Below are 140530 nucleotides of genomic sequence, written 5' to 3' on the forward strand. Positions count from 1 at the left end.
GAACTCAGCTGAAAAGGGAGATCTAGAATTAAGCAGAGAATTCTCAAAAAATGAAGCACAATGGACTATTAATCACCTACTAAGAAAAATGAAGTTTGTAGGTAAATGGATGAAGCTAAAAATTATCTCATGTGAAGCACCCCAGACCTCAAAAAATCACATATTTTCTCTTATATAGGCATTAGCTTTTATATGCTTTAAGAAGTTTTTTTGATGTTTGCTACAATCCAGATGACCACCCATAATTAGCCAGTAAGAAACCAGGGCAGAACATGGGATCATGCAAGAAAAGGGGAATAGGATAGATTGTGATGGAGAGATAAAAGGGAAAATGGAATAGGGGGATTAAATTGGGAGGGAGCTAGGAGAGCAGGGTAGAGCAGGAGGTAATGTGGAGAGTACAGTGTTGTTTCTTTGTGCGGGTTGGTCTAAAAACCACCATGGCTGACTTATAGGAGGCTAACAGAAGGAACCTCAAAACTGGCCAGTTTAAACTGGGAGAAGAGCTTTACAAGTAAAAACACCCTGAGAGGCCTTTGAATTCTTTAAGAGGGGAGATATTTATCAGGTTTTCTATTTAAAGTGTATGTGAAAGCAATAAAAGAACCAGGAGTGATCATTCCCCAGGAGGCAGAGGCAAGTAGGTCTCTGTAAGGCCAGCCTGGTCTACAGAGAGAATTCCTGACCTCCCAGAGAAAATCTGTCTTAAAAGACCAAAGGCAGAGACAGAAAAAGACAAAAGTCCATGCAATCCAAACATGCCATTCCTATTCCTGGTAAAGGCTTTGTAATCTTTCGGGAGGGGTATTGTGAGAGAGGGGGAACAGAGACAAACACACACATTCACACACAGAAAGAGACAGAGACAGAGACAGAGACACAGAGAAAGAGAGACATGCACACAGGAGTGCCCACACACATGCACACACAGACACAGACACAGACACACAGACACACAGACACGCACACACACACACACACACACACACACACACACACACACACACACGGGGGGGGTGAGGGAGGGAGAGGGAGGAGAGGGAGGAGAGGGAAGAGAGCAGGAGATGAGGAGAGGGGGAGACGGGGAAAGTGCTTAAGGGAATTAAAGCCAGGACATCCTTCTATTATGCTAGGTAAGAACTCTCTCCTGTGTAGCATCCTCTGTAGTTCTCTCTTTCCATTTATGTATAAACAGTGTCGCTAAATCATCAGGGCACCCTTGAACTTTTTGTTTTCTTTGCCTCACAGCCTCTCCTCCCAAGCAGCTGGGTTAGGAGATTGTACCTCTAAGCCCCACTTCCAGTAGGGTTCTCTTTGAAAAGTCCTTTTCTGTGAGGATCCCTTACCATCTCTCCAGACTGTCTTTTGCTCCCTTTTTCCGAGCATTTAAAAATACCATGCCTAAGAATCTTTTGCAGGGAAGGGGATAGTGAGCTGGGAAGGCCTATTTCTTCATTTCGAGATTCTGGTAATAAACATGTCATAAATATAAATGCCAAACTCCGGAAATGCAGGTGTAGAGCGTCAGATTCTATTTGGACTTAAATGATGTGGTCTTTTGCTCTAATTTCTACCATGCTCTCCGTTCCTCAAGTCCATGCATTTCCTTAGGGTGCTGCCTTTCCAGAGTACTGGTATGCTGCAGGGTGCTCAGTTCCACATCTGTCTGCACTATTTCAAAGTTTCCCTCCAGCCCACACATCTATGCCTAGAGCTAGAGGTTAGAACCATCTGTCCATGCTCATGAACCAACCATTCCAGATAGGTATGGTGTTTTTTTTTTTCCTCTGTACTAAAATTAGGACAGTCCAGGCCTGTTGTTAGACCATTCACACCACAATATAGTCACCAATCAAAGGCCAGCGGAGAATCGGATCTTCACCACTGCAGTTTCCAATTTATTTTCATTTTCCGGACCTTGGAATTCCCCCCCCCCTTTTAAATGGGTGCATCATCCCTAATATTTTTTATTTTTTATGTTATTATCATTTTATCCAGCATTACTGTATCATTAATGGCAATTTTAAGTCTCTCGTTTTGCCAGTTCAAAAAAAAAAAGAAAAAAGAAAAAAGAAAAAAGAAAGAAAAGAAAAAGAAAATGAAAAACACGTAATACTTTTCTTCAGTACAAAAGGTAGTCATGACGGAATAAGGCGCTTAAGGGGTTCTGTGATACGAAATTTTCACGGCCTAGCTGGTTTCTGTAAAGTTTACAAGGAAAAGCTCGCATTGCAACTTAAGTGCCACGACGGGAGAAATATTCCCTTGCGTGTTCACTGCTGTATGTCCCTTGTACCTGATAATTCAGGCACTTATCATCGGAAAGGGAGAAAAAAACAGAAGGAAAAACATAAGTCCTGACGGCTGAAGGGCCAGTCTGTGAGTATGTCCTCCAATATGCAACCGGACTCATCTCCTAAATGTGGCTGGCGAAAGGGGTAAAGGGGTCTGGCCAGGCAAGGCCTTCTTTCTAGACGGGCCTGTTATTTTCTCTTTCTACGGGCATTTTGTTACTTTTCAGTTTGGTCGCTGAGCTTTTCAGACAGGATAACCCTATGTATTGCAGGCGCCATTTTGAGGGAATGACCTGAATAAATGGTTTCCTGACAGAACTCTGACCACGGTTCTGCACAGGACTTGTTTCAAAGGGTCTTCAGACACGGTTCTGGGGGGCAGGGGAGTGGCTCAAGTCTGTACATCTGTGAGGCTCCGGCCTAGCTCTGCACTGAGCACTGTTCCTAGCGCATGCCCCATGCGTACCCCTCAGATACTCAGATGGGCGACGTGGGTCCCCAGGCCCCCCCGGCGAGGGCCGAGCGCTGCTGCCCATTGGCTGAAGCCCAGGACAAGGCCAGCCACCCACAGTCTTTCCCAGGGCGAGCCACCCACACCTCAGTGTTTCACAGACTCCCGCCAAGTCTGCTCAGCTGCCTTGGAGGCCCTCGGCTCTCCTTCCACAGCCACCTTGGCTTTTTGCCCGTTGGCGGCCAGGCTGCCACTCCGCAGCTGCCCTGAGAAGCTGCTAACCACATGGCTTCGGCGGTGCCACCTTCGAGTTATTTTTCAACCGGACTTCCAGCCGCCATCATGGTGAGTCGAGGGGAGGTCCCGGGTGACAGTGAAGACCAGCCCTAAGCTGCAGATTCCTTACACGGGGTTGAAATTCGGTTTTTAGGTGTAGCACAAAGAAATGGGGAGAGGGCAAAAGGGGTTCCTTCGAATTGTCCAGTTCCCCCACTGGACAGCCCCAAGGGTTAGGCCTGGAGGGCAGGAGTCGTGGCCTTGCTGACTTTGCGGCCTACAAAAGCACTGAGGGGCCCCGGGAAGATGGCGGTCGGCCGGTGGCCAATGGCAGCCCTGGGGACCTCGGGCTGGTCCAGGGTGGGCCATGTGCAGGACCTGGGCATCCTGTGACAGCCCTTTCCCGCCTTTGGGCGGAGGTGCCCGGAGGAGTAGGCCTTGGGTCAGGCCCGCGGCCGCCCAGGCCCCACCCTCCCGCACAGGCCCTTGTCTGGAGCAGCTTCCGGGTAGGAGTCAGTGCGGGCTCCTTTGCCAGGTGGCGCCTAAGCTGGCTGCCTCAGAGCCTGTGGACTTTTGGATTAGCTGCTGTGTCTAGGGTGACTCAGCAAGTATGGTTATTGGGAGGCTGAAGACGGGCCTTCACAGGCTGCCATTGGTCAGGCTCTGTGGACAGTGGTGCCTGAGTGGTGGAGGCAGCTTTGCCTCAGCTGTGTGTTTAACTTCTGGTGTGCATGGGCTGGGGGAGAGCCCTAGAAGCCTGAGCTGGGTTGAGGAAAGGGTGAAGGAGGGGATAGCTAGACAGGACACGCGCTGTACCCCACCACAGGACGCTAGCTTTAGAGCTTCCAGGTTAGTTTAGGCTACAGTAAGACTCTGCCTCAGAATCAGTACTGTAAACGTTGATGGCCATTTAGTCACAAATCCCTTGTATGTTGCATCTTGTTTATAATTTTTTGCACTTTAAAGGTAAAGGAAGAAATTCATACAGTTTATGACAGATGTGAAAATTAAGTTGGACTTTTGTAAACATTTGCAATAATTGTGAATCACAATTGCGAATCATCTATTACAGTAATTAAGATCGCACAATACCGGACAGTTACTCACTACATTAGTGTTTGAAATGTGAGGACTTCAGACTTTATATTAGCTAGTATTTGTGACATACATGGAAATTTGCCTAGTACAGTGATTTAATTGCATTTCAAAAACGTTATCCTAAAATCTTTAATAACAGTATTCTCAGCTTCTAGCACTATTTGTCATGTGGATGTTCAAATATAATGGAATATGTTACTGTACATAATAGCAAAGTTTGTGTGTGCTAGCCTCCAAGTTCATTGCTGGTATTCTAATATTTCCCGTTAAGTCATAGCACATTTGGAGATATAATTAATCTGCCTTAAATTTATTACAATTTGTTTCAGATGCTATTTGCAATTAATGCCCACTTGTAAGGGGAAATTCAGGTTTCTCCAGTGAGGTGACACTGGGCATATCAACCACACTTAAGAGCAGGTTCAGGAGTAGTTGTCCAACACAAAACAAACTCAGTGTTGGTATAGTTTCTGTTTTATTTTGGCCATTTTGTCTTGGTTTTGTTTGTTTTGATTTTCATCTTTTTGGGTGTTTCTTTTTGTTTTTCAGAGAGGGGGAGGGATGGAGGGAGGGAGAGAGGGAGGGAGGGAAGGGAGTGAGGGGGGGAAGAAGAGAGAGGAAGAGAGGAATAGCAGTATTAAAAAGAGAATTAGTACCTATAGAAAGTTAAGGGCAGAGGAGGAGCTGGGAAGGGCTAGTATGCTCGCATGGACTGGGAAATATGGGATGGGTACTTGTTATACTGAAGGATCCTGAAGGCCAGCGTGAGCATTGGTGTGCTGACAGATACCACAGGTAGCCATTTGTCTCTCTGCCTTTCATAGATAGCAATGAGTTTCACAATTCCTGAGGGATGCTGGCTATTATCTAACCACCAGAAACCCTCCTGTAGTCCAGGCTGAGCTCATACCTGGATATTTGGACTGCCTCTTGGAGTCAGGGGAATTGGAGTTTCCTTTGGCTCTGACAGTGAACTTTATTTTAAACATGAATACAGTCAAGTCTTGTTTATCTATTTTGTTTTTGATACTGCAGTTTTGGAGACACAGACAGGAAAACTGCCACATACAATGTCATGAAAATTTACACCTATGTTTTAATGTGTGAGTTTTATAATGTTAGCTCTTTTTATAACTTAAAAAAAGCTTTATTTATTTTATGAGTACACTGTAGCTGTCTTCAGACACACCAGAAGAGGGCATCAGAGCCCCATTACAGATGATTCTGAGCCACCATGTGTTTCCTGGGAATTGAACTCAGGACCGCTGGAAGAGCAGTCAGTGCTCTCAACCAGTGAGGCATCTCTCCAGCCCATAACTTTAGCTCTTAACTTTGACTCAGTTACTTATTCTAAGTTAGTTATGTGTTTAAAGTGTGAGGTGTAGGTTACACGGTAAGCAATTTGACTTCATCCAAAAAGATAGCTAGTTTCTTTTCTCACCTTGGTAGTCTATGCCACACATGATGGGAGTCTTGTATTTCAGTAGAAACTGACCAGATTTAAAAGGCTACTCATGTGATTCCAAGTGGAGTCTGACCATTCCAGAAAGCCAACTATGTAAACCAGGCTGGGGACGATGAGCCACATGGTTCAGTGGATCTAGAGACCAGCTTCCATCATGTTACCAATTAGTCAGTCTTGTGCATGTAATAAAAACCCAGTTCAGACTCTGAAAATAGAAGCTTAGATGTACTCTCTTGCCTGTGTGTGCTCTGTGATTTTTACTCGTTAGTGCCCGGAGTTGTTCACGTGCACTTACAGGAAGAAGAAAAACTTGTTTGGAACCTCCTCAGGAAGACTGTCCTGTATTTTCCTACTTTGGCTGGTTTGGATCTGCACACTTTCTCCATGATAAATAGTGTGATTCAGTGATTATAGTGAAGTGTAAGTATAGCAAATTATGAAAGCGGGATGTGGATTGAGGGAAGACTGTGAACTTGTAGGAGGTATCAGTAGTTAGGCTTCTCATGGGTCTTGTTCTTTCTAATCTTGTAATTGGCTTTGAAAGACGACAGGTAGTGGCAGAAGCAGGGTTTGTGAGCCCAAACCTGACTTGTTAGAGCACGCTAGTGGGAAAAAGAAACACGACCAGGCTGGTTTGGGAACCTTTGATTTCTGGGTGGATGCAGAGTTACTTGTGATGTGGAGGTACAGTTTTCTGTGTCAGTTACTAGGAGACCTTTCCAGGGCAATTGTAAAGTGATACACCATAGTCCTAAGGAGCTGTCTCACTGCTTGCGTAGGAAATGAAGAGGAACAAGAAGGAAATGGGATGTATAGTCTCTTAGTCATTTTTATCTGTCATAGCTGGTGGATGGAAAGGAAAATGCTGGGGTCAATTCTGATGCTGACTAAGACTTAGCCTCTAGCTACTTTTATGTAAACTTTAATTTAAAATGTAATTTTATCACCCCCTCCCTCCCCTCTCCTTCTTCTAACTCCTCACATGCCCACTTGGTCCATCTCAAATTCACATCCTCTTTTTCTTTAATCAAGATTGTCATATGTATGTACGTATGTATGTATAGATAGATAGATAGACATATCTATATATATATATCATATGTTATATCATTGATGATTCATATATATGCATATATGATACATAAAACACATAAATATATAAATACAAGTAGCAGAATTGTTTTCTGTTATTTGTATGAATGTTTTCAGGGATATCCACCTGGTATTGGATAACCAATTAGGGTTCTTGTCATGAGGAGGACTATTTTCTCTCACTCTCAGCTTTCCTTAGCTAGCTGTAGTTCCTTGTCTAAGGTTGGTACCTTGTAAGGTTTCCCATGTCTATTGGTCTATTAGCTTGTGGAGCACCCTACAAAGGATGCAGTTGAAATTAAACTAAGAGAAAGGATCTACGTAAGTCTTCATATTGGGCCAATCTTAGGCCCATTCTGGACTAAGAACTTCACGGCCTGTTCTAAAGGAAAATGCACTGTTGAACCCATTGTGAAGAAGCTCAGGATGTTTTACAAGACAGTGGATAAGCAAAGAGGAAAATAAATTTTAAAAATCATCCAGACAGAGTCAAAGGACATTATTAATAAATGGGATGCATAAAGAAACATGACTGGAGCCAAAATCAAAGCCACAGTGCTACAGCTCAGAAGGCAGCTAGACAGAGGCCACCTTCCAGGTCTCCATACAGAAAGGCTCTAAGCAAATTAAGTTAGTTGTTGGTGTTAGGGAGAGAGTCAAAGGACCATCAGATGCAGGTGTACATGAGCCTTCTAACTGGGGCAAACCTCACTCTGTGATGAGCAGGGTAAGTAGTAAGGCTGGAGAATCACGTTACTAGACCAAGTAGCATAATAGGAGTCTAAGTATTTAAAAAACTAAATCCATTTAAACTACCTAAATGAAACAATTAGGTTTCATTCAGATATAAGCAAGAATAACAGGAGATCACGGTAAACCCTAAGCTAACCCTAGCTCTTTCTATTGATTGCATAATGGATATACTAGTTGTTTCCTGTGGCTTCGTCTGTAGTGTAACCATGGATACAAAGGTGGAGCAGCCTGAGTGGAGCTAAGTCACAGTTTGGGAGGGAGTGATAATTGTTGACTTCATGCTTTTCTGTTGTTGTTGTTTTGTTTTTTTTTCTTGAGTAACTTGGGATATGTTTCCTAGTAGGATACAATCACCACTGTAGAGAACACCCACTGTCCATCTTGCAGTTTATAGGATTGTGAAAGAGCAGTGTCTCTCTACTGGGGTAATCATTTTCCTCCAGATAGATCGATCAAGATCTAGAGCTATTTTGTCACAGCTAACGTGAGAGTTGGGCAGTAATAGCTCAGTAAGTAAACACCAGGACACCTTTAAAGACCCTACAGTCCATGGGCTGCTCCTTCCCCTCCGACAAGTACATTTCCAGCTTACATTTTCAAGAGTGAAAAGTTTAACACCCTCCCCAACCTCTGTTACATTGCAGATCTATATACCCAGGGTAAAAACCAAACTGTACAACCAAACCAATGTCTCTCTAGCTGGGTTTCATGCACCAATAAAAAGTGTCAGTTACAGTATCCTCATGCCTACTCTTTCTTCATAACTGACAGTGTATTTACAGAACACCTTCATTGCAAAACCAACTGTTTACATTACTTGCAATATAATGTCAACATGCTAACTATAGCCCTTCTTCAACTGTAGAAACTCAGTCCCTTGGGCCAGGATGGGCTCCTCCACCAACTAAGCAAGGATATTTTTGGGTCTCCCTTGTGGGTGCTGTTGCTGGTAGGCAGTAGGATAAAAAAAAATGATACAGAAGCCCAGGAAAGGCATAGAGGGAATCATTAAAATAGTAAAGATCTAGCCATATAAGCAAATTCAGGGATCCAACCCAGTGTTTCTCTTCTTTCCAAGATAGGAGGATGAGAAAAGGAAAATCTACAGTTGCCAAGGCAGGGAGAGCCAGATGATCTCCAGGCTGTCATCCACAAGTCACCTGACTCTTTATCCTGCTCATCACAGAATGAGGTCTGCCCAGTTAGGTTCATGTTAGTCCTGGGACCTGTGGTCAAGCATGGTACACTGTTCTTATAGTTCTATTTTATGGGGAAATTTGGCCCAGAGGAAAATAGAGATATTGTCTGAGTCTACAGGGCAAGATCTGATTCTGAATCCCTTAAGTCTGATTCTTAGATGAAGATCGTTAACCTTGGAGATAGGGAAAATAATACCATGAATATTTCAAAATATTTCTAATACCTCTATCCCTAATTTTGGATTTAGATGTTCTTACATTCAGTTTGTTAATTAATGACTGCAGTGGGCAGAGCCTGCCTCGGGACCACAGTAGTGGGTAGGAAAGAAACAGGTGTGTCTGTCTCTCACAAAGTACATGGAAGAGAGGGAAGTCAGAGAGGTGGACTGTTAAAGCTGATCTGTGGTGAAATTCAGGAAACACAGATGTCACGACGTTAACTATTTTAAGGATACAGTGACATTAAGTGACTAAACGCTACTGTGAAACCACCATCACCATCATTCCTAAAATGTGCACCACCAGAAATAAGGATTCTGTATTAGTTAAAGAGTAACTCAGTGCTTCTCCTCTAGAGCTCCTGATCCACTTGCTTACATTTTATGGATTTGCCTGTTCCTCATACATGTGAAATCATGAAACATTTGTTCTGTACTAATATATCACTTATTTACCCATGTTGTGGTTTCATATAAAAATCCATTCTTTTTAAAGAGCTGATTAATAATAGTCCATTGAATGGATCCAGTACATTTCTGTTTGTCCATTTGTTGGATGACACCTATTTGACATCTTTCCATCTATTTTTATATGAGCATTAGTTTACAAATATCTTAATTATGTTTTTACTTATTTACTCTGTGTGCGTCTTTGTCTGGGTCTGTGTGGTGTGTGTGCATGTGTGTATCAGAAGACAACTAAAGGGAATTAGCTTCCTCTCTCTACCATATGGGTCTCAGGGATCAAACTATGTCCGTCATGCTTAGCTCGGCTGTCAACCCTTAAGGTCCTCTTTGGCATATATGTAGAAGTAGAATTGCTGGTAATTTCTGTGTTTAATATTTCTGTGGGGGTGGTGAGTGGAAATGATTATGGTGTGCTTTTCCATGAGGTGTTGTGATGCTTAATCTCAGTTGTCAACCTGATGAATGTGGAATCATCTGGGAGATCGAGTCTGGGTGGTGCCTGTGGGGGATTCTGTGATCTTGCATCATGTCTAGCACCAATGGTAGAGCACATGACAAGGTGTAAAAGAGCCGTTGTCCCGTTTCCTCGCTCTCTGTTTCCTGACTGCGGCTGTGATGTGACCAGCTGCCCTAAGCCCCTGATGCTGAGCCTTCTCTAATTATGGACATAACCTTGAACTCTGCACCCTTAAGTTGCTTTTGTTGGGTATTTTTATCATAGCCAAAGGAAAAGCCACCAAGATAGATGATTGGCAACCAGAAATTTTTTTTTTTGCTTTTATTTTTCATCTTGAAAAACAGTCTGTAATATTTATGCTCCTATAGAACAAACAGAACACTTCATAACTTCTACAGCTCAGACCACATGACTGGGGCCAATTATTGCTTCCCCAAATAATACTTTATCCCCCACACTGGGTTATTCTATTTTTTTGCCTGGTAGAACTTGGGCAATAAAGAGGTAACCTGTCTCCTGTGAACCTTTTATTTTAACACAAAAATCACATCCCAGCTACCTGGACCTCTCATTCCTTCTAGGGAGGAAAACTTGAATAGAATTGTTCATTGACTCAGCCCACTCAGCCACCTAGCGCGGGTGAGTCAAAACCCTTTCCTTTCCGATATTTGTTTTTACTTTATTATCATGTGCAAATGCTATAGATGTTTTCTAGGCATCTCCAAACTTCTTTAAATGACTCATGTGTTTATAAATACTTTGGCTATGGTATTTTATTTCTAGCAAGTATTTCCTCATGATTTTTCAAAAACCATTCAAGTCATATACTTTAAAAAGAAGATCATTCTTTTTCTTGGATGAGGGAGATAGTTCAGTTGGTAGACTGCTTGCCTTCCAAGAATGAAGACAACCTGATTTTGATTCCTTAAATTCACATAATAAAGTCAGATGTGGTGATGCATGCTTTTAACACCAAGATAGGGAAGAGGAGGCAAGAGAATAACTGCATGCCACTGTTGGTCTGCGTTCTGCTCACCTCAGGGCAGGGATGGCAGCTCAGGAGGCAAAACATCTTTGGTTGGGGAGGGGTTTGACTGTGCTTATCCAGCCATAGCCAGTTGGGTGCTGGGTTTCAGGGAAGACTCAGCTCCAGGTGAGGGAAAGCACAGTCTGAGATGTGTGAAAGCCAGAGCTGGTTCAGGGGTCTTTGGCCTGCAATGAGGGTGGTGCTGCGGGGTTCCTCTGACTCTCCGACATCCAGATGCTGCTGGGAGTCTTGGAACAGCCTAGAACTGAGTCAGAGGACCTGCAGGCTGAGGACAGCATCTAGCCTGGGGCAGGAGTGGTGGAGTAGGGATGGAGGAAGAGGGTTTCCAGCTTAGCTGCTGTGACTGTCCTTAGCTTGGTGGTGGTTGTCTGGGAGTACAGATGAGCCTTCTACAGGAGACTTAGCTGTGGTTCTGTAGGCCTTTTCCACGCTGCCCTGGTGGATCTTGATGAAAGACAGCCCATGTTTCTAAAGTGTTCATTCATTATTCATGGCAGAAAATGGATCCATACCCTACTTCTCAGGGTGGACCCAAGATTAAATACCTTTTGGATGGAGGAATGTCTGGAAGGGAAGCTTATTGGCTAAGTCCTCAGGGCCTCTAGGTACCTCATTAGCATGGAGAACTCTGCTCTGGGCCCACAAGACTACAGGCCAGGTTTCCTTATGTGGGGAATGTGGCACATGTTCCAGGCCAGGAATCTGTCACCTAAGTCTCAGGTGTGTGCCCACCAACTCTCTGGGTCTCAACCTGCTCCACCTTAGCAAACTTTCTGGTGTTGTTTTACCATCCCACATTCCACTAGCCACCGCACTAGCAAATTCTGGATTTCCAAACAAATGAGAAAACATTTGGTAAATGGCTCCTGAGAAACAACAACCAATGCTGTTCTATAACCAATTGTCACACACACACACAGAGACACACACACACATACACACATACCATACTTTTCTCTTTTTTTATGAGCAACGGTTTTACCAAGGTTATCTCTCAGGAGACTTTATAACCATTCCTTTGATTAATTAATATTCATTTAACAACAGAGAAATCAATATTTGGATTCCATAGTTCCCATTTTATAACTGGATCTTGTATTTTAATTAGGAATATTGATGATGCCCAATATAAACGTAACATATTTCCATATTTCCTTTCTTACTGTGTATTTAAGATATGTGATAATGCATGTGTGTATGAGAGACCCCATATCTTGATGTGCACTTGTCCATTCTTTCACAAAGATAGTTTAAAGTAGTAAAAGTGTGGCCAAGTACTTTTATGGTTAAGAAATAAGGGGAGCATTAGGACAAGTTTTAGTGACAGAGCACTAGGCCACACCCAATGCTGTCACCCACCTTGCACTGTCCTCATGTGCGTTTTGCTGAACGAGCAATCCCTTTCTCCCAGGATGGTAGCATTTTCGTCTTTTTACACCATCTTCTTACAACAGAGGATGTAGTTCACTTCTGCCTTGTTTGCCTACTCTCTCAAAATATGACAATGTGACAGCTGAGTGGGAAAGGAGCTGAAGGGTTGGTCAAAAGCTACCAAGGGTCTCAGCCAGAGTGTCTTCCTTCAACCCACCATTGTGAGTCACGGTTCCTCCTGACTTTAAGTCAGTGACCTTCAGGAGGATTTTAGGTAACTTTCAAGGCTAGGTGATATGACAAGGGATAGCATCTTCCTGACTCTTCCAAAACTCCTTTGACCTAGTACGATGCTGTAAGGAATCTAAGTGAGCACATGGAGAGGTCATCCATGACTGTTTAGCAGATAGCTCCAGCTGAGGTCCACGTTAATGGCAGTCAGCCAGCATCAGCTGCTGACCTGAGAGTAACACAGGCTGCTCTTGCCCTCTAGGTTTAGACCTTCTCCAGTGACCTGATGGAGCTGACAGACAAATTGCAGACTAATGAGCTAATACTAATACCTCTTGTGATTTTAAGATAATTGACCTACTGGTCACTGCACAAAGCTTCCTGCAAGTGCTACATGGTCCCACTGCACAGAAGTCCCACTCAGTCCTTTCCACCATATAATAATTAGGTACTGTGTTATGACCAATCAGCCTTTCCTGCCTGTAAATCCCCCACCCCACCCCACAAAAAAACCTCTGAGGAAAGTCACACAGCCTATGGCCAGATTACAGCTTCAGCTTCCTCTTGCCTGATAAGAACTTGCCAGTTGGTTCTTGGAATTCCTCTTCATGTAAGTGAATTGTCCCAGCCCTAGCCAATAATGGAGACCTACCCTGGAAATCCCTACCCACTCCCCAAGATCTACCTTGTTCACTCCAATACAGTTGATTTGTCTCACTGAAGCTGTTTCTGGAGGTACTCATGGCTAAACTCTGCCCCCCTAAAGGCTGGATAATATTCCAGTATGCAGACACATTACATCACAAACTTTTCCATTTGGGTGTAAGTCCAACTCATTCATTCATTCATTTAAGCAGGGCCCCAATAAGTAGACTAGGCTTGTCTCGAACTGGTAGTGGGCCTCCTGCCTTTGCCTCTTATGTGTTTGAAGAGAACTGTCATGTGCCACAACGGCTGTCTCTTACTTTTTCACTCCACTGCCTCATCCTTTTGTTGCCATATTTAAGAAATTACAGACAAATGTTAAGTCAAGGAGACTTGTGCCTGCATATTCTAAGTTTTATCTCCATCTTGAGTTTTATTGCATACGTTGGTATATGATAAGAGGAAAGGGTCCAGCTTCACTCTTTTGCCTATGAGAAATTTAGCCTTCTGAGCCCCATTGTTCATGGTGTTGGACATCCATGGAAAGGATGACTTCCTGACTGTAGATTATTCCATAGCATGCTATTAATTATTCCTCATCCTCCCGTAGTGCTGGAGAAATGCGTATCATTTACTCCTTGCCCAGACCTTCCTTTAGAGAACCCGTCCACCTCACAGCTCCAGATAGGCAATCTCATGACTCTTGGATGTGGTTGACTGACTACTTCATGGAGACATACTCAGCCAAAGCTGACTTATCAGGCTTTACTCTGGATATGTGTTACCCACAAAGATCCATTATGAATTCAGTTAGCTCTCAAGGATTGCACTGTAGGAGATAGTTTGGTGTAGGGTCTGGTGGAAGATCTTTAGGTCACTGGGGAAGTAAACCAAGTGTAGGATCTTTTCCTCAAGAGACCCATTGATGTATAGACAGAGTAGATATAAAAGCCTGAGTTTGGCTTCACCCAAGTTCCCTCTCCGTTCCCTCTCCATCCTCCTCTCCCTTCCTCTTCTTTTCTCCTTCCCTGTCTCATTGCTGCTGCTTCCTTAAACAAGATAGATCATTCCTCTCCCCACAGGTCACACTTTGACATTCACCATGAAGCCCTCAGTCAGAATTCATTATTGGTGACTTTTGTCTTCTATAATATCAAATGTCCTTTGCAAACAACACCATACCAAATGACTATGCTAATGAGAAAACAAACAAAATGTAAACAAATATTCTTAGGGTTTGGTTCTTATGGGTGGATTGATGTCTATGTGCAGATGAGGGCAGGCACAAGATAAGGCAAGGCCTGTGATTGGGCAGTGAAAAAGTAAGGAGGGCACAAAGATTTGAAGAGAGGAGAGCGAGAAAGGAGAAGAACCAAGATGGAGGAGGAGAAGGACAACCCAGGTCTGTGTGGCCTTAAAGGGCCACAGGTAGCAAGTTGGGTTGAGATGCTTTGTTGATTAAGATGCCGTGTGACCTGCTGGAGCCGGCACTGGTGTGGGTTGAGAGATTTTTTTTTTAATATTTACCGCTACACTTATGCTAAGTATCTAGTCAGGAATCTTATAAAAACTGCAGAAATTATATTTGAATTTAACAGTCATAACACAGTTCTTTAACTGTTGTTTAAATAGTCTTTAAGTGTTACCATTGATTTAGAATTGGCTTAGTAATGAGGCATATAAGCCTCAAATAAGTTTAATTTAAATCTAAGTGTAATTTTCTCTCAAGAAGGCCAGGTCTCTACCCAGAACCTCTGTGTCCCGTGCCATGGTGACAGGCATCTGGTGCTGCTCTCCTACAACACAGCTCAGGGGCAAAATCCTAAGATCTCCTCAGCCTTCCTATCAACTGGAGAGTCTAAGAATGCACTCTCTGCTTTAAAGACACTTATCCCAACTTGCTTCTAGTACTTCTGTTTATATCTTATTGGGCAGAACCAAATCAGATAGGATTCTGGGAAATGTAGTTTCTACTGGAGGCAGCCATGTCCCTGTCTAGAATCTGAGAGTTTTGTTGCTAAGGTTGGTTGAGATAACAGGTAGTAGAGACAAATCGGATTTGGTCATACTTTGAGATAAAATGTGAACTCACTGTCAATGAAGTCTTGACCAACCAGATATAGCTTGCTCTCCTGCTTCCTAAAGGGGTTTGATGTTGCTTCTAACCTTTGTTTTGTTTACCTTTTCTCTCAGGTGGAGGACTCCATACCACCTTTGCACATGCACTTACTGCTGGGATTAAGGAACCCTGCAGTAGATGCTCTGTCACCATGAATATCTTCATATCTAATATCTAATATCGCTAATACTTCTGCTTTGTAGCAACTATGACCATTGAAAGTGCAAGTTATTTACCTTCTGGTTCACTTTGTTCTGCTTCATCTTTATCTTTAAGCCTCTAAGTCCTATGAATCAGGGGCTTGGTTTGGTTCATGCCTGTATTCCCAGCATTATACTAATTAGTTTCTTATTAAGTTGTCCCTACTCCATGGGAAAACTCACGGTTTATTTGATTAAACAAAACTAAAATGATCTGCCTAGAAACAATTTTAAAGTCTCCCATAGCTGATCCAGCAACTCCTCTATTCTTCTCCAGCCTCTGTGGACCACAGCAATGTATTCAGAAGCTCGTGACCTCACATAGGAGGTTTCAGACAATTCCTTACAGCTCCTTCATCTGTTCACCGTCTGCCATGCAACCCCCAATGTTATTATTTAAGTTTTAAAGGAAAAAGAAAAACCAAAGGAAAACAATGACAGGATGTGGGGATTTGTAATTGAAAAAAAGTTCAAAAAAGTCTTATGGAATCAACTAATGAGCTTTCAGATAGAACGACTTCATGGAATGACACAGTCTAGTTTTCTCAATGTCACTGAATGAAAGTTTCACTTCACATTCAAAGTCTTCCTCAAATGCCCTGGTTTCGTCCCCTGCCTTGGTAGGGACAGCATGCCCCCTGATCATTTGCCCTGTCCTGGACAGCCAGAGGCTTGCCGTGGCCGAGGACCAGTGTACTATCTGCCAGTCTATGCTGACCCAGCCAACAAAAACTGAGGAAGAGGGCACCTCATGGAAGCTGTTGTACTCTGGGTGGTGCTGTGTTCCAAAAGCTGCTTTAGACACATGTGTGCAGCAGAAACCTTGTTTTTACCCCTAAAGTGGCATGTCAAAAAAAAAAAAATCAGGTACTTCTGCTTCTGAATTGGCAGAGGATTTATTTTATGCATAATTTTCCATGTTTCTTGGGAAGAAAAGAATGCACCTCTTTTATAAGTGCTTCATTCCTTTCCACCAATGTGAGCCATCTTGAGATCTCTGCAGGATAGAAACCAAACCAAATGGGCATCGTGGGTTGCCCAGGGGCAGGGCATGGGAGTGGGGTCAGAAGAATAGAAATCTGTCTGTCAATCCTCTCCCCCCTCCCCTTTTCACCCACAAAGGCAAAAGACTCTTTCATTAGGGGCTCCACAGATCCAATCCATCCCTGCTAGGTGAGCCTTTCCTAGAAACAAGCACAAAAGGGATCTAGCAGCAAAGCAAGCACTGAGGGAGTGAGATGGGCTACCAAGAGAGGAGAGGAAAAAAAATCAATAATGAAAAGGAGCATTTCAGTATAATTTAATCTTCTGTTTCAATAAAGGCATTTATTACCACATAAATGTAGCAAAGAGCCTGGGCTAATATGAAAAATGAGTTTTATTAGGTAATTATGATACAAAAATTATATTCAATGAGAAAGTGACCCAAAAAAACTTTAGAAAGTTTACTATGTAGGTAGGGAGAGAAGAAAATACATTTCTATTCAGATTCAAATTTTAATTTTTTAATATATGTTTGGGTTTAAGCTCTTTTTGCCCCCCACATTTTCGGGGGAGAAATATCATTTGATTTTCTTATGGGAGTATTCTGGATGGAGAGTAGAGAGGGGATGGGAGGTGGTCCCTCCTAGGGCCCCGACAATAGATTTGCTTTCACTCTGTGGGATCCCCTTCCCCCTTTCTGAACCCAACCCCCAGGAGAGTAAGCAGAGCCAAACAAAGGAAGGGATTAAACAGAAAAGAAGTGTGGGACTAAAAACTGAGGGTCTTAGAGTTTCCTTCTTTCCCCTTCTCTGAGCAATTGGCAGTTAGTAGGGAAAAGTCAGGTCTAACAGGCCTGGAGAAACCCTCAGAGGTGTGAGATGTAAAGAAATATTTTTTTAACCATTTTTTTCTGTAGATGAGAGGATAAACTGAGGGATTTAAAAGAAGGGAATACTACAAAATAATTGAAATTTATTTCATATAATCCTAGAGAAAGAAAAAGAATTACTAGTTACTTAGTAGAGGATAGTCAGAGAGCTTAAAGTTTAGTAGCATTATGGGCCCCTGAGCGAAGTAGAATGGAGAAAAGTATGGGGGAATAAAAGAATAGAGGCCAGTGGCTAAGCTGCCCTAACCCTGAGGACAGGGCTAGGGCAGGCTGTTAACTAGGGTTGGGAGCTTCCAGTCTGCTGGGGTTGATTCTGAGAATCCTTAGGTTTAAGTACAGGACAAGTACATGAGAGCTCTGTCCCAGGGCATTTGCAAGGGTCATCTGAATCTCGGTGATTCAGGACCGAGAGCTTGACCATCTAAAAGGAAACCTCTATTCATACTGTCCAAGACACCGAAGACAGCCTCTCCCAGGTTACCCTGAAAAAGTCCTTGAAGTCACCTTGGTTCACCTTGCTACAAGGTTCAAGAGCCAGGTACTCAGATACTCTGCCTTTATCTCCACAAGAGGTTTCTCACTTTGGAACATGGAGTTCCCAAGTCAGGTTTTCTCTGTGTAGCCCTGACTATCCTGGAATTCCCTCAGTACACCAGGCTGGCAAGTAACTCATGGATCCACCTGCCTATGTTGCTGGAAGTAAAGGTGTGCACCTCCACCACAAGGCTTCTTCAAGGCATTTGCAATCATTCAACTACCAAATGTGGAGAGTCTAGTGACCATCCCCAGGCACCAGGCACAGGGATAGCAGCTAATGGGAAGCAGGCCCAGTAGCCCAAGCGAACAAAGTTCAGAGGGGCAGGAGGAATACATGTAGACACTCTACACAGCAGGGTGATGTGATGGGCCCCTGAGCCCTGTAGAATGGAGAAAAGTATGGGGGAATTAAAGAGTAGAGGCCAGTGGCTAAGCTGCTCTAACCCTGAGGATACCATAGCAATCTCTCCTAAGGTATTCAGAGCAAAGGATTCCTTGGCCCCTAGCACCTAAAATAGACAGCATGGACAGCCATAACCCCGTGGGTGTGAGGGACGTGGGAAGGGAATCAGCCATGTTTGGATTCTTTTCAGAGTTAAATCCTAATGGCTCCATATTCTGTGTGCAGGCCCTAGCCTATTGACCTCCACAGTTGAACAGTGAAGAGGCAGGAAGGACTGAGGCTGCAGTTGACCTGGCCCATGGTGAAGTCCTGCACTGGATAACAGTCACTGAGAATACCTTGGGAAGGAATATGAAGGTATCCTGAGGAGGCAGATCTAGGAGTGCACTTTTCCTTTCTAGAAGGCTGTCAACAAAACTGAAACAGGACTCTGGAGACATTCCTGTCTCCTATGATTTAGATGATGGAAACTAAGTGTACCAAATAATGAAGCTTCACTAAGAGCCTGGACAGAAGGTAGCTTCTGCACCAGGTGTCACTAAACCAGTCACAGAATGCAGGGGAAACAACATCAGGCCTTTGGCATCAGGCTCTAGAGAGTACTGCTGTAAGGTCTAGTGAAAGAATGCTGACATAGGTGAACTGTCCTACCGTCCAGAAATTACAGCTTTGACTGAGACATTTATAGTAACCAAAGTTTTGATTAATGCACAGCTCCATGCCCCTGAGAATGTGATACCTCAGTCCAAAGGAGGGCAGACCTGGCTGAATTGGACAGTGCCCAGAATCTCCTGTGTGGAAGGCAATATGCAAGCACAGACCTAGGACAGTCACAGTGACCTCAGAGGATTAGGAAAAGAAAGCACAATCCTCAGTACAGCTGGATCAAGATACATCCAGGTGCAAGGAAGACATTTAGGATGTCTGTTCCGTGAATATAAATTTGATCCTGGCAACTTGGTAGTCCTTAATAAAACTAAAATTCTGTCTTCTTTGGCCCTCTCCAAGTTTGCAGAACTGCCTTTGATCCTGGTCCATGCATGGGTCATAAAAATCCACCCTTCCTTGAGGCAGAGACTTGCAACCAGACCCTGAAGATGTGTGAAACCTCCTGGCGGCTGTGATGCTGGTGGTATCCTAAGTCCGCTGGGCCTATAGAGGGAGGGAGAAGTATCTCAAGGAATGAGAGGAAGGTGGCTTTTGCCTCCAAACAATGTGGTGAGAATCTGTCACCTCTAAAAAGAAATAGGTGCCCCATCATGAGTTCCAATATAGGAATCTCCCTCAGGACAACAATTAACCATCAAGGCAGGATGCTCCCCTTTTGGAAGAAGACAGACAGAAAGACTTTCAACATCCTCTGAGGCTTCTCCTGCAACTTTCCAAAAGTCCTTCCCAGAAAGGGATAGGGCAATGCCCCTGAAGAAATGAGGGAGCACTGACTTAGGGTCAGACCTCCAGTTCATCATATGTTCCACAGCAAAAATTCATTCATTCATTCATTGAGTCAGTCATTCCCTCCCTCTTCACTGAAAAAAATGTGGCTAGAACGTCCCTAGTTTCTCCTACCCTGAACCAGTTTTCCAAATAACACAGTTTGTGGTTCCTGCCTACAATAGCAGAATACTTTGAATTTAGGTCTTCGACCTCCATTCCCAATGTCATGGCAGTCACAGAAACATTGGCAGACTGCTGCCTCCCAGAGCACCCAACTGCCATGCAGTATGTTTACCTATTCTGCACTTGTGTGGTCATGGGTTCGTTTCTTTTGTTGGGATCCCTATTCTGCAGTTGTGCATTGTTTCTCCTAATCAACTCCAAAATCCAGATGATCCTGTTTAAGTGAGCCATAGACTTCATTAAATCCACTGGTGCCACGGACCACTCAGACGGAGGATACCACTGTGGGAGAAGGAGGGCTCTGGTACTCAGGAAGGCACAGGTTTGGTGCAATGACAGACAGACACAACACACTCAGGGTGATTTGAATCTGCTGAGATTTTACTAAATTTCTGCTTTGTGGTTATATACAATGCTTGAACAGGAGCTAATTTTTGGCCCCTTGCCAGGGTACAGTCAAACCATAACAAAGAAAAAGTTTAACAGTTTAAATGAAGTTCAGAACAGAAAGCAAGACAGGAAATAAACTTTCCTGAGAATCGGACTGGTGCCAGACGGTGGTCATAAACCTCATTTACCTCCATCTCTAAATATCATCTCTCGGATAACAACAGGACAGCCAGCTGTAAGGAATATTTAGTCTTTTACTCTCTCTTAGCCAAAATTTATGTAATCGTCTTTTTAAAGGTAGGATAATTCCTTTTGATAATAGGCAAGCAGGGGGATGTGATCTGGCCAAGTGTTCTATAAAATTTAAAGAAAAATATAATACTCTCTTTCCATCAATATTAACCCATCTATCACCTTCTTCATTATATGTCCCTGTGTAGGGCAATGGCTGTGCAGCGGTCCTGTATCTACTCAGGCTGTTTTTACCTGGAGGAGGGGCCCACCACCTTCCTCTAATTAAATAATGTTTTCTTCCATGTAACTACTTGATAGGAATTCCTAAATGTATGGATTTTTTTATAATTGACGGGACTTTCCCCTCTAATTGCTAGTGCCTTGATTCTTTCACTATCTAGGAGGTCTGGATTATCCACAGTTCATTCTTCCTGTTGTAAGTTATTGATCACATCTCTTAGAGTTCCATTCTGATTCTACTTAATTTTTGCTAGTGCTTTCAAAAGAGGCATGGTCCGTAAAGCCCAAATCAGGTCTCGATGTTCCCATTAGTAGAAAAAGGAACAAAGGGGTCTGTTCAAATCAGTAGGCAGAAAGTTGAGAGGAAGTGGCCAAGTGTCTCCAGGAGACCAGGTTCCAAGGAACACATATCTCTGGCCTGCTGACCACGATTGTTTCATGTCAGACAGGCTCCACTGGAGCTGGCCCAGCACTATTTCATGTGGGCTTTGCTTCCCAGGTGAGCAATCGTTTCTCATGGGTGAATTGAGACCCATTCCCTGCACGTGTGGCTGTATATATCCAGGCAACTACACCAGATCCCCTCACATAAGCTTTCTGTTCCTTGCCTTCCCAACTAAGCTGCTTGATTCATGAGTGCAGCTTCCAAAATTGAACAGAATTAGTTTCTGGTACTGTATAACAAGGAGGCAAGTCTCATTACCTTGTATGACACCTGAGATTTAGAGCCAGACCTAAGCACATGAAGTCAACTTTAAAGAGTGCAGACACGTGACTCTTTGTCCAGCCCACGTGGTGTTTTTAAGAAAGCACCATCCAGATCTACAAAAGGTTATCGTAGGAAAGAAACAGTCATTATTCTACAGGACTAGAGGGCACAGTTCACAGGAGTGGGTAGAAGTAGGGAGGAGACCCAGAATATAGAGGGATAGACAGAGCTGTCCTGCAGAGTAGAGTTCACCTTCCATGCTCTTACTCAAAGTGGGCAGAAATCCTGGCAATAAACAGAACCCTATAGCCTTCAACCTTCCCATTAGATCTCAGATTCCTTGTTTATTCTTACTGAAGAATAAACAAGGGTATAGCAGGAACACTCATATTCTATAGGTCACAAGGCCATAGTAGGAAATGAAGAGCTGTATAGGCAAAATACATTGAAAAGAATTTAGTCACCAAGAGCATGCACTATGTATGGCTTCTGTGTATGTAACCTTCAACAGCAGTGCCCGTGCTGATCAGTGCACAAGATGCTGGCCCAGCCTAAAGGAAATAGAAAATCAAAATCTGCATGGGTTTGCACAGGGCTGATACTGCTTTTGTCTTCAAGGGAACTAACAAGTTATGAGCCAGACTGGCTGGGAGTGCGGAGTTCCAATGCATCCTTGCTTGCAGGGTTTATGTCCTTCTCTGTGTATAAACGGGCCAACAAGTGCATGGGTGCTGAAAGTTATTTAGACAATCTTGACAATCAAATGACAGTACCTGGGGGAAACCCCAGTCCAAGACCTGTTACAGAACAGATGTTCAATAAATATGTGCAGTCATCGGACTCTTGCTCTGTCAGCCTTGACTATGCCAATCTTTCAGAAACTTCAGAGGAGAACTAGGCCATCTTTGAGTTTGTGCATCCTGCTTGACACCTCTGACATTTATTATCATGAATAAACATTACTTCCAAAATTCCAAGTGGAAAAAGAATGGGGCTGAAGGCTGTAAACACCTGAGTGGAAGTACGCCAGGTGTTACCCACCTTTGTGTGACATTGAGTTTGTTATTGACACTCTGTGTCCTTCAGTCGTAGGGCTCACTCTGCTGACTCTGAGATGACCCAATGAACCTGTAGGAGACCCAGAACTAGGTGCTAATCCTCCTTTGAAAGATACTACAGGGACATCTCATTTTCTCAGGGTGGTAGTGCTTCTAAGTAGTTTTCTCTTGGTTAAGATTTCATGTAGACTCACTCTTAAGAAAACATGAGTTTTCAGCCTTTGTGTCTCCTAGATCTTGTTCCTGCTCAAGCAAGCTACAGTAAGATGTCAGCCTGAATACAGTTTTAAAGTACCAAGGGCTGAATTAATTATTTCTAGATTGGGGAAAATACAAAACTAAAACGTAAGGCCAGGTTCAGAGCACCGGAAATTTCAGGACTGAAAGTTGATCTCTTGGGTTTATTCATTTATCCGGTTCAACAATATTTGAGGCATTCTTAACCATTTAGTGGCATTCTGTAGAACCGATAGTCAGTTTCATTTGAAGCTCAGTCGTAGCTGGAAAGATCTGGGAAAAAATTGGAAACAGTAAATGAGCCTCAGAGTAGGTAGAGTGGCCAAGAGGGGAAGTTAGAGAAGATGTCATTAACGGGTCCCTGAAGCTGGATTTGTTAGGAATTTGTGCTCTGAGCAAGGGAGATTAGATTCCATCCCATGTTAGAAGTTTTAATCAAGGAGGCAACATGGGTGGACTGATTGACTAACTAGCTTTCTATTAATTTTAGTCAGGATCTCAGGCTACCATCCAACTCAAAATTCCCCTATCTCAGCCTCTGAAGTGCTGGGATTGCAGGGATATGCTTTTATGCCTGGCTGACTCTCTGTCTCAATATCTCTCTGTGTCTTTGTTTGCCTCCACTTCTCTTTGTGTGTGTGTGTGTGTGTGTGTGTGTGTGTGTGTGTGTGTAACTGTCAGATCCATGATCCATGATCAATATACTGAACAGTTCCATTTATGCTCACAATATGCCTGCTATCATCCTGCCATAGTCACAAACATCTCACCTTTAACAACTGCAACCATAGATTTCATCTCTATCACAATGTTGTGTCACCACAAAATGTCATATGCACAGATATGTTTCAGTCAGTAAAGTGTGTGCTGTGCAAGCAGGAGAAACTGCATTTGGATTCCTAGCAGAACCTTACTTCTACCATCACCATGACTGCCAACATTAAAGAAAAGTTTGGAAAAGCAGTATATGTCTATAATCCCAGCATGAGACAGGGGTTGGGAGAGTGAGAGAGGTCCCTGAAGTTTACTCTCCTGTCAGTTTAGCTGAATTGGTGAATTCAAGGTGCTGTAAGAGATCACGTCTCTAACAAACACACAACTAAAACCATGAAGAGTGATGTGGTAAGTAATGTAAAAGTCAACCTGTGGGTGGCATGCACACTTGCTCACACTCACAAGTGCACACTGATACCAACACCTGTACATACCTATAGCACAGGCATCTATGTGTGGACACAGATAGTTTTGGATTGATAGTTCCATGCTCTAAGGCATTGTAAAAGTCTGTGAGAAACTGTCAAACTATTTCCAGAGCAGCTGTGCTGGTTTCCAGTCAGTTAGCAATGCCTGAGTGTTCCAAGTGATCTCTCCACATCAGCACCTGGTAAGGCCTGCTAAGTAGTTTGGTCATTCTAATAGCTCAGGGCTCTCTCATTGTAGGGATTTGAATCCCTACAATGTGCTAGGTATGTGGAATATCTTTTTTTTCTCCTTTTTTGTTTTTATCTTTATTAACTTGAGTATTTCTTATTTACATTTCGATTGTTATTCCCTTTCTTGGTTTCTGGGCCAACATCTCCTTAACCCCTCCCACTCCGCTTCTATATTGTTGTTCCCCTCCCCATCCTCCCCCCACTACCGCCCTCTCCCCAACAATCACATTCACTGGGGTTCAGTCTTGGCAGGACCAAGGGCTTCCCCTTCCACTGGTGTCCTTACTAGGCTATTTATTGCTACCTATGGGGTTGGAGCCCAGGGTCAGTCCATGTATAGTCTTTGGGTAGTGGCTTAGTCCCTGGAAGCTCTGGTTGGTTGGCATTGTTGTTCATATGGGGTCACGAGCACCTTCAAGCTCTTCCAGTCCTTTCTCTGATTCCTTCAACGGGGGTCCTGTTCTCAGTTCAGTGGTTTAATGATGGCATTCGCCTATGTATATTCTGTATTCTGGCTGTGTCTCTCAGGAGAGATCTACATCCTGTCGGCCTGCACTTCTTTGCTTCATCCATCTTGTCTAATTGGGTGGCTGTATATGTATGGGCCTCATGTGGGGCAGGCTCTGAATGGATGTTCCTTCTGCCTCTGTTCTAAACTTTGCCTCCCTATTCCCTGCCAAGGGTATTCTTGTTCCCCCTTTTGAAGAAGGAGTGAAGCATTCACATTTTGGTCATCTTTCTTGAGTTTCATGTGTTCTGTGCATTTAGGGTAATTCAAGCATTTGGGCTAATAGGCACTTATCAATGAGTGCATACCATGTATTTCTTTCTGTGATTGGGTTACCTCACTCAGGATGATATTTTCCAGTTCCATCCATTTACCTATGAATTTCATAAAGTCATCGTTTTTGATAGCTGAGTAGTATTCCATTGTATAGATGTACCACATTTTCTGTATCCATTCCTCTGTTGAAGGGCATCTGGGTTCTTTCCAGCTTCTGGCTATTATAAATAAGGCTGCTATGAACATAGTGGAGCACATGTCTTTGTTACATGTTGGGGCATCTTGTGGGTATATGCCCAAGAGAGATATAGCTGGATCTTCAGGTAGTTCAATATCCAATAATCTGAGGAACCTCCAGATTGAGTCCCAGAATTGTTGAACCAGTCTGCAATCTCACTAACAATGGAAGAGTGTTCCTCTTTCTCCACATCCTCGCCAGCATTTGCTGTCACCTGTGTGTTTGATCTTAGCCATTCTCACTGGTGTGAGGTGAAATCTCAGGGTTGCTTTGACTTGCATTTCCCTTAGGACTAAAGATGTTGACCATTTCTTTAGGTGTTTCTCAGCCATTCGGCATTCCTCAGCTGTGCATTCTTTGTTTAGCTCTGAACCCCATTTTTACTAGGGTTATTTGTCTTCCTGCAGTCTATCTTCTTGAGTTCTTTGTATATTTTGGATATAAGATCTCTATCAGTTGTAGGAGTGGTAAAGATCTTTTCCCAATCTACATTTCAATGATGACTACAGATGAACATTTTAAGAACTCTATCTTAATTATTTGTATTTCACTGGAACCAGGTGACATTTTAATTTGTAATTCATTCTCTATATTCTAGAATGGTTGTCAGACCTCTACAGATAAGGGTTTCTGTTTGTTTTGTTTTGTTTTGTTTGTTTTTGGATAGTCAATAGTGGTTAACACAGAATCTCACAATTGCTCAAAGTGGAGGGAATAAGTGCCTATTTGGCACTTTACAATTGAGTTAAGTGTGTGGTAATTTACACTGGTTGTGTAGATGCCCATAAGATAAGTTACTAAGGACCATTCCTAAGTACAGACACAATGCAGCCCTCAATCCTCTCCTCATTTTTCTCCATAGTGGTTCTTTAATGCTCCTCATTTAATGTTATTTATTTGGTTTTTAAAATAAATAGCACAATAGGAAATGTCAAAAAGGTATACAGAGCTACAAAAGAAAACATCCCTTTCTCTTTCTATACCTCCTCATTTTGTCCCGACCCACCCCATTAACAGAAAATCATGATTAATGATTTCGTATGTATACTTTCAGACTTAATCTCAGTCATGCATGGATATAAATGTACATGTTCTCCTACTTTCACTTTTCTCCTCAAACATTCTAAACAAGGACTCTACTGCAAAGACTCCCGTTTTAACTAAAAGTAGGTATTGTACTTGGGTTTGCATGTGTGTATGTGAGTGTGTGGAGGTCAGAGGTCAACCTGTCAGACTTGATACTCTCTTTCTACCATGTGAACCCTTAGGGTGGACTTTAGGTTGTCAGGCTTGACAAGAAGTGTCTCATACTCCCAAGGCAGTCTCCCTGCCCACCCTCCCATCCCTATGTTTCATTTTTTAATTCAGCGGTAGCGTCTTACACACAAGTTGTGTGCTGCCATGCTTCCTTTAACAATACATCTTGGAAACCTTTCTATAAAGGAACCTTCTAATATTTTGAAGTAAGGTCTGGATACATAGATCAGGCTGGCCTTGAACTCTGATCTTCCAGTCTCAGCCTCTGAACATTACTAGGAACACGGAAGTATACCAGCCTGTCCCTACTTCTCAGCCTTTTTCTTTAACTATTTTTGAGGTGAGTTCATTATACAGATGTGTATTCATGGATGGCTTCCAATTCTTTGCTTTTGTTATAGTGTGTGAGCTTTGCTCATTAGTACCAGTTTACATGATTATGTCTTAGGATAAAGCCCACATGGCTTCTTTTCTGGCCTCTGAATATTTTTAGTTGATGTGTTTGAGTCTGTTCCAAAGTTATGCACATCTTTCTTCTATTAAAAACCAAAACTGTACACAATACACATAATCATTACACACCTGAGCACAGGAAGATTACGTTTCGGTCTTTTTGTTCTTGCAACCACATGGTGGCTCACAACCATCTGTAATGAGATCTGTGCCCTCTTCTGATGTGTCTGAAGACAGTGACAGTGTACTCATACATGAAGTAAATAATAAATCCTTAAAAAAAGTTTTTATTGTATATGAGTACACTAGCTTTCTTCAGACACACCAGAAGAGGGCACCAGATCCCCCTGTAGATGGTTGTGAGCCACTATGTGGTTGCTGGGATTTGAACTGAGGACCTCTGGCAGAGCAGTCAGTGCTCTCAAACTCTGAGCCATCTCTCCAGCCCGACATCATCTTAAGAAAGCATTTTCTGTGTGTGTGTGTGTGTGTGTGTGTGTGAGAGAGAGAGAGAGAGAGAGAGAGAGAGAGAGAGAGAGAGAGAGAGAGAAGAATTCAGTAGAACACCCAAGTGGAATCTGCTAAGACCCATTCATTATACCTGATGATGGTAAAAATGAATATGGAACAGAAAAAGGCAAATTAACAAAATGGTGAGCCCAGGAAATGTAGTAAATGTTCAAGCTTATGATTATTTATTGTATTATTCACTAGCAGATACTTTAAGAGTTGGACTGAGTTTCAATTCTAGAAACTTATAGTTTAGGGAGGTGGCAGCCCGCTGGCTCACACTGGTCTTGGAAACCCTTCCAATGTAAGAGTTCTCACATCTGGACTGTAACTAAGGCTGTCAGGTGAGAGAAGAGATGGAATGGTGGCTGATAGCTGCTGGTGCTTGGCTCTCTTTTCTTTTAAAGCTAAAACTAGAGTTTCAAACTCATCTGAAACCTAAACAAGTGTTTGGAATTTCTGTTCTTTCCACATCACAACTGCCCTCTTGTGGATATTTTGTTCATTCAAAATAAAAGTTCATTGGCATTCATTTCAACAAGAACGACACTTTGCAGCAATGATGATGATGATGATGATGATGATGATGATGATATAAAAAAGAAACTGGGAAACAAAGAGAACCAAAGGAGCCCCTCCTGAAAGAGTTCCAGTATAAGTGCTCAGCTTGGCCTGCAAGTAGGCCTGCTGCAGTGTCACCCACCAAACAATATGCACTGTAGCACCTCTCTCAAGCCCTCCCAGGCGCCCCCTTCCTTTGGTCCTCAGAGATGGAGAGGTAGCAGAAGATGGGCAGGCATTGGACAGGGTCCAGGCTGTGAGACTCGGAGCCACTGAGGATGCCCAACCTCAGTGAGCTGCTCAGGTAGCTGTTACAGTCCAACAGCAAGCCTGGGGGTCTAGGAGTTGTGCAGAACAAGGGTGACTCTGACCCACAGCTCAGCAGCTGGATGTCTTAGAATAGGGTTGGGCAGCACTGTGGCCTGTAGGGGGCTGTGCAGGAGGCCAGTGTAGGAGCCTCAGAGAGCTGTGCAGCAAGAGCAGCACTGGGGACACAGGGGACAGTGCAGGAGACCAGTGCAGTTTCATGGCAAAGAGATAAGAGCATTCAGAGATTCCTGGCGAAATTTTACTCCATCGTCTGCTGGGATAGAGCACTAAGCAGGGAGCACAGACAATACAAGGAAGGGCCAGCTTTATAACTGGATGCTTGGCTCATTAGATCCCATCCTGGTTGGATTCCCAAAGCCAAGCCTTTACCTTTAGGGAGCATTACACAGAAAGCTACACCAAGGACAAGTCTGTTCCCAGTTCCTCCTGAGCACAGTGCCTGCCAGCACCTGACAGAACCATGTGCACTTTAGCACACAGACTCAGAAAGGGATACCTGCCTGAATAGTACTCCATTGGGCAGATGTACCACAATGACAACCCCAACAGTATCCACTGGGTCCTGAGAGAAAGAAGGATAGGCCCAGGTAAGGCAGAAGTTCCCACAGGGACCTGGCATAGAAAGTGAGCAGAGGTGCTCTAGGCAACTCCCTAAAGGCTCTCCCCAGTGACAAGATAGAGGTCACAGCTTCCAGTACAGTGAGAGGAAAGATGAGAAGCAAGCATCACATGGCAGCATCTTCCTGCCTGAATTCATGCCTAGAAGCCAGGGTTACAGGGCCCTGGCCAGATAGTCAGCCTTAACTGGCCAGAGTCCTGCTAGTCAAGTTGCCCAAATGTAGCTGTTTACATATTCCTAGCTTGTAGATACCAGCCTCCATCACTGTCCACAGGACCAGCAGAGTGGCTGTTGGACCAACTGGAATTATTTCCCAGCCTCCTTCATCGTAGGATAAGAGATTCTAAGTTTGGCATCTTCCTTTCTTTTGCTCCAATAAGACTTCATGACCAAGGCAACAAATTTATAAAACATAACGTATAATTCAGACTCATGCTTACAGAACAAGTCCACTGTGGTACAGCAAAGGGAGAGTGAGAGGAACAGCTGAGAGTCTCTAGGGCCACAAGTGGAGACAGATTGGGAATCACTTGGGCTTTTGAAAACTATAAAACCAACCTTAGGAACACACTCTTCCCCAAGAAGCAGTGCCTTATCCTTCTGAAACAGGTTTACCAACTAGGAACAAATACTGAATCACATAACATAAACATTCTAGACTTCATGGAGCTCTAGACCAATGCACATTTTGGCTAGCCCCTCCACCTTATACTTTATGTCCTTACTGCAAGTCCTGGTTCTACTTGGTAATTTGCTGCTTCGTTGCTTCTTAGATTCTGGCTTCTTCAATTCTTTCATCTGCATATAAAAGTCTACCTGGAATTCTTCTGTCCCTGATGCCTCTGCCTCCACAGTTTTCAGGCTGGAAACTCTGCAGTCTCTACATCTCTGCAGTGGACATTGTCTGTTCATTCCAGTGTGTTCATTCACAGACACACACACACACACACACACACACACACACAGTGATTAACTACTGTGAAGCCCCTGTGACCCAGGGAACACAGGTGATACGCCCCTTTATTTAAACATTGTTTACCCATCAAACTGAACCCACCCACTCATTCTAAAGCTCATTCCCCTCTAAGGCACAATCACCTGGAACTGGAAAGTCTCTGAAAATCCATTCCTCCATTTCAACCTCTATGATGGGAAAACCAAAGGACTGAGGCTCAGAAAAAAAACTGGTGACTTAGCTCACAGATATGCAAGGTCTTCATCAACAAAGCCTGGTCTAGAAGCAGGGTGACAGACACCAAGGGCTACACAAGACACAGACAGGACCCTTTGTAGGTCCCACTCACCTTACAGACATGTGGAACCTCTATTTTACCAAAATCTAAGCAGTAGCTGAACTTTTCCCCCTGCTTAGGATTTGGGGGGGGGTTGTACCAGGGAGATTGTGTCATAGTGTGTGTCTGACATGAAAGTATGAGATAGGAGAAAGTCTTGAAGTTCTGATGAGGTGAAAGTCAAAGTTTTGAGCAAGCAGCAGTTCCCAGATGCTCCCCTCATGTATGCCCACCTCTGCTCTTTTTAGTTTACCCACTGAAGAAGACACATGAGCACTAGAGCCCCTTTGGGATCGGTAGGGAGGGGTCTCTGGCTTTGCCAACAATTGAACAGCCTACAGCCCACCACACACAGACAAAAAAAGCATCACAGTGGTGCCATCTACAGTACAAAAGGAACTGAGGCATTCCCCATCCCCTGACAACCCACCAAAGACAGCTGGAGACTGCTACAGATTCATTCAGGCACATCAGTAACTCAGGGGCCAGCGACCTGAGGGTTCATGGCAAACAAGAGAATCTCTCTGAGAGCATTCAGTGATTTCTGGAGAAATTTTACTCCACAGTCTGCTGGGGCGGAACACTAAGGAGGGAGCACAGACAATACAAGGAAGGGGCTGCTTTATAACTGGATCCTTAGCACATCAGCTCCCAGCCTGGCTTGATTCCCAAAGCCAAGCCTTCATTTTTAGGGAGCATTTCACAGAAAGCTACACCAAGGACAAGTCTGTTCCCAGTTCCTCCTGAGCACAGTGCCTGCCAGCACCTGACAGAACCATGTGCACTTTAGCACACAGACTCAGAAAGGGAGACCTGCCTTCCTGAGATCACACTACAGGCCAGCGGCAGCCACTGGCCAGAGCTTGTCCCAGTCTAGGGCTGTTGCTTCCCTCCACCCAGAGACTTTCCCTTCACCTCCCAGACCCACTCCCTCTTCCAGATCCTTGGGCTCACCTCCTAGTTCTGAGGATCCCTCCAGGTTGAACAATGCTCAGAAGCAGGTGGCTGTTAAATAATTCATGGGGTGTGTGTAGAGCAGTTCCCATCCCAGGTGGCATGGAGAGGCCACAGCCCAGCAAAGGGGCTCTTTCATCTAAAGAACAACTCCTCCTCTTGCTCCTCCTCCCACTCTTCCCAGCCCCCTCCTAGGTCCTCCTCTGTAGTACTACTGGAACGTGTGCTGTGCTTGGGAGGGAGGCAGGAGGCAAGTATGGCTTTTATAGGAAAGCAAGTGACAACAGTGTGATGAGCTCTGCTATTTCCTCATAGAGGAGAAAGGGAGAGAGAGAGAGAGAGAGAGAGAGAGAGAGAGAGAGAGAGAGAGAGAGAGAGAATATGATAATGATTAGCCCCTCTGTTCCAGCTCTCCTTCTCACTGAAGCCAGAGAAACAATACACTTAACCAATGCAGTGCTCACCTCAGGCATTACATCACCACTGAGCTCCCTGATTGGCTAATAGTTCCTAAAAGGCAAAATCCTATTTCTAGATGTTTAACTCTTTCCTATGTTTCAACCAAAAAACTGGTTTATACCAATGTTTTCTTAATCTGTTCTTTTTTTAAAAAATGTTTTTTCTGAAGAGCATCCTAAACATGTAGTTTATAGTCATACACTTCAAATTACCCACACTACAACCTTTAGTGTGTATGTAGGTAACGATTTTAACAGTATAAAAAACAGGGAACCCAGTGCACTCAGAATCCTTCCTTGCCAAGGGCAGTGACATTTCTTTTTCTGAGCTTATATAATACACTCAACACTTAGTGCCTCTTTCTCATTCATGTCCTACTCTGAACAGAGGACATTATGGCTCCTCTTTCACAAAAACAGTTAGCTAGGCCTCCTGGCACGGGTCTGCCATTCCAGCTACTCAGGAGTCCGAGGAAGGAGGATGGCTTGTTCAAGGTTAGCTTGATCTGCAGAGTAAGCTCAAGACCAGCCTTAAGAACAGAGTGAGATCTTGTCTCAAATTAAGAAGTAAAGAGAGTGCTACAGATGGGCTCCGTGGTAGAGTACCAGCCTAACCTGAAGGAGGTTCTGGGGTCAGTCATTTTCATCGGACAAAAAGAGAACCAAAGTAATTTGCTCAAGGGCTGGGGCTCACTTTGAAGGCCAGGCTGATGTACCTTCGATTAATAGCATGTGAAGGTCTGAACTTCTTAAAAGTCAGGATTCACCAGAACTTGTTATGTAGATCAGGATGGCCTAGAACCCACAGAGATCCACCTGCCTCTGACTGTAGTGACTATGGACCTTAAACTCTGTATCCAGAATGAAGTTCAAGTTGATGAACTTCAGGCCATTTCATTTGCATTTTGCATGGTCTGCAAGAATTTAGAAAATATTGGTATAGGTAATGAGCTAGGAATGCGAGAGTCTGAGAAGAACAGAGGACAGGAAAGTGAATTCTCACACAGGTATACTCAGAGGCAGCCAGCTGATCTAGAAATCCTTGTCTCTCTCATGTTCATTCCATCGGCTTCTACTGCAAACCTCAGGCTCACTATCGTGTTCTCTGGGAATCTCCCTCCTACCTATAAACCTGGAGAGGTGTCTTTGCTCTGTGATTCTCATGGGTGTATCTGGGGGATATGCTTACTTGTTTACTGGATCACCTTGGTGAGACTAAAGTTGTGTCTACACTTTCCAACCACATATGCCCAGAACAGTGCCTGCCATGTGTGAATACTCAGTTGTGGCTGACAGGAAGAATGGGGCCAGAGGGAGAGGCTGTGATGAAGTTTTATATGGCATCATCATGCTGGCATGAGAAAGGCAGAAGGCTGGAAGCCTGGGCACACATGAGTTAACTGTCTGATCTTGGTCATATTGATTGAGGTAGGAGGTTTATTCTTGGTTTCACTGTCTGAAAAGGACCACAGTTTCTCCTTTATAGCGTAGCTATGAGTACCACTTTAAAGAATGGTCCAGCATCCTATGTTTTCCTCCATATCTTTTGTCACAAGAGTTCACCTGTTTCATGATTGACATCTCAGAGCTGGCAACTGTTTCCTATATCCCAGCGTAGGCTTATATGCTCGACGACAGACCCACATCAAATGCACACTCCTCATGGATCTATGCTGCATTGGAGTAGTCCAGCCCCACACAACCTGCTTTCCCCAGTCTCCCCACTGCCAAAACACTCACACTATCCTTCTAATCTTTAAAGAATGACCTTACATTGTACAAATGTAAGCACTTTAAAGATCAAGGTCGAGTGGCACTTAGCACCTTCATACTGGAGACAACCCCCACCTCTATCTAGTTCTAAGGCCTCATCATTGCTACAAAGGAAACCATTCACCCCCTCCTGTGTATCCCTAACCTGTGACAAACTCTGTTTTCTTCTTTTGTCTGTGGATTCACACATATGATCAGGTGGAACTGTGCAGCATCTGGCTTCTTATGCCCACGGTCTGTGTGTGTGTGTGTGCAAGCATGTATCTGCACACTCAGGACTGAATATTCAGAGTCCACAGACTGAAGGTGGGATGGCTTTCTCCCTTCTTTTGAGACAGACTCTTTCCCTGAGCCTGGTGTTCCCTGCTTCTGATTGGCTGCCTCACCACCAATCACATGGTCTCCACCTGCTAATGTGTGATGACAGGTGCAGGCCACCACCCTCACCATTTACATGGGAGAAGAAGATCAGACCTCAGCTCTTCATGCTGGAGCAACAGCACTGTAATCACTCAGCTCTCTCCCCAGTCCTGTGTCTGCCTTCTCTTATGCTTATGCAGAGTTTGTAATGCTTACAGGGACCATTTACACTGTAGCATGTATTATAATTTCTTTAATTACTTTCTCACAGGTCACTGTGTTCATGTGGCCCATGTCATTCATCCATTCCCCCTGTGACAGAAATCTTCCATCCATCCAACCGTAAGCCATGAGCCTGACAGTCATTCTGACCTTTCTCTTTTCTATATACCTCCAATCATGTATGGAATCAAATCCTATGTATTCTCTCCCCAAATATAGTTCAAATGCTTCCGTTCTTCTCTCTGGTTGCACAGACACCCCTATCTCACTAACTGCCTAACTTCTAGCTGATGTGTACACTTCATTATTTTCTCTCGATGTAGCTACTGTGATACTTAGAAAACTAAAGCTCATCAATCCATTCATCTTTCTCTAGTAACTTGGCCTTTCTTTACAGAGCTTGTCTCCTAGAAACAATGCAAAACAATCAAGAAACGCATAACATGATATTATATCAGACCATTACTTGGGTGGAAACATTTCTCTAGCTTCACTGCACTTTGAGTAAAATCTGCACTCAATATGCGTCCAAAGCCAAGGAACTTCAAGTGCATCTCCACTGGCTTGAAGTAAGCCTTGAGTGATGCTCCTGCTACAGTGAGATGTGTTCCTCTGCCTCATGGTCCACAGAAAAGCTATTCCTTCTGTTTCCTGATCTTGGCTTTGCTCAGTATCATGTATCAATTTAAACATCACACACACACACACACACACACACACACACACACACACACAGAGTGTGAGAGAGTTAAGGGGGGAGAGGAATGGAGGGACGGAGGGTCGTGTGAAGGGGGATGGGGAGGGGAGATGGAGACAGAGAGGTCGCTCCTCTCATAATCCTGTGAAAAATGTCCACCGTTCATTTCATTCTTCAAGATGTATGTGCCAGGATAGGGGTACAGCTTGGGGTAGGTGCTGTGGCTAGCATGGATGAATCTCTGGTTCACTCTTCATACCATAGCCATCCACACATACATGTAATGAAGATGCTTAACTCTATAGGCCCCAGGGAGAAACAGCTTTCGAATGTCTGGAGCCTGTGCTGTAATGAGGAAAATCAACAAACAGAAGAGAATGAAAATTAAAAGTTCTGTAAAGGAGAGGGAAAGGAAAGGAAAGGAAGGTTTCCATATGCCTCAGGATTGTCTTTTCACGGAGTCTGCACTGAACTGCAAGACACAAGAATCACACAGGGGCAAAACCCCTTTTCCTCTCCTATACGCCATATAAGTCAAAGGTCCATACTTTGATATTTTCTTTTTAAAGTATTTTCTTTTATATTTTCTTAGCAGGTAGACCTGTATCTCCCTGCCTGGGACAGCCTTCCAAACAGACTGAGTGGATTAGTCAGTGGTTGTGTTAACAAGTGACTCATCAGTAAGAGCATCTCTTGAAGTATAAGACGCTGTGACTGATGTTGTCGCTCCTGTCATAGAACAGACTCGATTAGGCTTGAGAATCACTGAGATGACAAAAAATTGATAATGAAAGTGCTTTCTTCGATAAAACTTGAGAATAACTCTGCATGTTGTGGGCCAACTAGGCGAGGGTAGAGGCACCTAGAAAGCACTGGATAGGGCTCTCCAGTCATTCGAGTTATTAATAATGGTGTCTCACATTAGAAAGCACTCAAGCCCAACATTTATTTTCAGAGGCATAAAGAGCTTGAAAGCCCAAAGAGTCTTTCTCAATCCTAATTTTCTTCCCAAAGCCGTCTAGTGACACAGAGAATCCATACTGTGGAAAAGCATCCGTGTCCTTCCGACAAGAACCAGATGCATGTTACATCCTAAAGCCCAGCAGGCAGGAGTACTGAGTGGGCATAGCCCATAGTTGCGTCCTGACTTAGAAACTGTTTGGTTGAGGGAAAGCTTAAGTCGCACCACTCTTTGGGAGCATTCTCTACTTCCTGGCTGGTCACTGTGGCTTTCAAAACCCTCAGTAGATGGCGTGAATCCTCTTTTCCTCTGCATCATGGACTGGCATCAACCTGTGCCTGGTCCTACTGCCAGCACTCTGTACTCACTTGAACAGTAAAGCATGTTCTCAAGGACCCTTCTACACAGAAACCTTAGCACCACTTCTGTGTTCATTTCAGCTGCTGTGATAAAATAACGCAAAGCAACTTAGGTAAGAAAGGGTTCATTTAAGTTCACAAGTTCAGGCTATAGTTCATAGTTTACGGGTATGTCAAGGTGGCAGGAACTTGAGGGAACAAGGCAGAGAAAGAATAATCCCACGCCTACTGTCCAGCTCACTTCTTCCATACTTACACCACCCAGGACTCCAGAGAAGAGCACTGGTAACCATGAGCTAGGTCTTCCCCTGAATCAACTTATAAAGAAATGCAATGTCTGACAGATTTACTGACACGATAATCTGATCTAGACAACCAATCCCTCATTGTGATGTTATTCCTTGGTAATTCTAGGTTGAGGAAAATTAACAATTTAAAATTAATTAGGTCAGTGTCTCTGACATTTTAGCTGAGGAATCTTGCTTGTGACAATTAGGTACAGTAATCTCTTAATAAAAAAAAAACAACATACACAGAGAGAGAACGTTGGAGAGAGAGAGAGAGAGAGAGAGAGAGAGAGAGAGAGAGAGAGAGAGAGAGATCTCACAAGGCCAATAATGTCTTTAAGGCAAACAGATGAAGTGATTTCTGCTCTAACGTCCCATGAGCCTCTATATTGCTGCTATACCAGTCTCTTTATGGCAACCCCAACAGTACCCACAGGGCCCTGGGAGACAGAACGATAAGCCCAGGTAAGGCAGAAGTTCTCACAGGGACCGGGCCTCAGAAAGTGAGCACAGCTGCTCTATGAAACTCCACAAGGGCTTTCCCTGATGACAAGATAGAGGTCACAGTTTCCAATACAATGACAGGAAAGTCTAGAAGCAAGCATCACCCGGCAGCATCTCCCTGCCTGAATCCATGCCCAGAAGCCAGGGTTACTGGGCTCTGGCCAGACAGTCAGCCTTAAGGGGCCAGAGTCTTTGCAGCAAAGTTGCCCTAAAACCAACTTTTTACAACTTCCTAGCTTGTAGATACCAGCCTCCATCACTATCAAGAGAACCAGCAGAATGGCCATGAGACCAACTGGAATTCTTTCCCAGCTTCCTTCTTTTTAGGATTAAACTTGTAAGGTTGCATTGAGCTCTAGACCTGTGCATATTTTGGCTAGCCCCTCCCCCTTGCACTATATGTCCTTACTGCAAGTCCTGGTTCTACTTGGTAATTTGCTCTTGGATTAGCTGGGATTCTGGCTTCTTCAATTCTTTCATCTGCATATAAAAAGTCTACCTGGAATTCTTCTGTCCCTGATGCCTCTGCCTCCACAGTTTTCAGGCTGGAAACTCTCCAGTCACTGCATCTCTGTATTGAATAGAGACTTCCCAGTCTTTCAGGCTACATCAGGACCCACCCACCTTTTGCAGTTTGCACAACACCTCAGTGCAATCCCTCTTATTCTGTCATTCCTCTTAGGCCTCAGGATCTCCTGGGATTCCTTTTAGGCCCCTACAGATGAGCATATTGTCTGGCCTATACCCAAATAAATCTAAAATAAATAACCAGGTCTCTCTATCGGTGTTAGTCTGTGTTCCTAGTCTGGCCAGGAAAACGCTCCAAGGTTTCTTCCTTTGCTTCTGGATAGCTGGACATAGAAGACTGCGTAACAGATCTGAGCCCCAGACCCAAGGCAACAGGTCCCGAGGGACCAGCACACAGCAGGTGCAGGGATCCAGTGCAGATCACCAACATCTGCTGTGGTCTCAGTTTTCCAGAGGAAGGTTTTCCTGGGGACAGTTCTGCATGCTGGGTTAAAAACCTCAGAAGTCATAGCTTTGTGAGCCCTGGGGCTCCGGAGCTCTGCAGGGAATAGAACTAGAGCCAGGCAGCATCAGCCTGGGACCTGAGAATGGCATTCCGGGCCCAGGGAGAACCTGCATCCTGCCAACATGCACTATCAACATTCTTCTAACAAAAGAATGAGCTTATAGGGATTTGGCACCAAGTGAGGGCCCGCCTGCAGCTCGAATTCGAGGTCGGTGCTCTGTATGGCCAGAAAACCCACCTAGTCGACTTTGCTGTGGCTTACCGACCATGCCAGCTACGGTGGCCCGCATGTACCTCGGATTGGCAAAGCCAAATACAGGATCAGTGGAAGTGCTGCAGCCTCAGAGCTTTGTCTCTGCCCTGCACAGTATGAGAGCACCTCCACTGGGCAGCCAGGTCTCCTTATGCTGGAAAGCCCATTGGCTGGGGCAACAAGGGCCCTGAACCCAGGCCCGCCCCTCCAGCCCCTCCTTTCTCACCCTGTAGGCATTCCCTCTGCAGCCAAGCAGGGAAAGTTGCTACAGTGTATATGTTTTGGTCTCCTTGTGCGGGAGTGGCCAAATGAATGGTTTTTCTCCATCCCCAGAGGGGTGAGATGCCTCTCAGGAGTGGGAATAATGCAGTTCAGCATTTTAGGAAGCCAGCTTGGAGAAAGTCACCTGACTTCCCTGGTCCTTAGTAGGGGCTTCTGAGAGACCAGTGAGGCAGCTGTGAGCAAAAGTCACAGGAGTACAAGCACAAGGTCAACAAAGAGCAAAGATCTTACCCTGGCATGGGGATGGCATGGGAGTTGGTTACATACAAGACACAAACAAAAGATAATATCAACGAGAGGGATGTGTAGTAAGAACACAAAAGTGGTGCCCGGACCATGACAGGACTATGTACAGAGGAGATTTGTGAGATTTGAATTAAGACTACAAGGTTAAAAGAAATTTCGTATTAGAAAACAAGGCAATTGGAAAGCTTATCTAGAACAGACTAGGAGGGCTTTGACAGGGCCCTGTCTCCTGTGTCATTTCTGTGTCTGAGGGTCCTACAAAGGCCAAAGCAGATCTCGCTCAAGGTTCCTCTGTCCTCCAGTATTTTGTTTGACTTTAGAGACAGGATTTATCTATGTAGCTATTTGGCCTGGATCTCACTATGTAGACCAGGCTAGACTCAAATTCGTACAGATCCACCTACCTATGTCTCTTGAGTTCGGAGTTAAAAGACCCGTGCCTCCACATCCAACTCTAACTTCAGTATCTGGACCTTTAAATAGAGTTATTTGTAAAAACACTACTGGTGTTCAAAATGAGTAGTTAAAATGCTGGGGAAAACTGGAAGTGGAATTCTTGCCAGAACAGGTAATTCTAAAGAACCTTACATTTCTAAGGATAGAAGGAACGGGGCAAAGGTTTAGATGAGAAGCCAGGCAAATTCCTGCACAAGTATTCATGTTTAATTGCACTATAAATCTAAAAGGTAGAGATTAGATGTAGCAGCATGTGGTGCTTTGCATTGAAATATCAATATATGGTGGCCAGTGTTCAGTACACATAACAAAGTGTTTTATTAATGCTATTCTTCCATTATGCAGAGGAGATCAGCACCACCTAGAATTTTTATTTTTATCTACTAAACTCAAATAAGGAAAGGGGTCTGCAAACAGTAATCACCCTCAGATGAAACAATCCCTTTATTCCTATTGTTCTCACCTGACAGGGTGTTTAAATGTGGAGAAACAGCAAATTTCATAAATCACTGGGTTTGGACCTGTAGGTTGTACAAGGACTTCTGAGGTAGAAGAGGACCAATCATTGCTTCTGAAACTTTGTCAGCAGGAAAAAGAGCACTAGTTAAAAGATTGCTTTCTAGAAAATGTCACTTATATTTTATTTCCATATGTTTTACAAAGGAGAGTTAGTTATTTTTAATTACGTGTATGTAGGCTTCTGAACCTGAGTATAGGTTCCTGCAGAGACCAGAGGAAGGGAGTTCCCTGGAGCAGGGGTTACAGGCCATTGTAAGCCACCACACTTGGGTGCTAGAACTGAACTCAGGGCCTCTGCAAGAGCAGTATGTCCTCTTAAGCACTGAACTGTATCAGCAGTCCCTGTACCTCCACATCTTCTTGAGGGTCAATTTTCAGTGTGTGAAAGACTGGCAATTCACAATGGGACAGAACCCTCCACAGTTTGCCCATCTACCATTCACATCCAATCCACAGGAACAGAATGATAGCTCAACCAATAGTAACAAAAGAAGGAGAGAGATTGGACATGAGGATGCTCAGGGTGACAGTGACAGCTGCAGCATTCTAAAGAGACTGGACCATGTAGTCCAGAATCATGGTAGCCAGACCCAGCTCCCATGATTCCTGCCTGTTTCTCTACATTCATCCTTCTGGCTACCCCTGTTCCTCACAGTACTGTTGTTGTTTGTTTCTTTGATGGATTGATTGATTGATATTTTGAATCTCCATCCGTGCTTGCATCCACTTTCTTGCATTAGTCACCTAATCATTTCTGTTGCTTTGTTCCAAGACCTTGATGGATTCAGGAAAGAAAGATTGCCTCATACAATAGCAAATGAACAGTTTAGAACAGGGATCTGTGCACAGATCAATGCCTACCTGGTAACAGGTGTACACATCCCATCCTCACTCCATAAAAAAATCACACCCCAAAAGATGGTGGTAGCAGTAGCATCTGAAAAGTAGAGTTATATTTGAATAGAACCCAGAAGCTGTTCTTATCAGGTCTAAAAAGTGAGCTGGCTCTTTAACAACAAACTATTCCAGACACCAGCTCTCTATTGTAAGGTTTACAGCTTGCAAGTGTTTCACATTTCATATGCACAGCTTGCAATTGACAGAGTTGTGACTGGAACCTGGGTTCTAACTCCCAACAGCTCTGGGTTTACTGGGCTATAGCTTGGCTTTGCTTGTCAGCAAGGGTAGGACTGTTCTGTTTTCTATACATGGCAAGAGTTTTAAGATGATAGGAAGGTTTTATTTTTCAATATTTATTTTAAAGATCTACATGACTACAGATGAATTATGGGGTGGGGAATTGGGTTAATGAATAGAGCACTTGCATGAGGACTTGGATCAGCATCCTCAGAACTCAGGTAAAAATTCAGGCTCGGTAGCACTCCTGCAATCCCAGGTCTTCAAAGGCAAGATGTGAGGTAGAGACAGGAGCAGAACCAGAATCTAGCCTATGTGGTGCAGGAAAAAACAAAGAGACGTTATTCAAACAAGGAAGAAGGAGAATATGGGCCGACACCTTAGGTTATCTCCTGAACTCCATGTGTCGCCCCTAACATGCACACTGTAGTGTGTGCCCATACCGTCACAGGGAATTAAATAAGACTCAAATTGAGAGCTTGGAAAACAGTGAGATTAGGAACAAAGGTGATCAGGATTCTGGGGGATTAGAGTTGCTTTAGCAATTGGAGGGATACAGAAACCAGGAGCTTTGGAGTCTATACAAGGAGGGTCAGTGGTGCAAGAACTTTTTAATTCCATCTGCCCCCATGCCTGTTCCAGCTGGATAGGCGGTTACAATGTTTCACTTCTGAGCCCTAGTAAGAGGAGGGTATAGCAAAGAATCCCAGAGTGTGTGGTTATTTTGTTGCATTTTAGAGTCAAGGCTCCGCAATACAATGCTTGAGGCTAGGGCTGAGAGAGATTCTGAGCTGAAGACTTGGGGGAGGCTTCTACTAGCTTGTGTGTCTTGTGGAGTATTTCTGCTGACCCTGCAAAGGATTGCCATGGCAACCAGTAAAATAAGTTTCTGAATTCTTGCAGTCTCCCTCAAGGGAGGCAGATGCCAGTGGGTGTGGCTGTATAATTACGGGTGCTAGGAAGTCTCAGATGATCATGTCCCTCTGAAGGTCTAATAAATTGTCCTCCAGGTCTCAGGCAGAAGCAGCTCCAGCATGGTAAATAGGGGAGTCCAAGGCTATGGGACAGAAGATGGAAATAGTTTACCAGAGATTCATTCCCATGGTAGGCTGCACATGTCAACCACCTTACAGTTTAAAATGCAAGATGCATGGACTCCTCATTTCCTTACATCCAAATAAATAAACTGACAGGGGTGTGGCCAGGACATCAGCAGGTAGATATTTTATCAGAGTCAGTCGCTTTTCTGTTGCTGTGAAGGGACAACACAATCAAGGTAATTTATAGAAGGAAGAGTTATTGGGGAATACATTTCCATAGGATTAGAGTCCAGGGCCATCATGGTGGAGAGAATCCCAGCAGCAAGGCATACAGAGATGGTGCTGGAGCAGTAGCTGAGGGCTAAAACCTTATCCACAGTTGCAGGACAGAGGGAGGTCACTGGGAAATGTACGGTCCTTTGGAACCTACAACGCCCATTGTAAGAAGCAATATGCCTCCAACAAGGCCACACCTCCAAATCCTTCCCATATAGTTCCACTGATAGGTGAGTGAGTGTTGAAACACATGAGGTTACAGAAGCCATTCTCATTCAATCTACCACAATCAGTATTATGTAATCAATGTTGAGGAACCCCGAGTGAGAGAGTCCATATCCAGAGCTTACTGTGTCACTGTGTCGTCTTGGGCTAACGTTCATCACTTCTCCAGGCTTTGGGTCCTTTACCTGCAAAGTAATGTCTTTGTGATGTGCCATCAGCCTTGTCACCTGACACAACACAGAATCACCCAAGAAGGACAGCATGCCAGTGAGGGACTGGGTCCATTGGTTTTTCCTGGAAGCGTGACTTAAGGGGATTGCTTTAATGAAATTAATTGTGTAGGAAGATCCGTCCCATTGAGGGTAGCAACATTCTCTAGGCAAGGGCTACTGAACTACGTAAGTCAAGAGGTTGCACTGAGCACAGTCAAGCCAATGCGCAACTGACCACACACAAATCCATTTGTCTGTTCTTGGCTGTGAATGAGACATGGCCAACTGTCTCAAGCCCTTGCTACTAAGACTTTGCAACAAGGATGGACTTTAACCTAGAATTGCTAGTTAAAATGAACCCTTTCTCTCCCAAGTCTCTTTTTCTATTGTGATGTTTACGTCTATAACTCCCCATCTCTGTTCTAGGTTTTCTATCTCCAGGGTTGTCTCCCTTTGTGATTTCCTTATTGTTTCTATTTCCATTTTTAGATCCTGGGTGGTTTTGCTCAATTCCTTCACATGTTTGGTTGTGTATTCCTGTCTTGCTTTAAGGAATTTTGGTATTTCCTCTTTAAAGTCTTCTACCTGTTTACCTGTATTGTCCTGTATTTCTTTAAAGGGATTATTTATATCCTTCTTAAAGTCTTCTACCTTCATTATGAGGTGTGGTTTGAAATCAGAATCTTGCTTTTCCAGTGTGTTTGGGTATCCAGGCTTTCTGTGGTGGGAGAACTGGGTTCTCAGGATGCCAAGTGGCCTTGGTTTCTGTTGCTTAGGTCCTTACACTTGTCTGGCCATCTGGTTATCTCTGGTGTTAGCTGGTCTTGCTGTCTGTGACAGTGGCTTGGCCCTCCTCTAAGCCTGTGTGTCAGCACTCCTGGGAGACCAGCTGTTTCCCAGTAGGATCTGGGTACAGAGAGCTCTGGCACAGGGTCAGCTCCAGCTGCAGACCGCAATTTCATTTTGAATAAAACTTGCATTCTGAACAGGTGTCAAAGGTTCACTTCCCAAGCCCTACCTGAATGATTGTCATCTTGGTTGGCAAGTTGAGATACGAATGCTGGGCAAACCACTCTCCCGCAGTTGAGCAAGCCAACCAATGAGACAAGCATAATTGTACCATGAAGAAATGTTCCTAGTACAGTCCTGATTGACAGACAATGGAACTCTAACATGGCACATATGATTACAGCCGTTGTTGATATTTGAGTAAAAATTCTATAACATTCTGACTCAGGGTCAGAGTTTATCTCCAGATTCCTGACTGCATCTCTGCAGTGGCTTATTACAATAAACTTTTCTGCATTAACTTTATGATTACATTATGTTAGATACAAGGGGACACCATAACAATACTAGTTTGGTAAGTTGGGACATATGTAGGACCAGAGCCTAGCTGGAGAAAACAGGTATCTTGGAGGATAGACTTTGAGGTATAACCTGGCTCTGATGCCAGCTTGAGCCTTCTGCTTCCTAAACAAGTCTCAGGTAAACAATCTCCTAAGCTTTGGTTTCCATCACCACAGGCCACATGCTCTAACCACTGTGTCTTCCCTGACACAGTACTGAACCTTTTGAAACTGTGAAGCAAAATAAATCCTTTCTCATTAAGGGGCTTTTGTCATATACCTTGTGATAGGGATAAGAAAAGCAGGCAACACTGACTGAAGGACTCCAGAGTCATTGTATAAAGCTGCCTGTTTCTGAAAACACTTCTTGGGAAGTGCCGATATGAACCATGACTTGATAGGTGCTGGCCTGCTGTTGGTGGACTTTCGCTAAACAGTCATGTGAACTGCTATCACCTCAGTTTTCATCAGTGTAGCATTGACTCTCTTCATGTTAATTCCTAACTCTTGTTCAGCATCGCCCGTCCCAGGCTGTATTTAATAATCCACAAATCTATAATCTGTTGACTCAACCCTCAACAGGCCAGAGCAGTAAATACTGTTCAAGAGAGCCCTGTGTCTAGACCGTTTTCAGCTGAACTCCCTGACAGTACTCTATCTACACAGACATTTCTGGACATAGAAGATAATCAGATTTTTCCCCCTGCAGCGGTCTCAAGGGATCTGTACTTACTGCCATTAGAGTTCATATTTTTGCCACTGGTGGGAGCATGATGTCAAGTGTCATCAGATTGAAACAGGTCATCTTCTAACCAGCACTTTGTCCCACAGGATATAAAATTTGTGGTGAAATGCCTCCTACGCCTGTCAGGAAACAGCTGAGTATTTCGGTATATTCTCCTTAAATTTTCTTCCTGAAGCTTAAATAAACATTCCTGACCTTTTGCTGTTTTCTTTCACTAACAGAGGAGAGAGACAAGTGTCTCCATCTCTGTTATCAAGCAAACTGGGCAGATATCCTAAAGGGCACCACACATAAGAATCCCTGAGGAGAGAACCTGAACCAATAGACTCCTCTTGGCTCTTTTTGTTTCTTTTTCTTCTAGAGCTTTCAGGTGTGCCCTTACATTGCTAGTGTGAGATCTCTCCATTTTCCTTATGAAGGCACACAGTGTTATTACTGTTCCTCTTACCACACTTCTTACTGTGTGCTGTAAGTTTGGTATATTGTGCTTTCATTTTCATTGGATTCTGAAAAGTCTTTCATCTTTTAATGATTTCTCTAACCATATGATAATTGGATACAAAGTCGTTCAGTTACCCTGGGTGTGTGTTTTTGCTGTTTCTGTTGTTGTTGATGTCCACATTCAATCTTTGCTGATCTGATAGAATGCATGGGGTTATTTTAGTCTTGTATTTATGGAGATTCCTTTTATGCTCAACATATTGTCGATTTTGGGAAGGTTCTGTGAGTGATAAGAACGTACATTCCATTATGTTCGGGTGAAATGTCCTGTAGTATTTGTTAATCCATTAGGTTTATAGTCTCTGTAATTTTCATTGTTTCTCTGTTTCACTCACCTGTCTGTTGATGAGAGAGGTGTGTTGAAGTTCTCCGTTATTATTGTGTGGTGTTCAGTGTGTATTTAAGCTTTAGTAAAGTGTCTTTTATGAATCTGGCTGCCCTTGCAATTGGGCATAGATGTTCAGAATTGAGATTTCATCTTGGTAGATTTTTCCTTTGAAGAGTATGGAATGCCTTTCCTCCTCTCCTTTGATTAAATTTGGTTGGAAGTCTATTTTATTACATATTACAATAGTAATTCCATCACATTTCTGAGGTCCACTTGCTTGGAAAATCATCTTATAGCTTTATAGTCTGATATAGTGTCCACTGTTTTGCTGCGTTTTGTTTCATGTATGCAGTAGAATGCTCAATCTTGTTTTAGGTTTCAGTCTGTTAGTCTGTGTCTATTTTTATTGGTGATTTGACATTGAGAGATGTTAAGGACCAATGATGGTTAGTTGCTATTATTTTGATGTTGATGTTGGGGGTGTTAGTGTGTGTATGTAATTCTCTTCTCTTCTCTTCTCTTCTCTTCTCTTCTCTTCTCTTCTCTTCTCTTCTCTGTCTCTCTGTCTCTCTGTCTCTCTGTCTCTCTCTCTCTCTCTCTCTCTTTCTCTCTGTGTGTGTCTGAGTGTTTGCTTGTGTGTGTGTGTGTCTCTGTGTGTGTGATAATTAATCTCTTGTATTTTCTCAGGTGTAGTTATCCTTGTGTGTTGGAGTTTTACTTCTAGTACACTCTTTAGGACTGGAATAGTAGAAAGATATTGTTCAAAATTTGTTTTGTCATGGAATTTCTTGGTTTCTATATCTATGATGATTGAGTGTTTTGCTGAGTATTGTATTTTGGGGTGGCGCCTGCCTTCTCTTAGGATCAGCAAGAAATATGTCCCGAATTTTTATCTTTTAGAGTCTCTTTGGAGAAGTCAAGTGTAATTCTGATACTGTTATTGCCTACTTCTCCTTGGTCCTTTGCAGCTTTGAGTACTCTTCCTTTGTTCTATCCATTTTTGATTATTATGTGGTGGAAGGACTTTCCTTTCTGGTACAATTTCTTCCTTTAGTTTGGGAATTTTTTTTCTAGAATTTTGTTAAAGATATCTTCTGGCAGTTGGTACCGAGAATCTTCATCTCTTCTACTCCTATGATTCTTTGTTTGATCTTTCCAAAGTGTCCCAAAGTTCCTGGATGTTTTGAGCTAGGAACTTTTTTTTTACATTTATGTATGTATGTATGTATGTATGTATGTATGTATGTATGTATGTATACATCATACAGCTTCCTGCCTGCATGTATGCCTGCAGGCCAGAAGAGGGCACCAGACCTGATTATAGATGGTTGTGAGCCACCAAGTTGTTTGCTGGGAATTGAACTCAGGACCTCTGGAAGAGCAGACAGTGCTCTTAACTTCTGAGCCATCTCTCCAGCCCCAGATCTAGGAACTTTTTACATTTTGTGTTTTCCTTTACTAATCTATCATTTCTTTAGTATTTTGTATGCCTGCGGTTCTCTATTGCATCTCTTGTATTCTGTTGCTTTTGCTTGTATCTGTACGTCCACTTCTCTTTTCTAGGTTTTCTGTCTCCAGGGTTGTCTCCATTCCTATTTTCCTTACTGCTTCTATTTCCATTTTTAGGTCCTGGACCATTTTATTCATTTCCTTTCCCTATTTATATATTCCTGTATTTTTAAGGGATTTATTTGTTTTCTCTTTATAGGCTTACACCTCTTTTTGCTTTCCTATATTTTTTAAAGGAATTCTTTTTTCTCCATTAAAGGCCTCTATCGTCTTCATGACATGGGGTTTATGGTTATAGTCTTGCTCTTCAGGGGTGTTAGGATATTCAGGGCTTGATGAAGTAGGAGAATTGTGTTCCAGTGGTGGCATATTGCAGTGGCTTCTGTGGATTATTTTCCTGAACTTGCCTGTTTCTCTCTGTTTGTCTGTGTTGGTGGCTGAACTTGGTGTCCTGGGTTGGAGCAGACCTCCTGGTATGCATAGGAAACTGTGGACTGGGACTTTGTGTACTGCTGTATAGCTGCAGGTGCAGAGGTTAGAGGTCATTCACTGGGAATCAGTTCCCTCCTTTTGTCTGAGACCTGGGAATTGAAGTCATGTCTTCAGGCTTTGTAAGAAGTGAATGTCTTTGTGTGAAGAACCATCTCATTAATCCAAGTATTTTAGGGTTTGGCGATGTTGTTTTCTGGTACTGGGAACTGAATTTACGGCCTCATATATATTAAGCAAGCCGCCTACCACCAGTCTATGTTCCTAGCTCTATATCCTTTATATTCCTTTGAGTTTGCATAATAAATCTATAAGAAGTGCAACCACAAGTCAAACTCCAAAAATTCTGGACAAATTAAAAAAAAAAAAAAGAAAAAGAAAAAGAAGAAAAGGTTTATTTTTCTTACAATGCAAGTTAGAAAATATTAAAACTGTCCCCACACTATACTTATTAAGTATTGCCTTCTTTGTGTGTGTGTGTGTGTCAGGAGAGCAGTGTGAGCATCACAGAACATAGCCCTCAGACTGCCAGGCCAACAGTGTTCCCCAACCTTCATAGGGCAGCACTGACTACTTCCATTCCTGTTAGGAGCTTCTTTCATTGTCTACCCTCCTACTCCCTCTTAAAGTTCATCCCAACCGTTATCTAAAACTGTGGTGAGTCATATTGTGTATCTATGCAGGGGAATGATGTCACCAGGGACTGAATGTGTCTCGTTGAATCCTCTGAGGTTGAACTTAGCACATGAAAACGCTGGAAGAGAGTACATGCTTGGGCTGCATGCCCCTGTACTCATGTACTCAGTCTTCTTCCTTGTATCCAGAAAATCTTTCTCTTTCAATAGGACCCTTGTCTACCTCTTTCTTCTCCATGAAATTGCAGGGTTTCATGCATCATTGTAGTGTGGAATAAGAGTATTGACATAATTTTCCCAATGGATATTATCAGAATAGATGGACAATTATGCAAGACACTGTTCAATAGCAAGTAGATCTACAGAAATGATGCTTCCTCTCGGGAAAATAAAATTTATGCTTTTTTCAATGGTCTGTTTTGGTGCTATTGTATACCAGATAACATTCTAAGCAGTTTTTCTCAACTTCACTTTTAATAAACAAAACCTCCTTGTTAAATTATTTTTTCCTTTTTCTTTTTTTCTTTATTAACTTGAGCATTTCTTATTTACATTTCGATTGTTATTCCCTTTCCTGGTTTCTGGGCCAACATCCCCCTAACCCCTCCCACTCCCCTTCTATTTGAGTATTCCCCTCCCCATCCTCCCCCCATTTCTGCCCTCCCCCAATAAACACGTTCACTGGGGGTTCAGTCTTAGCAGTACCAAGGGCTTCCCCTTCCACTGGTGCTCTTACTAGGCAATTCCTTGCTACCTATGAGGTTGGAGCCCAGGGTCAGTCCCTGTAAAGTCTTTGGGTAGTGGCTTAGTCCTTGGAAGCTCTGGTTGGTTGGCATTGTTGTTCATATGGGGTCTCGAGCCCCTTCAAGCTCTTCCAGTCCTTTCTCTGATTCCTTCAGCGTGGGTCCTGTTCTCAGTTCAGTGTTTTGCTGCTGGCATTCACCTATGTATTTGCTGTGTTATGGGTCTATCTCTTAGGAGAGATCTACATCCGGTTCCTGTCAGCCTGCACTTCTTTGCTTGATCCATCTTGTCTAATTGGGTGGCTGAAGCAGAAAGATAAATCTACTTATTTCCCCTTTCCTTCAGTCTGGGACCCTGTTCCATGAAATGGTGCCTTTGAATTCTATCTAGATGTTTCTATTTCAGGCAAACACTTTTGAATGCAAATTCGCGAATATGTTCAGAGGTCAGTCTCTGACTCAGTTACTTTAACATTGTTATAATATGGCACTTGACCTCGGCAATTTAAAGCATAAAGAGTTTCTTTGTGGCTAATAGTTTTGGAGAGTAGTACCTGACCATCTTGTCAGGGTGTATGGCTACAGGAAGGCAGTTATGGCATGTGAACAGTAGCTAACAAATTATTTCTTGAAGCACAAGCTAACTGGGAGAGATTTTGGCTTTAAAAACTTTTCAACTGGCTCCTAATGACACACCTCCTCCAACAAGGCCACCCTTCTGATTTAACTCTAAACAGTTCTACTGCCTGGAGACCAACTATTCAAACATGTGAGCCTTTATGGGCTGTTCTCATTCAAATGACTACAGCTACTATTTTATCCGAAACCTTAGTATAATTAACCATCTTAAATAACTTTTCCCAAATGACCCAGATGAGTGTTGGAACTAGAATTTCTGTTTAGATCATGAATGAACCTGTCTTACTAACCAGTACAAAATACCTGCAGTATTTATCCATGTAGTATATTGGATTATATCAAAATAGTGGTTACAATATCTTGTGACTAAGCTGTCTCTTTATAATCTAGAAATGATAGCCAAGCAAGACGAGAAACATGGTAGCTGACATATGACAGGAATGTGCTGTAACCAGATTCCACTCCACATACTTTGATCTTAAAGGATAGGAGAGTTGGAGAATTTCATTCAAATGACAAAGAAAATTCTGTCTGCCTATATGGAGATTTCCTTCATTCTTTTTTCCCCCCAGAAATGTGTCCAGCTCTCTTAGTTGACTCTCATTTTTAGTCTACCATTATATGATACCACGGAATGTCAAATAGTCTTGTTATCCCTCAAAATGTCTCAGTGAGGGTCCTCAGCATATGAATAGGGTCACCAAAGCTTAGAACTATCAGTAACTTTTTATGATTATGTAGCTAATAGGCGTTAGAATCCAAATGATTACTGAAGGGATCTTAGAGAAAACATACTTCAAAAGAGAGTCCCTTGGAAAGGCTTACAACGATGAGTGTCATAAATATGGATGTGCATGATTAAATATATGTCATACCTTTTCTTTTCCAAAGATACTTCTCATGACTGCTTTAATTGGATGTACCAGAGCTGTGAAGCAAATGGAAAATTTCCTTCTGTGAACTCTGGGTATTCTCCCCCTAAAATATACCACCCAGACAGGATGATATCGACCAGATTACACAGGTCCACAGAGAAAGCTTGACATGCTCACTTTGAGTGAATCACCTTCCTCTGGATGGCAGAATCAGGCAGGATCAAATCCAATAAGCATTGAAAGTCAAGAAAGAATGCTGATTTGTGTAATGAGGTCAGACAGGTTCAATGCCTAGGGCAACTTGGATCTGTTTCTCTTTTAATTAACCTTGAGACTTTGTCTTATATTATAATGTTAGTGAATTAACAAAAATGCAGGAAGTAGGAAACAATAATAACATGGGGGGGAATATATCTCATAGTAGAGCTTACATGATTGTCTTCATTTACCCTGTCTTAAGGACTATAACAAAAATGCCATTGTCTTCCAAGTATAGCCAGTGTCCCTGCATGATGTCAATCATGCAATCATTTTTCAGGCAGATGAGCTCAAGAACTTGATTCATGGCTTCAAATGTGGCTCTGTGGATGCAATTCTCTCTCATAAAAGCTAGCATTTCTGTAGGAAAATGTTTTCTTTTGTTTATCGGTATTCATTTTGTTTTTAAGTATAAATTGCTTTGCTAGTTAATAGGTTTATAGATCTCCTTGGTCCCTAAATATTTTGAATTGTTTATCTTACTAGTTCCTGCCAGTCATATCGGCATCTTCAGCAACTTGGACAGGCTCCACCAGCCTTAAGAAAGTTTCCTTTTTCCCCTTTAGTGAAAATTGTAAAGATCTGTTTCTTCAAGATATGAAAACAGGGACTGGAGAGGTGGACAATTGGCTGAGAGCACTGACTGCTCTTCCAGAGTTCCCTAGTTCAATTGCCAGAAACCACATTGAGGCTCACAACCATCTGTTACGGAACCCGACACCTTATTCTGTTATGTCTTAAAACGTCAGCATACATTGTTCTTTCATGAAACACTATATATATATATATATATATATATATATATGTTTTTGTAAAAAAAAAAGTAAAGAAACATCTTGTCTCAAGACATATATGCATGTGTGCTCCCCTCACATCAACTTAACAGTCAAAAATTCTTAAACAGCGTACCAGAAGTCACCCAAGAACAGGCCACAGAACAGAGTCAGGAACCTCCCGTATAAACAAGAACTTCCCTAGAGTCACAACATAGTTTTAGAGATTTAGGACTTGTTCCCGTCACGCCACATAATTTCCATGAACTTTTCCCATACAGTAACAAGATATGTGGACTTCTTCCCATGTGGGTATCCAATAAACAGAACTGCTTCTCCTGCTGATTCATTATATCCAATGTTTCTCATGTGGATTCCAATAACAAGGATAATTCCTATACGGGTAGATGTTCATCTACAACATGCAGGAATTTTTGGTATGTGGATTTGTGATATCTAGGAGTATCACACACACACATACACACACATCATATAAACAACTTCTTAATATTCATGTAGCAAACACCCAAGACTGCTTCTTATGTGGGTCCCTGATATGCAGGAATTCTTTCCATGTGGGAATATAATATCCAGTGCCTCTTACCATGAAGGTATAGTATTTCCAGGACTTCTTTCACTGTGGGTGAATGAGATCCAAGACTTAATTTCATGCAAGTAAACTGTATACAGGACTTTATTATTATTTTGGGTTTGAAGTAAACAGGATTGTGCCCCACCTTTTTGATGATATCTGTTGCTTCCTTCAATAAAAGTACCATATCCAGGATTGTTTTTTTTACATATGTGCATAATATGCATGGCTTTTCCTATGTAGGACTATGATATCCAGAGTTTTTATCCATATACGTTCCAAATTTCCAAGACCTCTTTTCCTTCCATTGCAGGTACATGATACATAGTATTGCATGAATTCTTCCCATGCACTCCTTACCATGCATGTACCAATATTGAGGAATGATTCTCACACAGTAACATGATATCGGCAATTACTTCCCATGTGAGTGCATAAATTTGAGGACAGCTTGCCTTAACAGTCCAACATATCCAAAGCTGGTTCTTATGAACGTATATGATATCCATGACTGTTTCCAATGCTTATACATGACATATAGATCTTTGTCCCATGCAGTTGTGTAACATCCTGGACTTCTGACCATACACATAAACTCTAAGCTCTCAGAGGCCAGCCCTGATGATGACCAGGTCCCACAGAGGAGGTAGGGAGTCAGAGAGAAAGAAGTGAGTCAGTCATGGTGGTTTGGAGGAATCTTGCAGCCTGACTGATTGGCGGTCTGGTTGCTTCTTTATTTATAGAGAACTCAGTAGGCAAGGATAGATTCACGTTCCAAAACATAGAAAATATCATTTTTGTCCCCAAACACGTTTTATCTCTTTTGGCCAGAAGTTTAGGCAACATTCATAAATCATGACAGAACAGAATTATCTTTTACAATTATCATCCCTCCTTAACCCCAGAACCCAACAGTTAGGATATTGTGGATTCCAGAGCACTGGACAGAACAGCATCGATGCCGGCCTGGGTATCATGTCCTGAGCAGTGGAGCAGGGTACTGATTGTCATTAGGCCCAAGAAAAACTTCGAGGCAAAGCTAATGCAATTATTATTCAATTTCCAACATAGTACGATGTTTATATTTATTTATTTGTAGAATTTATTCATATGTACAATCTTGTTCTTGGGCATAGGACACCACTTCATGGGAAAACTTTTCTAAGAAATGGAGGTCTTGACACCTCAGTATCCTATCATTTTTTTCAAACCATCCTCTGTTCGTCAGAAGAAGCTGGAGATGACTCCAGGCCATCTAACTTTCTTGCTGTATCTTTTCCTGCAGAGTCTTGGTATATGTGGCCACCAATCTTCTATGCCACATGAGTGCCTGAGGGTATAGTAGGGAGAGGCTTTTGCCTGTTCTGCTGCTAAATTTTTAGTCCACTGAATCTTGTTCACCTTTTTAAGTTTAGTTTGCTCTGATTCCCTTGTTGTTGAGTAAGTACAGGGGAAATGTTCCAAGAATATCTATGAGCCAGAGACCCACTACGTGATCTCTGATGTCTTTGAGTTACAGCCTTCAGAGGGCAAGGATATCTTTCCAGTAGGGCCAGAAAGGCTAGCTCCCTAAAAACAGTAGTAATATGCTCAGGACTGTTGTGGGAAATCTTAGAAACAACTGAGATGTCCCTCAACAGAGGAATGGATACAGAAAATGCAGTACATTTACACAATGGAGTTCTATTCATCTATTAAAAACAATGACAATGAAAGTTGCAGGCAAATGGAAGGAACCAGAAAATATCATCCTAAGTGAGGTAAACCAGTCACAAAAGTTCACATGTGTGTTCAGTAAGTGGATATTAGGAGAAAAAGCTTGGAATACCAAAGATACAGCTACCAGACCATGTGAAGCTCAAAAGGAAGGGGGATTAATGTATGGATTCTTCATTCCTACATAGAAGGGGTAACAAAATAATCACAGGAGGTAGAGAGAGGTATGCACTTCAGAGCGAGAGGGAGGGGGTGGGGAAAAGGGGAGCAGGATCAGGTGTGAAAAGAGACAGGGAGACATACAGAGGATCAGAAAATTACAAGAATGTGTGCAGCAACGCGGAGTGGGGAACTAGGGTAGCCACCAGAAAGTTGAGATTCTAGCAAAGCAAGAGGCTCCCAGGACACATGGGGATCACATTAGTTGAAATACCCAACAGTGGGTTGCAAGATCCTGTAGAGAGCATATCCAGAGTTTAGGCATGGTTTGCGCCTCAGGCATGGGGCCACCCACTCATCTCAAAAATATTAACATGGAATTAATTGTTCCTATCTGAAGGAAATGCAGGGAGAAAGAATGGATCAGAGCCCTGTGTTCCTTAAGTACATTGCAGGGATCCCTGCCCCTAGTTGAGAACACTGTCCTGTATCAAGGCTGAACTGCAGATACATGCCACAGAGCTATTCCACCTAAGTCTGGTGTACTCATCCAGTGGGTTCACAGGAGCTCCATACTGAAGTATGCACATGGAGTCAATTATGAGAAGGAGTGACTCAAGGGCTGCTGATGTCCAAATGCCTGACCCAGATCTGGCTTCACCTTAGAAAATCTGTATTTCTGGAGCCTCAGGTAACCAGATATTAGCCATGCTGGTCATTGTTTTGGCTCATAGGCATCTCCAATGGCTAGGACTATGTATTGCCTCTCTCTTCAACTACCTACTGTTCATTAGTCTGAAATGAGATGATAAACTCAACAGCAAAGGACACTGAAGTACCTATAGGCTTTGACTCAATGAATAAATGTCAGCCTGCTTGATCCATGAAAGCAAGAGCTTCTAGTTCTACATCTTCCTTTCCTTTGCTCCTTAAGACGTCATGACCAAGGCAAGAAATTTGTAAAAGATAGTGTGTGATTCAGACTCACGTTTACAGAACTAGTACATTGTGGTACAGCAAAGGAACAGTTGAGAGCTCTCTGGGCCACAAGCTGGAGGCAGATTGGAAATCACTGGGAATGACTTGGGCTTTTGAAATCTATAAAACGAACCCTAGGGACACAGCTCTTCCCCAAGAAGCACTGCCTTATCCTTCTGAAACAGGTTTACCCACTAGGAACCCAATACTGAATCACATGGTTCTATGGGCACCAAACCCCTAAAGAGATCCTTAGCATCATCAGAAGGAAGGAAAAGGCCCTGATGCAAAAGTCTAGACCAACACTGTGGAGATGTGCTGAGGGCACTGTCCATTTCATGTTCACATGGAGCATTTTTGCAGAAGTTATAAGGGAAAAGGAACACCATGTATATAAGTCTGTAGTCTGGGTTGGGGTTTCATCCCTATTGTCCAGGGAGCTGTTTTTTTGCATCCAAAGGACTCCTATGTACCAGTCTTGGTTTAATTTCTAGTCTATGTGTCAGGATTTTCCCTGGACCTGTCAGCAGAGGCCAAGGAAAGTACTCAACCTCGCTGCATGGCCAGCCTCTTCAGAAGGACAAACCTCAGGAGTAATCATAGCTCCCTGGGCTTTACATTGTAACATTAGCCTGTCCTGGCCTTGCAGGGACCTGACAGGCATAATCCTACCACCCTGGAAACACAGAGGAGCATCAGTACAACATTTGTCTCGATATTACTGTTCTCCAAAAGTAAGAGCATCCAAATTTAATGTTCACATTCCATATCCTGATGACATCTGTATTTTATTTTAATCTTTGAATTCTCCTCCTGGGAAAAGATTCTTGCCACGTCTGTGAAGAACATGACCAGAAAGTATCTGAACAGAACCTAACATCAAATAATGCCCCCAAATAAAGCCCAAACCACTTATTAAATGCAGGAAACAGTGGACACTTACTAGAGCAGTAAGGAGTGGACCAGATCTGAGAGGGGAAGACAAGAGATATAGTGGCCAAAATCAGTAGACATAGTGTCTAATGTTTATGACCCAAGGTTAGAGTGAGGAATGGATGGAGACCCACAAAACAGTGTCAGGAAAATAAACAGGCCATGGGTAAGAGAAAGCAAATAAGACACATTGCATGCACAAGTGCATTCACAGAAGCTTGCACAAACACGCGTGCGCACACACACACACACACACAGATGGAGAGTGAGTGTGTGTGTGTGTGTGTGTGTGTGTGTGTGTAAACAGGACATTAATGAGGTGTCATTCTGCCTGGTTCCTTTTCTGAGCTATAGTGAACAGTGCAACAATGATGCTGCATGTCTGAGTATCCCTGCATCACATCGATGGATCAGACAGCTGTCCTATTTTACTCGTTCTGAGGGACAAAATGGCTGGCAGCCAGTGGGGTGGCCCCAGTTTCACTTCCCACTATCAGTGTGTAAGCAACCATGATTCTCCCTGTCCCACCCATCGTTTGTTGACCTTGGTTTCCTTGTTACCTGTCACGGTGGACAGGACACAGGTCACATAAAGCACTTTAAATTCCTCTTCCAGGATGATGAGGATGGGGAACACTTGTTTAAGTATCTACCTTTGAGGGTCTTCTTTGGAGGACCATGTCTTTAGTTTTCTAGCCCCTGTATTCATTTGATGACAGGGTTGGTGTGTGTGTGTGTGTGTGTGTGTGTGTGTGTGTGTGTGTCCACATGCACACTCACGTGTGTAGTTTTATGTGGGTCAGTGGTGTCTGCCACAAGACAGAAGAGCTGGCACGGATGAAATAGGTTTAAAAAATTCCAGGAATTCTCCTAATTGAAAAGTGTAGGCATTAGTTACAACTCAGGCCTACTGGTCTCAGAACAAGTGACATGACATTTCACCAGGATGATGATGTCACTTAGGACAACACCTGAGATCCTCCCCCCTGCAAATGAAGCATCCTAACTTCTCAGATTGAGCCAAAGGGCAGCCTTCTTCCCTGGATCTCACCTCACCTCACCCCATGATGTTATGAAGTTCCCTGTTCACAAGGAAAAAGGTCCATGAGTTATTTCACCGAGAATCATGAGAGCATCCATTTACTGGGCTGCAATTCTCCCAGGAAGAGTTTTCTCTTAGGAAGTGTTCCTTACTGGATCTTGGTACCATCCAGCAGTCTGGGTTTGAGGTTTCTCTGCAGGTTCTTAGCATGCTACCGAAGATTCTGTTGGCTATTAATTGCACACTATATCCTGCCCCTGACTTAGTGACCCTGGCTCTGGTCCTGGGGTTCCATATAATGTGTAAAACACTCACTGGACAAGCACTGTCAAGTCAGGGGCCAACCTCCTGGCCTATGTCAGCTTTGATAGACTTTTCTTTGTGGTGTAACCCATGTGTGTCCTCTTGAGCAGCTCTCAGGTCAGTCTTAAGTGCATCTCAGGGTGTGAACTCAGGATGCAGTCTTAGGGTGACTTTGAGGTCCATGCTCAGCACCCTGGTGCTCTTCACCACCACAGAGGAAGGGACTGACCAGGAAATAGGCAGCAGAAGGGTTGAGTAAGAGGCCTGGCTTAGATGAATCCCAGAGTATCATTCTTGATAAGACTCCCGGACTGACAGGTTTATTTTGGCTTCTAGGAGCAGGAAATCCAAGGTTAAATATTTCCCTGATACACTATGGGAATGGTCAGAAGTCCAGGCCTAGGGATCTGATCTCCTGTCCCTAGTCCAGCACATAGGTAGGAGGAGAATACATTCTTGCATGCCCTGTCTTTAACGTGAACAAAGACCATGTGATTTCGGGAACCAAGGCAGTTGCCTCATGATGCTTGTGACTTGCAAGAGAAAGAAGCAACTAGAGCCAAGGTACAGATGGAGGCTGAGGCAGGCCCTGCTTTGGTTCTGCTTCAGTCAGAGCAAGAAAGCCCATCAGTCCAGCTGTGTGGCTACATAGGTCATGATACCTGGCACTTGATCTCAGTGTGTGTCCTACACTTCTGCTAGCTTGTCAGCCATCCTGTGTGGTACTCAACCAATCCTGTATATTCCAGAGACTTCCCCTATGCCCTTGGTGTGCCAGTTCCTATAAGGACAAGCTATCTTGTGGCTGTTCTGTTGTGGTGCAAGATGTCATGTAAAGGACTTTCCTCTTGCGAGAATTGAATCATCTGGTCCCGGTCACATTCCTGATCTGAATCCTCCATACGGAGGCAGATGTGCTCTTTCAGACTGGTAGCTGACACCTAGCCTGCTTTGGGCCATGAATTCAATCACACACTCCCTCCTGTGTTCCTCTTCCTTTCATTCTAGATGTAGAGTGTGGTGTGATGTCAGTATCTCCTAGAACCACCCATGACACCACCCTAGGGCCACTGTACTGCTCTGCTGCCCTGCACTAGTATTCTACTAATGGTGACATCCTATGGAGTTTGACAGAGAGCATGGCAGTCACAGCACTATGGGTCATGGAGAGTCTCCAGTGGTCATTTCAGTGAATGGCAGCTCCCAAATTCTAACGGTGGAATCCCTGAATGATTCCACGTAGGTGTAGTGTTGCTGAGTCCTGGACCTTTAAATAAATCTGTAAGATTCTCATGTCAGACACCTTGTCCTTGTATTAATTTCTGAGTGTTATCTGTACTGCTTTGAGCTGTGGGTTTCTGAATTTGTAGGGGAGAATCTTGAAAATATCAGGCTCTGAGCCTTGTTCCCAGTCAAACAAGTTTTAAAAGGGCCAATAACCACACAGGACAGAACTTCAGATTTAATGGTAACTGTGAGTCCAGTCTATTTCCAGCCCCTTAAAGGGGTAAAAATCTTTCTTGGACTATATGTCAAGTGAGATAGCATAAGGACCCAACACTTCCAAAATCAGGACTTGCAAAGTTATACAAAGGAATGTATGAAAAAAGGCCTGTGGATACCTGGGCACAAGATTCGTGAATCTGCTATCCACAGACACAAGTTTCACAATCATAGTCCTAGTTGCAATAGCATCAGCCACAGGCTTCTCCTGTGGAGTGGGGCCTTCTTCATGATCTAGGCTTCAGACGTAACCTTTGACCTGAGTCTGTCAGACCCTCTGTAGGCTGGAATGTCCAAGGAGACTTTGGTCCTTGCACCTTTATCCCGTGTACAAATGCTTTCAAATATTTCTTAAAGATGTGACTTGGCCTTAGATGGGCCAGGCTTCTTGGATGTAGTCCATCTTCTAGGCCTGGGCTCATCAGGTAGAACAATCTCTTCAGTATCAAGAAGCTGAATGTGGAGAACAAAAGGAAGGAGATTGTGTAAATGGAGGGAATATTTTTTTCAGAAGATATGTTCCCAGCTCTTTCCCAATAGTTTTTGAACATACCAGACATTCTAGCACTCTACCAATGAATAAGAAAACCCTCATTGCCATTCCTGTCCCTCTAACCTGATGTCTGAAGGATCAGAAGCTCTGAAATGTTAGCCAAGGGGATATGCAAGAGCTGAAGGAGTCAGACAGGGAGCTTGTGTGTGCTCTATCCACTGTGTCAGCAGCAGCCTTCTTTTTTTGTGGAAAGAGTTGATTTCTGCCATGCTGCCTGTCCAGAGGCTTTCTAGATATCCTGTAGAAAATGTCAGGGTCAAGCACTCAGTAATTCTGTTGTTGGTTGCCCAATTTTATTCTGCATGGCCCATACTAGGGAACAACATGACATCTCCAGGTCTTTGTTCTCTTCCCTACAATGGGGTAAAAACTGGAAACAACCTGTCAGGGGTGTCCTCAAGTATACATCAAATGCCCGGTCACTTGTGGACAGACCATGACTGGGGATCAAGTTTTACAAAACTTTGAGAATGGGTGAGCACAGAGAACATGAAGATCCTGGGTACTGAGGGAGAGAGACACAACTACACCTTCAGGGACCTACGCCGAGTTATAGAAAGCATCACCTGTGCTATCAATGTACAGAAGACAAGCAAGGAGACCCACTGCACATCCTGCAGTGATATGACCAAGATTCCCCCTGGAGACTCAAAAGCTCAAGGTCTGCGACACAAATATAAACACAACCAGCGGTGAAGATGATGGACAAAGGGTTCCTTCTCCATAGCTGAAAAATGTCTAAATGGTACTTCTGAAGAATGCCCAGTCTACTGTGCACAGCCCAACAGTCATACAACAGAGTTTATATTTTAATGTTACTGTGTGCTCTCTATTTCCTGGTCTCATAGGAGCATCATGAAAATGTAGGGACACATTGCAGATATGCCACTGTCCAGAGTTTTCTTCGCAGAGCAGTACCTTGCTAAAGACACAAGCAGAGCCCTAATGACCCAAAAAACTCCAGTAGACTTCTTATGCCTTTTGTGCAAATGTGGGGGAGGAGGGTAAAATAAATTTTCTGGGCACTTACTTAACAAACAAAGGGTCTAGATCACCTTATTATACTTGATAAAAGTCGCCTGGAATCTGCTCATCATGAACCAGAAGAGACTCTTTCGTCCAATGACTGACAGATCTCTACTCTCCACCAAGATTGGCTTATGAGGGCCCAAAGATGTCATTGCCATCCAAGGATGATCTACTTTCTGGAAAATGAATTCTCAGAGATGGACGGAAGGTTTATACATGATGATAAATGTTGGGAAGAAGTCTGGAGGGATCACATGACTTGGTAATGCCACAGACAGGGCTCAAAATGGAGGCACACAGTGGTCTACAAAACAGTATCTGTTGAGAATCCTAACTCATCCACCATCCCATAAAGAGAAACTTATCACATACTAGACTGTGCCTTGATCAGAACCAGTTTGGTCCAAGATGAAAACCTGTGAGAGAGTAGTGAGGAGAAAGCCAGCTAAGCATCCAGTTCTCATTGTGCACTGCCACCCACAGTAGAGCAGTGTACACATAAAGCTTGACCAGTGATTCCAGACTGTGGGTACCTGTCCTGCCTCACTCTGCTGAAGTACCTTGAACTCAGGAAAACCCCACAACTCACTCAGCTTCTACTTAGGGTATATGCCAGCCGACCCCTCATTGCAACATCATCCAAATTTTGTAATGTACCAGATTATGGGAAGGCTGGTACTTCAAAAAAAGAACATGACATAGTCTTAGAGACAGCAAGGACACATGACAGATAAGGAGGATAAAACCCTAAAAGATGACAGTTACCAACAATAAAAGGATCATTTATGACATCTAGTAGGACCATCTATCTTTACACAGTTGTGGGAATGCCAAAGGCTTTTAGTAGATTTGTCTTTCAGTACTGCACTATAACTGTATGGACTCTGCCTGGCTATGCCTTAGCCCAGCCTTTTAAAAAGGACTATTTAGGCTCCACACTAACAAATGAGTTCTCCAAATTTTAAGCACCATCTTGAGCATCGCATATTTGAACACATCACTGAGAATTTGAGACTATTTCACAACTTTTTTCTTTGCCCTCGTCAGTCTCATGTCTTCGAGTTTCCTTGACAATTAAGCCCATGAGCACAACATTGCAAGTGGTCTTTTCAACTGCTTCTTGCAAGCTATGTTAAACTGACTGCACATCAGACAATACAAGTGAGAGGGTCTTCACAGCAACCATCTGAGAAAAATGACATAGTCTGCCTGCCTAAAGCAGCAGGGTCATTGCTAAGAACCAGAAGGAGACATCCCCAGGAATCACTGGCCAGATGCGACAGAGCCAATCTTGGGGGTTTGATAACTAGTAGGGTTGGAGCAGTGGTTCAGGAATATAATGGCTTAGAAAAACAGCATTTACTGTTTGTGAATACATCTTGTATGTAGAGTTTTATGTTGATTTTCATGAATGTTCATATGTACCAAACAATAGTAAAAGCATTTAATGGCATTATGAAGAGCACATGGCATTTCAGGATGCAACCTCCAAAAAAAGTGGTAGTACCAAGCCAGATTGAGTCCACCCTTGAGACTGGGAAAGCTTAGAGTACAGCATAGCATTCTGTGAACCCAGAGAGCATGGTTGCAATGTAGCCACAATGTGCAGCAAATGGAGGCACAGCAACATTAGAGACCACACTGACCTGTATCCCAGTGGCTGCCTATGTTAAACTCAGAGGATCCTGGGATTTCCAGGGACCAGAAAGAATCAGATATGTGATCCACAATTTCTTCTTGGGACAGAAGAAATTGACAACCCTGCTCACATCTATGGGAGAAGGAGCCCACCTCTCCCCCGAGTTTTAAATAGACAGAAGCCTCTGCTATGAAGAGTATAGGGCGTTGCCCCTTTAGAGACATCCCAATGTCATTGCTTCATGTCCCGAGAGGATATGTTGATCACAAAGGTCAGCTTGCAGTCATGGTCTCCCTCTATTTTGGTCTTAATAGCTAAATTCTCTGAGGATCATCATGAGAGGATATGTCACCTCTGCATTCCCTTCAAGTGCCAGCTCATCATCTGGACCTCAGAGAATTGAGAGATGGATTAAGTGCTCTAATTAGTTTGGAGGTGAGATCTGGGCCATGTCCGGAAAGAATGGGGTGTGAGTTACTGTCTTTTGCAATGGATGGAATTGCTGCTTTGGCTCACCTCAAAAGGCCAAGGACATGATGGAGAAGCTGTGAAGACTTACATGGTGGAAGGATATCCTGAGATATCATTCCCTTGTCTACTATACAAGGAAACCATACAGAAGGAAGAAGATGTCCACATGGCTCACAGTAAAGCCTGCTGTGACAGGCCTAGTTGTGAAGTGAAGTGGGCTCATTCTAGAGTTGTTAGGAAACAGGGCATGGCTGACATCTGCCCATGTTACACAAGAACGAAGCCTGCTGTGACAAGTCTAAATGTGCAGTAAAGCAGGCTTACTCTAGAATTGTTAGGACACTGGGCATGACCAAGAACTTTCCATGTTACACAAAGAGGGTGGTATGAGTTGGAAGATATCGAAACTGTGTCAAGGTCATGGCTGTGAGAATGACTGAAATGGGTGTGTCTGGGGAGGAGACTGTTTTCAAAATAAGCCAGGAGGAAGGAAAGATCCTGAGACTGTGGCCTGTCAAGCAGGGACTCAAATGTGGCCCTTTCCTGTGAGACTTGATGAGTTTCACTGTTGTTGGGGCAGTCACTGTCAGGAGAGACCTCAGAAGGGCCTTGGTTTCCCCTTCACACAAGGACACAGTGTATTACTTAACTCAGTCATGGACAGACATGGGTACATTTACCAAGACACAACCAATACCCTGTCCTTCCATATATCAATAATTTAGAATCATTGAGTTATTATTCTAGTCAGTATCTAACTCACACCTGCATCACATAGGATAAAGATGTACAGGGAACATCCCTTAAAACAGTTGTAGGGAGAGTGGTGGCACTTGTCATTTGCAACAATGTTTCCAACCTCACTTGCTTAGGATGTGGTACAATCAAAGAATCTGCTCTAAGTACAGGGACCTCAGACTGCTCGTAACAGTTTCTTTTTACATGAAATAGATACATGTCCTCCATGCCTCCTGAGAACAGAACCCCAGGACATCAGCTATGTGTGGTATGAGAGGCAGAACTGAGCTCCACTTTGTACCCTCTCCTCTCAGAGTTGTTTGGAATCCCAGTATCTCAGCAGCAAAGACTAGGTTTCCTAAGATGATCATCTTACCTTCATCTAATAGATGAGGTCCACAGTGATGGTCAATTCTAATTGCAAGGGGAGACTATGGAAAGACCATAAGAATGGCAATCTCAATCTTGTCCTTCAGATTTGTGGAGAACCTCTGAGAGCCTCATGTCAACAGTCATCCTAACTGTAACACCTTCACTCATCTTCTGGGAGGTAGGACTATATAGATTTCTTAGTGATGCCTAGAAGACAGAATTGGAAGCGTTATGGTGTTAGCCCTCAGACCCGTTTCCTTCTGTGGACTCCCTTCTACCTTGTTGTCCTCATCTCAGAGGCACATTGATCCTTGAACAGATTGTTGGTTATTTACAGTAGATGGAGGTCCCAGCGAAAAGTCACGTGTTTTTCAAAGCATCATTTATCCATCTCAAACTCTCTGTCACAGTCAGAGCTTGGCCTTCACTCTTTTGACACTTGCTCCAACTTCTTCACTGAGTGCAGCACACTAGAATAGGCATGACCTTTGGAGAGATGTGGTATATTAAATGTTAAAGGTGGAGATGGAAGACAGAAAACCCAACATGGGTCAAGATCATGTGAGAAAGTCCCGCCCTTTGCTTTCTGGACTCCCAACTTCTACAGAAGTTGTGAATGATACTAACAAGAAAGGAATGAAAACAAGTCCTGTTCTAAGTTTTAAGTTCCTTCTCACCACTGAGTTAAGATTGGGTTACTGGCTTGGACTTCTCACAGGTAAATAAGAGCACATTGTGTATGGGCTCTGGGTACCTTCGTGTGGGCTTACACATCATAAAGTGTTATAGATGGAATAACTTACCCATAGAAAATTCTGGCAAAATAAAGGTAGAAAGAACAGTGGCAAATAACGTACTATGCTAAGAGTCGATATGACTTAACATTAGAGAACTAAGCTGGGATATTGAGGATCTCCAAATCTACAACCAAGACAACTCCAGTAGACAGAGAAGATTGTGTTGTTGCGACGGGTATCCAATGAAGGAGAACAGCACATCTGTGGGCCAATGCCTTGGCTCCTACTCCCGAGTCCAGTCAAGTATTTCTCCAGCATGTACTGGCACAGCCTCTGATCCTTCAGGTTCTTCACCTACAAAAGCTTTTCCAATAATAGGTAGTAGAGTTCAGTTACTAGGTCCTTTATGAGTTTGAGAAAGACCTCACTTGAGTTAAACTTTGACCTTCACAGGCTCTCCAGGAAATATACATGCTACCTGCCTCCACATGCATGGATACACACACACACACACACACACACACACACACACACACACACACACACAGAGAGAGAGAGAGAGAGAGAGAGAGAGAGAGAGAGAGAGAGAGAGAGAAAGAGAGAGATAGAGCAAGGGAGAGACAGATTGATAGACAAAGAGGCAGCTAAGCAGTAAGAAAGAGAACAGGAGAGAGTCAGAAACAGATGCCAAGAATGAGAAAAAGACAGAACAAAAGATATAAAATCCAGAGAAGAGATAGAAGAGACACTACAGACAGGATGTAGGGGAGAGTGAATAGGTAAATGAGAAAATATGTAAATAATTTAAAATGCTTTGCAGGGCTACATGTTCTCAGTGCCCACACCATCTGTTTAAATTAGGGTAAAGTATATAAGCATCATACATACGTAGTAGCACTGATTTGGACTTACTCTAAGAAGCACAATCTAGCTGCCATAAATGCCATGAAAGCCCGACAAGTTGCTAACCTTTATTGGTGGGAGGGGCTCCACAACTGTCAAAAGACCTGGCAGAGGAAACAGAAAAAGAAAAAGATCAACCTGAAGGACACCAAGTCTGCTGTGAAATTTTTATCTCTGCCTAGAAAGTACTAGTCAATGACACAGTACATACATCATAGTGTTGAGCTGATGGCTGAATGGAAACACTGTCAGGTATAATATGGGGAGAAACTGAGAAGGCCAGAAAGGACACTCTACAAGATGTCAGCTTTGACCCTAGGTAAAATGAGAAGCTAAAGCCTCTAGTCACATATCTGACAGTTTTCAATGTTGAGCAGCGAGGTGGCCACTGGGAGAAATTCATGATCTTTAATTATAACTGTCAATTAGTACAGGAAACGTGACCTGGAGGGAGACTCTTCACAAAGGAATCCTCTAGATGATCCTTCTCCTGTGAGCAAGTCTGTAGAGAATCGATTTTATGATCTTAAATGACATGGGAAGTAACAAGAATTTTAGCAGTGCCACTCCCTAGTCTTAGGGAAAGACTTCATAAGAGCAGAGGCCTTTAGATGAGCACTAGCAAGCAAGCCTACATGCATGCATTAATTTCTCACACTCCTGCCTGTGGATAGAACATGGGTAGCCCCTTTGTAGTGCCTTAGCTACACTGTGCTAATGCAGTATACCAGGAAGTATTAAGTCACTGGATTGAAATGAAACTAAAAATATTTTGTTTCAGATAATCACACTGACACTTAAAAACAACAACTCAGACAACAGTGGAAGTTATCTGGTGGTTCTCTTAGTCAAATTTATCAAACTGTAGCTACCAACTCTTGCTCGGTAGGACCAGGTGGACATGGCTTCATTCTCTATGAATGTCTGATCTCCATTCATATTCTAAGAAAACCAAGAGAAGAAGGCACTCTGCAACAGCTGGATACACAGATTTCCCACATTTAAGGAATAACCAATAACACAAAACGCCATCGCATTTGCTCTTGGACCTTTCCCAAGCCCTAACCAGCAGAAGAACTCTAGATCTTGGCACTGAAATGGATGACCTATATGACACTTGATGGTGGCAACCAGGGAAGGAAGGGGCCATACCATGTTGACCAGATATCCACACTGCAGATGCTTGTGACGATGCAGATGAGGTTGCTTGACACATTGTTGGTGCCCTCCTGTCTGCAGACAGAGGCTTTTGTTTGGCCTGCCTGGTAGCCATATTGAGCAACTTCTTGTGGGAAAGCACCAGGATCTGCAAGGGACAATTGAGAGTATGGAATACCATGGGATGATAAGGACAGCGTCCCCACTACTTCTTCACATAATGACACTGTACTGAGACTCTGGAGAGAAGATGTGTAAATAGAGGAGAGGGTGAGCATCCCAGGAAGACAGTCACAGGGTTCAAGTGCCCAGAAGTAGAGGACAGCAGAGGGTAGAACTTTAGAGGATATTCCCATGTTCCTACACAATCAGGTCAGTTCTGGTATTGAGTATTTAGTTCTAGTATTTAGAAAAGAATTAGAAAAGATAGAATCAAAGAAAAGTGTTTTTCTGTGCTGATAACTAATCACAAAATCTATAGTGCTGAAGGATACAGGGATGACTGGATCCAGTAGCCCCATCTTGTGCTGCTTCTAGGCATTACAGAAGGCCAGCTATTCATCACACTGTGTTAGTCAGATTCCCGTTTTACAGCACTAAGCACCCTCTATAGAAAAGGAAGCTGGATCCCAGAAGTCAATCAGAGTGGGAGAACGATCCTGAAGTGGTAGGCAGGACTGCAAACTGACCAGTGAATATCTGAGTGTTCAGGGAGAGCATTCATAACCTATGATGTTCAAAGAGTGAGGAGAAATCTGCCCACACCAAAGATCCTGAAGGGTCTCTTCATGGGACACGCCACCCAGGGAGCCCTCAGTCTCTATCAGCACTTCAGGGCTCTATTCATGCTAGGCCTACTAATTTGATGCTGGAACTAAAGGAACTTTGGGAAGTGGGTTGAGATCAATCACATAGTGAGAAATCCACATGGGACCTCCCCATCTTCCTCACCTGGTCTTTCCTTTGACGTGTAGACACGGTCCTCTCTGAGACAGAATGTTCCAGGAGATTGAAGAGTGTATTTTTTCACATATTGAACTAGATTTTTAAATCAATAGCAGCATTAGCTACAATTGCAGTTCAAAATCAGAGGTCAAGTGGTTTTGCCTTCACTGAGAGATCAGGTCCAGACTTTCAGGTCAGCCTGTGCTCACCAGTGACAAACAGGGAAGGACTTTGGTGCACAGCCTCGGGATTTGGGCTCCAGGCTGTGTTGCCTCAGTCAGAAAAGCCTCATGGCCCTCGACTGCTTTCATTGGATGTCAGAGTCATAGTTGGTGATATCTAAAAAGAGGACAGGGACAGAATGTAAGAGAACAAAGGATTGAGCTAGGTCATTCCACCTGTAACAACCCAGTGTGTTATTTGTATAGCTAAGAAAATTCCTGGACAGTAAGAGTGTGTGCTGAGGGAGACTGAGTGTCTGCATGGGAGATAAAGCCAACTACAGTGCTGGTGTACAACCAAGGTTCAGGATTACCTCTGGTGACAGTTTTTATCTGCACTCCTTACTGGCTTAGAAACTGACATGCAAAATCAACGATGGTTAGCCACGTGCAGCAACATGGCCTGTTGTTTCTGGGATTCCTACACTGTCTCTATCAGGATGGCCTCCTCATCTTCTGACAATCCCACCACCAGCACAACAGTAGTGCACACTTCAGGCCTTTGGCAGGTGGCAATACCCAACACTCCCAGGGTCTGTGATCTGCGTGGAGAACAGCATTTCACTAAGAGATGAAACACAATAAATTTCCTTTTAGGGTGTCCATAAATATCTATCACAGTATCAAAGACACTCGTCAGGTCCAGTCATTCATGATGGCTGCCTGTCACATGGCTGCCATAGCCTTCCTTCTCATGCCTTCTTTCTCTCCAGGCTCAGTTCGACAGAGCTGTCTTCTCAGGGACAGTGTTTCCCAACAACCTGCACAAGGATGCGAACTGACAGTTTTATTACTGTTTTTACCTGTTTTGATGCAGACTTACCTCACCACCTCTGTCTTCCTGGATGTCCTGGACTCTGCCAGAGTGTCAGCTCCTTGGGCACAGCTTGTTTGTCACACTAATGCCACTGGGATCTGGCTTCTCCTGAGAGCCTTACACGTCACAATGCTTATTGAATGGCAACTGACAAAAGGACAGATGACACCAATTCACATAGACAGTTTACAAGCTGTGCTCACATCTAGAGTGAATCTACATCCTTACTCCTTGTGGGTAAGAATGACAGGACTGTGAAGAGAGCAATGGCTTCCATGATAGTACCTGAGGACTGGAGCAGGCAAAGTCCAGGACGTGAGGAACAGGTTGCATAGCAAAAACGTGGAACCCAGCTTTCTCAGACATCCCACAATTTGAACACCATCCCAAGTAAAAGCAGTGGTAGTGGTCAATGGTCCAGAGCCAGTGACTGACCTACAGAGGCCATCCTCTGTGCTCTTCAAGTCTCACGACTGGGAAGCAAAGCTGGGGAAGAGTCAGGGAGAAGTTGTTGTCATTGGCTAGCAGGGCTGTCACTAGGAAGACACCAGAATAGAATGAAGGTCTGAACAGGGCCTCAGGGATTGTACCATGTAGCTTCCAGGTACAGTTTGGCCCCACATCACTTTTGCCTGCAGCCTCCCACGGTCACATTCCTCCTCTGCTTTCTGTTTCCTTGGTGACAGAAGGCTAGGTCTCCTACATGCACAACCATCATATGAGCTTGAAGGGCAGAACAACCTTGTTAAGGATACATGGGCTGAAAGAGGAGATGGTGACAACATTGCAGCTTGAACTGAAGGCAAACAGATCCAGCTACACTGTTCATGTCCAAGTTCACTCATACAGGCATTAGAGTGTTCAGCAGCCTCCCTTGTCTTCAGGCTCCACATCATGGCACCCTGTGTTCTATATGTACTCGGGCATTCCTCTTGTATCTTTTTGACCTAATGAGAACAAACTTCATTCCTTAGACCCCAGAGTCCATCCAATGTACTGTACATTCTCGCACACTGAAGTCCTCCAGAGCTGGATTCTGGACAGAATTCCTGGAGAGGCCTCAGAAATCTCTGTACAGTCTTGGCTTCTGATCACCAGAATATTAATTTGATTGGATCAGGGTTCCAAATGTCTGTTTTCTTCTCTTGACTCAGTTGAAGAGTATGGGAAATAGAATTAGCAGAGTGTTCCAGGCAGTTTAAGAAGTCTGTAGGAGCTAACCTGTTCAAGCTCCCTTAAAAGACAATGACAATGGAAAGGAGGAGGCCTCCTTGGCTTTCCTGTCTGCAGGGTTTCTCAACAGGGTTTCTCAGGAGTGACCTTCACTGATAAAGGTTATGTTTGGTTTAGCAGGAGGTGACCCTTGGGGCTCCTGATGGGGTTACAGGTCACCAGAACACCTGTCCCTTTATCCATCATAACTTTTGGCCTCTAGTGGTTTGGCAGTGTCCCTTGCTCTCAGAAAGTGTTCTAGTACTTGCAGACAGTATGTTTCACAGTGATTCAGGCCTTTGATGTTCTCTTTCAAACTGGGTGCCCTTCAAGAGTTCAACATATGTGCATGCTCGGGGCCTCTTCCTTCCTGATGAAATTCTCCACTCAGGAAAGATTCTGGTACAGGCAGACATCCTATTTCACAGTCTTTCGAGCTCAGAGGTTCTCTCAGAAACAGCATGACTTTTAAGTGGTCAGGATATATACACTATTTTTCTCATGTGGACCGATGTCCACATAGACAAGACTATTTCATTTCCTGGGTAATTACACAGAGTGAGGGATCTTTCTGTGCACCCCAGAAACTTACTACTCCCCTCTTCTGGTCAGATGCATCGTCCATCCAAACCTGGTGGATTCCTGCATGCTGGTTTGATTCATATCCAGAAGGAACACTCAGCTCTCACCCTTGCAGTCCACCTCCTTTGAGGCCTGAGCATCTTAGTCAGTATTAAAAGGGAATTCAATTTTTTTTTGCACCCAGCATCCTACTCTCATAGTCCTCATGTCCTTAGTGTTCCCGCAGCGACATTAGCACAGTGTTGGGGCAGGCAGGTTGGTTCATATGGAGACAGGGGAATCCTCACATTATTGTTAAGGGCAGAATGGCACTGTTAGGTAGTCTATTGGCTCAAGTGCTTCTGCCATAGATATGGACAAACACAGCTGCTCAGCCCATCCTGCAGCTGTCACAGGATCTTCCAGAGACTGTCCATCCTGAAGGTCCATACAGACAAATGAGGACATGGAGGTTCAGATCGACTTTTCATATGTGTTCCATGAATTGCGGAACAAGATTCAGATCAGAGCATGGGAAGGAAAGGTCTTCATCCAGATAGGAGATAGAAGGAATTGGAGAATGAAGATAAACGAGGACCAGCTTATGTATCCTATCAGAATGAGTGTTATTTGGTCTTGAGGTACAGGGATCGAAGGCTTCTCACATCTTCTCACCTGATTTCAGATGGTTTGGGTGGCTACCAAAGAGGCCCTGTTCTTGTGAATCAAGTTTGTGTGGATAATCCTCTATCATTATGTACATACTTCATTAGGGGATAGGCTGTTGTTTTACTGTTTGGGCGTACGGAACTAAAGTGTGGGAACCAGTCTCTCCCTGGTCTACAGATGCTGGTGTCCATTCTTGGCAGATGCTCCACAGTGATAGAGGAATCACAGAGCTCTGGCCATTGGTGTTCTTCTGAGATGCAGGGAGACTTTGAGGGGGCCCATTAGATAGTTGACCATTTTTCCTCTGCCAGGCATAGATCATCACTATAGATTTCATATGGATACTTGTCCCTGCGAACAGCAGTCTCAGTTTTTCCTGCATACCTTGCTCAGGTAGGAGGATTTTAGTTTGTGTTTTCAGTCCAGTGTTGCTAATTTGAGTTGGGATCCTTAGCAACAATGAGCCACTGTCCTTGTACTCAGGAATCCATGACTATCCTGGCCTCAAATGCACCATTATCTGCAGTAGGGAAGCTGAAGGAGGGAAAGAAATTAGTTGTGAGGGGGACTTAAACCCAGGTTTCCAGGACAATGACAGAATAATCCTTTCTCAGAACCTCCGACTGAATGAGACCTCCCTTTGTAGATTATAACTAGGGGAACTGCGAAAGCACTCAGGAGGGAAGGACACTAGAGCAAGTACAGAGAAGGGAGAAGTTATGGATCCTTTCCCTTTTCCTGAATGACTAAAGACTGCACTTGAGAGAGCCAGAGGCCATTAAGAACTGCTAAGGCCATTGACTGCTGGATGTCAGGATGTTGTGTATCAGGAAGCTAATGGATCAGCATGTCCTTTAGGGTGAGAGGGAAGAGTCCACATGTGTTGTTGGGCTTTGTCTCATGCTGACTCTGGGATACAGAGAGTGCAGACACTCTATGTACTGTCTGAATTTAGGTTCCAGAGGGAATCTATTGACCATCATCTGCAGATAAACACAGCAGCTACAAATCATAGAACTTAAACAAATGGAGGATAGAATTGATGAGGAGATGGTGAGTGGCTGAGAAATCTAATAGATACCCGAGTGAAAGTGTGAAATAAGACAAATTCAAGTTTTCCACAGATCCAAGTGACCCGGACAAGTGCACACCCTGATGTGACTGACATGCCAGAAAGGGATTGCCCCTCCCCATATGGGTTGGACACTTTCCTGGAAATTTGGTCAACTTTAGGCCATTGGGATGAAAATATTTGTTTATATTATGCCACTGCCTAATTGTCCACTGCATTTATAGTACATTTTCTTGATTGACTAAGTGTGTAGGGATGTATGGATGGTAGCTCATCTGGCAGTAGGAAAGAGGTCAAGGAAATCATTGTGAAGAAGCCAGTAAAGAGCACCAGTCATGACCTCTATTCTTGTTTCTGCCTCTAAATATCTACCTTCAGTTACTATGACTTCCCTCATTATATTTACATACATCAGTTTTAAATTACACAACAGTTTCCTCCACAGCCAAGCAAGACCCACTGCTCAATGTTCCTGGCAGCAATGAAGACAAAAACATTTGGTGAACACTTGTTGGACTGTGGCTCCAGCTCAGGGCAGCCTAATCCCAGAAGATTCATAGTAGCTTCCTAACTTATTGAAAATTCTCAGCTGGAGAAATCTAAGGAGACCATGGATAGATGGTGAAACGTGAGAGAAAAAGCCAAGTCAGTATAACTGGGCCGCTTTTCAGCTATACTTTAGAGTAGAAAGATATTTCTATGACACTGAAAATGTTGTCTTGAGGTTATGGAGCCATTGATTTGGATGGGAAGCACGAACACACACACACACACACACACACACACACACACACACACACACACACACACACACACACACAGATCCATAGAGGTGCCTGGTGACACTTTTTACTTAGAACCACCACTGAGTTTGAAACGCCTACAGGTGCATGTGAAGGAAGGTTGGGGCCTCTAGACTCAGGGATGCCACCATGAGCCCCATTTCTATTTGACTCTGTTCTTTTCCTCTGTTCTCTTCACTATCTTATCCTTTCCAATCCTTAGGACTCAGGAGAGTGCACCCCTCAGGTCTTTTCCATGTGTGGACCTTCAAGACTGAGAGAGCCTGAAAGTCAAGAGGAATTTCAGGAGTTTTCACCTAAAGGAGAAACTTACAGTTTATTCTTAAGTGACTCAAAACACGGCAGTATCAGAAAAAGACACCATCATATGCATCATATACAGAGATTGATGCTGGCTGTAGGTCACACAGCTTCCACCATGGCCCTCTGTGCCTTCTATTAGTTTCTTCCAGGGTCTCTCCTGCTGTAACTCTCACAAAAGTGTCTCTTCTGATGCCCTGGACTACCATGCATGCTCTTTTGTCTCTTACCAAGTTAGTTGTTTGCATGCAGAACTACACCATCAATTTTGTCTTCCTGATTTTCCTGGATTCTGCCAGGTTATCTGCTGCTTGGGGACAGATAGGTCTTCAGGCCTAAAGATCCCTGGACCCAGGAGTGAGTGAAGGATTGGGACAGAGCACATTTTTATTCAATGACTTCTGACTGGATAACTGATCATAGCATGACACAGAGTAAACCTAGAGCACAGGATTGAATCTCAGATCTCATTTTGACACTGGAAGACTTGTTCCAGTTAGGAAAGAATGACGTGAGGCCTATGAAAGAAGACTTAACTTTAGCAATGAACTGGACACACAGATGCTGTAGGGGAAGAAATTGAACATGCTCTGCCCACAATGCAAAGAGCAAGCTGGATGGCTAGGACATTGAACCCTAACCATGACGAAGAGCCCACACCCTGGCAACAAAATCCCATGGAAATGCAGGGACATATGTCATGAGGCTAACCTCTGACAAATGAGGAGAGTCCCAGCTCCAGGCTCTTCAGATGTGGAAGAGGACTGTGTGTCAGAAAGATGGCAAATGCTTAGGGAGCAACCCTTCTAGTTTCCCAGGCTTAGCCGCTTTGAGGTTCACTCACAAGTTTTGCATCTTTCTTGGACACAGTGAGAGAGATGCGCTGGGTGCCTACTCTTATCCTTCTCACAGGAGAGCAGGTCACACAAGCCGAGTGATCTCCATGATAGAAGCACTGTGTATTATTCTCTAAATCTCCGTGTGGCATCCTTCAGCCCAGCACTGAGACTCATACTAGACATGGTAGACAGAAGCCTGGACTTTCCAAAGCTGGAGCACTTTTGGAATGTGCTTCACGATCACATCGTGGAGGCACTTAAGCTCTCACACCTGAAGCCCACTTCCCATGTCCCTCAAGTCTACTGCTGTCTGCTGCATACAGTGCCCCAAGCCTACTACAGTAGATTCTCAAGAGGATGGCTAGTTCAAAGAAATTCGAGCTTTAGAGTGAGACCTCAGTGAGTTTGGTTTGTATGAAATACTGGGAAGGTGTGTCCTAGGTATGTAGCACATGTGGGAACGTGAATAGATGTCACTTTGAATGCCCAGTGGCCTGATCAGGAGCTGACCAAGCCAGCACATGCACTGCAGCTTAGGGAAAGCAGCAAGAACAGAGTTGTGGACTGAAACTTCCCATTTCTGCTCCTTGTGAACTATGGAGCAGGCATTTGCTGTACTCACAGGGAACATAGGTCTCCTTGTTGGTAGCATACCAAATGATGGGAGGAAAAGAAACCTAGGAGCCCATGGGTCTGTGTCCCGGGACATTCAGTTTGAGGTTTAGTTGCCTTGAGCCTGGTAGCAAGGAAGATCCCCTACCAGCTATTCAGCCCTGGTTAGTAGATGGTAAGTAAGACTATCATGACACTGTACGTCCAATCTCTGAATGCCAGATTGGAACTTCTGGTGACACTGACCCCTCTCTGCTGCATGCAGGATACATAAGAACTGGGTATCCACAGCTGAATCCCAATGTATTCATTCAAGCAGCATTGTCAGACCTCACAGGACTCAGTACACTCCGCCTGTCCAGTTCAATTGTAGGGAGACATGGAGGTGGCCCCTTAGTACTTTGACCACTGTCACTCTGCCAGGCACTAGGTCCCTAAGCAGAATCTCTATCTGAATATGTTCCCCATAGAGAACAGCCTTATATGCCCCCTTTCAGACTGGCTGTACCCACAATCACTTGCTGATTATTGCTAGTTTGTTTACATCAGCACCACCTAGGAATTCTCTAAAAATATTTCTTCCTCAGATGGTACGGAAATGAGCATGGTTTTATCCAGCTGGAGTAGACATACTTCTCCCCAACCCAAGAGACCCCATGTATACTCTTCTGATATTTCCAGTGAGAATACATGAATAAAGACAGAGACAATAAAATTCAGAGTGGAGATGCACCCTCCCACATTAGCTTACCTTTTATATGGTACTGCTTGCTGCCTTTTTCAGGGGGGCCACTCTCTTGGAGGATCTATGCTGGGGTTTTTTCTTTGGAGCCCGAGGGAGGCAGCAAAGTCTTGAGAGACAGTCCCTGATTCCTTTGCGGAGTCTCTTAAACCATCCCATCGTCTGAGGGGGAGATGACTTATTCATCTCAATGTCCTGCTTATGTGGCAGGATTATTTCAACTCCCAACATGTTGTTGTAGACGCATGGGGAAGCCACAGGTCTTGAGTGGAGGGCACGGGTAGAAGTGCTTCTCTGCTTCTTAGGATAGTATACCGCAATGGGAGGCATGGAGACACACCTGCCCATATTGAGTCCTGATAGAATCAGGTCAAGAGGATTCTGTTCCCTTGAGGGCTGTCTGTGGAGGAGGCCAAAGTTGGGCTCACTGGCCCTTCTCCTGAGAGGAAGGCCAAAGATAGAGGGATGTGCTGGTGATGGGGGTGGCGGAGGGCACGGATCCCCAGGCTTGGTTTGAGTGATAGATGCAAGATCATACCCTTCGCTTACATGATTTTTTAAGCTCAAATATGCCCCCATTGGCTCATCGTATCTTTTCTTTTGGAGGGATTCCAAGATGTCCTTGGCATTATACCCCATGCCACACAGCATTTCTATAATTTTGTAATCTGGGTCAGTCATTGTCGGGATTTTAAACTCGCATTTCTTGATCCATGGGTGATTTTCAATTTCCTCTATAGAGGGCCTCATTTCTGGGGAAACCGTGAAGATTTGATGTATCAGGTTTTCGAGTTGCCCAGACAGGTGATGTGGAACGGTATAGGTCCCCGTTGTAATCTTTTGCTCAATCTCATTGATGGTGTTTCCTCTGAATGGAAAGTAGCCAGTGGTGATGAAATATAGGAGTACGCCCAAACTCCACACATCAGAACTCTTGCCATCATATGGCTGCCGTAATACCAGTTCAGGGGCATTAAAGCCCCTGGTTCCACAGTGCCTACTCAGTAATGTACCAGGTCTGCATTTGACTGCCAGGCCAAAGTCGATCAGCTTAACATTGCCCACTCCATCTATCAGTATATTCTGTGGCTTGATGTCTCGATGGACAATGTCCAGACTATGGCAATGTCTTATGGCAGATACGATCTGTCCGAACATTTTCTTCGCCTTTTCTTCTGGCAGCGGACCCTCCTCACTTATTAGTTCTACTAAGTTGCCTCCTGGAGCATATTGTAAAATAAAATGAATCTGGTTCGCTGTAACCAGGATCTGGAAGAGGGAAATTATATTTGGATGGTGCAGTAACTCCAAAGTGGTCATTTCGGACAGAATTGCCCTGATGGTCTTCTTGCTGATCTCTACCGTTTTGATGGCAACCAGGGCCTGTGTTCTCCGGTGCCAGGCCAATTTCACACTGCCATATGAACCCTGGCCAAGAAAGAATGCCACCCTATACTGACTGCCCAAAGTCTTTTTAATAGAAGTGATGTCCATCCCTGTGATCTGGTGAACACAGGTTGCGAGTTACAATAACCAGTCAACTAACAAAATACACAGCTATCAAGGAGTCCCACAGGTCAACGTTAACCCGCTCCCTGGTCCGTATGGACAAATTCAACAGGTTGGCCCACTGTCTTATACAGAGGACACTCATTCTTACATCACAGTGGTTCTTTGTGAGGTCACAGCATGAAATGCACCAAATAGACAAGGCTGTAAACCATAGTGGCTGTCTCCACTCTGGGCCTCAGGGAACTTTCCATTCTTGTGAAAAGGAAACTAGCCTCTCTGAGCTTCTTTCAGCAGATCAAAGAGTCAGTATTTACTGTTTAGCAATTACAGGCAGTACTGTGCTGCACAGGGAAGTGCATTAAAGCTTTAACCTGGTGTTGGGGATTTAGCTCAGTGGTAGAGTGCTTGCATAGGAAGTGCAAGGCCCTGGGTTCGGTCCCCAGCTCTGAAAAAAAGAAAAAAAAAGCTGTAACCTAAGAGAGACTTTGATCACCTCTCCAGCTGCTCTATTGGCCCCTGAGGCTCTGGTTAGAGGAGCAGCACCTGGGAAGTGCATTGAGGGTCCAATATCAGATCGATTATTTTGTCCTCCTCACATTATGTATGCATTCATTCGTTCATTCATTCATTCATCCATCCATTCCTATTTCTTTCTAAAAGTAAGACAGAATGACGGTTACTCAGACAGTTCAGAAGCCTCTCTGCAAGGAAGGGGAGCTGGTAAATCATCTAAAAGGAATGAAGCACTGGGGACTTGAGAGCAGGAGGGACCCTGAGGTGCCCATTGTGAAGAGTTTCTTCTTGGCTCTACTCACTGACCCAATATTTTAGTATAAACTCCACTTCTGGCCTTTGATTGTGGATCTGGTACCTTTTGTTGTCACCTCTTGGTCATTGTCCTCTGAAGTTTCTACTTCCTCCTTGCTGTCCCTGCCCTGATCCAGGAAGTTCCTGCTTCCACCCTGCTGTCCCATCAAATCACCATGGCTGCCATCTGCTGCCCCTGCCCCCTTGATATCTTTCTGGGGGTCCTTTCAGCTCTGGCTCCTCAGTGGCCACGGTGAGCTGCCAGCATCTCCAACCGTGCCACTTCACCTGTGTTTCTGTGTCTGCTTCAGTGCAGACATCAAAACAAACTTCCAGTTTTCCTTTGAGGAAGACCATCCCCTTTATTTTGGCATCGATGTTCTTGCCTAGCTGCTCCTCAAGTTCCTTCCAAGCATAGCTCAGTTGGACATCTCAACAAAGCACTGCAGTTACATGGTCTCAAAGGCTGCTGGGCAGTGGATCAGGGAGCACTGGTCGACCGATGTCGCCCCTGATCTGTGGAGATAGAGCAGCTACCAGGTCTCTACAGCTCCTTTCTCCTCAGTCAGCGTCTCAGCTGACCGCTTGAAATGGCCAACGGCAGTGGGGGCAGAGTCCAATAGTCTGATGGCATCTTTGCTGGAGGCTTTCATTATTTGTTTCAGAAGGAAGACCTATTCGTTCAAATTTAGTGCTGGCTTTCCGCTCCACCTGGGGTAACTGGTACTCTTCTTTGGTAAAAGCAGTTCAAACCCCTATCCTTCCAGCTCTGCCTCTTCTTCTTGAAAGATCAAAGACTCCATTTCCATTGGTGTACATCTATGAACAACCAGGTCACCTTCGGGGATGTCTAACCCACTTGCAGCCAGTAAACCCACAAAATTGCCATTTCAGCACCTTTCAGGGTGATTTCCTTTTGCTTCTGCAGAATGTCCCCATGTAAGGACTGGGCATTCCTGCTTTATGCATGTGTTTTGTGACAGCTCCTGCCACTGTTCGTGGATTCACAGAAGTTGAACATGTCCCCTTGAGGACCACTGTAGCCTCGGAACACATCCCCACTCACCACTGTCCTCTCTGTCTCCTGTGCTCCACAGTTAAGGCTGCTTTCTGAGTCTTTTCCCAATCAGGTCCACCCGTTCATACGTAGGTTTTGTATATTTTTAGCAACATTAAATACCCAATGAGACCATGTTGCAGAGAAAAAGCAATGTTTGGGGGTTGCCTTCAGAATCGTTATTGTATGCTATACATAAAATTTCTTCCACTTGATCTTCAAAACCAGTATCTAACATCTGGTCATCTTCATCCAGGACAACATGTTAAAGTTTGGTGAGATCTAGCTTGCCATTCTGCAAGTGATCCTCAATATGAGCTGGGGTCCCAACCAGGATATCAATCCCACTCTGCACTTGTTCTCGTTTAACACCATAGGGAGTTTCACCATAAAAAAACACTGATAGCTTTTATCGATGTCACTGAAGTCTTTGGTCATTTGATTTGCTAATTATCTTGTAGGTGCAGCACTAGTATCTGATTGGCTTGGCCTCTCTTCCTCTCTTGAAGTCCACCTTTAAGTTACCCAATCAAAGGGACGGCAAAGGAGAAGGTCTTCCTGCTTACTGTCCATGCCTGGGCAATGAAGTCTGTCTCACTGTATACATGACGGAATGTCTTGGTTTTTAGAAAAAACGGGAAGTAAACCCCTCAAGCTTTGAGCTTTGAGAAGCTTGACAGTCTCTTCGGGTATGGGAAAATTAGAGAGAATCCTTTCTTCTCCATGAGTATTTCCTTTTCTATCTCATTACTATTTTCTTCCCCAGGAGCATCCCTGGAGTTGGAGTTTGGTTCGGAATGGGAGAGGACATTCTTGAGCCTGGGCTGTTCTCTCCCTTGTCTCATTAACTTCTTTCCCTTTCTTCTTCTCCTTGGGCTTGGGCATGTCTGCCTCTGCTTCAGAAACTTCCTGGTTTTTGTCTCTGTTTTATTTTTTTCCCATTGGCTGTTTTCTTCTCAAGGGACTCCTTTTCTTCTGGGATGTTTTGCTTTTACAAGCATTGTGGTCTTGAGGCTCATCCTCCTTCTTGGCCTTGTTGGATTTAGCAGAACACACATCAACTTCAGAAGGCCCTTTCTCTTTCACTGTTTTTGCTTTGGAGGAACAAGTCTTTTCCATTCCTTTCGTTGCTTCTTCTGTCTTCGATTTTGGCTTCTCCTTTCTACTTTTCCTCCTGCTTGCGTTGGCAGCATCTCCTCTTTCAGAGAACAGAGGAGTTGTGGTCATCAAAGTCCTTCAACATAGACAGGAGAACAAAAGGTGACTTTGCGATGCTGGAGTTTATGCAGAAAGATGTCTAGCCATGAAACAACACGAGAGCAAGGTGCATTCTCGGTTCTTTCCCAGGCCATATCACTTAAGTTCCAGCTGCTGGACCTTGGAGATAAGCACATCCAGATGAACACTAGGAGTTCAGCTTCAGCTTGTTTGGGAGCAACAGGACTTCTCAGTGAATATCTCTTTGGTGGCTCCAGGTGGAAAAGTCAGACCCCTTTATTTGTACCTCATGCAACATGGGATCTGAAGAGGTAGAATGCTTCCTCCCTAGGTATATGCACACTGGTACAAGACTGACATGCTGTCATGTTTGTCAAGGAAAAGGTGTGTGTGCCTTTGCCTGTTTAAGAGGACAATGCTTCTGGTAGCTTTTCATAGGGATCCTCTAACTTGTTGACTTGGCATGATTTGAATTCTCCCAGGTCCTCAATCTACGAAGTGTTGATATAAGCCACTGGTCAGGGGATTGCCTATTGCTCCCTCCATGATGTTAATACCAAGGCTTTTTTAAAAAAGTCAAAGCCATAAGACCCTGTCTTTTAAAGCCTTTTGCTGGGTGACCTAGTCTTTTCCCACCAGATGTTCTAAATCCCAAGACAACAACTCAGGTAGAGCAGGTGCTGATGGGATATTCCAAGTATGAGATGGTTGTGAGCCTGGATCCAGAGATCTACTGTGCCTGTCACCTTGAAACAGTTTCATGACTCACAGACACCTGGTGTGGTTCACCCCAATAGGGCTGCACTCACTCAGAAGGCCATCTTACAGGGGCTTTGTTCTAATCTATTTTTGAGCAGAGTCTGAGTGAAGAGTTTACCCTCTTTGAAGACTTGGGCTTGTAGGTATTCTATCCACATGTCTGCAAGGGCTCAGTGGATTGGGCTCTACCTGCTAAGGCATCCATAGGGTCAGTAACCATATGGACTTCTTGGGCTTTGTCTTCTTTTGCTAGATTATTTGGAAAACATGTCCATCTGTCTCTGTATATAGAGAAGTAGGAAGCCATGATTTGCTTTGTATTCTGGTCTTCACCCTGGCTTGGATCCTTAACCTAAAGCAACCATTCCAAGTGGTAACTCCATAGTGACATCCAGGGGGTCATGAAAGTTGGAGAAGGGATAGGACACAGATTAGTGGTTGAGAATGTATTCTCAGAACTCAAGAGGGCATCTCATACCCCAAGACTCATTCTTACCATAGTGCCTAGGTCTGGTTTAGCTTTCATTCTCGATACAAGATGCTGTCTCAGCAGGAACTTTGTGCCCTTTCTGAGGTAAGACCCACCTGCCTTGTGGGGAGCCTTCTTTTATGAATGCCTGACTGTCCGTTAGAGTCAATCAGACCGGGGTCTACTAGCAGATTTCCTGATTTGCTGATACATGGAAGGTTATGAGGGACACACTTGAAGCTCATGTTGAGGGGATCAATGTTTGTTAATGTTAGAGGAAGGAACGGAAAGGAATAGGTGAGCCTTGAGATGCTAAGTAATATTTAATATATATAAGGCATTGTCTCTGTGGGCTTGGAACTTTGTTTCCCATGATTCTATAAACTATTGTCAAGTCCAGGAGAACCTGGAGACTCGTGTAGTATGGACTGAGCAGCCCTAATCATTTTGTTCTTTGTTTAATTTCTTTTATTTATTCTATTCATTCACATGTCAAATGCTATCTCACATCCAGGTTACCCTTCCATAATCCCCATCCCACATCTGCCCTCACAGCCCTCTGCTATGTCTATATGTAGGTGCTCGCCCACCCCCCCACCCCCTCCCACTTCTCCGGTTTCTCCCTGTGCTGGGGGAATCAAACCTCTAGAAGACCAAGGGGCTACCCTCCCATTGCTGTCAGGCAATTCTCTTCTCTGATAAATAGATATTTGGAGCTATGGATCCCTCCCTGTACACACCGTGTTCAGTGATTAAGACTCTGGGGCTTCTGGGTTGTTAGTTAGGCCAATGTTTTTCTTCCTATTGGGTTACAATAACCCTCTCCTTCTGTAGTCCCTGTGACAGCTGCTCCACCAGGGTCCCTGAGTTCAGTCTGATGGTTAGCTCCAAGCTTCCACATCTGCATTGCTTAGTTGATAACCAAGCCTCCCAAGAATCAGTCAAACCAGGATTCTGTTAGCAAGCGCCTCATGACAAAGACAACAGTTTCAGGTTTGGTGTCTGCACACAGTGTGGATTCCCAGGTAGGAAAGTTCCTTGAGGACCCTTCCTTCAGTCTCTGCTCCATATTTTGTCCTTGTTCTTTCTTTGGACAGGAACATTTCTGGGTAAAATACTTTTGAGATGGGCAGGCTCAGTCCTCCATTGGGGACTGTGCCTATATACTGGAGGTGGTCTCTTCAGGATCTATGTCCCTGTTCTCTGCACATTTAGGCTAAAGCCATTCTCAGTGGTCCTAGTAGCTGCTCATTTCCTGGTCTGTGGGACCCTCAGTGGCCATCTCCAGTTTGTAATCCCTGTTACATATTTTTATCCATTTCCTAAACCTCTCTTCCTCTTTACCATCTCCTCCACTATCTTATATTGCCCCCTTATTTCCTCCTCCTCCTGTCTCCCTCCCTGGTCCCCTTATTCCTCCACCTCCTGCAATAATCCTGTAACCTCCTCAATGCAGAACTGAAGCATCCAACCCTGGTCTTCCTTCCTCCTTAGCTCCATATGGTCTGTGGGTTTTATCATGGGTATTGTGAGCTTTTTGGATAATATCCTCTTTTCAGTGAGTACAAAGTGTGTGGGTTTTTTGTGACTGGGTTACCTCACTTAGCATGATATTTTCTAGCTCCATCCATTTGCCTGGGAATTTTATGAAGTCATTGTATTTAATAACTGACTAGTATTCTACTGTGTAAATGGACCACATTTTCTGCATCCATTCTGCTACTGAGGGACTTTTGGTTTGTTTCCAGCTTGGCTGTTACAAATAAGGGATTTATCAATATAGTGGAACATGTGTCCTTGCTATATGTAGGGAACTTTTGTGTATGTGCCCAGGAGAGGTATCCTTTGTCTCTGAGAGTTATATTCTGTCTTTCCAGTAATCCCCTCTCTCAACATAGAAGGCTGCTGGACATTTTGCCAGACAGACACATACTCTGCTCTCCTCTCTAGGGACAGTTAGCTCTCATTGTCTTTTCAGTCTCATCACAGGCACCGATGGTCACATTTCAAGCTTTTTTTCCTGTCCCAGTCCAGGAGGATTTGGATCTTTCTTGCATGAACTCTGTTCTCTCCTCAATTAACCATATCCTGTTTCTTCAGCCAGCTGAGAAGATGCCAGAGCCACTACATGTACCCTAGCCTCAGCAGACAGGCCTTGCCATACTTTCAGAGTCCTCTGCCTATCACAAAGTCACTTGTTGTTCTTGTCGTCGTCGTTGTTGTTGTCGTTGTCATTGTCGTTGTTGTTGTTGTTGTCGTTGTTGTTGTTGTCGTTGTCGTTGTTAAGAAATATCCCTAGCTCACCTGTTGTTGTCCTCCCTCAGTCACCTCTTCACTGTGAACAAAATGGCAGGAGGAAAGTAAACACTCTGCTGAGCCATCTGTGTCTGTCCACCAAGTTTACCCTTCTATTCCTAATGGGCCCTGTTCACAGGGGCTGAGGTCTGCAGTTGCCATTCTTTACTGTTGTGTGTCTCCGTTCTCAGTTCTAACAAGGCTACGTAAAGTACACTGGGGTGGAGTAGGTAAGGCAGTAACCTGAGACGTGGAGCTGAGATACTGTGGCCTCAGCTCATGCTCCATAAAGGATGCAGCCATTTGGCCCCATGGAGAACAGGAGCACTAGATGTTGCCTTGTCCAGCAACCCCTCAAGCCTATTTCTGCTGGAGTAAGGGAGGCCCCAGCCTGCCTAGGGGGGATGTGGTTCAAAATGAACATCATTTATATTATGGTTCCATAAAGAGTCGGTTCATGTATTCAAATGTTTGGAAATGAGTGGTCAGAATTGTCAGTGAACTTTACTCAATACATTTTGAGTCCCTTAAACTCAGGCAAGGAAAATCAGACCTGTATATTCCCTGAGATCTTCAGGGGTCCCAGTGTCTGTCTAATGGAAAACATTCTACAGGAACATGGAAGGATTTCTAAAGCAGGTTATGTATATTAGGAGGGTTAATTTAGGAATATCTGAATACAGAGGGCACTTGGCTCCTAAAAGTGGGAGTAAGTCTTTTACTATGTGGCAGTTCTCCATAGGTATTTTCCCATCTCCTTGGTCGATGCCTCCATTGGTGAGACAAACTTAGCGACAATCCAAGAGTCACCACTGGACCTCTGGATGAGCCCAGCTGTTTGAGAAGAGCTTCGGAACATACAATATTGACACCAACTGCCATCCTATCTGTACATTGGCATTTCTCTCCAAATGCCTTTTTATTGTACAATGAGAATCTCTCTCCAACTGCCTACCTCCCTGTACATATGGAATCTGTTGTCAACTGCCATCTTTTTTGAACATAGACTGTCTATCTGCAATTAAGTTCCTCCCCAAATAGAGGGCATCTCTCGAAACCTGCCTTCCTCCGAGGACATAGAGTAACTCTGAGCAATTGCATCCCTTGACTGCCTCTAAAATTCTTAAGTGGAAGAAAAAATAGTCTTGGGGCCCAGAACCAATATCTCAAAATTGACATCTCTCTAAACCATTCAGATGAACTGTAAGGACAGTAGAAGATAGGAAAATTCAGTCTGATTAAATCAGGGTAGAATTATCCCCAGTTTCTTACAAAGTTAGGTAGGGGTATGTCAGGTAGTGACTTGGAGATATTTGTGTAGAGATAGGAGTATCTGATAGAATCTGTACATTATGTCCAGTTCTGAGGGACCCTGTCTGACAAATGAGCAAAGTTCAATGATAAGAACATATATAATTGAAAAATTAATAGATCAGGAAGAAGGCGTGGGAAGCAAGGGTTAAATAGTGTAGTCATCCAAGAAACCTAACCTTATGGCCAGCACCACAGGAAAAAAACAACTCAGGAGTCAGTACATGATACTTTTTCTAATTGGCCAGGGTGCATTTGAGATCATGAATCCTGCCTGCCACATAAAAACACAGGCCTTAGTGATTATAAAACTATAGAGGTCATCAAATACCTCATTGGAAGGATCCAGTCACAAATATAAACTATGAAAACACTATACCATTCTAATATCAAGAGCCTCTATCAGGTTCTAGGAACGTCAATTCAGATCCATCTACTTTCTGAGAATGCTCTAGAAGAAAACGTCCTTGACCAAAGAGTGGAGGGGGGCATGTTGCAGAAGGAAGATCATAGAAAATACTTGGACACTTATGGGCATCAATAAAGTACTGCCACAAAAATTGAACTTGTCCATCCACACATAAAATTCCAGAATATCCACAAAGATGCAGTGGATAATGTAAAATTCATGGACATCACCAGCCCATCAATGCAGACACAGCCCCTCACTGAAATGGCAGCATAGGACCAAGGATTTTATGCTACAGCACTCACACTAGGAGAGCCACAGGATGGCAAAGAGGCAAATGGGTTGAGTGTGGGCAAACTACTCCATTATATCACCACAGGGTCCAATTTCTTCAGTGGAAGGACCACGAAAGAGATCAGAAATAGATTATCACAGGGCCCTATGACATTGCAACTCACGTCTGGCAACCGGAAACCTAATCCACCAAATCCTTACAGTTCGCCCAGAGATGAGGCCCTCTATTGAGAACATTGAGACATTTTTGTGTAATGAGAGGAAATGTGAAGTACTTATCTCGATTGTCACCTATCCAGATTCTCAAACTGTAGACGTGCTCTGAGGTATGGAATTTTATCGTTGCAGGAAATTAAATCCTTGAACAAGTAAAACGACAGCAAAATGTTGGGGGACATATTTAAATTTAAAAGAACAGGAACAGAGGGCACTTGAGCATGGATCTAAGACTTTTGTCATTACTGGGCTTACATGCCCTATGCCACCCAAATCATGAGCACATCCATTTATTCTCTTCTTCCACCAAAGAGAAAGGGGAGTAACCCCAACTTTGGCCTCATCCATATCCAGCCCTAGGAGAGCATTGGCCTGCTGCCCTGACACAATAAGGCCAGTAGTGGCAAGAAGTGCTTCCATGCCTGCCACTACATTACAGTGTCCCAAGAGGAGGAGCACAGAGACTGCCTGTGCCCTCCATTCTGGAGATGTGTCTACCCACTGAGTCCACATCAGCATACCAGAAGAGCAATTGCCCCTGCGGTCTAAGGAATTCTTAGACAAGGAGCTCTAAGTAAACCCTCAGAGGATTGAGTGCTTCAAGGGACTAGACAAGAGTATCAGGGTTTTCCTGTCAAGAATCTGCTGTGTTAAGGAGTCTGTGAAGATGAAAGCCTACTATGTAACTTTCAAAAATATGGATCTTATGAAAGAAGCAGGACCCAGAACCCCATAAGTTTCTAGGCAAGTACGAGATGGTGCATCACTTCTTGACCTTCTTCACTATACCATGCTACAGTCATTAGCCTCTTCTAGGGCCTACTAACATCAAAGGGGGTCCATGTAGATACTGAGTGTGCTCCAGCAGGGGACTTCTTGAACTAATAATGGAGGAGGCCGCAAGCAGGAAGACGGGGCAAAAATATTTGTGCAATAGTGACAGCCATAAAATATTGAAACACCCTTGACTTTGTCTATGCAAACATAAAACACCAGAATATCCTCAGCCAGTCAGAGGTTGATGAGAAATAGACAGAGATGACCTGAACCTCAATGCAGACTTTGCATCTTCCTGAAAAGGCAGCATGGGTCCAAGGGAATTATGCTCTAGACCTCACACTAGATGAGCCATTTGATGGCAAAAAAGGCAGATGCGGACAGTTTGGGCATGCTCTTATATTACCTGACCACATGTTCACAGGCACTGAGAGTAAACACCATGGAAGAGACAAATATTGTCACAGGGACCTATGACATTGCAACTCACTTCTCTTGGCAAATTGAAATCTAAATCACCAGACACTCATAATTTCCCCAAAGTTGAGTTCCTCCATAGAAAACATTGAAGGACATTCCCGGGTAATGAAATGTGAAGTTAATATGTAGACTGTGACTTCTCCAGATTCTAACATTATGGACAGGCTTTGAATCATGGAGTTTCATGTCAAGGAACTGGAATCCCCAAAAAAGTAAATGGAAAAAATGGGGCCCTAACTACTCTAGAAGAACAGACACAAGATGTGAGCATACATCTAAGACTTCATCCAAGCCTGTGGATCCAGGTGCTCCACCACCCCGACTCCTGCACACCCCTTCATGTCTTGTCTTCCACCCAACGGAAGGGCCTGTGAGCCCAACTGTGTCCTCCTCCTTTACCAGCCCTCATGAGAGCATGGACCTGCTGCCCTGACTCTGTCAGGACACAGGAGGGCAAGAAGAGCTCCCATGCTTTCCATTGCTCTACACTGTCCCAAGAGGAGGAGCAGATACTGCCTGTGCCCTGTATTCTGTAGATGGGTCTGCCCCTGTGAACACATGAGCACATCAGAACAGGAAATTCCACTGTTGCCTAAGGAAGACTTGGACAAGGAAACCTTCATCACCCTCTCAGAAAATTGGGTGTCTCAACAGAATGGGCATAAGAGAGAGCTTCCCTGTTGTTTCCTGTTTCCTTTTCTGTTATTTCAAAAGTCTCTGAAGATAAATCACAACCCCCCACCCACCCATATCTTCCAAGAACCTAGGTCCTCTAAAGCAGGGAGGACACAGTAGGAAATGAAATGGTATGCTTGTATGGGAGTGTTCATCACAACATTGACCTTGTACACTACACCATCCTATTACCATTAACCTCTTCTAGGTCCTAGTAACATCAAATCCTTTCCAGCTAGATACTCAGTATGTTCCAGCGGGAAACTTCTTTGACCTCAGAATGGAGGAGGGGCTGCTGCAAGAGGAGGAGTCAAAGAATTCTATTTGGGCAGATAGTGCCGGACATAAAGAATTGCCACTATCTTGACATTGTTTATTGAGACATTAAACATCAATACATTTTGCAAATTGCAGACTGATATACGAAGGTAATAGTACTTGTTTACCAGGATCAAAATCAAATATTCTTATTAATATTCCTCTATCTTCTCACATTAAAGCATTATATGTGCATCAAGGTGGCATTGCCTGAGAAGACGTAAACAAATACCTGTGTAACCCAGATGTGGAATCAGCAAAAGACCACAGAATTAGTCTACCTGAGTCTATCTTATTCAACATTGACTTCACAGGTGCTCCATGCTCAGGAAAGTGTGTGGGGTCACTTAGAAGAAGGGGTTACTCGGGCAGTTGTTCTCTATGTGCTTCAGCCAGCACTGTCTTCAGCTTGGATAAGCTGAATTTCTGAAGCCTCTGATAGCAGGATCACCGCTCATGCTTGTCATTGTTGAGATTTATAAGTACTCCAAGTGTCCAGGACATTGGATCGCCCTTCCCTACAATAACATGCCTTTAGCATTCCCAAATGTTGGTATAGACTCAACAGCAAAGGGCACTAAAATATCCACTGGCTTTGACTTTGGAATGAGTAAATTTCAGTGCATTGGATCCACTAGAGCAATAGCTACTAAGGTCTGCATGTTCCTTACATTCGCTGCAAAAAGACACCAGGACCCAAGCAGCAAACGTATAAAGTGAATGTGTGCTTTAAACTCATTTACAAGTTGAGTATCTACTGGGATCATCAAAACCATTGTGAACAGAACAGCTGAGAGCTCACTTGGACCACAAGTGGGAGGCAGAGAGGGAATCAATTCGAATGGCCTGGGCTTTTGATACCTGTAAACCCAGCCCCAGGGACACAGCTCTTCCCCAGACTATACTGCCTAATTCTTCCTAAACTGTTGTCCCAACTAGGAATTGTATTGAAGCACATGACCCTAGGGGAACCAACCTAATTCAGTCTCCTACATAGGTGCTGATCATTGTCACTAGGAAGAAAAAGGCTGTGAAGGCAACAGTCAAGACAGGCACTGTGCTGAGGTAGTGAGCGGGACACTCTCCACCTCTCCAGGTCCTGTTCTCATGGATCATTCATGAGGGAATTATAAGTGGAAAAAAAAAGGAAAACACTCTGTGGATATGTTTGTGCTTTGGACTGGGGTTTGGTCCCTATAGTCCAGGGAGACGTGGTTTTTTTCCCATGAAACCAAATGATTCCTATGTACCTATTTTAGCTCAATTTCAAGTCCATATGTTGGGGTTTTTCCTGTATATCTCAGCAGAGGTCAAGGAAAATACTCAACCTCAATTGATGGCCATCCTCTTCAGAAAGAAGAACCTAGGCATTCAGTACATGCTGCTTTCCTGTATAGCTGTGAAGGCTTGACTCTGTAAATTATCCTACCATGGCCTTGCAGGGACCTGAAAAGCATAAATATATTGGCGAGGAAGGCACAGAGAAGCATCTTACTACATTGTTTTGATATTGATGTTCTCCAGTATCTCTGAATTCAACTTTCAAGGGTCATGCCATGAGAACATCTGTTTTCTTAAAAAAAAAGTAAATGAATATTAATCCTGGCAGAAGAACCTTGCTAACTGTGTGAGGAAAGGGAACAGAAACTATCTGAAGAGACTGCAGTAGCATTCAATACTACCCCCAACCCCCAAACAAAGCCCAAACCAGCTGCTTATGTAGACAGCAGTATCAAGTGTTTGACTTTGTCCTTCCCAAAGGCTAGAGCCGTAACTTGTGAACCTGAACCCTTCCGGGTCCCAGACCTTGTCCTGAGGGAGTCATGCAATGGTAATGTTGAGTGCAGTCTGGGCAGGAAGCTCTCTGGGATAAGAGAACAGGGCACATCCTCTGTATAGGGAACACACAGGTTGAGCTGCAGGACAACATCGTAACAAAGTTCCATGTCCCTTACCTTGCCCGATAAACCCTCTCATGTACCAATTTTGACAGTTGTCCCAGAGAAGGCATCTGCTAGAAGATATTGAGAAACCAAAGATGAGTGAGGAAAAGTCACAGACTATTCCAAGTGAGAACTATGCAGGCCACATCACCTCAGCATTCCATATGCTGTGACTTCTATTACACACATATCATATGTGCAGAAGTGACAGTATGAGAAAATAATGGAGACATACTTAATACTACTGGATCATGCCATAAATGTGGGCTAGGCTGAAGGCCTTCACAAAGACTTGGTCCATGACCATATATTTTCTATCCCCACAATTTCTTCTCTTTCAATTTTTCCCAATAATTTAAGAAGCACTGATTCTGTTCATGCCTGTTCAGGCTGCTGTGTTTAGAACCACACCTATCTGAAGAAATGTCATGGGGAAAACTGTCTCCATGCTTAACATTTTCTTCTGCTGTCTCATGAATGGGAGCCCCAGATACAGTGAGGCCTCCCAGTGTCACTCTGTGGCTGTCCTTTATGCGAGCCGCAGCAAAGTTCAGGAGCACATCCCACGCCGTTTTGGCAATAAGGTGCTTGCAATCTGTTTGCAAACTGCAGAGGATAGAATGAAGGCAGGACTCTCAGGGTTGTTTTACCTCTTGCAGTTCAAAAGAGTTCCATCTTGATTCTTCCAAAGATTGAAATGGCAAACCGTTTCACACCTAGGAATTGTGTTTAGAGTCAGGCCTCCTGTCTATAGCTTGTGAGTTTAGCATGCACTGAAGTGCTGATAGAATGAAGCCCCCGTCATATGAAAAGCAAGAGAAGGACAGCCTCTGTAGTTCAGGGATGGATGTCCCTGGGCATCGGCTCATGTGTCACCTGATGAGTACTAATTGCAAATGCATTTTCCTCTGGTCCCTGGAGAAAACCTGAGGGAAAAAGATGCCTGAACAAAGCCCACCCACACTCAGAAGGAGTCCTATAGAGATTAAAAAGTGCTTCAGTCTACAAAACTAGCCTACCACAGACAAAGTGATTTCTATTGTGGACATAAGTCAGACTCTAGCTAGGGAAAAGTACAGATTCTCTTTGAAAAGGCAGTGTTCCCAGGCTTACATCCTAGCCATATCATGTACACATCATAACTGATTAAAATAGCATTTTAAGTCATATCCATCTCATACTGGAGTATGAGCAGCCTCGTGAATGCAGTAGACAATATGGTAATAGAGATTTGTCCAGAGACAGCATGGAGTCTTTAAAAGAGAATTGGGAAGATGCAATGGGAGGAATAATTGATTCAGGAGATCAAAGGGGGCAGCAGGCTGCTGAATGAGGAGACCCAGAAATCTCATTTGTTGTGTGACCTCTACCCAGACACTGATAAGAACCTGCACTTTTTAGAATGTACATTACTCTTCAAAAATGCTTGCTTTTCTCCCTTGAAATTCGTAGGGCAATGTCAATGATCTCTTTATGGTGGACTATGAACATAAAAGTCAGAGAATGTCTCTGAGTATCTGTGTTTATACTCAAACCCGAAGTTGAAGTGCCCAGCTCAGTCCTAAACACTCACTGACTCTAAGTAATCCCTCCTCCCTCTTGTCCTACAAGTGCTAAGAGACAGCATTTCAGGGCAGGCTTCCTCCCTTTATTTTCAGTGTAACCCTGTACTTCTTCCTGAGTGTCCCTATGTCATCCTCTATGAGGGCTAAACCTGGACCCATGTCAAAGGATTCTCAGGGACTAATATCACTACTCTTGGGCACACCCTGAGTACAGTGGGATCTTTGACCTTGGTATCTTCCTAGGTGTCCACAAGGAGGCCCTGCTCTTCTGCCCTTGCAATACAGCTTGAGTCTCCTCATGTCTAGAGAGGGCAATCTGCAAGAAATTCTTGGCTGCTTTCCTGAGGCGTCCCAGCTATTCCAAGCTCTCAAGTTCTCAGTAATATGTGAAGACTCACTTAGCAATTCTTCCAGGGTCTTTGTATAGCACAATAGGACCTTAGTGAATATAATGATGTCTATGGCTCACTGAAGGAGAAACAATGCACAACTGCAGAATAGGGATCCCAACAAAAGAAAAGAACCCATGACCACTCAAGTGCAGAAGAGGTAAACATACTGCATGGCAGTTGGGTGCTCTGGGAGGCAGCAGTCTGCCAACGTTTCTGTGACTGTCATGACATAGAGAATTGAGTTCAAAGAACTAAATCCAAAAGAATCCTGCTATCGTTCTCTGGAAGCACCAAATGTGTTATCTGGAAAATTGGTTCATGGGCAGGGGCCACTAGGGACATTGTAGGCACATTTTTCTTCAGTGAAGAGTGAAGGATTGTGGTGGGAGAGAAACAGAATGACTGACACAATGAATGAACAAATAAATGAATGAATGAATGAATGAATATTTGCTGTGGAACATATGATGAACTGGAGGTCTGATCCGATGTCAGTGCGCCCTCATTCCTTCAGGGACATTGCCCTCTCCCTTTATGGGAAGTAATTTTGGAAAGTTGTAGGGCAAGCCTCAGAGGATGTTGAAAGCTTTTCTGTCTGTCTTCTTCCAAATGGGGAGCATCCTGCCTTGATGGTTAATTGTTCTCCTGAGGGAGAAACCTATAGTGGAACTCATGATGGAGCGCCTATGTCTCCTTAGAAGTGATATGTCCTCACCCCATTGTTTGGAGGCAAAAGCCAATCAGGAAAACACACCTTTCTGTCATTCCTTGAGATACTCCTCCCTCCCTCTATAGGCCCAGCAGACGTAGGATACCAACCACTAGCATCCCAGAAATCTCACTTGTTGTGTGACCTCTACCAAGCCCAATGAGGCGTCACACAGCCTCAGGGTCTGGTTGTAAGCCTCTGCCTCAAGGAAGGGTTGATTTTTATGACCCATGCATGGAACAGGAAAAAAGGAAGTTCTGGGTACTTGGAAAGGGCCAAATAAGACAGAATTTTAGTTTTATTAAGGACTACCAAGTTGCCAGGATCAAATTCATAATCACAGAACAGACATCCTAAATGTCTTCCTTACACATGGATGTATCTTGATCCAGCTGTACTGAGGACTGTGTTTTCTTTCCCTCATCTTCTGAGGTCACTATGACTGTCCTAGGCCTGTGCTTGCATATGGCCTCCCATAAAACAGATTATGGGAGCTGTCCAATTCAGCCAGGACTCCCTCCCATGGACAGAGGTATCACATTTCTCAGAGGCATGGAGCTGTGCATTAATCAAAACTTTGGGCACTAGAAATGTCTCAGTCACAGCTGTGTTTCTGGGTGGTAGGACAGTACACCTATGTCAGCATTCTTTCACTTGACCTTACAGCATTACTCTCTAGAGCCTGATGTCAAAGACCTGATGTTTCCCCTGCATTCTGTGACTGGTGTGGTGACACCTGGTACAGAAGCCACCTTCTGTCCAGATTCTTAGTGAAGTTTCATTATTTGGTACACTCAGTTTCCATCATCTAAATCATAGGAGACAGGAATGTCTCCAGAGTCCTGTTTCAGTTTTGTTGACAGCCTTCTAGAAAGGAAAAGTGCACTCCTAGATCTGCTTCCTCAGGACACCTTCATATTCCTTCCCAAGGTATTCTCAGTGACTGTTATCCAGTGCAGGACTTCACCATGGGCCAGGTCAAATGCAGCCTCAGTCCTTCCTGCCTCTTCACTCTTCAACTGTGGAGGCCAATAGGCTGGGGCCTGCACACAGAATATGGAGCCATTAGGATTTAACTCTGAAAAGAATCCAAACATGGCTGATTCCCTTCCCACATCCCTCAAACCCATGGGGTTATGGCTATCCAGGCTGTCTACTTTAGGTGCTAGGGGCCAAGGAATCCTTTCCTCTGATCACCTTAGGAGAGATTGCTGTAGCAAGACCATCACTCTGCTGTGTAGAATGTCTAAATGTATTCCTCCTGCCCCTCTGAACTTTGTTCGCTTGGGCTACTGGGCCTGCTTCCCATTAGCTGCTCTCCCTGTGCCTGGTGCCTGGGGATGGTCACTAGACCCTCCGCATTTGGTAGTTGAATGATTGCAAATGCCTGGAGGAAGCCTTGTGGTGGAGGTGCACACCTTTACTTCCAGCAACACAGACAGGTGGATCTCTGAGTTACTTCCCAGCCTTGTGTACTGAGGGAATTCCAGGATAGTCAGGGTTACACAGAGAAACCCTGATTTGGGACCTCCATGCTCCAAAGTGAGAAACCTCTTATGGAGATAAAGGCAGAGTATCTGAGTACCTCATATCTGGCAGTAAAGTAGGCAATGTAAGTTAAACTACAGTTTCTGACAGTTAGGGCTTGCCCATCCCCCAAGGTTTTGCCCAACAATACCCTTTCTAAAAGTGGGGGGAGGGTCTATCAGCCTCCCTTCCTTCTTGCTCTGCCACAAAACAACCACTGCCTGATGTGGACCAGTGTACAAAAATGTGTGTCTGGCATAAGTTACTTTGCATTGATTTGACAGACACTATGACCAAAAGCAAGAAGGAGCACAAATGATTTAATGTGGCTCCTATATCCTGACCATTGTCAAGATTTAATGTGGCTCCTATTTCCTGACCGTTGTCCATCTGTGACGAGAAGTCAAGGCAGGAACTCAGACGAGGCATGATCCTGTAGGCAGGAAGTGAAAGAGAGCTGACAGAGTGGCAGAGGAGAGCAGCTGACTGGCATGCTGACCTGAATTTCCTGCTCAGATAATGATGCCTTCTAATGGCACATCTCCACATGGGACACCATGTTCCCATAGTAGTCACTGATGAAGAAACTCCCTTTATACCTTCCTATAGGCTATTAATACAGGAGTTAACTCAGTAACATTTTCCTCCATTCGGATTTCTTGTGCTATTGATGTTGACCAGTTGACTATCACACATGAGCACCATACAAATAAAAATTGCAGTGCTAGGGTCAGGTGAAATGTCATCAGAGACAGAAAATGAGCTAGAATGTCTAAGCAATAGAAGCAGCTGGCTGTTCCTATTATCTTGCTGTATTAAGACCTATTTGAAGCAGAAGGGAGGGCATGCAGCTGGAGGATTGAAGGATGGAATTCAGTGTTCACTAGGTGGAGGGGATCTGTCTGTCACAGTTCTGAGAGAAGCTTATGTCTCTGACCTCCCACTCTAGAGAGCCATACGGAGAGACAGGTCCTGACTGGAACTCATTCCTGTCAGTGAAATGGCTGTGACCTCCTGCATCTCCCCTCTCAGGCTGGTGGTTTAGAGGGTGAGGTTGTGGAGAGGTAAATTAATTGACAAGAGGCAAAAGAGAGAGACCTCCGTCTGCCTTCCTCCCACATCCCTTCTCCAGCCAGGAAGAGTGGGACTCCTGAGCTAGAGCTCAGAGTATTCCCTCCCTATTACATACAAGCATCTGCTGGCCTCGTGGTCTCCCACCTGCTCCTGGCCCAGCCAGCAGAACCAGGAGGGTAGGAGGCTGCTGACTGACATAAATGAGCAAGAGGAGCACAAAGGGTGCTAGACCTATCACAATGCCTGATTCTTGGAAGAAGCTCCACTGCACCCCAACCCTGCTTTGCCCTGGCGTAACCCATCACCAAGAAGCTGAGCTCTCTCCTCAGGCAGTGGGGAAGACATAGCATAATGATTTGTGTTTAATCAGGATTCAATAGTGGTTCAGCTAGGTGCAGAGAGGTCAGGGGTTGGCCACTGCTAGGGAGGGAGAGGGGACAATTCCCAACCACACCTCTCCAGATCCAGGATATTTCCTACAATCTGCTTCCCCTTCCCTCGGGCAGGTGATCAGTGATACGTATATGCTGCACCCTCAGCATAACGCCCACAGAAGATAAAGGTTGGTTTCCAACCTTTTATGAACCCCGCTACTATTTTCCACTATGTACCCATTATTAGTTTCCAGTCCCAAACTGTCTGGATCTAAAACTACATTCCATCAGGAATTGGAATTGAGTCTTTGCAGGAGTGGGGAAGGGGCTGTCCACTACAGGATCAGAACCTGGGAAGGGGGCTATCAAAATGTTCTCTAGACTTCTCTCCCAGGAAGATGTTATGCCCAAAGCTGGGCTAGAAGAGGCAAGAGGAACCAGGGACTGCACGTAACAGCTGGATAGAAAAGGGGAATAGAAGGGATAGGAAAAAAGAACAAAGACAAAAAAGGAAAGGGCAAGTCCACAGCAAAAAACTTGAAGAAGGGACAAGCAAAAAGTTGGAGGGAAAAGAGAAGCCTCCTTCAGATCTCTAGCCCAGCCGTGTGAGACAGGTGAGTTGTGAGCCCTTTGTTGATTGACATCCTGCTCCTTCCCAGAAGATGTACCTAGAACCTTATTAGGTCCCCTCTCCTTATCTGTTGGGAACTCAGGAAAAGGGTGGTGTGAGGTAAGGGGTCACGTTAGGAGATCGGAGGTCAGAACCAAATGACTGGGGATCACTAAGAGCACCTCTAGCTACAGACAGCAATTCTCCCTGTTCTTACTGCGCAGAGGAAGAGACCTAATGTCACATAGATAGGGAGAAGGGAAAGGTCAGGGTGTCCTGGTGGCCACTTCAAGCTAAACAAAAGCTTCTCTTAGCTGCTTCCTGATTTAAGGGTCTGTTGATGTATCAGAGTTGTAACATTAGTAAAATTTATAGCCCACTCCCAAAGTGTAACCAGAGACTCTGGACTTTGCCCCACCAGTAGCCACTCAGGCCTCTCCTTCCCCACCCCACTAAGGTGATTATTGCCCAGCACCTTACTACAGGTCCATGGCTGTACTCTAGGGAGCAGACACAGGAGTCCAGGGACATGGAACTTGGAAAAATATTCAGATTGCTTGTGTGGCAGTGATGTGACAGACAGGACAATCATGGTCTGTCCTCTCACAGATGCATACTGCACCTGCCATGCAGAAAAGGTTATGTCCACTGGGCACCAGGGCTGCTGTCACTTTTCTCTCAAAGCAGACGATGCATGCAGGCCCTCTTACCTCAGTTTAGAGAAACCCTGTAATGGCCACGTGGGCGGCCTCTGTGTTAGCCTATGACCCCTCATTGGTGGCAGGAGATCAGTGCTCACCTGGGGGTTCTGCATATGCTTTGACTGAATAAAAGGAGGAGGAGGCAGAAGAGAAGTGCACCAGTGTGAAGATGGAGTTCCTGGTCTTCCTACAGCAGTGGGGGTGGGCAGGCTTACCTCTCACTCCATAGTACAATTCCTGCCTGCCCACACCATTGCTGGAAACAGATATCCACCTTAGCTGATGTCCCTGCCCTGCTAGCCTAAGTGCTGGGCCTCAAAGATGAGTTCATGCCACACTCACCTATACAGCCCAGGTTGTTGTGCCTGAAGGTGGAGAGTGGCTTACAGCCTGGAGCAAACACGGGCCAGGCATCTGAGTAGAGGCTATCCAGGGCTGCATGGAGTCTGACAGCCATGAAGTCAATATTATTGTCACCCAGGAAGTCACCATCCCTGTTCTACTCAAGAATCTTGCCAGTGTGTGGGGTAATGTACCTTGCTATCTCCTTCCTTGCAGTGCTGTCTACTTTCCAAGTTACCCAGGCACTGTTGACCTCAAACACCAGGTCTTAGTCCTGGCTGGAAGTTATGATGTAAGTGTTGGTCTGCTGCTGGATACAATTTGGGCACACTACCAGCATCACCACATGGTAGGGCTCATACAGGGATCATCGCTTGGCCTGGCAGAGCAGGGGGCACACTAAAGCCACACTTCGGAGATGATTTCCTGCCAGGCTGTGAACACTTCTTACTGCCTCCCAGTCACCATGAACACTGGCTCCTCATCTCACACAGGTGTCTCAATATGGGTATTGGTCTTGGCCCTCAGAGCCTTAATCCATCATCCTTGGCTACCTACGATCTCCTCCACTCGCTCAGATGTGAGCACTGGAATGCACGCTTTGGTGTTGCTGGTGGCCTTCAGGCAAAGCTTTGCATCTTTGTCCATTCCGAGCTTTGCTGTGTTCTGCCCTTTGGTGGTGTTGGGCTGCTGGATCCTCTGCACAGCTGGGTCTGCTGTCTGGGAGGCCCTGACCTGCACAAATCTGGAGTCCTGGCTGCCTGGGGTGGTGGGGGGTGGAGGGCCTGCAGGGCAGGGTCTGTCGGCTGCTCAGGGATGCCATCCCCACTCCCACTCCTCTGCCATTCCAACTCCCAGTCCTACACCATCACAGGCACCAGGTGTGGGGGTTGAGGCTCCCACAAATGCAGGAGGCAGAGTTGATCAAGATCCAACTGAAGGGCACACTCCTCTTCCTGCATACCTTGGTCTTTTTGCTTCCTCTGAAACATCATAGTTATCCAAAGCCCCGTTTCTTCCCATCATTCCAGATACCACTAGACTAGGCGTGGGGAATCAAAAGCTGAGGGAGAGGGAGGGAGGGAGAGAGAGAGGTGGTGGACAGGAGAAGCAGAGAGCGGAGGGCCTGTCTTCTTTCTTTATTTCCTCACCATCTCAGAACACCACATGAGCCAGGTGAACTCTGGAGATATCTTTCTTAGTCTCCACACTCTCCCTAACACATCAAAGGGCTGATTGGTTATTTTGTTCTTAAAGCGTTGATTAGTTATGTTGTTCTTTTTCACGGAAGCCCTCATGTTTTTTCCTGAGAACATTTCCCACCTTAAGAATATGACTTTCACAGATTTAGGCTCCCTTGGCTATGTGCTATTGTGTGCTGTGTTTTCTGAAGCATTTCAGGTCTCAACTTTGTGGCCATGATTGATTTGGAATAATCTTCATGTGTGGTCAGAGGGACTTCAATCTCCCACATATGGAAATTTGCTTTTCCCAGCACCATTTCTTGACCAAGGTGCACCTTTTCCTACAGATTTGCACCACCATCTTTGTGTACAATTAGTTGTCTCTTAATGTGTGGGTTCATTTTTAGCTGATCCACTCCAGGTCTGTGATCTGCTCCTGTGTTTCTGAGCCACACCACACATTCTATAGATGGGCACTATGGGGAATTCTCTAGCATGTTGTTTTCTCCCTCTTCTTCTTTTTTAATTCCTTCTCCTCCTTCTTCTTTCTCTTGCCCTTGGTGTTTTTCTTCTACCTCTTTTCTTTCTCTCCTGTCCTCATCATTTTCATTTCCTTCTTTTCTTTTTTTTCCTTTTTTTCTCCATCTTAATTAAATTGGGTATTTCTTAATTACATTTCAATTGTTATTCTCTTTCCCAGTTTCCATGCCAGCATCCCACTAGCCCCTCCCCCTCCCATTTTATATGGAAGTTCCCCTCCCAATACTGCCCCCACTAGAGGACAGTATGGCTCCTCTTTCAAAAGAGATTTAGCAAGGCTTCCTGGCACAGGTCTGCCATTCTAGTTACTCAGGAGGCTGGGGAAGGAGGACGACTTGTTCAAGGCTAGCTCTAAATACAGAGTAAAATCAAAACCTGCCTTAAGAACAGAGTGAGATCTTGTCTCAAAATAAGAAGCAAAGAGACTGCTACAGATGGACTCCATGGTAGAGAACCAGCCTCACCTGAATGAGGTTCTGGGGTCAGGCATTTTCACTGGAGAAAAAGAGAACCAAAGTAATTTACCCAGAAGCTGGAGCTCACTTTGAAGGGACAGGGAGATGGAAGGGTTCAGGGATATTTGTCCTAGGGGATAAAGGATAGAGAGGAAACAAAAGAGGACCATAGACAATGACATTTTATAAAGGTACCAGGGGAACTCCCCCGTGTTAGGATGAGGTGTTTAATAAGGAACTAGGCCTTGGTGGCCAGCTCTAGGAATGCAATCTAAGGGGTTTTTGCAAAGCACAGAGAATTGGGGAGATGGGCAAGGCCTGCCAGAGCCATGCTCACAGCCATACTTGAGCTGACCAGAGGCCCTTCACCTAGAATGCACAAAGCCACAGACTCCTGATCCTCAGTCTTGCCTTTATGAGGTGCAGTGACACAGGCTTGTAGCTACAGCACTTTGTCAGAAAGAAAGAGATGAGAGAGAGAGAGAGAGAGAGAGAGAGAGAGAGAGAGAGAGAAATCTAAAGCCAAGGAAGATACCCTCAGAGATAAGTATGTACCAAATCTTGCTTCATTACAGGGTTCTGTAGACTTCTAAGATCTGGAGTGGAGCCATCTGAAAGAAGTGGGAGTGCTGGGATCCAGCCAGTGATGGAGAGCCCTCAGCTAGCACCATGGGGTTCCAGGTACCATCTCCAAGGGAATCTCCCTTCCTATGCTCCCCTTCCAAGAGAGAGAGGACATGTGATTCATGCCTGTAATTCCAGCTCTGGTGAGTCTGAGGCAGGAGGACAGCGTGGACTACATAATAAGACACTGTTTCATAAAAACAATTCCTAAAAGAATCTGCACAGAGTATGAGGATGAGAGTATAAAGATAAGAGCCTTGAGCCCGTTCAAATCAGAAAGCCACAGAGGAGAGATGTTCATACAGTTAAACTACATAGTGGTGTACAGTTCTACGACGCAGCTCAACTTTATATGAATTTCAAGATCGATCTGGAGAAAGTCTGGCATCTTCTTGAATGATTCATTGATCACTTCGTGTTATCTCAGCCTTGTACTCTTAAGCATTAACCAGAGAAATGAAGGTCTGAGACTTTTAGAGACTCATACATGGATGCTCACAAGACTTTTGTTTATAGCAACCGAAAATTAGAATTAGGGAGGGGGTGCTAGAGAGATGGCTCAGTGGTTAAGAGCACTGACTACTCTTCTAGAGGGCCTGGGTTCAGTTCCCAACACCCACATGGCAACTTACAACTGTCTGTAACTCCAAGATCTGACATCCTCACATAGACATACATGCGTGCAGAAAACCAATACACATAATAAAAATATATAAATTTAAAAAAGAGAGAGACAGAGAATTAGAGAGATTTCAGTGCATGGCGGGGGTGGGGTGCGGATAGGCAAATTTCCTGGATAGAGGAGACATAAATGGGAATTCAAACTCAGGATATTTGATATACAGGAGTCACATAGAGAACCAGATTGCCACAGAAAGATGGGCTTCACACAAACTGTGTGTGGTGGGGGAGGAAGCCATGAGGGTGTGCAGTTCTGAGTGAATGAGTGGTGTTGACTCGTGCCAGCCATGTTTAGGGACCCAGAGCCCCAAACCCATGGAAAAATGACAAAACCTTCTCCAGCCCTGGGTGAGGTTCAGAGGGAAATGGCAAATCCCTCCATTAATATCTGTATATGGATATTAATAGTATATTCAGAAAACGTCCACCATAATGTTCTGCCCCTGGAGATTTATAGCCGGAAGACTGCTCCCCTACAGAGAGTACTCCTACCAAGACTAGCTAAACCTGTCTGCTTGATACAGCCATGACCCAGAAACCATGCTACCTTGATCTGTGTACAATAGCCCAGTCCTTGTTCAGCTGAATGCAGTCACCCTGCCTCTCTTCAACTCTATACTAAACACACTGAGCTTCCAGGATGCTGAGGTTTCTCCAGCAGTGAGTCTGGACCACATTATCCCAGCTTCCTGTCTATGTGCCCGTCTGTCTGTCTTCCATTTTTCACCATTCTTGTCAAGTCTAAGTCCCCAAACCATGCAAGGACTTGGCAGTAAGCAATGCAAAGGAGACAGACAGAGCACCACAGAAAATATATGTGCACCAAGGTTTCTCCAGAGAGACGGTCTATGTTGGCAATAATTAAAAATAAGCCCAGTTATTTTTCTGGGAAATATCAGAGAGATTCCTGTTAAATATCCACAAGACTGGTCGTGTTAAATACCGAGAAAGATTCGGGGCAGGTAAGCTAGAGTACCCTACCAGAGGAACATGAGATGGCCTGACAGATTAGGAAACACTTGACACCTGTTAAAAGTTTTTTTTAAAAGACTTATTTTTAGGAGCCTGTCTGTGTGACTGTGTGTGTGTGTGTGTGTGTGTGTGTGTGTGTGTGTGTGTGTATGTGTGTCTGTGTCTGTGTCTGTGTTTGTGAATGCTCATGTGAGTACAACTGCCCTAGCTGACCAGATTTTCCTGATACTGGCATTAGAAGCAACAGGGATTCACCCTACTTGACTGCTTGGGAACCAAACTCAGGTCCCAGGGAAGAGCAAGAAGCACTCTCAGTGGCAGGGCCATCTCTCTGAGCCCCCATTTAGCAACTTCTTAAACCAGCACTTTCCCTGTGCCCCAGGCCTGCTACTATATATACATTTATAAAAGAGAAACAAAAGTACATGTCCATATAAAGACATGTATATGAATGTCTATAAAAGTCTGACTTTGTAGCCCAGTGGGGTGACACATGCCTATAATCCCAATTCTTGGGAAGCAGAAGGAGAATCAGGAGTCACGGTCATCCTTGGTTACATTTGGAGCTGAGACCAGCCTGGGCATCGTGAGATCCCGTCTCAATACATAAGGGTTGGAGAGAAGGAGAGGTGGGTTAAGAACATGGTTTGCTTTTGTAGATGACCCAGTTTCTGTTCCTAGCACCCATGTGACACAACCATCTGTAACTCTAGTCCTAGGGTATCCGGAGACTTTTTATGATCTTTTAGGCCATCAGGTACACATGTTACAGGACTTACAGGCAGACATACACATAAAAGAAATAATAAACATTTAAAAATAATAAATAAACATTTTAAAGTCTTATTTGTAATAACTCCAAATGGGTATGTCGATGAACACTTAAAAAGGAGTTATGCAGCTATACAACACAGTGCTTTTTAAGCAGAGAAGGCAAATGAACGTTTATGTATGCAATACCAAGATTAACCTCAAAATGATGATGGTAACTAAAGCCAGCGTGACTCCACAACGTTCCTCACAGCAGGATTCTATTAGATAAATAAATGTAAACAGATTAGTAGTGATAAGAAACAGGTCAGAGATTGGGCAGTGAGGGTGACAGAAGAGGGACTAAACAAATTCAGAAGAAAACTTTGACTAGAGATATGTGTGCTCACTTCCTTGACAGCAGTGACAGATTCACGATGTGTACAAATCCCAAACACTATTGAGCTGCTTACTATAAACATGTGCATTTTAAGGCCTGTTCTACCCCTAAGAGGGCAAGAGTGCTGTCTTAAGATTTCTGAGAATTACAATAAGCTAAGGGCCTTATAAAAATAGTTTAGAATTAAATTTCCATTTGCAATACAATTTAGACTTAAGATTTCTTAGAATGCGCCTCAATTTTACTCAACACTCAAAGATATTAGGAGGTGGAGAGATGAGTCAGTGGTTAAAAGCACTTGCTGCTCTTATAGAGAACCTGGGGTTCAGCTCCTAGCACCCAGATTGGGTGGCTCACTGTGTCTTGTAACTCCAGCACCAGGACATCAGATTTTCTTTTCTGGCTTCTACAGTCACCTGCATGCCCATATTGCACATAAACACATTCTCTCTTCCTCTTCCTCTTCCTCTTCCTCGTCCTCCTCCTCCTCCTCCTTCCCTTCTTCTTCCTCCTCCTCCTCCCTCTTTTTCTCTCAACACACACACATACACATGCCCCAATCTTCAAAAGAATCTCTCTCTCTCTCTCTCTCTCTCTCTCTCTCTCTCTCTCTCTCTCTGTCTGTCTCTCTCTCTCTCTCTCTCTCTGTGTGTGTGTGTGTGTGTGGTGTGTGTACTCACATTTGTAGAGGCCAAAGGTCAAAAGTAAGTACCTTCCTCATCACTCTCTACATTTTTAGAACAATTATTACATTTGTTTATTTGGGGAAGGGATATTCACACCATGATGCTGGTGTGGAAGTTAGAGGACAAGTTTTGGGAGTTGATTCTTTTCTTTTACCATGTGGGTCACAGGGATCACATTCTGCTTTGGCAACAAGAGCATTTACCCACCTTCATTCAGTGAGCAGAAAGCTCATAGAATAACTGGCCAATCTTGGGATCTTGGGATCCTCTACCCAGTACCTCCAATACTGAGATCACAGCTGTACTTGTTGTTGTTGTTGTTGCTGTTGTTGTTGTTGTTGTTGTTTAATGTGAATATGGAGAACTCAAGTCCTCAGACTTCTGTGGTGAGCATTTTACCCACTAAGCCATTTCCCCTAAATTCTCTCTATTTTGAATAAGAAGAAAGCTCATCAGATCATAGAAATTGTATCCAAAAGGTATAACAACAAAAATGGCACTGTAAATCTTTAAATAGTTTTTCAGATCTATCTTAATTTTAACAGAGGAGGTGGTGTGTGTAGTGAATTCTGGAGCCCACAGAGACATAAAGGTCCTTTGTAGCTGGAGTCATAGGTGGATGTGAGTCAGGGCTGTAAAGAGAATATAATATATAATATATGATGTATGATGTATGATACATGGATATATATATATATATATATATATATATATATATATATATATATATATAATCTAGATTTTACAATCTCTTCGGAATATGGTGATGACCTTTTTCACCAAAATTTGAAGCAAAGGATGTATAATTGGTTATGGAGTCTAAATAGGATACAGAAGCATATTTGTTTGTTTTTCTGTTTTTTGAGACATCATTTCTCTATAACAGCCATGGCTGTCCTGAAACTTGATTTGTAGACCAGCTGGCCTCAAGCTCACAGGGATCCTCTTGCCTCTGCCTCCTGAGTGCTAGGATTAAACGTGTTCTCCACCCTGCCTGTCCCTAGAAGGAATGTTTTTAATTAAATGTAAGTAGTTACTTTGACTATATGTTTATGATGATAAGGATTGGACCAGGAGCTTCATGCATGCTGAACATATATTGTGCCACTAACTGGTAGCCCCAGCTCCCTAAAATTTCTTAGACACTCTATCCAGTGGTAAAATAAATAATGTAAATGTCCAAATTCTCATTCAAATGCAATGCATTAAACTTGATGCATCCTAGAAATGGAAGTTCAGGGAATGAGATGTCATTCTGCAGTTATTAGGGAGAAAAAAATTGACACCAGCATCAGCTACTGTAGTAGAGTGCTTGTGTTTATGTTGGGAGCAGTAGGATCCAGTCCAATCTGCTTGAAAGCAATATTGTAACATCAACTAACAGTAACTGTGCTTATAAGAATGTAAATAACATCTATGCTGATCCTGAAATATGGCATTTTAACAAGCTAATTATTTAAACTAGAGATCCCTCGAGAAGAGCTGCTCTGGGAGGACACTTTTACTTTGACATCCGTTTATCTACCTAAATCCAGATTTCCAAAGAACACAGTTATTTTTGCTTCCTTCCCTAGGTTTCATTAACTAACCCCATATAGTCGGGAATCAAGACTAAAGAATGTAATCACAACGGGACAGTCTTTTCACAAGCCATGGAGTATCTCCTAGGCCCATTCGATTCCCAAACACACTCCGTCACTAACTGCTGTCTAGGCCTGGGGTTCATTTATTCCTCTAATATTCCTTTCGACTCCTCAGATTGCTCATCTTCCCCATCTCCCTCCCACGAAGAAGACAGTATAATTATGTAGACCTCATTGAGTAATGGCACTTCTGTGGTTCTTCCTCAAGCATGTTAATAGATGTGTTTATCTTTTTCTCCTATTAATCTCTCATTGTTGCTTCATTCCAGCAAGTCAGTGGAAAAGGTAGGGGCCACTTTCCCTTTGCCCTGCATCTACATAATGATTCAGTTGAGCTGGAGAGAGGAAAGCACCGATCCAGGCCATTTAATTGATTTTTTTTTTTTTTGCAACAGGCTGGATGAAGTTAGAGATAACGAAACGATAAAAATGCTAAGAATGTCCTGTGTGCTGATTAAAGATGAGGAACTATTGCTGTCTCCGTGGATTTGGAATGACTTCCAAGAGATACTGTTCAGTAAAAGGGGCAAAAGGGAAGAGCATTTTGCATGAACCAGTGCTCTGCTGGAGAATCAGAGCTAGAGACTTCTGGAGGACTTTGGGGCTGGGGGTTGGGGGGGCTTGGGGAAGGGGCTGGAACAGGTAATCTGAAGAGTGCAGAGGCCAGGCCATAGGTCAGAGGTGGGGCAGCGGATCCTTCCACTGGTATATTTTCTTCTTCCCAAATGTCTTAGTTCTGCTGTTAAGGACTTGCCTGTTTCTGGTTGGTTGGTTGGTTGGTTGGTGGGTAGGTGGGTGGGTGGATGGGTGGGCATATGTGGACCCAGGGCACTCTGCATACCAGGCAAGTATTCTGATCCCCAGGGCCTCTGAATATCTTTCAGCTCATTGAAAAAGAGCCACGGAGACGATGGAGAATATTCCCCTTTACTCAAAGTCAACTGATTGTGACTTTAATCACATAAACAACAAACACCGTCACAGCAACACCAAAGCAAACAGTTGATGGAATAAAACCTAATAGCGGTCAGAGGAATAATGCTTCTCTTGTTTCCTTTGCGCTTGATCTTAGCCTAGAGGCAAACAAATGACTGTTTCATTTTTTATAAAAACGAATAATGAGAAACTCTGCGTCATACCTTCCACTACCTTCCCCTTATCTGAGGTAGGACTTTGTGCAGCTTAGGTCAACCTGTGTGGCCTACTGACAGCAGAGTTCAAGGCCTTAGTTCCTCCCTCAGTTTGACAGCTAGAGGCGTGGTTTTTACTGTAGCAACTTCAGCAGGCAACTAAGTTTTCTTTCCTAACTAAGCAGATAACCTCCGTCTTCCCATTAAAGGGAGCACCAAGTACTAATTCTAAACAATTGTTCCCGGAACAGTGATCATAATCCTGGAAAATGTGTCTAAAATGAATCTACTTGGATTGATGTGCTGACCCAGTTAGGAAGATTGGGCTTCAGAGAGCGGCAGTTAGCATTTCTTCTCCAGGCACAATGAGCTTGTGTCAGTTCTTGTCTGGGTCTGTTCCCTTGTCAAGGTTACTTGGGATCCTCTCAGACAGCTGGAAACTCAGTGAGCAGCCTGTGATTCTCTTTTGTCTGCGACCTTGGTGCTAGGTCCTGAGGAACATTTTGGAGGCCTGTGTTTCTGCCTTTGTGTGACAGAGTAGCTGAGGGCTGGGTATTCCTCGGAGGTCCCTTTCAGACATCAGTGCAGAGTACAGTTAAGTGTAAACTATTTTAAAACTTGCTTTTCTTCAAGAGTGGGGGCTGGGAGTAGAAGATGACTCAGCAGTTAAGAACTCCAGCTGCTGCTCTCCCAGAGGACAGAGGAGCCAGATTTGGTTCCCAGCACCTGCAGGGAAGTTCACAACTGTCTGTAACTCCAGTTCCAGGGGATCCGACACTGTCATCTGACCTCTGAAGCCTCCGGGCACACACGTGGTGCAACAGACCTACATGTGGACAAGACACTCATATGAAAGAACCTAGCTCGAGTCTCAGGATGGCTCGCCCCAGGAAACACAAGAGACCAGCTTGATGTAAAAGCAAGAGGCAGTTTATTATAATGAAGCTCCGGCTGACACGTGTCTCTTGCAGGAGACAGAGGAGTCGACCCTGAAACTCAAAAATCAGGGGTTTATATAGGGAAAGCTAGGGAGTTTGGCCCGGTTACACACAATTGGCTGTTTCAAACAGTGGCGGCTAATTTCCAGCGAGGCTGTAAGTGATTGGCTCATTCAAACATAGCAGTGAGATTACAACACAGCAAAAGAGTATGTGCTGACTGGGGCGTTCGGGATTTTAGAAGCCAGGTGTTTATCAGGCCTTGAAGGACATATGGTTAAAGTGTGACTCTGAGTAAACTGGGGGAGATGCCCTCCTGCCAGATGGCTTATGGGTCAGTCCTGATAACTCGGGCTGGTTTCTGCATTCCTTTTCTTTATCTTTATGGTCTGTTAGTCCTGGCGGCAGGGCGGGCCGTGTCATGCTTGGACTTGCCTGGGCCTGCATTTCACAGGTTTCTTAGCCCTGAGTCTGTGAATTTTGAAACTTACTCTTTACTTTAAATCTATATCCTTTCATTCCCCTCTTCTTCTTTTGACTCTTATTCTAATCATAGAATGTAAACACCAGTGTCCCCCAGTTCTGCCTCAAATTGGACTATAGGTTGGTATTGTCTCTGTATTACCATGAGCTTTACTGCGTCTATCCGGTTCTGAATAAACGCCATGCCCTTGTTAATTATGCAGGGGCCAAAAATTAGAGCTAGGCAAACAAGGAGTACAGGTCCAGCCAGGGCTGAGAACAATGTGGTCATCCATGGCGACTGAGAATACCCTGACCTCCAAACACACACACACACACACACACACACACACACACACACACACACACACACACAAGTTTCGAAATGTGAGTGAGGTGGATGAGAGGATGGCTCAGAGAGTGAATTGCCATGCACAGGACCCGAGTTTGAGCGCCAGCACACACACAAAATGCCAGGAGCTGTGACATGTGCTTGTAGCCCCACAGCAAGGAGACAAGGAGACGGAGACAGAAGATCTCTGGGACATGGGGTACCCTAACTAGTGAGCTCTAAAGCATGCACAGACATAAAAAAAAATACCACCTGATGGTAGGCAAGTTTATCTCAAAGAACTATAAGGCACCTGTATCAGCTGACGGTGGAGTTAACAGATTTCAGGAGCCATAACACTCAAAACAGCCTACAAGGAAATACCCCTTTCTTGAGGTATTTGAGAGTTTGAAATATTAACTGCCAACTTTTTTTTAGTAGTTTACTAATCTTTTTACAGATTTTATTCTTATTTATGTGTAGAAATGCTGTGACTGCACGTATATAGGAGGACTCCATGCATGCCTGGTGCCTGCAGGAGACAGAGCAGGCTGTTGAATTTCCTGGAACTGGTTGTTACAGGTACCTGTAAGCTATCAAATAGTGGCTGGAACCAGACCTGGGTCCTTCGCAAGAGCAGCGAGTGTTCTAATCCTCAACCATCTCTCCAGCCCCATATTTTAATTTTTAATTAAATGTCTATGCAGGGTTTTCTTTGTTCTTGTTTTTTTAATAGGAGCATGGTCATGTGTTAGTATAGACACCCAAGGAGTCTAGAAGAGAGTGTCAGATACCCTGGAACTAGAGTGTCAAGTAATTGTTAGCGACTAGATGCCAGCACTGGGACCAAACCCTTCATCCTCTCTATGAGACAAGGTTAATTTCTGAGCCATCTCTCCAGCCCCTAACTGCCAAAATGTTAATGGCAGATTTCATACTCACAAAATGTTCTGGAGCTAGAAAGAAAGAAAGAAAGAAAGAAAGAAAGAAAGAAAGAAAGAAAGAGAGAGAGAGAAAGAGAGAGAAAGAAAAAGAAAGAAAGAAAGAAAGAAAGAAAGAAAGAAAGAAAGAAAGAAAGAAAGAATTCATTCTCCATTATATAGAAAGTAAGCGAAACTCGGAATTTGAACTCAGTTCTGCCTCTTTCTAGAGCTGCCTCCCAAATATTAGTCTAGACGTGTGCTGCTTATCCTAACTTGCTTCCTGTTGCGGTGATGAACATCATGACCAAAAGCAACTTGGGGGAGAAAGGTCTATTTCAGCTCGCAGGTTCTAGACCATCTTAGAGGGAGGCCAGGCAGGAAGGAGCTCCAGGCAGGAACCTGGAGGCAGGAACTGAATTAGGAACCATGAAGGATTGCTGCTCAGCTAGCTTTTTAAATCAACTCAGGCCTGTCTGTGCTGCAGGTACCCGCAGAAGTCAGAACACATCGGAGCGCTTCTGAGTCAATCAGCAAAGTATCCCGCAGACAGGCCGGCAAGCCAATTGGATGGAGACAATTCTTTAGTAGAGGTTCCTTCTGCCCCGGTGTCAAATTGACAATTAAGATTAACAAGGCACTAAGAAAGCCTATTCTAAATCTCCATAATATTACTTTTAAACAGTGGCTTGGTTTCCCAGGTTCTGGAGGGCTTCGGTGGCTCTCTGTGTCCTGACTGTCGGGGAGAACTACTTCAGCGTCATGCTCTCTGGCACACCCCCTCAAAAGAGCAGTCAGCAGCATTCAGAGCAGCCCCTGGACGCCTGCCCCGCAAGGACTTTGATGATGGCTCTTCTATTTTGAGATTGGAGAGAGAGAGAGAGAGAGAGAGAGAGAGAGAGAGAGAGAGAGAGAGAGAGCAAGTTCAGCATCCAGTGGGCCAGAAACCTATTCCAGCATCAGCTTTTTAAATCTCCTGATACATTTTACACTGCAGAAGCTTCAGGAGACTTGAGCTGTTTCCAGTTTGACTGTGGTAAGACGGATTTCACTCCAATTGGGGAGAGCTGTAGGTTAGACAAGTGTTCAATTCCCAGTACCCCACAAGGCAGCTAACAACCGTCCCTAACTCCAGTTCTGGGGAATCCAACACTCTCACACAGAAACACATGCAGGCAAAACGACAACACACTTAAAAATAAATAAGTGTGTGTGTGTGTGTGTGTGTGTGTGTGTGTGTGTGTGTGTGTGTGTGTGTGCGTTTTAAAAGAACAGCCTGTGAGGTCTGATAGGAATTATTTGCAAATGATTTGCATGGAGTGCGGTACAGGCAGACTATGAGGCCCATGTAAGAAGAAGCATACACGTTTGGTGATGACACAGAAGGCTTTGGGAGCTAAAAGTATTCTGTATTGGTTGTCCAATATGGTCTCACACACCTATTATCCCGGCACTTGGGAGGTTGCAGCCGAGAGAATCGGGAGTTCAAGGTCATCTTTTGAACTATAGAGCAAGTTGAAGGCTTGCCTGTACTAAATGAGAATGTTTCAAAAAACAACAAAAATTCTACATTTTTATTGTGATTATACTTCTTAAAGCTTAAAATTGAGACACATCATCTGATAATGAGATGAAATATTCTAAGATGTAGTTATTTGAATTTTATGAGTATGAGTGCCCTGTTTGTATGTAGTATGTGTGTGTGCCACATGTATGCCTGGTACCTGTAGGGGCAAGAAGAGGGCCTCAGATGCTCTGGAACTGGAGTTATAAATATTTGTAAGCTGCCATGTGGTTGCTGAGAATAGATTCTGGGTCCTCTGCAAGAGCAGCACGTGCTCTACCCACTGAGCCACCTCTCCAGTCTGAAAGGAGACGCTTTAAATCAGAACACTTAACCACCATGCGTGCTTGACAGTTAATATAATATTTCCCCAATATGCTCCTTGTTTGTAATTGCTTCTATTATTGTGTATTCAACAATTTTGGCCTTAATCAAACACTTCCACTAAGAGGGGGAATCAATGAAACGTGTTAAAGGATAAAAGAAGTCTATAATTTAGTGGTGCAAAATAACTGAAAATCGTGGTGTTTGGGAATTTAATATTCTTCCACTAACCATAGTTATTATTTTTAATAAGCCTTATTTTTGACGCAGTTATTAGGCCATTTAAAATTGTGTTACAGTTCTAGCTGATCTGATCTGCAAGAACAAAAAGACCGAAATGTAATCTTCCTGTGCTCAGGCCTGTAAAGATTATGTGTATTGTGTACAGTTTTGGTTCCTAATAGAAGAAAGATGTGCATAACTTGGGAACAGACTCAAACACATCAACTAACAATATTCAGAGGCCAGAAAAGAAGCCATGTGGGCTTTATCCTACGACGTACTCATGTAAACTAGTACTAATGAGCAAAGCTCACACACTATAGCAAAAGCAAAGAATTGGAAGCCATCCATGAATACACATCTGTATAATGAACTCACCTCAAAAATAGTTAAAGAAAAAGGCTGAGAAGTAGGGACAGGCTGGCACACTTCCGTGTTCCTAGTAATGTTCAGAGGCTGAGACTGGAAGATCCAGAGTTCAAGACCAGCCTGATCTATGTATCCAGACCTTACTTCAAAACATTAGAAGGTTCCTTTATAGAAAGGTTTCCAAGATGTATTGTTAAAGGAAGCATGACAGCACACAACTTGTGTGTAAGATGCTACCGCTGAGTTAAAAAATTAAATGTAGGGATGGGAGGGTGGGCAGGGAGACTGCCTTGGGAGTATGAGACACTTCTTGTCAAGCCTGACAACCTGAAGTCCACCCTAAGGGTTCACATGGTAGAAAGAGAGTATCAAGTCTGGCAGGTTGACCTCTGACCTCCACACACTCACATACACACATGCAAAACCAAGTGCAATACCTACTTTTAGTTCAAACGGGAGTCTTTGTAGTAGAGTCCTTGCTTAGAATGTTTGAGGAGAAAAGTGAAAGTAGGAGAACATGTACATTTATATCCGTGCATGACTGAGATTAAGTCTGAAAGTATACATACGAAATCATTAGTCATGATTTTCTGTGAAAGGGGTGGGTCGGGAAAAAATGAGGAGGTGTAGAAAGAGAAAGGGATGTTTTCTTTTGTAGCTCTGTATACCCTTTTGACATTTCCTATTGTGCTATTTACTTTAAAAACCAAATAAATAACATTAAATGAGGAGCATTAAAGAACCACTATGGAGAAAAACGAGGAGAAGAATGAGGGCTGCATTGTGTCTGTACTTAGGAATGGTCCTTAGTAACTTATCTTATGGGCATCTCTACAACCAGTGTAAATTACCACACTCTTAACTCAATTGTAAAGACGATGAATGGATTGTTCCACAGGACAGTTCGTTCATGATTTAGACATGGTCCTAATTCACAGAGGAGCATATTAAATTTGTGGCTTTTTTGGTTATGAAAAAGCATTAGTCAGTGAAGAATAATACAATGTTCTGCTCCCTAGACTTGATGGTTGTAAATTTATTGTTTATAAATGGCTTTCTTGTTTAATCCACCTTTATAAAAGCCATTCTGTAATACATAGGATAGAAGTTTCTATCTTCTGGTCTACAAAGTGAATTCCAGGTCAGCCTGGTCCATACAGAGAAAAACTGTCTCAAGAAACAAAACCAAAAACTTTGTTTCCTATTTGCATGTTCTAAAGAAGAAATGTGGATGAGATGGCTGGGAGATGGTGTAAAGGCTTGAGAGTATTTGTTTTGCAAAAGGAGGACCTGCATTCAAGTCCCATGTACCAGTGTAAAGTCCAGGATGGATATAAGTGTCTGTAACTCTAGCAATGCGAGAGGAAGACAAGTGGATTGTCTCACTGGCTAGCCTGGCTAGCCAAAATGGGTGAGCTTCTGGTTCAAGTGAGAGACCTGGCTCATGGCAATAAGATGGACAGAGAGAGGGAAACTCTCAGTGTCATAACTCTCAGTGTCATACTCTGTCCTCTGCATGCAAAGGCATGGACATCTCCACATTCATGAATGCAGCATGCACACACACACACACACACACACACACACACACACAAAATGGATATAAGACATTAAAATTTACTGATGCACCCAACTACTGGAACACAATTTTGTTTGTTTCGTGATACTACAAATGGAACCCTAGGTCTTCTACACACTAAACAAGTTCTCTACCATTGAGCAACACCCTCAGTCCATCCAAGACAGCACTTGAAACTGAGTCTAGCTTGAAATTAAGAGTTAAATCATCACTGAGGGCTTGCTGGTTTGCTGAATGCTCTAGAAGGTCTCAGACTGTTAAACTGTGTCTACTCCTGCTGTTTCTGGCACTGAATTATTGCACAGTTACGTTTTCTTTACTCTGATCCCGAGATTTTCCTGAATTTCTAACTTATTTCTTCATAGTAAAAAGCATATGAAAAACTCTTTAATCTAGCTAGGCACTGGTGGCCTTTAATTTCAGCACTGTGCCTGGGGAAGGGTGGGACAAAAGCAGGGAGTTCTCTGAGTTCTAGGCTAACCTAGTCTACAGTGAAAGTTCCAGAACATCCAGGGCTACATAGAGAAATCCAGTCTCAGAAAAGAAAACAGAAGCAGAGCAAAGAGAAGCAGAGAGTAGCCCCTCACCAGACGCTGAATTTGCCAGCACCATGATATTGGGCTTTTCAGAATCTGAAACTAAGTAAGTAGAAATAAAATTATGCCCTTTGTATATTTAAAAGTAACATATATCCAAAGTAGTAAAAATAGAGGGAAGTAGTGTGAGGGGCTGGAGAGAAGATGACTGGGTGGTAAGAGCAGGTGGCACTGGCCAGAAGACCTGGATTCAGTTTCCAGTATCCACATGGTAGTTTACAACTGTCTTTAAGTCCAGTTCCAGGGTCTCCACAGGGTGCTAGGTGTGCAGGAAGTGCATGTATATGTATATGTATATGTATATGTATATGTATATGTATATGTATATGTATATTTGAAATACTCATACACATCAAATAAATATACACAAAATTGTATATCATACAACGTATGTATATGAATTATGTAGCTCAAAGTCCTAGCACAGGAAGGAAGTAGGAGAGGAAAGAAGGGAGGGGAGCAAAGGAAGCAAAAAGGGAGAGGTGAAATCAAACTAAGGCATACATTATGCTGAAAGAAATGTTTGCTTTCCAACAAATGCTTCTAGAATGTTTGCTATATTGTAGCACTACTCATTATAGCATTGAGCACTTACTGCCTACTGGCGGGCTTTTAGTTTTTCTTTGAAAACATCTTATTATTTTGATCTCCACAGCATACATGTGGAACAACTCCCAGGATGCAGATCTCCTTACACAGTGTAGGTTCTGGGGCTCCAGCTCAAGTCATCAAGCTTGGTGGTGAGAATCATCACTCACTGAGCCATCTTGCTGCCACCCCACCCCTCCCAAAGGCTTCATTACAGTACAATTTGTATACCAGAAGATGTCACCATCAATGATTCCTCAACGCATTTGCTGTCACTCTTGGTCCCTTGTCCCCCGCCTGGTCATGTTGTGTTTCCTATGTAAATGGACTCCCAAGCTGTGCGTTCTCCTTTGGCTGGCTTCTTTCACTAAGCACATTTCTGCTGCTTAGCTATGAATAGGTGTGGACATTCACACACAAGCCTTGGTGTGTGTGTGTGTGTGTGTGTGTGTGTGTGTGTGTGTGTGTGTGCGTTCAGAGAGAGAGAGAGAGAGAGAGAGAGAGAGAGAGAGAGAGAGAGAGAGAGAGAGATCTCATCTCAGAAGTGAGAAACCTCTGTCTGTAAAAGGTTAACTAACTTTCAGGCAGCCATGCTGCCCAGACAAAGCCAGCATTCAGCCTAATCCTAGTCTACATCCCACCATTTTTCACCCATGGGATGAGGGCTCACTGGTTATTTGCTTTCTTGAACACGGATGCCTTTTTATCCAGCCCAGGCTATGATCCTTGCAATAAATCAGGTGAATAATGGGGCCTTGGGCCAGGGAAAGAGTGGCTGGTCTTTTTGTCACCTAGTTCAGGATATCAAGCCCCGGAAATGACTCACATGACTCATTTGTGCCTTCTAGTCTGAGATGAGATTTCAGTCTGGACGTAGCGAACGTGGTACATGAGCCAGCTGGCCACGGGAGAGTCTTTCGCCCCTCGGACTCTGACAGTCTCGCAGAATCTTCCCTCTTGCCTCTGAATCAGCGAGCATTTTCTGAAATCACATCCATTGACAAGTCCAGGCAGCCATTGCGTGTGCCTCTCCCATCACCTTGCTTTGTTTGATTTGTCATAACACAGGCAGCTGGGGCTCAGACTGATTCTAGGGAGACACAGGACATGACTTAGGTTGATGGAGCAAATGTGTCCACATTCTGGAATTTTACATGCACCAGGATTTTTAATAAAACCCCACCTTCTCTTATTCATGTCTCTCTGCACCACCGTCCCAATGGGAGGTCTGCTGGGGTAAGCAAGTGTAGAACCTGGCATTCTCTCTCGTTCATCCTTGACACCAGGGGCCCTGTCTTGTTCAGCTTCGTCTTCCCACAGAGCATGGCATGACACCTTGTAATATCAGACCTGCCTCACAGTTCTCACAGCTTTCCCAAACTAGGGCAATCAGTCTCTCCGTGTTTGCTGCTCTCCACATGCCTTTCCTTGACCCCATCTGGGTCCTACGCCTCCTTAATTATCTTTCTAATGCACTGTTTGTTTTGTAACTTAAAGAAAAAATGGCATATTTCCATTGCAAATAAGACAACAGCAGAACAAGACTTTTTGTATGCTTTGTTTACTTTCACAGGACCATGGCTCAGATTCAGGGACCACTGCAAACCATAGGGAGCCGCAGTTACTGAGCAGCATCCCTGTCTCAAATCAGTCTTTTGAAAATAAGTTGAACTAACTAGCCTATGTATTTATGCATGTGTGTGTTTTAATAGCTTATTTATTTTTATTTTATGTGCATTCATGTTTTGCCTGCATGTTATGTCTGTGTGAGGGTCTCAGATCTTGGAGTTACAAACTGTTGTGAGCTGCCGTGTGGGTGCTGGGAGTTGAACCCAGGTCCTCTGGAAGAGCAGTCAGGGTTCTTAACTGCTGAGTCATCTCTCTAGCCCAGTATGCGTGTGTTTGGAGACAGAATCTCACTGTGTAGCCCAGGCAGTGCTTGTACTGATCCTCCTGCCTCAGCTTCCTCAGTGTCAGCATTATAGAAGCAGACGCTATGCCTGGCCCCAAACACATCTTCTTTAATTATTTTTACATCTGTAGTCCCAGGATTCAAACCTCCCGCTCTCACACATCCTATGCTAGTACTTTACCACTGAACTACACTTCCCTAGCCCTCTCTGTGCATTTTAAAGATGGCTGCTGACTTATGGGCCTACCCAAGGTAACAAGACAAATAAATTTAAGGCTGTCAGTTGCTGTGCAAGAAAATCCATTTTCCTTGGCAGGTCCTAAGAGACCCGACTCACAACCTGTAGCTTGATGTCTCACTGTTCACCTCTCTGCTGTCCGAAAGGCCATGTCCTCATCCTTACACACTCTAGCACGTGCTTCCGGCCTGAATGGGATGTGAGCATTCAACACAGACCTCCCGTTAGGTGGACAGCTGCTTTGTCCTTCAATAAGGCTTCCAGGACTTCTAATTCCTCCATCGTTCTTTGTGTTGGTGGAGGCATAAGGATGGCAAACGAATGATGATTTTTACCTTTTCCCAAGTGGAATCACTGATTCCCTCAGCCTACATCTTGAAGATTTTTTTAAAGGTCAGTCTTTACTTTAAGACTGTAGAAATGTCTGTGCTTCAGAACAGAAGAAATTGAGAAATAACAAGTCACTGGATAGGGCGGTGCATGCCTACAGTTCCAGCATTTTGGAAGCATCAATAGAAAAATCAGAAATTCAGGGCTAGCCTGGACTACACAGCAAGATCTTGGGGTTTGTTGTTGTTGTTTAAAAAATAAAAATAAGAAAGTAAAAATAATCCGGGTGCTGGTGATGCTCGCCTTTAACCCCAGCAAATGAAAGGCAGAGGCAAGTGGATCTCCTGGTGAGGCCAGCATGATCCACAGCCTAAGTTCCAGGACAGCCTGGGCTATACAGACAGACACTATTAAAGAAACCTCCCACCACCAAAAACAATACAAAACAAAACAACAGCAACAACAAAAACAGACAAATGCAAAAACAAACAAAACAGAGCAAGAAAAACTGGAATAATGTAATAATAATAATAATAATAATAATAATAATAATAATAATAATAATAATAATAATACATGAGTGCCAATTTGTACACGATTGGGCAGTGGAGTAAGTGTAATTTGAAAGATTTGCTGTTATTGTTGTTGCTGGGGTGTTTTGGGGTTGTTTGTTTGTTTGCTTTGAGACAGGATCTCCCTATACAGCCCTGGCTGTAGTGGAACTCACTAGGATGACAAGGCTGGTTCTTAGAGCTACAGAGATCTGCCTGCTTCTGCTCACAGCACCACTGCCAGGCTGACAGCTTTGTTTGTTTGTCTGTTTGTTTGTTTGTTCTTTGAAAGGCTTTTATTGGACATTTAAAGTTGAACTGCTAGTTATTGTTCTCTGTCGTTTTGTTTTTTAAGACAGGGTTTCTCTGTGTAGCTCTGTGTGCCGGTTATTGTCTTAAGAAACAATATAAGCAGTGGAGCTAACGGTCTAAGTGTAGAAAGCTTACCTAGCACACACAAGACCCTGAGTCCACACCTCCTCCAGCTTATAAAATAAATAAAGGAAGGGGCCGGGACAAAAGCTCAGTGGTAGGGCCCTTTCCTGGTATACGCAGGCTCCTGAGTTTGATAAACACTCCAGAAATTGAAAACTGAAGTGCTAGGCTTTGGAAGAGTGCTTTGACCCGTCAAGGTTCATGTGATGCATGCAGGCTGAGTGCTCAGTGTTAGCCCTGCTGGAAGGAGGTGCAATCTCTCACCTGAGTAGCCTGAAGTAAGTAATGAGGTCATCGGAAGCTTGGCCTCAGAGAGGATTGATGGCATCTCCTGGGGACTGATTGGAACTGGGGAGGACTGGAATAGTTACCATGAGAGTGGATTAGTATAAAGAAGCCAGCCTATCCTCTGTTGGTCCCTGTGAAGGCACCGATCCCAGCTCCCAACCACACTCATGTAAAGATGCAGCAAGAGGTTTGTGATGAATCATCTCGATTGCCAACTTGGTGAGACCCGAATCACCATTGAAGCACATCTCTAGGCACATCTGTGAAAGAGTATCTGGATTAAGTCAGCTGAGGTGTCATCCTAAATGGGGGTGGTGCTTTTCCATGGGCGGGAGTCTTGGACTGAATGAAAAGGGGAAAGTGAACTGTGAACTGACTTCTTCTCCCTCTCCCTCTCCCCCTCCCACTCTGTCCCTCTCCCTCCCTCTCTCCCTCTCCCTCTCCTTCTCCCTCTCCTCCTCCCCCTCTCCCTCCCCCTTCCGCTCCCCCCTCTCATATGTTTATCTGGATGTGTGTGTGTGCATGTGTGTGTATGTATGTACACAACATAAAACCTGCACAGACCTTTTGGAAAGCAGTATGGCAAAATGTCTCCTAAGGTTTGACAGATTATCTCTGATGCCTATACTTAGAAATGGTCCTAAAGAAGGAATAAAGTACAGTATGCTAAGGGATATTTCATTTACTTCTTTATTGGACAACTGGAGAACACAAACACAATTATTAAATGTTTATTTGACAGGACAGAAGTGACAAATATGAATAACCAACATGGGCAAATCCCACAGACATGCCTAGAAGGCAAACAGAAGGACTGAAGTGTGTGAATAGTGCTGCATATTTCTTAGAACCGCACGCGCGCACACACACACACGCCAGTGTATTATGTGCTGAACGTATTTATAATGTACTGCTGAACAGTCAGAACTTTCAGAAAGTGAATAAGTGAGATAATAGCAGAGGGAAATGCAAGTAAGGAGGAATACACCAAGGATAAGACTTTCTGGGTAATACTGCCCCACTCACGCAGCCATCCACCCATGAGTCTCTGTCTCTGTCCCTCTCTGTGAGGAGTGAGCCTACGGCCTTCTGTGTGCTGAGCACACAGTGTACCGCTGAGTCTCACCCTTAAACCCTGATACCTTATTTGATAATCTCAGTGCTGGTACAGTGTTCATTTCATTATCACAACTTTTTGCATCTCAGAAATACTTTGTGACAAATGCAAAATATTACCTGTATGGAAGAAAGGATTTTTGAATGTTTTCACAACAAAGAAATGATGAATGTCTGAGGAGTAGGTTATTTCCCCATTTGAACATTACAAAACATGCATGGATCCAAGCATCTTCTGGCACATCGAAAACAGTGAGATTTTATACTGTATGAATGGGTTTAAAGCAAACACACAAACTAGGGGGCTGGAGAGATGGCTCAGCAGTCAAGAGCTTGGTCTTGCAGAAGCTCATATCCCAGTACCTATACAGGACATCTGAAAAATCCAAGGGAATGGTTAATCCCTTCTAGCCTCTGTGGGTTCCCAAACACTTGTTTGCACACACAGACACAGACACACACACACAAGCACACACACAGATTTTAAAAAAGTATTTTTTTTAAAAAAATAGAAGACTGTGGGTGTATGTAGCTGAATGATAGTATACACAGGTCCAGGGTTTGATGCGAAAAAAAAAATTAAAATATAATGCAGCTATCAAGTAGTTCCACAGAAAGCCAATGCACTCATGCACTAATGAACATCGTGACATTCATTGTTAAGTAAATTTCATATACAGAACAATCACAACTTTGCGACGCTACCATAAGCCTTGCAAAGAAATATCCTGTAGCTGGGCGTGGTTAGCCCCAACACTTGGGAGGCAGAGGCAGGCAGATCTCTGTGAATTTGAAGCCAACCTGGTCTACATAAGAGAGTTCTGGGGACCCTGACACTTTTCCTCCTTGAATCTTCTTCCTTGTTCTTTAAAACTATTTATTTTACGCCCTCCTATGACTGACCGTGGTTGGTGTTAATATAGTTGAGACATAACGAAGCCAACTGGACACGGTGGCACATGCCTCTTGCCGTGACCTTTTAGAAGCTGAGCTAATGAGTCTGAGGGCAGTGTGGCTTAACACTGTGAGTTCTTAGCCAGGCTGAACAAACATGGCGACATTGTACTCCAAAACACCAAAAGAAAAGGGCTTATTTGACTTCACCTTGCCACCTTCAGGTGCAGATGCAGATAGAAATTGAGGATGCTCTTCCTCCTTGTTCCAAAAGTCACCTGTTGTAGCTGGGCCAGGTGGCACAGGGATGTAGGAGGCAGAGGCAGGAAGATTGTAAAGTTACCCTGTATTACAGTGAAAACAACTACGTAAGTTAAAATGAATTTAGGGTAAAAACAGAAGGGGTGGCAGAGAAGGTTCGGTGGTTAAAAAAGTGTATTGCTTTTTAAAGAATAATCCTGACAGCCAGGCCTTGGTGGTTCACGCCTTTAATCCCTGTCCTCTGGCAGGTGGATCTCTGAGTTCGAGGACAGCCTGGTCTACAGAGTTCCATGATTGTCAATCATGTCTCGAAAAACCAACCAACCAAACATCAAACACCGTGTCTCTGTAGTCATTAACTCACAGTTGGTCCCTTGCTTTCTGCCTCTTGAAGTTTCTTTCCTTTATTCCATAATGCTGGGATGAAATCCAAAGTCTTGCACATCCTAGGCAAGTGCTCTCTCTACACCGGCCATGCTTCCAGGCCTGCCTCCTACTCCTCATAACCAGAGGAGTGGTGTCCTTGGAGCAGAAGGGTCACTTCTGTAACTGATGTTGCTTTTTCTCCTGCCTGTCTCCAGAACTGTGCCTCCATGACCCTGTGAAGAGCATCGATATCTTTCCAGTCCCTACACAGGCTTTGTTGTCATGTGTGATGGAAAAATCCATCCAATCCCTTTCATCTGATTGGCACCAGAGGTATCTATTTCTAAGGATTATTCAAGGATTACCCCTAAATCTTCAGAGCCCCATCCCAGTGAGTTTTAATCTCTGCTGCATTTGTCTTAGAGTCTGGTTTTCTTAAAAAAATTTAAAAAAAAAAAACAAAACTTTATTCTTTTTCTCTCTCTCTTGAGATTCACCTTGTTTAACATTTGGTCGGCCCTTATGTTTGTAATCACATGGATCAATCAGATCTGTATTGCAAAGACCAGGCTAGGTAAGCTGTGGGGCTTTATTTGAAAAAAGAGAATTACTCAAAACAGAGAGCTTGTCCTACCTTGAGCTTCAAAAACCGAAATTTTAATAAACTTAAAAAAAAGACAGCTCTCTATAAGCTTCGTCGGTGAGAATTCCTAGAAAGTGTTTTCTTTTTCCTTTTTTCCCTCCATTAAAATTTCTTTTGGTGATTCCTTTTTTTTTTCCTTTATGTGCCTTGGTGTTCTTTTGCTTGTCTGTCTGTGTCAGATCCCCTAGAACTAGAGTTACAGACAGCTGCTAACTGCCATGTGGGTGCTGGGAATTGAACCAGATTCCTCTTGAAGCTTTTAACCTCATAGCTCTCTTAACCTCTGAGTCATCTCTTGAGCCCCAGGAAGTTTGATTGTTCTCTGGCAGCCATCCCTGTGAAGCCTGTCAATCATACATTCTTAGCCCACCCCTCTGAAGTTTCTGTTGTCTTCTGGTTCTCTCCCTAGTAATGCCTTTCTACTTTGTTGGGAAAGGAAACCATCAAGCCAGGGGACCAGATCCTGCAGCTGTCTTTCCATCCTGTCCCTGTCATTTCTTTCTGTCATTTCCCCTTCATTGTTCAGTTGAGGCCAAATCCCCAACAGGGTTTCTCTGTGCAGCTTTAGCTGTCCTGGAACTCACTCTATAGACCAGCCTGGCCTTGAACTCACTGAGATCCACATGTATTTGCCTCCCAAGTGCTGGGATTAAAAGTTGTGCCACAACTGCCTAGCTGTTTAATTAGTCTTTAAAAAATAATGTTTATTTTCATGTAGCGTGTGTGTGTGTGTGTGTGTGTGTGTGTGTGTGTGTGTCTGTGTGTCTGTGTGTCTACCTGTGCGTTTCTGCAGGCACAAGCATTCATGACGAGGACAGAGGTCAGCTCTCAGGAGTTGCTCTTTTTTCTGGGTGCTGGGCCACTAAACTTGGGTTGTCAGGCTTGTGGAACAAACACTTTTACCTGCTGAGCCATCTTGCCAGCTCTTGCATTATTCTGTTTATTTTTAAGTTTCTTTCACTTGTTTATTTTATGTGTATGTGAAAGGATATAGATTTAAAGTAAAGAGTAAGTTTCAAAATTCACAGACTCAGGGCTAAGAAAACCGTGAAAGGCAGGCCCAGGCAAGTCCAGGCACGACGGGGCCCGCCCTGCCGCCAGGACTAACAGACCATAAAGATAAAGAAAAGGAATGCAGAAACCAGCCCGAGTTATCAGGACTGACCCATAAGCCATCTGGCAGGAGGGCATCTCCCCCAGTTTACTCAGAGTCACACTTTAACCATATGTCCTTCAAGCCCTGATAAGCCCCTGGCTTCTAAAATCCCGAACGCCCCAGTCAGCACATACTCTTTTGCTGTGTTGTAATCTCACTGCTATGTTTGAATGAGCCAATCACTTACAGCCGCGCTGGAAATTAGCCGCCACTGTTTGAAACAGCCAATTGTGTGTAACCGGGCCAAACCCCCTAGCTTTCCCTATATAAACCCCTGATTTTTGAGTTTCAGGGTCGACTCCTCTGTCTCCTGCGAGAGACACATGTCGGCCCAGAGCTTCGTTATAATAAACTGCCTCTTGCTTTTACATCAAGCAGGTCTCTCGTGTTTCCTGGGGCGCGCCATCCTGAGACTCGAGCTAGGTTCTTTCATTTGGGGGCTCATCTGGGATCAGTGCGTAGCCCCTGGGGATCCGAAGGCCCCTTGGAGGTGTGAGTGGTGAATGTAAGAGTGCGGCCGCCGTGTGTTTATGTGTGTCTCGGTACCGGTCAGTGCTAAGAGAGTGGACGTGGAATCTCACTCTGGTCAGTGCTAAGAGAGTAGACGTGGAATCCCACTTTGTGCAGCTGCCTCTGCGGTCTGTAAGGATCCTCTGGCCTCGGAAGGGGCAACGCCCCGGGCCCCGCAAGCTGCAGCCCTGGAAGACGTTCCACGGGCGGAGAACAGTCGGGAGAGCCTGGCTGCGGGCAGTCAGGAGGACCTGGCTGTGGGTTTCTGGAACCAAGGAGACAGAGGGCTCCTTCTACCCAGGTGGGAGTGGACACAGAATACTACCCCATCTGAGATAGCGTTTGGCTGGCTCTATAAGTCCGAATGTGGGCGAGAGTGTCTGAACGTGTTGGTGATTTTTGTCTCTGTCTTTGTGTTGTCCCTGTACTTGTTCTTTATTATGGGTCAGACTGTTACAACCCCTCTGCCTCTAACTCAAGACCATTGGACGGACGTTAGGGCGAGAGGATGGAATCTATCAGTGATAGTCAAAAAATAACCCTGGTTGAATTATTGTTCCTCGGAATGGCCCACGTTTGGTGTGGGATGGCCTTCCCAGGGGACTTTTGACTTACCTACCATCAAGGCTATTGTTTTTCAGGAAGGAGCGGGATCCCACCCAGATCAGCAGCCATACATCGTAGTATGGGAAGATTTGGCACGATCCCCCACCCCAGTGGGTCCGTCCATTCATCCCACCCCTTCGTCCCAGCACTAAGATCCTGATGGTCCGAGGAAGATGATGTGAAGGACAAAACAAAACCGAAACCTCAGGAGGAGGAGGAGGAGGGGAGCGAGTGCAGCCCACTGCCTGCGCGACCCCTAAGATCTACCCCGAGATTGAAGAGCCTCCTGAGTGGCCTGATTCCCAACAGCTCCCTCCCTACCCGCCAGCTCCCCACCCCCCGGCAGCTCCCATGGCTCTGCCCTCTGCCCCTCCTATGGCTCAAGCCCCGGGAATTGGGGGAGGAGGGCCCTCAGCCGGAATGAGGAGTCGGCGAGGAGCCTCCCCAGAAGGACCAGCAGATTTGACCATAGCATTCCCTCTCCGAGTGGTCGGGGCTCCCCCTACTGACCAAAACAATTTACAGCTCTTACAGTATTGGCCTATTTCCTCCTCCGATCTTTATAACTGGAAGACTAACCACCTCTCTTTCTCTGAGAACCCTGCAGTGCTCACGAGCCTAATTGAGTCACTGATGTATTCCCATCAGCCAATGTGGGACGACTGCCAACAGCTCCTACAAACCCTTTTCACCACCGAGGAGAAGGAGAGGATTCTCCTCGAGGCTCAGAAAAATGTCCGAGACGAGGCCGGGCGACCGGTCCAGACCCCGTCCGAGATAGAGGAAGGATTCCCATTGACCCGGCCCCATTGGGATTATAACACGGCACAAGGTAGGGAACGACTGTCCAATTATCACCGGGCTCAGGTGGCGGGTCTCAGAGGTGCTGCACGTTGGCCCACCAATCTGGCCAAGGTAAGAGAGGTCATGCAAGGAACAACAGAATCCCCTTCAGTTTTTCTAGAGAGGCTTATAGAGGCACATAGTAGATATACCCCATTTGACCCTACGTCTGAGGGACAACGGACTTCAGTGATTATGGCTTGTATTGGGCAGTCAGCCCCAGACATTAGAAAGAAGTTACAACGGATCGAGGGGGTACAGGACTACACCATAAGAGCTGTGGTGAGAGAGGCAGAGAAAGTGTATCATAAGAGAGAGACAGAGGAAGAGAAGTTAGAGAGAGAGAAAAGAGAAAAGAGAGAAGACGAAGATAGAAGGGACCAGAGGCAAGAGAAAGTTTTGACTAGGATTCTGGCTGCTGTAGGAGAGAGAGAAAGGAGAGACAGGACTAGACAGCTAGGGAACCTGGGAGATGGAAAAAGGCAGGGGCCAAGGAGGCCCAGAGGAGATCCACCTCACCAGGAAAGAAACCAGTGTAGAATCTGCAAAGATACCGGTCACTGGGCTCGTGAATGCCCCAAGAGGAAGCAGGAGGTGAAAGTATTGTCCCTAGGAGATCACGAAGACTAGGGGAGACGGGGCTTGGCCCCCCTCCCCGAGCCTAGGGTAACTTTAGACGTGGAGGGGACTCCTGTACATTTCCTAGTCGACACAGGTGCTGCGTTTTCCGTTCTGTGGACGCCTTTGGGAAAATTAAAAAGGGGTGAAAAGACTGTAGTGATTGGGGCCACCGGGCAAAAATCGTACCCATGGACCACCTCCCGGACAGTGGATCTAGGACGGAACAGAGTGACTCATTCGTTCCTAGTCATACCGGAGTGTCCTATGCCCCTGCTAGGAAGAGACTTGCTAACCAAATTAAAGGCACACATAACTTTTGCCTCTCACCAACCAGAGGTATCCTGGGGAGTAGGAGAGCCTCGGGCCCTGACCTTATCTCTACAATTAGGAGAATAATACCAGCTCTACCAAAATAAACTGAGACTTCCCGAGGGAATCCAAGACTGGCTTGACCGATTCCCTCAAGTATGGGCCGAGACGGGGGGTATGGGAATGGCAAAGCAAGTTCCCCCGGTGGTAATCGAGCTTAAGTCTGGAGCCACCCCCATTGGGGTCCGACAATACCCCATGAGTAGAGAAGCTAGGGAGGGCATACGCCCTCACATTACCAGACTCATTCAACAAGGGATTCTGGTTCCATGGAAGTCTCCATGGAACACCCCCCTACTCCCCGTAAAAAAGCCAGGGACTAATGACTATCGCCCAGTACAAGATCTTAGAGAAGTTAATAAGCGAGTCTAAGACATCCATCCTACAGTGCCAAACCCCTACAACTTACTCAGCACGCTACCATCTGAGTGAATCTGGTACACCGTCTTAGACCTCAAGGATGCTTTCTTTTGTCTGAGATTACATCCCAACAGCCAACCTTTTTTCGCCTTTGAATGGCGCGATCCCGACAGTGGGCAAGTCAGACAGCTGACTTGGACGAGACTGCCCCAAGGATTCAAAAACTCACCCACACTGTTTGATGAGGCTTTGCACCGTGACTTGGCCCCTTTTCGGGCCAAAAATACAATATGTTCTCTTACAATATGTTGATGACCTTCTATTGGTCGCAGAAACCCACAAAGACTGTGAAATCGGGACTCAAACCCTCCTGGTCGAGCTAGGCGAACTGGGGTACCGGATCTCAGCCAAGAAAGCACAGTTATGTCAAAAGAAAGTAACTTACTTGGGATACCCCCTAGGAGATGGACAGAGATGGCTCACGGAGGCCAGGAAGCAGACGGTAATGCAGATTCCAATCCCGACCACATCTCGTCAGGTGAGAGAATTTCTGGGCACTGCGGGGTTCTGTAGGCTTTGGATCGCAGGGTTCGAGACTATGACAGCCCCGCTACACCCCTTAACTAAAGAAAAAGGAGAGTTCACCTGGACTAAAGACCATCAATTGGCTTTTGAGACTCTCAAGAAGGCGCTGCTACAGGCCCCGGCACTAGCCCTATCAGATCTAAGTAAACCTTTTATCCTATATATTGATGAGAAAAATGGCGTGGCCAGAGGAGTCCTAACTCAGGCCTTGGGGCCTTGGAAACGACCGGTGGCCTACCTATCAAAGAAACTGGACCCTGTGGCTAGTGGGTGGCCTTCCTGTTTGCGAGCCGTAGCAGCAATGGCTATACTGGTCAAAGACGCTGACAAGCTGACTATGGGCCAGAGTGTTACGATAGTGGCCCCACACTCGCTTGAGAGCATTATCTGACAGCCACCAGACCGCTGGATGACCAACGCCCGGATGACTCACTACCAGAGTCTATTGCTGACTGAACGAGTAAACCCCCCCCCCCGGGTATCCTCAATCCTGCTACCCTGTTACCTAAGGCTGATGAAGCCCCTATACACAAATGTGAGGAAGTGTTGGCAGAAGAAACCGGAGTTCGGTCAGACCTCATAGACCAACCATGGCCAGGGGCAATGACTTGGTATACCGACAGAAGCAGCTTCGTGGTAGAAGGTAAGAGGAGGGCCGGGGCAGTGGTGGTAGATGGAAAGGCCGTCATATGGGCCAGCAGTCTGCCTGAGGGCACATTTGCCCAAAGAGTGGAGCTCATCGCACTGATCCAGGCCCTAAAGCTGGCAAAAGGAAAGATTATCAATATTTACACAGACAGCCGGTATGCCTTTGCTACAGCACATATCCATGGGGCAATATACCGACAGCGTGAACTCTTAACATCTGCTGGAAAAGATATTAAAAATAAAGAAGAGATCCTTAGCCTGCTAGAGGCTGTTCACTTGCCCCATAAAGTGGCAATAATACATTGCCCAGGACACCAAAAAGGGACCGGACCCATAGACAAAGGAAGTCAAATGGCAGATCAGGAGGCAAAGAAAGCAGCTCATGGACCCATTACTCTGATGATGAAAACTAAATCCCAGTCAGAGACCAAGGAGACAGACAACAGAACTCTCAAAGAAGAAGAGGGGCAGGAATATTTGGCTGATATATACTGCCTTACCCATCTGGGGGCTAAAAAGTTATTAGAATTGGTTAATAGGTCCCCTTACTCTATTCCTGGATTAAAGAAGGCTGCCGAAAATCTAGTCAAAAACTGCCGCGCTTGTGCATTCACTAATGCTGGGTCCAACAGGCCCCTAGAAGGAAGGCGTTTGAGAGGAGATAGACCTGGAACCTATTGGGAAACCGATTTTATGGAGGTAAAGCCTGCCCAGGATGGAAATAAATATCTTCTAGTCTTTATAGACACCTTTACAGGCTGGGTTGAAGCATTCCCTACAAAAAATGAAACTGCCAACGTGGTAACCAAGAAGATACTAGAAGTAATCCTGCTCCGTTTTGGGGTACCTAAGGTAATTGGGTCAGACAACAGACCTGCTTTTGTCTCCCAGGTAAGTCAGGGAGTGGCCAGACAACTGGGGATTAATTGGAAATTACACTGTGCATACAGGCCCCAGAGTTCAGGACAGGTAGAGAGTATGAATAGAACATTAAAAGAGACCTTAACAAAATTAGCCTTAGAGACCAGTGGAAACGATTGGACAGCCCTTCTCCCTTATGCTTTATTCAGGGTTCGAAACTCCCCGGGCCCTTTTGGTTTGACCCCTTTTGAATTGATGTTTGGAGCCCCTCCATCCATTTATATGTCTATAAAAGATAAAACTAGCCCAGATGTATTTTTCTCTCCCTCTTTCAACCTCTCGATTCGGCTCAAGGCCTTAGAAACAGTAAGAAAAGAGATATGGACACAATTAAGAGAAACCTATATTGCTGGTGACACACAAGTGCCGCACCAGGTTGAAGTGGGAGACGACGTCCTGATGAGGAGACATTGGGCAGGAAACTTAGAGCTGAGGTGGAAAGGACCATATCTGGTATTGCTGACGATGCCCACCGTGGTCAAAGTTGAAGGAATTCCCACTTGGGTCCACGAGTCTCACGTTAAGAGAGCAACCCCTGAAACTGATCCAGATGGATGGACGCTGGAAAAGACTACTAATCCTCTTAAACTGCGTTTACGCCGCTGGCGCAGCCCTAGAAATAAGTAACAACAACCCACACACCCCTGTCCAACAAACGTGGGAAGTACAAAATGGAGAGGGAGACATCGTGTGGTCAACCACCGCTGTTCGGCCCCCATGGACATGGTGGCCAGACCTCACCCCTGACCTTTGTAAGTTAGCAGCAGGCTCACCTGCCTGGGATATCCCAGACCATCTTGACCTTCTTAATGCACCCCCTGAAAAACAATGTGTCCAATCCCCATTAGCGGCCTCAGATATATACGGGTGCTCAGGATGGTTTTATCTAGCCAATCTCAGATCAGCAGGGATCTACGTCTGTCCCGGACAAGAACAACACAGAAAGCTTCGGGACCAGTGTGGGGGAAGGCCTGACTTCTATTGCGCAGCTTGGGGTTGTGTGAGACAACAGGGCAAGCTTACTGGAATCCCTCCTCAAAGTGGGATTTAATCACTGTAAAGAGAAACAGTAGTCATGATGAAGAAAACCAGGGCGAAAGAGAGATTAGCAGATATCTTAAAGGGTGTGCTGTGCCTTCTACCAACGGTCCAGAAGGACCTTGTAAAGATAAATATTGTAATCCTATACTTATAAAGTTTACTGATAAAGGGAAATAGGAGTGCCGGAGCTGGCACAGAGGAAATGTTTGGGGTCTGCGAGTAGATGCTCCTGGAAAAGATCCTGGGTTAATATTCACAATTAAACTGACGGTAGAGAGCACCCTTCCAGTACCTTTAGGACCCAACAAGGTCCTCCCTGAGCAGGGCCTCCCCATCAGAATCAAGCCGCCGGTCCCAAAAACCGCCCCACCGGCTGTAAGGACTATAAGTATATCCCAAACTCCTCCTCAGGAGCTCCCATTCAAGGCTCCTACAACCGGCCAAAGAATGTTTAATTTAATTCAAGGAGCTTATTCCGCCCTTAATGAGACTGACCCGGATGCTACCACTGACTGCTGGTTGTGCCTATCCTCAGGGCCCCCTTACTACGAAGGGATAGCTTTCAATGGAAGCTACAATATGACCACAAGTCATGCTTCTTGCTCTTGAGGAACAGGAAAAAAATTGACCTTGACTGAGGTCTCGGGGGATAGTCCCAGCCTCTGTATAGTGACCCCACCACCCACTCACAAACACCTGTGTGGCCAAATCCATCCCATTGCTAAGACAGACTCCAGTCACTATCTTGTACCAAACCCCGTCGGATGGTGGGCATGCAACACAGGACTCACCCCATGTGTATCAACTAGTTTTTTCAATTCTTCTTATGATTTTTGTGTTATGATCCAGCTTATACCTCGTGTACATTACCAACCCGGTGATAGCCTCGAAGAAGAATACACCAACACCAGATTTAAAAGAGAACCAATAACCCTTACCCTAGCATTGCTTATGGGGGCGGGTATAGCAGCGTTAGTTGAGGGAAGACAGGGAATTCAATCGCTCAAAGATGCTGTTAATGAAGACCTGAGGCTGCTAGAAAAGTCTATAGATGCCTTAGAAAAATCCTTAACTTCTTTATCAGAAGTAGTTCTACAGAATAGAAGGGGCCTTGACCTATTGTTCTTAAAAGAGGGAGGCTTATGCGCCGCCCTAAAAGAAGAGTGTTGTTTCTACGCAGACCATACCAGGGTGGTCAGAGACTCTATGAAAAATTGAGAGAAAGATTTGGACACTGAAGACGAGAATGAGACTCTTAAGAAAGGGTGGTTCGAGTCCTGGTATTCTCAGTTGCCATGGATGACCACATTGTACTCAGCCCTGGCTGGACCTGTGCTCCTTGTCTGCCTAGCTCTAATTTTTGGTCCCTGCATAATTAACAAGGGCATGGCGTTTATTCAGAACCGGATAGACACAGTAAAGCTCATGGTAATACAGAGACAATACCAACCTATAGTCCAATTTGAGACAGAACTGGGGGACACTGGTGTTTACATTCTATGATTAGAATAAGAGTCAAAAGAAGAAGAGGGGAATGAAAGAATATAGATTTAAAGTAAAGAGTAAGTTTCAAAATTCACAGACTCAGGGCTAAGAAACCTGTGAAACGCAGGCCCAGGCAAGTCCAAGCATGACACGGCCCGCCCTGCCGCCAGGACTAACAGACCATAAAGATAAAGAAAAGGAATGCAGAAACCAGCCCGAGTTATCAGGACTGACCCATAAGCCATCTGGCAGGAGGCCATCTCCCCCAGTTTACTCAGAGTCACACTTTAACCATATGCCCTTCAAGGCCTGATAAACACCTGGCTTCTAAAATCCCGAACGCCCCAGTCAGCACATACTCTTTTGCTGTGTTGTAATCTCACTGCTATGTTTGAATGAGCCAATCACTTACAGCCTCGCTGGAAATTAGCCGCCACTGTTTGAAACAGCCAATTGTGTGTAACCGGGCCAAACCCCCTAGCTTTCCCTATATAAACCCCTGATTTTTGAGTTTCAGGGTCGACTCCTCTGTCTCCTGCAAGAGACACGTGTCAGCCGGAGCTTCATTATAATAAACTGCCTCTTGCTTTTACATCAAGCTGGTCTCTTGTGTTTCCTGGGGCGAGCCATCCTGAGACTCGCGCTAGGTTCTTTCATATGAGTGTCTTGTCCACATGTAGGTCTGTTGCACCACGTGTGTGCCCGGAGGCTTCAGAGGTCAGATGACAGTGTCGGATCCCCAGGAACTGGAGTTACAGACAGTTGTGAACTTCCCTGCAGGTGCTGGGAACCAAATCTGGCTCCTCTGTCCTCTGGGAGAGCAGCAGCTGGAGTTCTTAACTGCTGAGTCATCTTCTACTCCCAGCCCCCACTCTTGAAGAAAAGCAAGTTTTAAAATAGTTTACACTTAACTGTACTCTGCACTGATGTCTGAAAGGGACCTCCGAGGAATACCCAGCCCTCAGCTACTCTGTCACACAAAGGCAGAAACACAGGCCTCCAAAATGTTCCTCAGGACCTAGCACCAAGGTCGCAGACAAAAGAGAATCACAGGCTGCTCACTGAGTTTCCAGCTGTCTGAGAGGATCCCAAGTAACCTTGACCAGGGAACAGACCCAGACAAGAACTGACACAAGCTCATTGTGCCTGGGGAAGAAATGCTAACTGCCGCTCTCTGAAGCCCAATCTTCCTAACTGGGTCAGCACATCAATCCAAGTAGATTCATTGTACACCCATTTTCCAGGATTATGAACACTATTCCGGGAACAATTGTTTAGAATTAGTACTTGGTGCTCCCTTTAATGGGAAGACGGAGGTTATCTGCTTAGTTAGGAAAGAAAACTTAGTTGCCTGCTGAAGTTGCTACAGTACAAAGCAGGCCTCTAGCTGTCAAACTGGGGGAGGAAGTAAGGCTCTGGAACTCTGCTGTCAGTAGGCCACACAGGTTGACCTAAGCTGCACAAAGTCCTACCACAGATGAGGGGAAGGTAGGGTGGAAGGTATGACGCAGAGTTTCTCATTATTCGTTACTGTTAGTTGATGTTACTATATTGCTTTCAAGCAGATTGGACTGGATCCTACTGCTCTCAACATAAACACAAGCACTCTACTACAGTAGCTGCTGCTGGTGTTAATTTTTTTCTCCCTAATAACTGCAGAATGACATCTCATTCCCTGAACTTCCATTTCTAGGATGCATCAAGTTTAATGCATTGCCTTGAATGAGAATTTGGACATTTACATTATTTATTTTACCACTGGATAGAATGTCTAAGAAATTTTAGGGAGCTGGGGCTACCAGTTAGTGGCACAATATATGTTCAGCATGCATGAAGCTCCTGGTCCAATCCTTATCATCATAAACATATAGTCAAAGTAACTACTTACATTTAATTAAAAACATTCCTTCTAGGGACAGGCAGGGTGGAGAACACGTTTAATCCTAGCACTCAGGAGGCAGAGGCAAGAGGATCCCTGTGAGCTTGAGGCCAGCTTGGTCTACAAATCAAGTTTCAGGACAGCCATGGCTGTTATAGAGAAACGATGTCTCAAAAAACAGAAAAACAAACAAATATGCTTCTGTATCCTATTTAGACTCCATAACCAATTATACATCCTTTGCTTCAAATTTTGGTGAAAAAGGTCATCACCATATTCCAAAGAGATTGTAAAATCTAGATTATATATATATATATATATATATATTCATGTATCATACATCATATATTATATATTATATTCTCTTTACAGCCCTGACTCACATCCACCTATGACTCCAGCTACAAAGGACCTTTATGTCTCTGTGGGCTCCAGAATTCATTACACACACCACCTCCCCTGTTAAAATTAAGATAGATCTAAAAAACTATTTAAAGATTTACAGTGCCATTTTTGTTGTTATAGATTTTGGATCTGATTTCTATGATCTGATGAGCTTTCTTCTTATTCAAAATAGAGAGAATTTAGGGGAAATGGCTTAGTGGGTAAAATGCTCACCACAGAAGTCTGAGGACTTGAGTTCTCCATATTCACATTAAACAACAACAACAACAACAACAGCAACAACAACAACAACAAGTACAGCTGTGATCTCAGTATTGGAGGTACTGGGTAGAGGATCCCAAGATCCCAAGATTGGCCAGTTATTCTATGAGCTTTCTGCTCACTGAATGAAGGTGGGTAAATGCTCTTGTTGCCAAACCAGCATGTGATCCCTGTGACCCACATGGTAAAAGAAAAGAATCAACTCCCAAAAATTGTCCTCCAACTTCCACACCAGCATCATGGTGTGAATATCCCTTCCCCAAATAAACAAATGTAATAATTGTTCTAAAAACGTAGAGAGTGATGAGGAAGGTACTTACTTTTGACCTTTGGCCTCTACAAGTGTGAGCATACACACAGACCCCCCCACACACACACACACTCACACACACACACACACACACACAGAGAGAGAGAGAGAGAGAGAGAGAGAGAGAGAGAGAGAGAGAGAGATTCTTTTGAAGATTGGGGCATGTGTATGTGTGTGTGTTGAGAGGAAAAGAAGGAGGAGGAAGAGGAAGAAGAAGGAGGAGGAGGAAGAAGGGGAAGAGGAAGAGGAAGAGGAAGAGAGAATGTGTTTATATGCAATATGGGCATACAGGTGCCTGTAGAAGCCAGAAAAGAAAATCTGATGCCCTGGTGCTGGAGTTACAAGACACAGTGAGCCACCCAATCTGGATGCTAGGAGCTGAACCCCAGGTTCTCTATAAGAGCAGCAAGTGCTTTTAACCACTGACTCATCTCTCCAGCTCCTAATATCTTTGAGTGTTGAGTAAAATTGAGGCGCGGTCTAAGAAATCTTAAGTCTAAATTGTATTATAAATGGAGATTTAATTCTAAACTATTTTTATAAGGCCCTTAGCTTATTGTAATTCTTAGATATCTTGAGACAACACTCTTGCCCTCTTAGGGGTAGAACATGCCTTAAAATGCACATGTTTATAGTAAGCAGCTCAATAGTGTTCGGGATCTGTACACATCGTGAATCTGTCACTGCTGTCAAGGAAGTGAGCACACTTATCCCTAGTCAAAGTTTTCTTCTGAATTTGTTTAGTCCCTCCCCTGTCACCCTTACTGCCCAATCTCTGACCTGTTTCTTATCACTACTAATCTGTTTACATTTATTTATCTAATAGAATCCTGCTGTGAGGAACGTTGTGGAGTCACGCTGGCTTTAGTTACCATCATCATTTTGAGGTTAATCTTGGTATTGCATACATGAACGTTCATTTGCCTTCACTGCTTAAAAAGCACTGTGTTGTATAGCTACATAACTCCTTTTTAAGTGTTCATGGACGTTCGGATTTGGAGTTATTACAAATCAGACTTTCAAATGTTTATTTATTATTTTTAAATGTTTATTATTTCTTTTATGTGTATGGTTGTTTTTGTCTGCCTGTATGTCCTGCACCATGTGTACCTGATGGCCTAAAAGACCATAAAAAGACTCCGGATGCCCTAGGACTAGAGTTACAGATGGTTGTGTCACATGGGTGCTAGGAACAGAAACTGGGTCATCTACAAAAGCAAACTGTGTTCTTAACCCACCTCTCCTTCTCTCAAACCCTTATGTATTGAGACGGGATCTCACGATGCCCAGGCTGATCTCAGCTCCAAATGTAACCAAGGATGACCTTGACTCCTGATTCTCCTTCTACTTCCTCAGAATTGGGATTACAGGCATGTGTCACCCCACTGTGCTACAAAGTGAGACTTTTATAGACAGTCATATACATGTCTTCATATGGACATGCACTTTTGTTTCTCTTTTATAAATGTATATATAGTAGCAGGCCTGGGGCATAGGGAAAGTGCTGGTTTAAGAAGTTGCTAAATAGGGGCTCACAGAGATGGCCCTGCAGCTGAGAGTGCTTCTTGCTCTTCCCTGGGACCTGAGTTTGGTCCCCAAGCTCTCAAGTATGGTGAATCCCTGTTGCTTCTAATGCCAGTATCCGGAAAATCTGGTCAGCTAGGGCAGCTGTACTCACATGAGCATTCACAAACACACACACACACACACACACACACACACACACACACACACACACACACACACACAGTCACACAGACAGGCTCCTAAAAATAAGTCTTTAAAAAAAACTTTTAAAAGGTGTCAAGTGTTTCCTAGTCTGTCAGGCCATCTCACGTTCCTCTGGTAGGTTACTCTAGCTTACCTGCCCCGAATCTTTCTCGGTATTTAACACGACCAGTCTTGTGGACATTTAACAGGAATCTCTGTGATATTTCCCAGAAAAATAGCCGGGCTTTCTTACTTATTGCCAACATAGACCGTCTCTCTGGAGAAACCTTGGTGCACATATATTTTCTGTGGTGCTCTGTCTGTCTCCTTTGCATTGCTCACTGCCAAGTCCTTGCATGGTTTGGGGACTTAGACTTGACAAGAATGGTGAAGGACGGAAGACAGACAGATGGGCACATGGACAGAAAGCTGTGATAATGTGGTCCAGACTCACTGCTGGAGAAACCTCAGCACCCTGGAAGCTCAGTGTGTTCAGTATAGAGTTGAAGAGAGGCAGGGTGACTGCATTCAGCTGAACAAGGACTGGGCTATTGTACACAGATCAAGGTAGCATGGTTTCTGGGTCATGGCTGTATCAAGCAGACAGGTTTAGCTAGTCTTGGTAGGAGTACTCTCTGTAGGGGAGCAGTCTTCCGGCTACAAATATCCAGGGCAGAACATTATGGTGGACGTTTTCTGAGCAATTCTTTTTCTCCATGCCCACCAAAAGGCTGGTTAGTGACCATTTCACTGACAGGAGTGAGTTCCAGTCACGACCTGTCTCTGATTATGGCTCTCTAGAGTGGGAAGGTCAGAGCCATAAGCTTCTTCTCAGAACTGTGACAGACAGATCCCCTCCACCTAGTGAACACTGAATTCCAGCCTGCAGTCCTCCACACCTGCAGGCCCTCCCTTCTGCTTCAAATAGATCTTAAAACAGCAAGATAAGAGGAACAGCCAGCTGCATCTAATGCTTAAACATTCTAGGTCATTTTCTGTCTCTGATGACATTTCACTTGACCGTAGCACTGCACTTTTTATTTGTATGGTGCTCATGTGCGATAGTCAACTGGTCAACATCAATAGCACAAGAAATCTGAATGGAGGAAAATGTTAATGAGTTAACTCCTGCATTAATATCCTATAGGATGGTATATAGGGAGTTTCTTCATCAATGACTACTATGGGAGCATGGTGTCCCATCTGGAGATGTGCCAATAGAAGGCATCATTATCTGAGCAGGAAAGTCAGGTCAGCATGCCAGTCAGCAGCTCTCCTCTGCCACTCTGCCAGCTCTCTTTCACTCCCTGCCTACAGGATCATGCCTCGTCTGAGTTTCTGCCTTGGCTTCTCGTCATAGATGGACAATGGTCAGGAAATAGGAGCCACATTAAATCTTGACAATGGTCAGGATATAGGAGCCACATTAAATCATTTGTGCTCCTTGTTGCTTTTGGTAATAGTGTCTGTCAAATCAATGCAAAGTAACTTATGCCAGACACACATTTTTGTACACTGGTCCACATCAGGCAGTGGTTGTTTTGTGGCAGAGCAAGAAGGAAGGGAGGCTGATAGACCCTCCCCCCACTTTTAGAAAGGGTATTGTTGGGCAGAACCTTGGGGGATGGGCAAGCATAACTGTCAGAAACTGTAGTTTAACTTACATTGCCTACTTTACTGCCAGAGATGAGGTACTCAGATACTCTGCCTTTATCTCCACAAGAGGTTTCTCACTTTGGAGCATGGAGGTCCCAAGTCAGGGTTTCTCTGTGTAGCCCTGACTATCCTGGAATTCCCTCAGTACACCAGGCTGGCAAGTAACTCATGGATCCACCTGCCTATGTTGCTGGAAGTAAAGGTGTGCACCTCCACCACAAGGCTTCCTCAAGGCATTTGTAATCATTCAACTACCAAATGTGGAGGGTCTAGTGACCATCCCCAGGCACCAGGCACAGGGATAGCAGCTAATGGGAAGCAGGCCCAGTAGCCCAAGGGAACAAAGTTCAGAGGGGCAGGAGGAATACATTTAGACACTCTACACAGCAGGGTGATGGTCTTTCTACAGCAATCTCCCCTAAGGTGTTCAGAGCAAAGGATTCTTTTGCCCGTAGCACATTAAATAGGCAGCACAGATAGCCATAACCCCCTTGGTTTGAGGGAAGTGGGAAGGGAATCAGCCATGTTTGGATTCCTTTTGGAGTTAAATCCTAAAAGCACAGATAGACATAACCCCCTTGGTTTGAGGGAAGTGGGAAGGGAATCAACCATGTTTGGATTCTTTTTGGAGTTAAATCCTAATGGCTCCATATTCTGTGTGCAGGCCCCAGCCTATTGGCCTCCACAGTTGAACAGTGAAGAGGCAGGAAGGACTGAGGCTGCAGTTGACCTGGCCCATGATGAAGGTCCTGCACTGGATAACAGTCACTGAGAATAACTTGGGAAGGAATATGAAGGTGTCCTGAGGAGGCAGATCTAGGAGTGCACTTGACCTTTCTAGAAGGCCGTCAACAAAACTGAAACAGGACTCTGGAGACATTCCTGTCTCCTATGATTTAGATGATGGAAACTGAGTGTACCAAATAATGAAATTTCACTAGGAGCCTGGACAGAAGGTGGCCTCTATGCCAGGTGTCAACATGCCAGTCACAGACAACACACAGGGGAAACAACATCAGGCCTTTGGCATCAGACACTAGAAAGTACTGCTGTAAGGTCTAGTGAAAGAACGCTAGAATAGGTGTACTGTCCTATCGTCCAGAATTACAGGTGTGAGTGAGACATTTATAGTGACCATAGTTTTAGTTGCTGCATAGCTCCATGGCTCTGAGAATGTGATACCTCTGTCCAAGGGAGGACTGACCTAGCTGAATCCAACAGCGAACACACTCTGCTGTATGGGAGGCCATATGCAAGCACAGACCTAGGACAATTACACTGACCTCAGAGGGTTAGGGAAAGATAGCACAGTCCTCAGGACAGCAGGATCAACATACCTCCAGGTACAAGGAAGACATTTAGGATGTCTGTTCTGTGAATATGAATTTGATGCTGGCGTCTTGGTAGTCCTTAATAAAACTAAAATTCTGTCTTATTTGGCCCTCTCCAAGTATCCAGAACTGCCTTTTTCCTGTACCATGCATGGGTCATAAAAATCCACCCTTCCTGGAGGCAGAGGCTTACAACCAGACCCCAAAAATGTGTGAAACCTTCTGGGGGCTGTGATGCTGGTGGTATCCTAAGTCTGCTGGGCCTATAGAGGCAGGGAGGAGTATCTCAAGGAATGAGAGGAAGGTGGGTTTTCCTAATGGGCTTTTGCTTCCAAAGAATGTGGTGAGGATCTGTTACATCTAAAGAGAAATAGGTTTCTCATCATGAGTTCCATGATAGGTTTCTCCGTCAGGAGAACAATTAATCATCAAGGCAGGATGCTTCCCATTTGGAAGAAGAGAGAGAGAAAGACTTTAAACATCCTCTGGGACTTCTCCTATAACTTTCCAAAAGTACTTTCTATAAAGGGATATGGCAATGCCACTGAAGGAATGAGAGAGCACTGACTTAGGGTCAGACCTCCAGTTCATCATATGTCCCACAGCAAAAATTCATTCATTCATTTATTCATTCATTCATTCATTCAGTTAGTCATTCTCTTCCTGTTTCTCTCACACCTTTGTCCTTCCCTCTTCACTGAAGTAAAATGTGCCTACAATGTCCCTAGTGTCCCCTACCCACGAACCAGTTTTCCAAATAACACAGTTTGTGCTTTCAGCCTACAATAGCAGGATTCTTTTGGATTTAGTTCTTTGACCTCAATTCTCTGTGTCATGGCAGTCACAGAAACGTTGGCAGACTGCTGCCTCCCAGAGCACCCAACTGACATGCAGTATATTTACTTCTTCTGCACTTGGGTGGTCATGGGTTTGTTTCTTTTGTTGGGATCCCTATTCTACAGTTGTGCATTGTTTCTCCTAATCAACTCCAAAATCCAGATGATCCTGTTTAAGTGAGCCATAGACATCTTATATTCACTAAGGTCCTATTGCGCTATACAAAGACCCTGGAAGAATAGCTAAGTGAGTCTTCACATATTACTGAGAACTTGAGAGCTTGGAATAGCTGGGACGCCTCAGGAAAGCAGCCAAGAATTTCTTGCAGATTGCCCTCTCTAGACATGAGGAGACTCAAGCTGTATTGCAAGGGCAGAAGAGCACGGCCTCCTTGTGGACACCTAGGAAGATACCAAGGTCAAAGATCCCACTATACTCAGGGTGTGCCCAAGAGTAGTGATATTAGTCCCTGAGAATCCTTTGACATGGGTCCAGGTTTAGCCCTCATAGAGGATGACATAGGGACACTCAGGAAGAAGTACAGGGTTACACTGAAAATAAAGGGAGGAAGCCTGCCCCGAAATGCTGTCTCTTAGCACTTGTAGGACAAGAGGGAGGAGGGATTACTTAGAGTCAGTGAGTGTTTAGGACTGAGCTGGGCACTTCAACTTCTGGGTTTGAGTATAAATACAGATACTCAGAGACATTCTCTGACTTTTATGTTAATAGTCCACCATAACGAGTTCAGTGACATTGCCCTACGAATTCCACAGGAGGAAAAGCAAGCATTTTTGAAGAGCAATGTACATTCTAAGGAGTGTAGGTTCAAATCAGTGTCTGGGTAGAGGTCACACAACAAATGAGATTTCTGTGTCTCCTCTTTCAGCAGCCTGCTGCCACCTTTGATCTCCTGAATCAATTATTCCTCCCATTGCATCTTCGCAATTCTTTTTTAAAGACTACACATTGTTTCCAGACAAATCTCTGTTTCATATTGTCCACTGCGTCCAGTAGACTGCTTCATACTCCAGCATGAAATGGATGTAATTTGAAATGCTATCTTAATCAGTTGTGACGAGTGATATGCCTAGGATATAAGCCTGGGAATATTGGCATTTCATAGAGAATATGTACTTTTCCCTCTCCAGAGTCTGACTTATGTCCACAATAGAAATCACTTTGTCTGTGGTAGGCTAGTTTTGTAGACTCAAGCATTCTTTTTTTTTCTCTAAAGGACTGCTTGCTTCTGAGTGTGGATGGGGATTGTTCAGGCCTCTTTTTCCTTTTATGTGTCCTGGGCTTACATCCTCAGGTTTTCTCCTTGGACCAGAGGAAAATGCATTTGCAATTAGTACTCATCAGGTGACACATGAGCCGATGCCCAGGGACATCCATCCCTGAACTACAGAGGCTGTCCTTCTCTTGCTTTTCATATGACGGAGGCTTCATTCTATCAGCACTTCAGTGCATGCTAAACTCACAAGCTACAGACAGGAGGCCTGTCTCTAAACACAATTCCTAGGTGTGAAACGGTTTGCCATTTCAATCTTTGGAAGAATCAAGATGGAACTCTTTTGAACTGCAAGAGGTAAAACAACCCTGAGAGTCCTGCCTTCATTCTATCCTCTGCAGTTTGCAAACAGATTGCAAGCACCTTATTACCAAAATGGCAAGGGATCTGCTCCTGAACTTTGCTGCAGCTCGCATAAAGGACAGCCACAGAGTGACACTGGGAAGCCTCACTGTATCTGGGGCTCTCATTCATGGGACAGCAGAAGAAAATGTTAAGCATGGAGACAGTTTTCCCCATGACATTTCTTCAGATAGGTGTGGTTCTAAACACAGCAGCCTGAACAGGCATGAACAGAATCAGTGCTTCTTAAATTATTGGGAAAAATTGAAGGAAAAGGAATTTTGAGGATAGAAAAATATATGGCCATGGACCAAGTCTTTGTGAAGGCCTTCAGCCAAGCCCACATTTATGGCATGATCCAGTAGTATTAAGTATGTCTTCATTATTTTCTCATACTGTCACTTCTGCACATATGATATGTGTGTAATAGAAGTCACAGCACATGGAGGGCTGAGGTGATTTGGCCTGCATAGTTCTCACTTGGAATAGTCTGTGACTTTTCCTCACTCATCTTTGCTTTCTCAATATCTTCTAGCAGAGGCCTCTCTGGGGCAACTGGTCAAAAATTGGTACATGAGGGGGATTATCTGGCAAGGTAAGGGACATGGAACTTTGTGGGTTCCTGTTAGGATGTTGTCCTGCAGCTCACCCTGTGTG

At 44.3% G+C, this 140530-nt stretch overlaps 1 long non-coding RNA gene and 3 pseudogenes across 2 annotated transcripts; 1 reads left to right on the forward strand and 3 right to left on the reverse strand.

Moving 5' to 3' along the window:
• The first annotated feature begins 2785 nt into the window (after positions 1-2785).
• On the forward strand, positions 2786-105684 carry LOC148004545 (uncharacterized). The gene is made up of 3 exons (XR_015624547.1): positions 2786-3090; positions 99469-99660; positions 105045-105684. It is a non-coding gene; the product is annotated as an uncharacterized LOC148004545 (long non-coding RNA).
• LOC148004546 (putative sperm motility kinase W pseudogene) lies at positions 59236-76490 on the reverse strand (annotated as a pseudogene). The gene is made up of 10 exons (XR_015624546.1): positions 74890-76490; positions 68661-71046; positions 68356-68556; positions 68077-68217; positions 67039-67371; positions 66082-66235; positions 64996-65033; positions 63568-64389; positions 63294-63496; positions 59236-59278 (listed from the first exon to the last, which is right to left on the reverse strand). The product of XR_015624546.1 is annotated as a putative sperm motility kinase W pseudogene (transcript).
• LOC148004547 (nucleolar RNA helicase 2-like) lies at positions 77340-79512 on the reverse strand (annotated as a pseudogene).
• Positions 96172-97709, reverse strand: LOC148004548 (RNA-binding protein MEX3A pseudogene; annotated as a pseudogene).
• Positions 105685-140530: the final 34846 nt, after the last annotated feature.

The sequence above is a fragment of the Rattus norvegicus genome, chromosome 7, assembly GCF_021556685.1.
Source record: "Rattus norvegicus strain SHRSP/BbbUtx chromosome 7, alternate assembly SHRSP_T2T, whole genome shotgun sequence".
Taxonomy (NCBI): Eukaryota; Metazoa; Chordata; class Mammalia; order Rodentia; family Muridae; genus Rattus; species Rattus norvegicus.